At 41.4% G+C, this 127,853-nt stretch overlaps 2 protein-coding genes and 1 pseudogene across 3 annotated transcripts; 1 reads left to right on the top strand and 2 right to left on the bottom strand.

The window, feature by feature from the left end:
- Positions 1-9,157: 9,157 nt before the first annotated feature.
- On the bottom strand, positions 9,158-55,945 carry STON1 (stonin 1). Of its 2 annotated transcripts, none has more exons than XM_059134757.1 (4): positions 55,511-55,945; positions 20,943-22,919; positions 14,691-14,893; positions 9,158-12,251 (listed from the first exon to the last, which is right to left on the bottom strand). In XM_059134757.1, exons 2-4 carry the CDS (start codon positions 22,870-22,872, stop codon positions 12,177-12,179), a joined length of 2,208 nt encoding a protein of 735 aa, XP_058990740.1. In that variant the 5' UTR covers positions 22,873-22,919; positions 55,511-55,945; the 3' UTR covers positions 9,158-12,176. The 2 variants fall into 2 exon arrangements, with proteins under 2 accessions (XP_058990740.1, XP_058990739.1); XM_059134756.1 differs by lacking the exon at positions 55,511-55,945 and adding an exon at positions 40,002-40,127.
- LOC131808633 (U4 spliceosomal RNA) lies at positions 23,491-23,559 on the top strand (annotated as a pseudogene).
- A 5,928-nt stretch (positions 55,946-61,873) lies between the features above and the next one.
- Positions 61,874-124,986, bottom strand: PPP1R21 (protein phosphatase 1 regulatory subunit 21). The gene is made up of 22 exons (XM_059134755.1): positions 124,763-124,986; positions 115,704-115,772; positions 112,367-112,513; positions 108,971-109,072; positions 107,245-107,409; positions 107,022-107,080; positions 105,965-106,059; positions 102,262-102,314; positions 101,621-101,770; positions 98,235-98,336; positions 98,059-98,147; positions 95,135-95,271; positions 90,468-90,560; positions 86,682-86,809; positions 83,842-83,994; positions 78,802-78,894; positions 75,642-75,884; positions 70,054-70,086; positions 68,682-68,798; positions 65,985-66,083; positions 64,824-64,952; positions 61,874-62,528 (listed from the first exon to the last, which is right to left on the bottom strand). The coding sequence occupies exons 1-22, from the start codon at positions 124,817-124,819 to the stop codon at positions 62,499-62,501; spliced, it is 2,343 nt and encodes a 780-aa protein (XP_058990738.1). The 5' UTR covers positions 124,820-124,986; the 3' UTR covers positions 61,874-62,498.
- Positions 124,987-127,853: the final 2,867 nt, after the last annotated feature.

Raw genomic sequence — 127,853 nt, 5'->3', positions numbered from 1 at the left:
AAATCTTAAAAAAAAGAAATGTAGTATAGCCATACAATGAAATACTATTTGACAATAAAAAGGAATGAAGCACTGATATGTACACGAATCTAGATGAACACAGATACACAATATTGATGAGCCTCCGAAATGCGATACTAAGTTTAAAAAGCCAGAGACAAAAAACTTATACTGTTTAAAACTATTTATGTGAAAGGTTCAGAAAAGGCAAATATATAGAGACAGAAATTAAACTAATGGCTGCCTGGGACTGGGGTGAAAATAGGAAGTGACTGAAGGAACACTTATGTGGCTCAGTTGGTTAAGGGTCTGCCTTCAGTTCAGGTCATGATCTTGTGGTCCTGCGATGGTGCCCCGAGTTGGACTCTGAGCTCAGCTGGGAGTCTGCTTCTCCCTCTCACCGCACCCCCCCACTTGTGTACTCGCACACTCTCTCTCTCTCTTTCAAATAAATAAATAAATAAAATATTTTTAAAAGAATAAAAAGAAGTGACTGAAAATGGACTCGAGGAAGTTTGGGATGGATTTGGAAGTGTAAAATTGATTGTGGGTAATAGTTACACAATGTTGTGAATGCACTAAAAATCTTTGAATTGTACAGTTAAAACAGGTGAATATTATGAGACCTAGTCATCAAGAAAGCGGTTAAAAAGGATCAAGGAGGGGCACCTGGGTGGCTCAGTGGGTTAAGCCGCTGCCTTCGGCTCAGGTCATGATCTCAGGGTCCTGGGATCGAGTCCCGCATCGGGCTCTCTGCTCTGCAGGGAGTCTGCTTCCTCCTCTCTCTCTCTGTCTGCCTCTCTGCCTACTTGTGATCTCTCTCTGTCAAATAAATAAATAAAATCTTTAAAAAAATTAAAAAATTAAAAAAAAGGATCAAGGAATCAGGGAGGCTCTCTTCTCTAGGGTAGACCTAATTTATTTTTTAATTACAGTAAAACACACCATAAAATGTGCCATCTTAACCATTTTTTCAAAGATTTCATTTACTTTAGAGAAGGAGAGAGTGTGGGTGAATGAGTTGGGGTGGTGTAGAAGGAGAGAATCTCAAGCAGCAGACTCCCCACTGAGCACAGAGCCCAGGTGTGGGGCTCTATCACACAACCCTGAGATCATGACCTCAGCTGAAACCAAGAGTGGGACACTGGGCCAACCAGGCACAATCCCCCCAACCATTCTTAAGTACACAGCTAAGTAGCATTAAACCCCTCCCCACTGTTGTGCAACTATCACCTCCATCCATGTCTGTAAGTCTTTTCATCCTGCAAAACTGAAATTCTGTACCCACTACACAGTTAACTCTTCATTTTAACTTAGAATTACATTTTATCCTTATGGGGCAGGCCTAGGAAATTAAGTGCCTGGTGTTATTTCAAATCCAAGACAAAAACCTTCTGAAGCTACCAAATGGTTCCAAAATATGTTTAACAAAAGACAGATACACTCATTTCACAACCCAAAATACCACTTTATTGGATGTTGGGTACTAAATGAGAAAATATGACCCCTGGCACAGAAGAGGTGCTAAAAGCCTAAAGGTGCTTCCTCTTCATTTCCAGCAGCATTCAAAAATAAGATTAAATCAAACTTTAAAACAAACACTTTACTTTTTTCAATCCCTTGAAGATATATGTGTGTTTATTATGAAAAAATACATTTCTAAGTGTGATAGATTTTAAATTTCTTGAAGACTGCGGCTGCGTGTTATTATCCTTATATGCTCCCTGAGCTCCTAGCATAATACCTCCTCTGCAGAAAGCATTCATTAAATGTTATTGATTTGATGTTATCATTAAACTGCCATAAAACAGAATTTCTATCCTACTGAGAGGGTGGGGGAGAATAAGGACCAAAAATGAAACTATCCGTAGGACAAGTAAAGATATCTCCATTCATTCATTCAATGTTTTTTATTCGACATAAAAATAAACTCTGGCTAAGGGATCAACACCATAGCACTGACATTGATACAAGAAATAACCTACCCACCATTCCTGAGGCTTCTTCCCAAAGAACGGGAAATTACTGTTTTGTACTTTGGTAATTTTAGTACTTAAAATTATGTATGAGGAGCACCTAATTTCAACAGGGAGAATCAAGAAGACTTCCTGGAGTAGGACCCCTCAACTTAGACTGTGGAATGAGTCAGGGAAAAGGAAGGGATAAAGGAAGTTTGTCCAGGGAGAGGGTGCCGTACAAGCCAAAGCTTGGGCTGCAAGGGAGGACATGGTTAGATTTGAGGAAATGAGAGCAGGTCGGTTTGGCCAGACGACAGAGAACAAGACAAGTTTAGGCAAGGCTAAGGCAGGCTGGTCGGTGTCTGGTCAGGTGCTCCCCCACTGACTGCAGCGTGGAGCCTGGACTGGAGGACAGCCACAAAAAATCGGAGGACTAGTTACAAATCTGGAGGAAGGAAGAATTGGGGCGCCTGAGTGGCTCAGTCAGTTAAGCATCTGCCTTTGGCTCAGGACGTGATCCTGGAGTCCTGGGATTGAGGCCTGCTTCAGGCTCCCTGCTCAGTGGGGACCTGCTTCTTCCTTTCCCTCTGCAGCTCCCCCTGCTTGTGCTCACTCTTACTCTCTCCCCCACTCTCTGTCAAATAAATAAATAAAATCTTTAAAAAACAAAAAAGGAAAGAAAGAAAGGAAGGAAGGAAAGCCTGGAGCAGAGGCCATGTCCACGGGAAGAACGAGACCAAAGTCATTGATGTGTATCCTTTCCTGGTGCTTAATCACAGAAGGCAAAGAGGAAGAGAGGAGAAAGACCCCAAGTGACTTGAGCAACTTTACTAGAAGGGGGTGGAGATCCACTGGCAGGAAAAGGGCAGTAAAAAGAGGGCGACAAACATCATCTCGTTCACAATTTTACCCAAGGCTACTTCTGGTCCCAGTGTGAGTTTAATATAGAATTTGTCCTTTTCCACAATGAGTACTTAGCAAAGCCTTTGAAAAGTGTTTCAGAAGGTCTCAAAATTATCCACTGGAGAGGCAGGCTCTTGGCATTTAACAATGCCACTGTTCAAAGATGCTCTTTCCTTGTCCTTTTCATGGCACTTGAGGACCTTCGGGTGGAATTCTCTCTGAACAGTGTGAAAATATCAAAATAAAGCCCCACAAAAGGACAAGCATGGCTGCTCCCACCCCCCCAGGCAGCCACTCACAGACCTCTGGCATCTTTCTCAGAGACAAGGAACAGAAAAAGAATACATCCTACAGTATTCACAACTGTGTTTCCCCAGTCAGAACATCTGTTCCATTAAGGGGATTAATAATCTTCAATCCCAAAATCACATGAATTTCCCCATCTGGGACAGTATAGTTGCTATCCAAACATTATTACCAGTAAAGAACACATAAATTAAAATATCCAACCCAGCTCTTCAAGAAAATGAAATTAAAATCATTCCTAAAGGGCCCTTAAAGGGAGTCACAGACACCCACTCTCCATGGAAGGGCGAAAAGCTTCTGAATGCAAATCCATTTTCGGAAAAGAAACTAAAAAATAAGAGGCCTGCTTGCATCTCTGTACTCATAAACTCTGCCTTCCCTCCTATTGCAATGGGTGAACTGCGCATGCCCTTATCCAAACCAGCCCCTCCCTCATTAGCACCTAAGAGCTCATCCCTACTGTCTACTCAGGGATATGATCTTAGCAATTTTTCTCTCTCTCTGTCTTCGGCATCATCCATTTTCCTTTTGCTTCTGGATCACTTCCAACATGCAGACATCCACCACCCAGGAGCAGACCAAAGGTAGGAGAGGGGGCAGTCAGTCCTGGATGTGGGTAATAGCATGTGCATTGTCCATAGAAAATTTACAAACAAGAATGAAAACGACTAAAAGGCAGTCGGCTTGCTCTTATCACCACACGCTGGCAATCCTAAGCCATGTCTAAAATTCTAAAATAAGACAACTCCCACAACTCATCCCCCACCCCCCAACTCCATATTGGTATAGCATTCGAAACAATTCCTGCAATTACTGTTTTTTTAATAATATATATGTAAACATCAAATCAGCTCATATTAGCTTTTTAGCATCTAATATAACATTGTAGTCTACATAGAAGTTAATTTGAAAACCCTCCAGTTAAACAGTTGGACCCAAGACACTCACGGACTCAGATGCCCATGTTCATTTTGTGAATTCATAACAGTGCAGAGTCATTCAAACTTGCTTCGTGTGCAGTTCCTATCTTCATTCCCTTTGGTATTACAGATTCCTGGGTGTAAACCATCAATTCACAGTCAAAATGATCATAAAGAAGAAGAAATAAAACTTGAGTGACTTCATTTTTTGTCACCCTGTGTGACCATTCGGAATTGCTATTTGTGTCTTTAAATTTAAAAGAGTAAAACAGTGAGACGCTGCACTACGCCCCCAGCCCACCATCAGAAGAGAATGTGACTCTTGATCTCAGGGTTGTCAGTTTGATCCCCACGTGGGGTGTGGAGATTACTTAAAAATAAAGAAATAAATTTACAAAATGAATAAGTAAAAATTCAGGAGTGAAACAGAGTGAATATGGCAAGATGTGATATTTTTGCTGAGGAAATTTTTGTTTGGTTACTTCACACATGAAATATTTATTGTATTTGAGTAATAGGATCTTTAAAATTGAAGTTTATTCTTCTATCTTAATCATTAATTATTTTAAAATTGAAGAAGGAATTAAGCAAATAAAACATTAAATTAGCAGTTTCCTAGATTGTACCTACTGCAGATATTTCTGTATTATTAAAATTCATGTATTAGTTACTGGACAACAATTTACATATAATTTTATTACAACAGACTATAACACAGAGCCCAAGTACGAACTGTTGGGTAAATATAAAAACTACTGAATAAATAGTTGTGTTGTTTTCATCCTGCAGGAACTTGGAGGAATTTGGTGGGTGTTCACAAGATTGTGAAACCAGCAACTCGTTCATAATTGTTCTAAATTCCATAAAAAAATCTGAAGTTGAGATCTCCATACCAACATGAAATAACATTGGCTGGTGGAAACTAACCAAGAAAAGTCCTAAGGCAAAACAAGAGATGATTAAAGCAATGGCTGAATTTATTTTTAAATCTGTAATGCCTTCAACACCACATGCACAGTTAATGGAAACTCTGAAGAATGCAAGTGTATCCAGAACCTCTGGTTGAAACAACAGCCTGATTCAGATGACACGGGACCGAGAGCTGACAAGGAATTATTCTCGAGAAGTACTGGCAATGAGGAAGAGAGGGGAGAGGGGAGAAAGAGAGAGGGGAAATTTTAGCAAAAGTCAACATCAATCAGATTTAAGAAAACAGTGACGAAAAAGATGGAGACTATAGACCCTACTAAGAACAAGACCAAGACTTTGGTCTTAAGCGGGGAGGGGTGTTGAAAAGATCTCATCCTCACCAGCTACTGTCCCGTTGTTCCTATTTACAGCAAATGTCCTCAAAAAAGTCATCTACTCACCGTCTCCACTCCTACTTGAGTTGTCTGTCAACGTCACTGATGATTTCCGCGTTACTAAATTCAATGGCCCGTTCTTACTCCTCAGCTTATAAGATCAGTAGCATCTGAGGCAGCTGATTACACGTAGTCTAGCTAGCTCCTCTTCCTCCATCTCTTTTTCTGGATCATCCTTGCTTTCCTGACCTCTAAAGGTTGGAGTCTGAAAGCCCACTGCTCAGACCGCTGCTGCTCTCCATGGCTCACGCCTAACTGGTCTCACCCAGTCTCACAGCTTTAAACACTAGTGCCTCTAAACATCCCATCTCTGGCCTGACCCTCTTTCCTGCCTGGTGTATCCATTTGGCTGGCTGTCTGATAGTCATCTCAAAGTCAACACAACCAAACCGGCATTTATTTCTGATCTTTTTCCCCAAACCTTCTCCCTTAACATTCTTCCCCTTCTCCATAAAAGACAGCTCCCTTTTTTAAGTTGCTCAGGCCAAAAGTCTGGGAGTCCGTTTTGTTTCCCTTTCCCCTACGCACTGAGAGCCCAATCCAATCGGTCAGCACACACTCCTGGCTCTAATTTCAGACGTGTCCAGCCATGTCATCCCCCTTGACCACTCCTAGCCACCATCACCTCTCACTGGAGCTACTTCAACAGCCTTCCAACCACACGCGGCTTCTGTCGCTAGCCCCCTTCTACGTCCATGCAATCATCTTTAATGTGTAATTCAGTTCCTGTCACTCACCAGCACAAACCTTCTAGTGGCTCCTGTCTCCCTCAGAACAAAATCCAGATCCTTCCCCAAGACCACAGAGCCCTGTGTGATCTGCTTCCCTCACCCACCCACAACCTCTCTGATCTCTCCCCCAACCAGCCCTCTGTTCATATGCTACCGCCACCCAGCAGCCGTCTGCCCTCCTCGGATTTCAGTGCCTCTGCCCTAGCATTTCCCTCTGCTGGACACACCCTCCTCTGGGAGATCTTGGTGACTAGCTTCCTCACTTCTTTCAGGTCTCTGCTAGAATGTCATCTCCTCAGAGGACTTCTGAAAACCAAAATGGGTTTCAATTTTTCACCACTCTGTTGCTTCCCCTACCCCCCTCCCTGCACAGCAATGATCACAGCACAATACCTGTTTATTGTCCAAATTCCCCTACTATTAAATATCCTCTACAGGAAAAGGAATTCACTGTTTTGCGATTGCTTAACCCCAATATCTAGAAAAAGGCAAGCACATAGTAGGCACACAATAAACATTAAAGTCAACAAGACAGTGAGTTGGAACAATGGTCACACAGCATTTTGAGGTGATTCAATGTGACCACTTAAGGCAGCCAATCAAACAAGCCTTCTGTACCTCAGTGTGGAAGGTACCTTTGGGGAAGCGTGAAGTGCTTAGCTCTATTCATACACCCACTCAATCCTGTAGGATTTTTGGAAATATATTGTTCTAACAGGTTTTATAAGACACTGACAACATCCATCCAGAAAGATTAATGAAAGAGCCCATCTTGAAAGGACAATGCTCATTACTGGTTTCTGAGGATTCCACAGGGTAAAGGCTTGCCCCTGAGGCAAGGCGGTATGGAATATTCTCCCGAAAGCACGTATTTGCTTACCTCAGACTAAAAGTACAATCCTGGGCTAGAGCTTTTTACAGACCACGTGCCAGTTGATACACGGCGACTAAAAACTCAGAAGTCAAACAGGATATATTAATTGCAATATTTTATAAATATTTTAAAGTGAGCAGATTTAGAGTTTATTAACTCTCATTAAACAAAAGTTGTTTGAAATCTGTTGAGAAGGAAGGCACCATTTTCCTGTCTTTTTAGTACTTAGAAATGTTTAGAGAGAAGCATGATATTTAAATCTCTGGGATGTGTAAACTTGTATTCAACAGCATTTTTAGACAGGGCATTAAGAATACTTAAAGTGTTTGTCTACTGCATTAATTTTAATTATACTCCACTGGACTCACAATGCTTTGAAATGCTTTACAAAATGCCCCCAAGATCTTTTATTAATCATAATACAAGCACCATCAAACTCAAATGCTGTTTTTTTCTAACTCTGGGGAGCAGCAGCTTGCCTGCGAGTGCCCTCTTCTGTCTCAAAAGTATACCGCAAGTTTCATCTCGGAATCCACAGCAATTCTGTGTAACATGGGCTTTTCAGGAAAATGTCAACACACACAACCGTATTATTTAAATATACTGTCACCCCCCCTCCCCCCACCGAGGTTTGTCAGGCTGTTCTGGAGCAGGGAGGAGAGGAGGACGAGGGGAAAGTTGCAACCCCAGATGTTAATGGTGATTTGCTTTTCATCCCCAGCAAAGTCTCTGAGAAATGAACTTTAATCTTTCAAAAGATGGAGCAACTAACTAGTCTAATCGGCTTTCCTTTTCCTTACAGACATGATCTTAAAGGCAGAATACTACCTGTGGCTTTTATGTAAGGTATTCTTTGTAACTCAACTACTTGCTTTCTGATTAGCAATCCTGTCTTGCTTTAAAAATTAATAATATACAGCCAAATTCATATTTAGATGCCAGTTCTAAGCAGGAATGTGTTAATATGATTATAACCAGAAAAATCTTTTGTTTCTTGTAAACTGGGAAAATACGCAGGGAATGAGCCCCATGAAATTGCCATCAACAATGGTTAAATATTGGCCACTTCTAATGGTTTCATCAAATATACCCAGCCCCTGTGCTTTGGAAGCCTGGGTAAGAAAGAGTACTAAGAGGGTCTGAGAGAGACACGGCACAACCTAGTAGACTCAGGGTGTGTCTACACACACAACAGGCAAGGTAGTCTAGGTGGAGTTGAGACAAAGGGATGGAGAATTGATTGATGGGAATTTGAGGAATTTGGTAACAAATATAATCAGTTTACGCCATCTGATTCTTTAGTTGTTCCTGCAGAACACATAACTTATCTTAAACATATTCTGTACAATCGCATAAAAATCACGTTCTAAACTGAAAAAAATTGCATTAAATAAACATGATTTCTATAGTACTAGTTGCCAACGTTTGAAAATTCCTTAGGATTCTCCTGTGGACAAAGTGTATACGGTTGTCAGGAAAAACTGGCAAAGACTTTTGACAGCAGGCACCCTATTAGCTCATTTATTCAGGTTATCAACACCTTTCGCTTTCTTTGAGTTATTTTCCAACTCTGTAAATTTTAGAGAACGGATATTAATGCACATGATCTTTGTCCATACAAATGCAAATAAATTGTGTGGGGTTAGGGCAAATTGATTATTGATTATTGCCCTATGGATAGATCCATTCTGCATCTATTTGTAAATTGATTTCAAAATCCTTACTGCTTCTAAGCGTCTCTGCTCTTTGAATCGTCCTCGAAACCAGCTATAACATCTTACCAGTTCCCTCATTAGCTAATGAGTTAACGAAAACCTTGGATACATACTCATATTATTTCTTTACGAGGTAACAACTAGACCCTCTTTTAAAAATCATCCTTTAACATCACAGATTGTAGTTGATGGTGCTGTTTTTCCAGGATGTGCCAAGATGTCACGTTCACTGAACTCCTTCATAATGAAGCAGTATACATTTGCCTGACAGAGACTCAATTATTTAAGATCCTTGAAATGGAATTCATGCCTTAAAAAGAAAAATTTAAAAAAAAAAAAATAGCCCCAGACCTTGCAAAAAAGATAGAAGTCCACCACACAGCAAGAAGCATTTGAAATACATCTTTAATTTTAAAAAATCAATATGCAATCTACAAAATACTTGGTTACATGATTATTATGGCTCAATCTGTTCTCTATTTGTATTGCTATGACATAAAAATCATATTTTGAGTAAGACATAATAATGTTGAGTTATTATTAAGGAAGGCCTTCTAACTGAATTTGTAAGAAAAAGGGCTGTATCATAAGTACAGCTCCAGAATGAAGGAAACTAAAACCCTAAAACTGTCTAATGTATAAATCAGGTCAAAAATTCCAACCCTTATTTATGTGCTGGGAAGAAATTATTTTTATACATTTTTAGTGGATCAACTATTTTTCTTCCCATAGAAAAAGGAAATGTACTTAAATTCAGACCTGTACAATTGATCAGGTAACCATCAAGCCATGAATTCATTTACGTGGTTAATATGATCCTTTGACTAGTAAGGCAACCAGATCAGAACAATGAGGGCAGAAAAACTCGTCTCAGACTGGTCACCTCCTTGGAACTCCACCAGTGTGTCCATCAAACAACTGATCCCCAAACAGTCCAACTCATAAAGAGTAGATCTAAAGTACTTAAATTAAAATGTTAAAAAGGAGTAGCTCCTCCCTCACTCACATCCTTCCTCCCTTCCCAGTCTTAAAAGCAGGGGTTTTGTGATTGTTTTGAAGATTTTCATTTATTTTCTGACGAAAGCAATTTCACTTCTTAATTTGTAAGTCTAAATGAATTTTACCAGATTTTTCACTTAGAGCACCATGGTCACATTTGACCTTCTGCCATTTCTGAGGTCAGAAGAATTGTATTAAAAAGCCTCTCCTCCCTTCACAGAATGTTAATTTAATGCTAAGTAATGAATATTTAAGGATCCTAATAGATGTGCAAATTAACAATTATGCTGTAGCACCCCGCTGTTCATGCTATCAACCTTTGCATTGCTGCAGAAACTCAATTTGGGCTTCAGTCAGCCTTTTGTTACTAATATTTTCAACACGGAATCTTGAGATGCTCCTGAAGGCTGGATGGCTGCTGGGTGAATGACCCCAGCAGTGGGGTAACCCATCAATACTGGGCAACCTGTGGAACATGAGGGGTGATTCACTGCACCCTTTGCTGAAATTATTTGGAGGTGTAAATATTCATTAAGTTCATCTGAATCAGACCCTGAGTTCTTTATGGGCAGGATGCCATAGAGCAAATTTAAAAGGAAAGACAGTAGTTAACCCAGATGACTTCCTTAGGATCATGGAGCAGCATCCGGTCTAGCCTGCCTCCATATTTGTTCTGAGCATGACTGAAGTCACTCCAGAATGTGCCACACCAGCTGATGGGGAAAGACAGTGGATTTTTTTTTTTTTTTAATGACACACACACAGATTCAGGATCCTACGCATCCACAGTGAGTCTGAAACATGTGACATTACAACCATCAAGTTTACAAGCATCAAGTGAAGTTAAGAAGAACAAGAACATTTTAACAGCCAACCTTTGCATCTTTTGTCTTTAAGGTATAATAATGAAGAGCAATAAAATCCACTGATTGATATAGACCATCGTGTTTGTTTTAATCTGTTCCTGAACAGATTAAAATGAATGTAAATACAACATTAAATAAAACATGTAGCATCGAGTCTGTGCACCAACAAATAAATGCTGTTTGGAAGAACATTATTATATCATCAGCTTTGACTAAAAACAAATCTGGTAAATAAAGAAACATGCCTCCTAATCATATTTAAGATTTAATACAAATTGAAGGTGTAGTAATACCCCAAGGATTACTTTGTTTTTCCAGACTAAAAAATATGTAGACTATAGAATTCATAAATCTAAGCCTTACCTTCCACTGTAAATACTGAAAGAAAATTATAAACAGAATTATAACTGCTAATGCCATTGGCTTTTTATTAGAAACCTGAAGCAAAAAAAAAAGAAAAAGAAACCCCAAGCATTTACCTGACTTTGAAGAATAGAAACGTCACCTCTTAAAAATCCAGGTAAAATAATCTAGTGTCTCATTTTCTTTACCTTTTAAAGAGAAATACTCTAAAGTAAGCAGAATTAGCATACGTAGCAGAATAGCAGAACCAGCATAAAATAATCATAATGTGACTTAGAATTCTACTCAAGAGAGGCTTGTGTTAATTACAAATAATACTTTTATCAAAAATACATTCTTAGAGTCTGTACTTTTGGGAGACAATATTCATGAACTTTAAAAATTCATCTCTAATATACATAAATATTTTAACTAGTGTCCAATACCATTCCATTCTGAAAGGAATCTCTCCAAGCAAAAGGCAATATGTCTTACTGACTTGAACTAAAATATGTATATCCCCAGAAATAGCTTCTTTGCAACAACACACCAGAATACAAATATATTTTGAGAATGCTAACACTATGGGGGAAAGACAGGTACCAAATACAGTCGATGATTATTCACCAATGTAGTATGGGCACAGGAAGATAAATTACTCAAAATCACAGATACTTCCACATCACCACTTTAACCTGTGGTTTTGGCATCACCCCACCTCTAGCCACATTCCCAGAGACAAGCAAGAGGAAAGATGGAGTATTTCCACTATGTCTCCTTTGATGGCCTCACCCTCCAGTAGAGGGGCTAACAGAGCAAGAAGAGATGGGGACTAGAAGATGATAAATATGGCCCCCAGGTGACCCAAAGTGCAAAACACTTAGACACTGAATAATTAAAAATCCAAAACCCTTTCGCCAAGATGGCTGTCTGGTAACACATTAAAACTTAGAGTTTTAATGGGAAGCAAAAACATCATACAAATGATAGACATTTTAGATGAAACCCCTGGAATACAAACATTATCAAAAGCATAAAACATTGTTCGGTTTCAGGTCTTCACTTCTCAAAACACGGCCACTGGACATGTCCCAGGCCCACTATTCTGAAATCACTCCCAGTACACAGAAGCAGATCTGCGTGTGGTTTCTGTGAATGACATATTTGAAAAGTAGGTCATCATTTCCTCTTGCTACTCCTACTGAGTTACGCAGTCATCAGCTCTGTCTGGGTCTTCTCCATCGATTTTAATCCTCTTCTTTTCTATTTCAACCTGTATGCAAAAGCAAAACATGGCGGCAGTAACCAACACAATACTAACCCTGCTGGCTGCTACTTCACGCCTGACACGGGGACTGAAACCACCTCCTCCTCTGGACACAGATGGCGCCCCCACTGTCTCATGCTAGCTCCTAGTGAGCCAGTCTTCTCTCTTCTTGGGCAACAAAGCCCCCCAAACCCTTCCCTCCAGGGTTAAGTCTTGAAGAGGACTGAAACTCTCCTCCCCTTCAAAGTCAGATAGAGGGTTTATAAAATAGACACAGAATACACATATTGATAAGACCTTTAGAATCCTGGCCAGACATGCAATCAATTATACCCCCAAGTATCACATCTGTAGCCGTTGGCCCACTTGAGATTTATAACCCACCCCAAATCCTCTCATTAATATGAACTACTTTACAAGCTAGTAAACCAGCTGGACAGAACCATCTGCCTGCCCCTCATCTTCTTCATCTCATCTCAAATGTTACCTCATCACAGAGGCCCTCCTGGACCACATGAAATAAGGATGCTCTCCATCATTCTCTCTCTTAGCCCCCTATTTTATTCTCTTCTTACAATCTGTCCCTCTTGGAAACTCTTTATCTGTTTACAAATAATGTTTTGTTTCCCTGCTAGAAGGTGTGTGTTGCGAGGACAGGGATTTGTCTCTTGCTCATGTTTGTGTCTCTAGCATCCAGAGTGGTACCTGGCACTTTGAAATTGCTCAATAAATCCTTGTGAAATGGAAGGTAGCATTTTGAAACTGTCACCAAGTGACAAGCATTAATAAATGCTGTTAAAGCAGCAGAGACTTTGTTCTGTAGCTTTGGGCTGTCCTCTAAAACAATAGGAAACTGGAACAGCCCATGCATAGGAAAAGAGGTATAAATGAATTCTCCATTGTACTTGACCCATATTTCAGTCACACATAATACTTATGTATCTAGTGTGATCAGTCCAGGGTCTCCAAGAAGCAGACTCTGAGATGGAGATTGGTGTGTAGAAAGCATACTGGGGAGTGCTGTCAGGGTTGGCACCTGTGGGGGAAGGAAGGGAATGGAAGGAAGCAGAGAGAAGAAGTTGGGCTGCAATGCAATCACCATGAAGGCTTCAGCCAATCCCCCAGGGTGAGCTGGAGCTAAGAGGGGTGTGGAGTTACCCCAAGCTGAGGCAAGAGGGTCTTGATACACCTGTATCCACAGAAAGAGGGTATGATCTGAGGCAAGGCAGTTTTCTTCAGCAGGGCAATTTCCAGCTGCTGGAAGAATTAAGTCCTAGGTCCCAAAGGGCTCCATACAAGGGCACTCACCCATCAATAATTTTATCAATAGTTAAAAAAAAAAAAAATCACCAGACCCAAACACATAGGCATATAGACAGATGGTCCAAAATAAAAAAAAAAAAAAAGAAAGAAAGAAAGAAAGAAAGAAAGAAAGAAAGAAAAAACCCTGACTTACGCTACAGTATTATAAAACCACCAGTTGGTGTTAATGATGTCATACATAATCACACCACTTCAAGATACTGTGGGAAATCTGTGGCAGAGGTTATCTCTGTATCTACTAACTTCAAAGATGAGAAGGAAAAGCAAGTTTAGAAACAGGTGCAAGTGTATGTCACTCTTTAACTCATCTGGCATAAAAAAGTAGAAGAGCCAATGGTGAACATTTAAATTGTTGTAATAGAGTAACTCAGCATTTCCCAAATGGTGCACCACAGAGGACTATTCTGGAAGACACTGATGGGTGTTCTACATATACATGCCCATAAAGACAAGATTCTATGATTAATGAGTTGGGAAAAATTAAGTCTAACAAGTTTCTTTTTTTTTTTTAAGATTTTATTTATTTATTTGACAGACAGAGATCACAAGTAGGCAGAGAGGCAGTCAGAGAGAGAGAGAGAGGGAAGCAGGCTTCCTGCTGAGCAGAGAGCCTGATGCAGGACTCGATCCCAGGACCCTGAGATCATGACCTAAGCCGAAGGCAGCGGCTTAACCCACTGAGCCACCCAGGCGTCCTAACAAGTTTCTTTATTGCACAACTTTTCAGTCTTTATTTAGCATTAACTTAGTGCAGGGGATTCCCCAACTTATTTTTTTCTTGGATCATTATATGTATTCCAAAGAACACATCTTGAGAAATGCTATTCTAATATAAATCTATTACACAGATGCTTTTGAAATGTGAATTTGCTTTTAATGCCCTATTTTTCATTGAGAACATAATTAAGTAGCACCATGTACTGAGGCTCCTGATTTCTAGAACTGAGAGAAATTTGGCTCACTGGTTACCATCAAGTTTCCATGACTGGGCTCTTTTCTAGGTCAAATGAACACACATACATATACACATACATAGTCACTGACAAGGGCAAAACAGACATCTCAAGCTAATCAGGTCATAGCTCCAGAAGCCTCAATTTGAACCAAAGTACAAGGATATACCTGAATGTTGTAGCAAGTTCTCTGATGAACATGCTTCTGTGGCTGGACATCACTCTCCACCCCCAGAGACCTGACCTCTGTCCTCGAGGCACAGGTGTCCAGCATTCCAAATTGAACAGTAGCAAATGGATACCAATCAGAGGGAATTTCTTGGTCTGATCCAAGTTCCAATTTGTATGACAAGCAATGGGGATGATCAGGACCTTGAAGAAAAAAAATCAAATGGTCAAAGTACGTCAATGGCCATTGAACATTTCTCTTAAACATAAGAAGCACTCATCCCTCTCTTTAATATAAAATTCCATTAGCACTACGGCAGTGTAAGTTCTGTTCAGATAACATACTACCAAAATTCACCAACTAGTGAATTTTTGCACCAACTAGTGGAAATCTATCTGCATTTTTAAAATACCAGCTTTAAAATAAGTACAAGTTCATTACTATATATACATTAACTCTTAAAGTGTTTTTAATTAAGAGTATGTTAATTTTCTTTAATTAAATGACTAATACTGGTATTAAGCATCATTAATTAGCTATAATATACACAGGATATGTTGGCAAAAAAAAAACCTTTTCCCTTAAGTAAATTAAAAAGCTCTTACAATAAGTCTTACCTTATTAATTTCCTTACCACTCTGTTTCTTAATAGGTAATGCAAAGGTAAACTTCAGCCTAAACTGGGTCACATTATTAAAAATTCTAATTTTTTAAGTAAAACTAATTCAAGTTTTATTATATTTTAGAAACTACTCTAGGCTAAGAACTCTTTCTTCAGTAGAATAGATGATTTTTTACTGCTGTGATTCTTGCTCACCACCCCCCAAAAGCTTTGCCTAAAACAAATGCACACTGAGAGATGGGCATATTGCTTCCAGTGTTTTAATCTAATATTTGCTTCCACTTAATTCAATTTGCCAGGCTTTGAGCATCTACTCTATGCTAGGCCGGGCTCGGTGCCAGACCCAGGGATATTGGATATACCCAAAGGTTTTAAGTAGGGTCTAAGTAGGGTCTTGTAACCTGTGTGTGCACATGTGCATATGTTACAGTGGAGTTATAAATGTTTCCAATGCAATCACTGTAGTAAGTCTACAAAGTTCCCCGATTCTCTTGTGTTGTCCACAACATCTACATATCTATCTAATGCAGCTATCTTTATTTAAATAAATGTATGAGATGACAACTATTTGAAAAGCCAGATTAAATTACTTTACCACTGCCACACCTTGAGAAAGAATATTTCCATCAGAATACAGCTTGAGGCACAAAAAGCAAGAGTTTAAAGGATTTCACTTAATTCTTAAAAGATAAATTGCCTTTCACTCCTTACAACCTGTTCCTTGTAGAGAGACTAATAGAATTCTAAGGCTGTAAAAGGCCTTGAGAAGTCATCAATCAATTAACCAACAGATGCTCATTAGACATCTCCACCACTTACAGGGAGGGCAGGATGGCCATGGCCTCTGAGGTGCTCTAAGCTACCCAGATCACTGCAGGCAAGTGATAACTTTATTCACACACACACACACACACACACACACACACACACACACACACACACGGGGGGCAGGGTGGGGGAGGGATTCCAAAATCTATTACCCTTTCTTAGTCTTCTGTCTGCAGCAAGGAGGCAGTAAATTTATTTAAACTAAACTCAGGCACTCTTACATCCTTTATGGCACAGTGGCTAAGAACATAGACACAGGACACATATGGCTCAGAGACCAATCCCAACTCTGCTCCGTAATGGCTGTGTGATCCTAGGCAAGCTCCTTGATGTCTCTGAGCCTCTGTTTCCTCTTCTGAAAATGGAAGTGATGATATTGGTGATGCTAACATGAACCTTACAGGATCGTCGTGAGGCCCGAACAAACCAGCTGGCCCACAGAGAGCACTAGACCACGGTATGCTAGACTATATAGGACTACTGGGCAAAGTGCTATTCGATTATAAATCAACTATTATTATTTAATTACTACAATTTTGATAATGAACTGTGAAATCTACACTTTCAGAGCTGAAAATGGTATCAGAGACGCTCTAAGTTGATATTCCCATTTTAAAGGAAAGAATTCTTTTGGAACTTTTGCAACCTAATTTACTCAAGGTAAAGACGGACTAATATTCTAGAAACGTTAGAAACAAAACTTTTTCTATCTGCTTTTCTAAAAAATTGGTAAAAACCTTCAAGTTTTCTGGCCTATTTTTCCTGGCTTTTAGAAACCCAAAGTACTCTACAATGTCTAAACACATACTCCTCTTTAGATTTTGACCCCTTGCAAAGAAGTCTGGAGTCTGTCCTGAGCACAATACCTGGCACGTTTAAGGCTCAATGGATATTTGTCAAGCATGTTACTTAATCTCAGTGGCTTCCAGCAGGGGGCACTCTTGGGCTTTGGTAATTGCCACTCTCATAACTTTCTTGGGACTGGGAAAGCAAGTCACAAATTCTTTGGTGGAGTTGACATCTGGTCCCTCTTGAACCAAAATATTTCACATCTCAAAGTGAATTGTTGAGAGTTGGAGGGAATGGAAGGATGACGACACAAGTGGGGAGAGAGGCACCAATGCACTGATGACAGCAATGGAAAAAAAGCAAGCTTTATCTAAAAATCGTTAATGTGGGTAGGTAGAGAGAGAGATATTTATTAGTTAGCCCTACACAACTCCCACTCCCCTTTCTAATTCTAGGCTGTGTCCGCACCTCCTGTGGCTAACCAGTGTTCTCATCTGTCCTCCTCCCTACTCCGACCTGGAGAAAGTTTCCTGTTTCTCTCTTGTAATTCACACTTTAGTGCGAATTTGCTCTCTGAGCTACCCAACCAAGGCCAACCTTTGCTGTAAAATAAAAAACTTGCCCACGCTGTTAAAGGAATGTTAAGCATTGGCATGATGGTAAAAGAGACATATAAGGGGGAAACAGCCCTTCCTACTCCCTTCACAATCACATGGAAGTGAAAAAAAAAAGTCAATCCTGATCCCAAAAATCCACAGGAGAGGGGCTGCGTGGGTGGCTCAGTCAGCAAAGCAACCAACTCTGGAGCTCAGGTGTTGTTGTCAGGTCATGAGTTAAAAAAAAAAAAAAAATCCACAGGAGGAAAGGCGTAACATTTTTTTTTTTTAAATGACGTGCATAGTAGAGTATTTCATATATTATCTTTCAGTTTCTATTTTTTAAAATATTTTTTTCTAATGGTACTGGTTTTTCAGAAACTTGCATGAAAAGGGTAATTTTTTTAAGGTAAAGATTTTATTCATTTATTTATTTGTTTATTTATTTATTTAGAGGGTGGGGTGTAGAAGGAGAGGGAAAAAGAGAATCTCCAGCAGATTCCGCACTGAAGACAAAGCCCCACTCAGTGCTCAATATCAAGACCCTGAGATCATGACCTGAGCCAAAACCAAGAGTTGCACACTGAGCTGACTGACCCAACCTGGCGCCCCAAAAAAGGGTAATGTCTTCAAGACTTAAAAAAAAAAAAAACCCTGTTCTTTACACACCCAATCAATTGAAGAACTGCACAGAAAAACAGAGATGCATTCAAAGAAACTGCTCCCACCATCTGTGGGCCCAGCAGCACTGGTGACACCTGAGCAGCATGGGAAGCCGTTTGGGGGGCCTCACCTGCTGAATCAGTCTACATTTTTAAAGGTGGTTCAAGTGCATTCCCAATTTTCAGAAGCACTGTCTTAGGATAAAGATGTCCTCTCTGCCCTGACCTTACTCTTTCTACATTCTCCCCCAGGGGCAAACTGCTAGGCACCCTCTCCCTCTTTGCATTACTCTCCCCACCCACAATAGGGAAACCAGAGGACAGGCCACAGGAACCCAGGTGCCCTAGCCCAGCCCCTCCCTGGCCCCCAGATTCCACCAGACATAGCCCTCTGCCTTCTGCCTCAACCTTTTGGCCCACAGATCTGCTCCAAACAAAGCATCCTGGATCCCAAAGGCATTATTCCATGCAGTATCACTGTATAATTGACTGGACTGCTTGTAAAACATTGTTCTGTGCAGGCCTGGTCCTATGACTGTCTTCCAGAATAATTCCTGAAGGCCAGCCTCTTTGGGAATATCCACTCTTGTAATTGTTCTTGGTGAGCTCAGCTGCTAGTAAATACAGGGGGGAGGTAGTAAGAGCTCTAGGAGACACAGGATACACAGAATGACCTGTGCCTAGGGGACAATAACAGGTTTCACAGCACAGCTCCCAGGCCAGCAGTTCTCAACGCAGGCTGTGTGGGAGGGCCTCTTACAAGCACCAATACACATGCCTTACCCCACAGAGTCTGAATGGTCAGGATGGGCCCTAAACCATTTTTAAAGCTCTAAGGATTCTAAGGACTCCAATGTGCTGCCTATGCAGGGAAACAGATTTCAAAACCAGTAGTGAGAGGATCCCAAGCTGTCTCAGCTTATGACACTATGGCCCACCAAGTCAGCAAAGCCAGAGCCCCCGACCTCCTGGCATCCCTCCCGTCCCCTGTGCCCACAGATAATCTGTTCTTGTCTGGAGGGTGCCTCCTCTGAGTTTCCGCACCATCCTTCACTCCCTTCTTAGTGCTCCCACTGCCACTGGCCTTGCTTCTCTGTCAAGCTTCCCCGTGTCTGCACTCCTGAATCTTTCCGCAATGTATGCCTAACTTCCGAAAACAAGGGATAATTCTGTCACAGTGGTGCCTGAAAACACTCCAGAAGCCTGGTGAACTCCATATCCCAAAGCATGGCTCACATGGTCCTTCATGAGCTGGTTTATTTCCCTTCCACTCCCTCAGTCCCAACACTTAACTAGGATCCCCCAACCCACAGGCCTATTTCTGCTGTTTCTACCCCTGGTAGAATCCTACCAATTCTTCCACATCAAGCTGAACCATCCCCTCTTCCACAAAGACTTCCAAATGTCCCCCGCGGTTTATCCTCCCTTTCTCTGGAATCCCCGCTCCTCTGGAATCCCCACTCTGTGTGTTTGTTCCTGCCTATAACAGAGCACACTACCACAGCACATTCGAGTGCCTGCTGTCAGATCTGCCTCCCCTGCTGGGATGCTAGGTTCCTGAAGGGCGGGAAGCAGGTTTGCATCTGCGTCTCCCATACACCAAGCCCAGAGCCTGTACCTACACGAAATTCAGTGCTGTTTGTGGACCAGCTGTGAACTATTTAGGAGGAATGGAACCTTATTCCTCTTTAGCCCCAGCACCTGATGTGGTATTTGGTGATAGTAAATGCTCAGTAAATGTTTGACTGAATGAGTGACTGCATCAACTCAGATCCCCAAATCTGCCCTCCATAACCCAGTGTTCTACTAGAAATAAATGAACTAAAACAGGGAGCAGCCTTAATTTCAAAATTTCCTTTTTTGCTTTATTATAGACACCCACGACTAAGTTACTATCCTAAAATAAATGTGGTGCCAGGACTGTCTTTTTAAAGTTCTGGACTTCTAGGGCTCAATAGGTTAAGCGTCAGCCTTCAGCTCAGGTGATGATCCCAGAGTCCTGGGATCCATGCTCCCTGCTCAGTGGGGATGCTGCTTCTCCCTCCCCCTCCGCCTGCCACTCCCCCTTATTATGCTCTCTCTCTCTGTCAAATCAATAAATAAAGTCCTCTAAAAAATTAATAAAAATAAAGTTCTGAACTTCTAGATTCATTGTTTTCTTTGCAAACATTTTGCAAATGAACTGAATTTTTAATACTTGGGTTGTGTCTACTTAATTCTGAAACAGCTAGTCATGATGGCCAAATTAAACCAGCTAAAGAAATCAATTTGGGTAAAAACGAAAGGCAATCTTATTTCAAAGAGCAGGGAGCAAAACCGAAGGAGAACTTGGTACCGGCTGAGAATACAAAAACGTTCAGGTATATTCATGCATGAGAGATCTTTAAAGGTTAATTAGGGAATCAAAGCTCTGTGAGCAATAGTTTTAACATTTGAGGTTGGTGGCTAATGTCAAGAAGTCCAGTAAGAAATCCTCCCTCAGTGCCACCATCCACAAGAAAATCTGAGCTCAGAGTATTTTTTTATGGCATTAAAAAAATTTTTTTCTTAAGTTAAACTTATCTGCTAGAAATAGGCACAGAGGACACACTAAATCCACTGCCCACTAAATGTTGCACCTCCCAGCAGGGACTGTGAGCATGGCCCCAGGGGACTGAAGTTATCATTTCTCTCAGCCTGGTTTCAACCCAAGGAGGAGGTTGAAAACACTGAAGCTACTTCATGAGAAAGTCAACTCAGGGTGTTGAATATTTACTTGAGTTTTTATCAGGAAGCCGGTCTATCTTCCATATGATGGCCCGGTAGGCACTCTCATATTTTGCTGACCCCACGGTGACCTGTATAACAGGTTCAGATTCAGGTTCATGTAAATTCCCCAGACATGCCCGGCGATTCATTTTGGCCTTCAGGGACTTCTGCCTCTGAAGGTTCATGGTCCAGAGGGCCTTGATCCACTGTGACGGAACAGGAAAGTGTATCATGATATTGTCACAGGACCTCAAGGCACTGGCACAGGATGGTCTCTGAGCCAATGAGGCCATGTTGACAAAGGCCTGAAGCTCCACATAGGCCCCCTGGACAACCACCATGGACTTGAGGGAAAAGGGAAGATCTTCTCCATTATACAAAGTCTTAAAACGCATCAGCTCAAACCGGCAGGCATCCAGCGGTACAAACTTAATGATTCTTGATTGCTCAAATTCTTGTGCTTTCACACACTTATGAAAATGATGGTCAAGAATACCAATCCCCTTCTTTTCTGGGTCTTTTTCAAAATAGCGTTCATTTCGCTTTTGCAGCTCAAGGTCATTCAAGGTCAAAAAGCATTCTGTGTTCCCATTCACAAAGCAGAGGCAACAGATTTGAGTTATGACAGCGCTTTCAACCAATTTTCCTTCTTCTTTAGTGATTTTCCCCCAAAAGTTGTCCACTATTTCCAGGGAAATTTCTTGTTCCTCGTAGTTCTTTTTTGGTTTTGAAACAGGTGGCAGCTTTGTTAGCTCCTCCTCCACGGTAGTCAGGAAGTCGAGAAAATCGTGGTACTCTGTGGACCCTAACTTCAGCATCTGGTCAATGTCTGGTTCATGAACTACTTCTGTCTTAGAGTGATATTTCCTTTTTTCTGTGTAAGACACGTGTTCAATCTTCACAGTGTGGATTTTTCCTGCTACACTAAAGTTCTCAACTTTGGGTTCAGAAAGCCGACAATGTGGATCGAGCTGTAACTCCTTAAATGGTTTTTCTAACCCCTTCTCATAATACATTTGCAAAATTCCCCCAGGTAAGACTTTTAGAAAAATTGGTCCCCACTGACGGGAGGACATCATGTTCTTCTTCTCAGGAATTCTCAACATGAAAGACCATCCAGGTTTTGGCTGACTCCTGAAAAGTGTGTGGGGGACAAAGGAAGAGGCAGTGTCTTCAGCATATAGACACTGCATAGACAAATTTCCATATGAGTCTTGGTCCTCAGCTGATTGGAGATGTTCAAGTTTCTCACAGATGTAGTTAAATGAACCCTGATTTAAGCTTTTTTGATCGAGATGCATCTCTTTGTCTCTTGATGGGTACATCTTTCTGCTTCCTGAAGGGTCAAAGGCAAACTGGGAAGCACTGCCTTCATCTTTCCAAAATGGACTTGAAAAAGCACAGTCCTCCCGAAAATACTGAAACTGGGGGGCATCATTTTGGAACCCTAGGCTTTCAGCCTGGGGAGGGCCAACTTCATCTGGAAGACCCACTTTGGGAGCTGGATGTGTACATGAGTGGTCACTGGGTAAGGAAGCATGGGATAAACAGGTCGGTTTAGACGACAGTACGGAGGAGCCTGCTCCTGGTGCTGTAAATGGACTGTTTGAGGATGATTCTGGGATAGGATAAAGCATATGAGTCCCTCCTTTGGGGATGCCAGGAAAACCGGGGAAGTCCTTGGTAGGTGTAGAAAGAGGAGAATTACTTGGAGGTCCTGGACTAAAGTAAAAGTCTATGATGGGAGAGGAAAGGGGGGTACTGTTGGCAGAGGAAGGTCCGCTGGGAAATTCCTTAGCACCAGAAAGGTTCAGCTTAAGTCCATTGGGCCTACAGATGCTTTGATTCTCCTGAGGTAAATTCTTTGACTTTTGAGAAGACTGAAAGGCAGAATCATCATCAAATGTGACCCAGTTGCCTGGGTTTGCGGAACACATCTTTGGAACCAGACTGTGGTCTTGTCTATGAATCAGATATGCCGTATCTGTTAAAGGAGAAAGAGACAAGAAGAATATTAAATGAGAATGGGGAGGAAATCCAAGTTACTTTAGTTCCGAGAAATACTTAGATTTAAGAGAAATTGGGGGTGGGGGAGGTGCCTGGTTGGCTCAGCTGGTATAGCATGCAACCCTTGATCTTGGAGTCGTGAGTTCAAGCCCCAGGTTGGGCATAGAGCTTACTTGAAAAAATAAAAATAAAAAAAACTGTTGTCACAAACAGAAGTTCTAAATAAAAAAATAAAAATAAAAGCACCCAGATTTACAGATTAACTGAGTTAAAAGAAATGCTTAAGAATTGTAACACTTCTGATGATTAAATGGATTAACAACAACAACAACAAAACAAGATCTAACCATATGCTGTGTACCAGAGACTCATTTGAGATTTAAGGACACACTTGGGCTGAAAGTGAAAGGATGTAAAAAGATATTCTATGCAAACGGAAACAAGAGCAGGCGGGGTGGCCATACTGTATCAGGCAAAATGGATTTTACGTCAAAAGCTGTCACAAGAGACAAAGCAGGCATTATATAATGATAAAAGGGTCAGCTCAAAGCTTTGCGCAGTGGCGGTATCGTAGCCAATGAGGTTTATCCGAGGCGCGATTATTGCTAATTGAAAAGGGTCAGCTCACCAGGAAGATAAAGTAATTACAAGTATATATAAATAAGCCAACATCAGAGCAATCAAATACATAAAGCAAACATTAAAAAACCGAAGGAAGTAATAGCAACACAATAATATCAGAGTTTCAATACCCCACCTTCAATAATGGATAGAACATCCAGATAGAAGATCAATAAGGAAACAGAGCACTTGAAGAACACAATAGACCAAACAGACAACAGACAACACACAACACACAACAGCAGCAGAATACCTGTTCTTCAAAGCACACACAGAATATCCTCTAGGATAGATCACATGTTAGGTCACAAAATAAGTCTTAACAAATTTAAGAAGATGGGAATTATAGCAAGTGTCTTCTGAACACAACCAAATGAAACTGGAAATCAACAGGAGAAAGAATGAAGAAAACTGGAAAATTCACAAATGTAGAAATTGAACACCATACTCTTGAACAACCAATAGGCCAAAGAGAAATCAAAAGGGAAATGAGAAAATATTTCAAGGTAAGCAAAATGAAAACACAACATACCCAAACTGATAGATGTAGCAAAAGCAGCAGACACAGTAGTTTATAGTGGTAAACACCTACATTAAAAAAGAAGAAAAGTCTCAAATAAACAAACTAAGCTTACAGCTTAACAAACTAGGAAAAGAAAAACAAACTAAGCCCAAAGTTAGGAGAAGAAAAGTAAGAATAACATTAGGGCAGAAATAAATGAAAGAGAACAAAAAGTAGAAAAAAAGGGAAACTTAGAGTTGGTTTGTTGTAAAAGATTGGCAAAACAGACAAGCCTTTAGCTAGACTGAGAAAAAAAGAGAAAATACTCAAAACCAGAAATGCAAGATGTGACATTAAACTTATATCACAGAAATAAAATAGTGACTATAAGGGACCACTATGAACAATTACGTGCCAGCAAGTTGGATAACCTAGAAGAAATAGATAAATTCCTAGAAACATACAACTTACCATGACTGAATTATAAAGAAGTAGGAAATCTGAACAGACCTATAATTAGTAAGGAAATTGAATTGGTAGTCGAAACCTCCCAAAAAATAAAAGCTCAGGCCCAGATGGTTTCACTGGAGAATACCAGTGAAAGTGTTCTTTAGGAACACTTAAAGAAAAATTCTTCGCAAGCTCGTCCAAAAAACTAAAGAGGAGGGAACACTTCCAAACTCATTTTATGAGCCCAACTTTACTCTGATACCTAAGCCAAATATAGTACAAGCAAAGAAAAATACTATATAAATGCAAAAATACTCAATAAAATACTAGTACGTCAACTTCAACAGCAGATTAAAAGGATCATACACTATTATCAAGTGGCATTTATCCCTGGGATGCAAGGACAGTTCAACAGATGAAAATCAAGCAAAGTGATATACCATATCCACAGAACAAGGGATACATATCACATGATCATCTCAATAGGCCCAAATATAGCACCTGACAAAACTCAATAATAAGAAGCCAGCCAACCAACTAGGAAGAAGAAAATTACCTCAAAATAATAACAAAAGCCATCTATGAAAAGCCCATAATTAACATCATACACAATGGTGAAAAACTAAAAGCTTGTCCTCTAATATCAGAAACAAGGTAAGGATGTTCATTCTTACCACTTCTACTCAACACGGTCCTACAAGTCCTACCATGAGCAATTAGGCAAGAAAAAGAAATAAAAGGCATCAAATCAGAAAGGAAGAAGTTATATTTTGTCTATTTACAAGTGATATGATCTTATCTATAGAAAACCCTAAAAATTACACACACACACAGAGTTAGAAGTAATACACAAATTCAGCAAAGTCGCAGGATACAAAATCAACAAAAATCAATTACATTTCTATACATAAACAATTAGCAATCCAAAAAGGAAATTAAGAAAACAATCTCTACCCCTGGGGATAAAAATATATGTTTATAAAAAATAAAAAATTAAAAAAAAAAAAAAAAAAAAAAAAAGAAAACAATCTCATGTACAATAGCATCAAAAAGAATAAAATACTTAGAAATAAATTTAACAAAAGGGGCAAAGACTTTTACACTGCAAAGTAATTGCTGGAAGAAATTTAAAAAGACACAAATAAAAAGATATCCCACATTCACAGACTGGAAGAAATAATATCGTTTAAATGTCCATACTATCCAAAGCAAACTACAGATTCAATGCAATCCCTACTAAGCCCCAATGACATTTTTTGCAGAAATGGAAAAAACAATCCAAAAAGTCACATGAAATCTCAAAGGTCTTTGAACAGTCAAAATAATCTTGAGAAAGATAAGCAAAGGTGACTTTAAAACATATTATAAAGCTATGATACTCAAAACAGTATGGTATTGGCATAAAGGCAGACATACAGACCAGAGGAACAGAGTATTAAGCCTAGAAATAAACCCACACACACCATCAAATGATCCTCAACAAGGATGCCGAGACTATACAATAGGAAAAGTACAGTGTCTTCAACAAGCTGTGTTGGGAAAGCTGGATATCCATATGCCAAAAAAAAAAAAAAAAAAGACAATGGAACCTTATCTTAGACCACACACAAAAATCAACTATAAATGGATTAAAGACTTAAACATAAAACCTGAAACTATAAAACTCCTGTAAGAAAACATAGGGGAAAAGCTCAATGACATTGGTCTTGGCAATGAATTCCTGAATAGGATACCAAAGCACAAGCAGCAAAAGCAAAAGCAGACAAATCGGACTACATCAGACTCAAAATCTACACAGCAAAGGAAATAACAGTGATGGGGCAACCTACCGAATGGGAAAAAATATTTGCAAACCATATATCGGATAAGGATTTAATATTCAGAATACATAGGAATGCCTGCTCGATAGCAAAAAAACAGAACCCCCCCCCCAAAATTTTTTTAAATGGGCAACAGATTTGAATAGACATTTCTCCAAAGAAGACATATACATGGACAACAGGTATATGAAACGATGTTCAACATCACTAATCAGCAGGGAAAGTGCAAATCAAAACCATAGTATCACCTTATACCTAGGACAGTCATAACAAAAAACAAAAACAAAAACAAACAAACAAAAAAAAACAAAAAAAACCACCCAAACAAAAGAAAAGCAAAAAACACAAAATAACAAGTGTCAACAAGGATATGAAGAAATCAGAACCCTTGTGCAATGTAATGTAAAATGAGGTGGGAATGTAAAATGAAAAACAGCATAGAGTTTCCTCAAATTAAATAGAACTACCATGTAGATGATCTAGCAATCCCACTTAAGGAACTGGACCCCTCAAAACTGAAACAGGATCTCAAAGACATATCTGCACTCTCATCTTCCATTCAGCATTATTCACAGTAGACAAAAGATGGAAACAATCCAAATGTGCATCGTCTGATGAACGGGTGAAGAAAATGTGATATATGGGCATATGGAGAATCTTATTCAGCCTTTAAAAAGGAAGGACATTCTGGCACAGGCTACATACAACATAAGTGAATCTTAAAAGCATTATGCTAAGTGAAATAAGCCAGTCACCAAAACAAGTATTATATAATTCCATTTACATGAGGTATCTACAGTAGTCAAATGCACAGAAGCAAAAAGGAGAATGATGGAGCTGGGGAGAGGGGGCAGGAGGGAGAGGAGGGGAAAAGGGTGTGACTGTTTTAGAGTTTTAGCTGTGCAAGATGAAAGTTCTAGAAAGCTGTTGTAAAATAGTATGGGCAACAGATTTGAATAGACATTTCTCCAAAGAAGACATATACATGGACAACAGGTATATGAAACGATGTTCAACATCACTAATCAGCAGGGAAAGTGCAAATCAAAACCATAGTATCATATTTTAAAGTGTACTGTACACTTTAAAAATGTGTTGAGTGTAAAAAAATTGTTAAAAATTTGTTGCTGTTTTTTTAAAGATTTTACTTATTTATTTGTCAGAGAGAGAGAGCACAAGCAGGCAAAGTGGCAGGCAGAGGCAGAGAGAGAAGCAGGCTCCCCGCTGAGCAAGGAGCCTGATGCAGGACTCGGTCCCAGGACCCTGGGATCATGACCTGAGCTGAAGGCAGTGGTTTAACTGACTGAGCCACCCAGGTGCCCCTATAACTGAGATTACTTGGGTTTAGAGTCATTGTCCAAAGCTACTAGCAGTCACTCCTCATGTTCCTCACCACCACACCTAAGCCCCTGACAGCTACTGATCTACTTTTTTTTTAACTTGGTCTGGTCTGGACATTCATTCACTCTATAACATGTATCAGTACTTCATTCCCTTGGGTGGCTGAATAATATTTCATTGTGAAGACAGCCCACATTTTGTTTATCCATCATTTATCAGGCGATGGACATCTGGTTTATTTCTAATTTTTGGTTATTATGAATAATAAGTTTTTATATAAGTTTCTGCGTGATCATTTTTCTCAGATATAGACCTGAGTTTGGAAAGAACCAGAATTTGAGCACAGGTCACTTCATCCTGTAATACTACAACCTGAATTCTTGAGATGATTCTAATGACAGGGGAGGCAATGAGCTGTATAGGCCACAGCACAGAGCTGGGAATTGGGCACCCAGCGGGTGCTGGTCTGTCACCCACTAGCTGTGCGCAAAGCCCCTCCAGACCTGCAGTGATGAGAGGAGAACCATCTAGGGGTCGTTTCCCACTCAGAAATACTTCTGTGGTGGCTGACATCCAACTGACATTTTTTTTCAAAAGCAGTAATTATGTTACCCCTGGGATTTTTGACCAAACTCTCAAACTAATAGAGTAAAACTCCATGATACGAAAACTCAAACCCTGCTGGAATAAAGCCCATGAGAAAGGCATATCTGTCTCCCTCCAGCAGGCCTGCTCGTTTCCCCTCGTGAATAATGAGGGCTCAACCAGTGCTATCCTTCAAGCTTGGAAAAGAGCCAGCCTCTATAGAGAGAGCAAGCCTGGGGCTCCACTGGGGACAGGGCACGCTCAGTGCTGTCATTTGCTAAATCTGCACATTCCTGAGGGCACCAAACATAGGGAGCGGCAGTCCAGGCCAGCTGGCTCTCTCTGGAGGGCATTTTACTGTCTCTGCCCTTGGGCCAGATCTGCCACAGAGCACTTTCCCTTCAAAGCAGGCAGAGCTATGTTTCCAGGGGACACGGCGTGCAGGCTCTGAGGCAGGAAATCAGCCGCAGGATTTCTTAACCGTCCTATCCTACCCTCTTCCGAAGGAATCCAGCCAAAATCACTCTTCATATGGGGTGAGAGATGCATGTAAATATTTACATATTAGGCAGCTTTATTTAAAAGAAACCAAGAGAAAGAATCAGCCTGCTTTAGATGGAATCCTATTCTGACCTATACCAAACATTTTCCTTCATCTCTTTTTCACTGGTAGCTTCAGAATTTCGAGCACAGATACTGGCTTCTTCAGGGTTTTTGCTTCTTATGAAAAAACAAAAGTAATTTCCATAAACCAGATAAATCAATTTCATGACTTGTTAAGTGACCCTTGAACTTTAAAAAGCACACCTTGCAAAAAATCCCCTATGTTAAACACAAAATCTAGGCAGAGTGTACTCTGCCCCCTTCTGCAGGGCTCTTCCACTGGAGGCACTCAGCACATGTAATATGAGTTTAATACAACCAAACCGGATTCTGTATCATGCCCAAGAGGCGCCCAAATCTTTGTCCGTGTCTAGAAGGCAGCTCCTGGAATGAGAGGCTAAGAGTCTGGCTCCCCAAGGTCAAGGGCCGGTGTGTTTCCCTGTATCCTTCTTGCTGCCCTTCCTTATCAATCCTTTTCACACTCATTTCATTTCTCTCTGACCTCTGCTGCTTCTTTCTTCTATATGACCTCATCTTTCTATTCTAATCTCAAAGCACCCACCATCTTTCCCAAAGTCAACAGCTAAAATCGATTCCATCTAAGGCTTTCCTTCTGCTCCCTTCCCTCCTAATTCACCCCCTCCTTCAGCCGGGAAAGAAGGCCACATCCTTTCCAGAGACTCTCCGTCCGTCTGAGGCCCCCTGGGTCTCAGGGAGGATTACGAAAGCCCAGAGTGAGGTCAAGAACGTGTCCTGCCTTGGTCATCTGCAACTTCACCCCACCTCCTTCAAGACGCTCAAACCCAAAGTCTTCAAGCAGCATCACCTACTTAGCCTCAGGATTTTTTCGGCAATGCAAATGGGACGGGATCTCAATATGTGTCCCTGCCTCCCGAGGTCCTGAAGTCCTACCATTTACAGAGCCCTGTCATAGGGAACATCTCATTTATTTTTTATTTATTTGACAGAGAGAGATCACAAGTAGGCAGAGAGGCAGGCAGAGAGAGAGAGAGAGAGAGAGAGAAAGAGGAGGAAGCAGGCTCCCTGCCGAGCAGAGAGCCCGACACAGGATTCAATCCCAGGACCTTGAGATCATGACCTGAGCTGAAGGCAGTGGCCCAACCCACTGAGCCACCCAGGTGCCCCGAAACATCTCATTTAGATTCACCACAATCCAGAGCAGACACAGTACCCAGGCCCCCTGTCCAAAGTCCAGGTTCCACTTAGCGCAGAGCTGGGAATCCAAGGTCCCTGACATGACATCCCCAGGGGCCTTCCCCCAAAGTAGAGGTGCCTCTGGTTGGATTTTGTGGTTCTTTCCTCTGCTGTGTATTGCATCCCACCCCCCATGCCCTAATCCTTCCAGAGGTCTGTTTTCAGTCAGTCTGCATTATCCTGCTAACTCCTGGAAGACAATGCCAGACAAAATTCAGAGACAGGGCAAGACACGGAGGCCCAATGAGGCACAGACAAAAAAGAAAAATGTATTATGCTGCTAGAAATCAATCTCCAGATTTTGAAGGTTTCTAGAGGAGTGTTTGCTTCTCTTTAAACTATTAGACATCTTTTTGAGCTGCCCATTTTCAAAGTAGCATCAGAGTACACTGAACTCAAGAACAAATTAAAAGGAAACCCACATACCTACTTACACTGCGAATAAGGGTGATAGAGGTCAACAGTTGTTTTCAACCTTTTACCTCAACACATGTGACAGGTGGCATTCAAGGCCTGGCACATTGTCTTGGATGTACCCAGAGTTTAACAGCCCCCACAATACTGAGGGAAGCCCTGAAATAATTAACCCCACTTTTCAAAACGATGGATCAGCAAAGGCAGGCCGGGGGCCACAGCAAACACAAGATAGTCTGCATTTACACACAATCATGGCATTCCCCCTCTTTCTTTCACTGAAGAGCTCATCCTGGAACTCTTCTGTAAGAATATCATGGAGATTACGAACTTTTCTAAATTGTTTTAAAAAGTAAATCTTTCAAAAATAGCAACACCTTAAATATTATTAGAAATATTGCAGATTGCTTGCAATAAGCCTTGTGAAAAGGTAGCACTAGATGGAATAATTACCTCACCAAAAAGAACTCGGGATGAAAATCATCAAGTTGTGGTAGGAAAAATTCATATATCTTTTGAGAGTCAAAGTGAAGCTTTTTCAGAGAGGGACTATGTCTCATTTGTTAGGGCATTTTCCACATTGTGCACAAATGTCTGACATCACCAGGCAGTTCAATGCATGTTTGATTGAGTAATTTTAAATAGTCTTTTCAGTTTCCCATAAAGGAAATCTGTGTACTGCCCTCCTCAATACAAAGAACCACTGCATTTCAGAGTTAGGCAGAAATTGGAGGTATTCTGCTCAATTAACCACACTAACAAACATCAAATACTTGCTATGTGCTATCAGTATGCTAAGGGCTGTGTGTGCATTTCATCCTCACAACCCCGTTAGGTAATAATATCATTTTGTAAAAGAGGAAAATAAGGTTCAGAGAAGTTAAGCTACTTGCCTAAAGTCACCCAGCCTAACAGAGGCAGATCTGTCTGATCCCAGAGCCCATGTTCCATTCCACCCACCACCCAAGAGGTCCAAAGAGATCCAGCGACCTGCTGGTGTTGGTGTCCTAATTCTCATTTCCCAACACTTCCCACCATTCTCCCTTTCACTCCAGAGGGCTCCTGGAGCCAGGAACTCTCCAAGATGCAAACGTGCTGTTCTCATCTGAAAGAGGCGAGTTCTTCATAAAGCCTGCCACACATATCGACCACCGGGACAGGAGGCTGAGGGAAAGACAAACTCGAAGACAGTTTTCCCCATGACTGCTCAAGGACAACAGCTCGGCAGCAATTTGGGTCAATTCTGAGAGTGGCTTTCATAACTCAGCCTGTCCTAGCTCCTGTCCCTTCTCGACTGCATCACCTTGAGCGATGAAGGGTTTTCCAGCCTTGCAGCCCAATACACACCCTCAGCTGCCACCCTCTCTTCCAGTACTAGGGCTGTCTTGGTGTATTCTGCTGAATTCCCCAAACTTCATGCAACACCCCACATTGTGCTCCTATGCCACCCTACCCGCTCTACTCTCCAGGGTCTATTCCTGCTGTTCTTTGCAGATCTCCCTCGCTTCTCTTCAGAAACCAGTCAGAGCGTAGATGTGAAGCTCTACCTTTTCCTGCAGATGATCCAAATCAAATTAGATGCATCTGGTGGTCGAATCAGCACTCCTGCTCATCTGCAGCTGAAGACCATCCCCACTTGGGGAGAACAACACTCTCTCAGATGGTCTCAGATGGTCCCAGAGTCGGCTCTGGCTTCTCTGTAGCTCCCAGATGCTGCGGGAGGACGGGCGTGGAAGGGGTGTCCTGCTCAGGAAAGCATCATAGGCACCTAGCAGTCACCTCCTGCTGTTAGTTCCACCCAACTCTCACCATCAGGCTGACTCCTACTCGAGCCTCAGGATCACATCTGGACCCTCAGCAACGCTCCTGCCTTTGCAAAGGGCTGGACTTAGTCCTTTTATGCCTATGCCTTTTCTGCGCCACACAACAATGCCGCATAATCTAGAGAAAGAATGTCTTCATGCCAGTATCTGTGTGGTTTCATTGGCTGTCCCCCAAAGAAGGAATTCTCTGACTGTCCCAGGGCTGGACTCCTCCACCACAGCACTGGAGCCAGACGGGGGCCGTGTTTGCAAAGCCTCCCTGTGGTTCTTGTTTGGTTGGAGGTCTGCGATCTAGTTACCCTCCTTGCCATTCTGGGACATACGTCCGGGAAACAAAGCCAAAGTCAGGGACGGCCCTGCGTGCAGAATGCATCAGTGAAGGTTTGCTACGTGAGGGTTTAAAATATCTTTCCTATAGAATTTTTCCCTTTAAAGGGGCATCTAAACTTTTGAAACCAAAGGATCCGAAGGCAACAGAAAGCCTTCGGTGTGGTGCAAACCCTTGCAGCATGCATCCTCACCTTAGGTCACAGAAGCCCCCGCTACGTGGAGTGCCTGCATGGTTACCACAGACGGTCTGCAGCCCGTCCTACTTAATCACAACCATGTGTGCTGTTTAGTTCAGCTCTGTGACAGGAAATACCATTTGTAAAATACTGAACTGCAGCCCAACCTATCCGTGCCTTCAAATGCTATCTGTGCTGGTTCCAGCTCAGCACCCTTGCGCCACGGCTCCCCTATGGATTTAACCTCCACTTCTCCAGGACAAATTTGGGTCCCGGCTCTTTTGTTAACCTTCTTTTAATAATCTGCTCCATTTTCTAAATGTAGAGAGTTGCATAAACGGACACCAACCCAAACGGACTCGTCCCAGGAATGAACCCAAAGATTTGGGTCTGGGTGGACCATGCTCATTTCCGAATGTTATGCCTCTCACCATAACATGGTTATGGAGTCGGCACACCATGTTCATGTCCATGTTACAAATGCTATGGAAACCTGCTAAGGCGAGGTCTCTGAGCCTCAGTTTCTTCATCTGTAAAATGGTAATATTTGCCTCATATGTAAATTGCCACATAACGAGTACTCGGTGTATCTACTCTCTTTCTCTCCCTCCTTTGCTTTCCTTTGTCTCCTCATTCCAACCTTCCTCTCTCTAGTCAGGAAGACAGGAAAATGCTCAGACTCTGCAGTTTGCTTTAGCATAGGTAGACCTGCTACAAACCCTTTTCTAGAACTGGGTGTCCATTCTGCCTGGCACATGACCGTGCCTCCACCTACCCTGCTCTCCCACTACAGAGGGTCAGGGAGGACACTGTATGGGGCTATAGGGCGGGGCTCAGCCTCTCATCTGCCACCTTCGCGAATGGCGCTGAATTCTTGGGCTGTTCTCTCAGGGAAGAGTGAGCACCCAGCACATTTCATAGCCGAGTCTTGTCCAAGGTGTGAAGGAAGGAAACCACCAGAATGAGAGTCTTCCAGGTGCCGGACACAGGGCTGGGACTTGGTCTCAACCAGCCGTCTGCCTGGCCTAAACGGCTGCTCTCGGTCCTGAGGACCTGCAGATGGTGCGACAGGGACCTCTTGAGCCACAGTTAAAAGACGCTCCTCCTTCATGGACTCCTGTCCTTTAGTCACAGCAAAGGCCCAACCCACAAAGGCAGGAGAGCACAGAGGTCTAGCTCATAGCCTCTCAGGTACAAGTCACCTGGCCTCTTAGCTCGCTTCCTCTGCTTATGGGCCCCGAGGCGTGTTACTTAACATCCTCAACGTCCTCATCTATAAAGTGAAAATGAATGACACCTACTTCCTAAGGTCCAAATAAGTTAATGCTAAGTTAGTAAGTAAAATGCTACTTCATAGGCACTCAAAAAGATGGTACCACAGTGCTTACAAGTGAGGGGTTCTTGACTCAGCACTGACCGTTGCTAGCAGCCCCCTGCCGAAAAGCAGGCCGTGTCAGGCCTGCAGGGGACACCGGCGAGGGTCCCAGGCTTCCTGTCTAACCTGGACAATCTCCCCTTGTCCGGCAAGAGAAAACCAAGGTGCCAAACTGAGCTGTGAAACGAAACGCACTGCTTAAGCAAGTCGACACAGCACCTTGAGATGTTGAAAGTAATCAGAGAAAAGACTGCTCAAAAATGACGTGGTCCTTCTTTACGTGGGGCTGACCACTGTACGGTAGAAACCTGGGACCACGTACGTCACCCACACCCAAGACTCGGCCTGGCTCTGTCTGGCTGGATCCCCACAGGGAATGACTTTACTTCCCAGGGGAACACTTGGCAGTGTCCCCAGACACACTCAGTTGTCACACGGGGCAGTAGGGGGTACTCCTGGCACCTAGTGGGGGAGGGGGAGGGGGTGCTGCTAACCACCCCTCCATGTACAGCAGAGCCCCCACAATGAAGAGTGATCCGGCCCCAAAGATCAGTCATACCAGGGTTGAGAAACTCCGCTCCTTGTTGAGAAGGTCAGAGAGGGAGAATGCCACACAAGGCGTCCCACCCTTCTTTGTGTGTCTACTTTGTAGACAATGAATTGGACGCTTAAGTTGGGCAACATGCCTGAGGTGGCACCAGAAAAAGGTGCTATCAGAATCGAACCCTGTTTGGACCCCAAATCTCATGCTCTTTCCACTGCATCACACTGATACCAGGGCAGGAATCACAACAGGAAAGAAGTCTTCTTGACAGGACTTGGACATGATCTAGAAAACACAGAAAAAGGGGGGAGTCTGGCACTGAGAAACAAGGAGCCACCGGAGAAGCAGGAAGAAGACAGGGCCACACATATCAGTCCAGTCTGAGGGGCATCCAAGTGGAAATATCTAGCAAGGAACTAGAAACACAAGATAGCACTTGGAGAGAAAACCAGGGGCTACCCATGAAGAGTTGGGTGTCTTCCTAGGCTAGGTGAGAGCCGAAGGCAGGAGAGAACAGGGGAGGCCACAAGGCGTCCAAAGCTGAGGACTGGTCACTTTCTAGGAGGCGTTAAAAAAAAAAAAAGGGAGAAAGTGAGACACATCCAAGAGGCCAAGGCAAAACTAGCAGGAAAAAATGTGCTCCTGGGGCCTTGAAGAGCAACAGAGGGTAGGGACAGCCAAGATGAGAGGCCTCCGGGTTTAGTCAGCAGTGCCAGGATGGGTGCAATTTCAGCAGTGTGTGGGGGTGAGGCCAGGCTAACCGTATGGAAGCAAAGGGAACATGGATGCTGGGGCCCACAGGGAGAAGCTGGGCTCAGGGGTCCCTGTCTTGGCCACCCAGACCCCCAGCCCCCAGTTCCTGGGTTTCTGCAGCTATGGGATAGTGTTGTCTCCCAGGTGGACTGGTTCCTGTCAGCCCTAGTAACAGCCCCCCTCTTTGAACCCTATCTCCGCTAAAGGGCCCTAGGACATCCCACTCTCCAAAATATTCAGCCCGCCCGCGGGCCAGGGGAAGGAGGCAGACAAGCCAGCCTTCGTGCAGTAGAGGGCTGGCAAACAAGGCCTGCTTTCAGGGCTGCCTTCTGGTATTTATATTCCTGTGGGCTCTCCAGTGGGAAGAGCAAGGCACTCAAGAGTAGGAGATGAGAAAGGGCATTATCTCCCAAGGGGCCCCAGGGCTGGGCGGGGGGGGGGAGGGGGGGTGCAGGGCACTATGGTGACTGTAGGGGGTGGCTCCCAGATTTTGATTCTGCATTCTCAAAGGGACCCATGAAAAATATGTGGGATAAAGTCAGCAGAGGGGGCCCTGGCTCAGATCACACATCTTAAACATGCAAATCTCCTCCTTCCCCTCTTCTCTGCAGGCCCATGGGCCCTCCTGAAGATAAGCAGAAAGCCCTGGAAGTTTAAAGGACTCTAAAGAGAATCTCTCTCGTACTTAAATATTTAAAGGGGGAGGAGGGACCAACAGCAACCACTCTGCTATGAAAATTGGTCAAGTAATTTCTCTTAATTACCATGTAATTACTTTGAGGGTTTTCAGAAGAAGCTGTAGCTAAATGGCCCAGAAAGGATATTTAATGATTTAGAACGTGAGTCCCTCCCACCTGCCCATCATGCCCCCCGGACTGGAATGGTCTGACAAGTTAAGGACCATCACCTGCTGGGAGAGACCCAGGACCTTGATCCTTGGCTGCTGGGCTCTGGGGCCCTTCTGCCAAATGTGTGGGCCCCAGCCCCCTGCACATTCACTCAGCAAATAGTTACCTTGTCTTCTAAGGCCTGGGTCCTGGGTGAAACACCAGGCAGACAGCAGAAACCAGGAAGACCTGACTTGTGTGGTGGGGAAAGAAGGCTCTGGAAGTTAGAGAGATGGTGTGTGACTCCTAGCCCCACCACTGACCAGTGTGCGACAGGGGGCAGGTGGTGTGAATTCCCTGAGCTTCTGTTTCTTCAGGTGTGAATAAAGAAATAATAGGAGTTAACTTCTAGGGTTGGCTTTGGGCTGACACGTGCCCTCCCCCCAATTCAGCCCTAATCCCCCATACGTCAGAATGTGACGGTAGTTAGAGGGAGGGCCTCTGAAGAGTTGATTCTGTGGAAATGAGGCCACCAGGGGAGGCCCTGAGACAGCCTGACCACTGTCCTCGAAAGAAGTCAGGACACAGACAGACACCAGAGAAGCAGACACAGAGAAAAGGCCACGTAAGGACACAGGAAAGAGGGGACTCGGAAGCAAGCAAACCTGCCAACACCTTGCTCTTGGATTTCCAGCCTCCAGACCTGCGACAAATACATTTCTGCAGCTTAAGCCCGAGAGGCTGGGGTTTCCTGTCATGGCAGCTGGAGCAAACTGAGCCAGGCCTCTAGTGACACTAAATAAAGTCACGTCTGTAGGATGGCAGGTGCCTAAACAGAGGCCGTTATCACTAGATTCCTGCTCCTAAGGTGCTTGTAATGGGGTGGTAAAGACCAGAGGAAACAACAAATGAAAGACAAAAGTGCTCACCCTCCTAAGCTAAAGAGCCTTGGGGCTTTGGGAGAGGATAGCCCTGGCTCAGGGGCAGGGAGACTCCCTGGGGAGGGGACATCTGCTAGGACAGAGCCACCAGGCAACGGATGAGGCACAGGGGACCAAACCCGCTGCCCATGTTTCTATGCATTCTGGTCATGTGCCAGTTAACACCAGCTAAGGGACAGCCTCCCGCCCGGCCTCATCCACCCCACTGAGCAGACAGAAACCCAGTTAGGCACAGGTCTCCCTAAACTGGACCATAAGCCAGGGATGTGTTAGGCACAGGTATCCCCAAACTGGATCATAAGCCTGGGGTGATGTCAGCAGAGACGTCATAAGCCAGAGGTGACATCAGTGGTGATCCGGGCTGTGTGCAAGTCTCAGATCAAACACATTTTGGTTTATCGATGGTCTGCCCTGGACTGTTGCTGACCAGCAAGCTCACCTGGAAACATCCACATCACTGCAAATACACAGGCAGGAACCACTGACTTACACGGAACCAAAGCACGTCTGCTCAACCCTCATACTCCCAGGAATTCCACAAATGTACATGTGTATACATATGTAAAAGTCCAAGCAATTCTTTTTTTTTTCCTTCAAGTTTTTATTTATTTGAGAAAGAGAGAACACGACCAAGGGGAAGGGGCAGAGGGAGACGTAGGCTCCCTGCTGAGCAGAAAGCTGGATACCAGACTCATCCTAGGTCCCTGGGATCATGACTTGAGCCAAAGGCGCCCTGGAGCAATTCTAAGATTTTAAAAATCACTTATGAGAGTCTTACTTATGTAACAAGTACAGAAGGTCAACATTTACTTGGACTCTTAGTCTCAAATGCAGACATCTCTCTCAAAAATAATATTTGTGTCTCTCAGTCTGCGGGGAGTGCATGCAAAATATTTGTGAACTTTATCGCATTTCAGAGGTCACTAGATGCTTTCACAAAGAATTCTGCACTTACAGCAAAGTCTAATTAGAAACAAGTAAGTAGATGGGAATGAACAGATCTGTCCACTGACATTCTCAACGAGGGGCGGTAGATTATATTCAAACTTACAGATCATGGGGCACCTGTCTGGCTCAGTGGGAAGAGCATGAGACTCTTGATCTCAGGGTCCTGAGTTCAAGCCCTATGTTGGGTATAGAGATTACTTAATAAATAAACTTAAAAAAAAAAAAAAAAAACTTAACTACGTCTACCTATCAGCCTGGGTGCTTGAGCAGGTAGCAGAATGGCCTCCTTCATCTCAACTCTGGGTCTCCACTCAAATGACCACCACCCGGTGTCCTCACAGAGCCCCCCAGGTACCTCTGTATATTGCTGCCCAGCAAGGTCCACAAGCTCCTGACAGGTCCAGCCCAGCACAGGGGGCTCACCCAGTTCCAAGATGCAGGCAGGCCTCCACTGGATACCCCCAGGGCCTCTCTCGCAATACCATCTCTCCACCAGCCCCTCCTACTACTGCTCACAGCAAGAGACGTCCCTCTGGCTGAGGTCCCTACAGCCATTTGCCCAGCCTGGAAGCCAGGAGGCTGGTGCTTGGGAGGTTTTGTGCACCTTCCACTTCATTCCATCTCGGTAAGTTAAAACAAGTCATTGCTGGCAAGTTTCTAAAAGTTTCTAAAAGTCCTAACCATTTATGAAGATTCAAACTCTAACAATCTAACCAGATGAATTCTCCAACAAAAGAGATCGTTAGAGAAGTATGGGCCTCCCTGAAGACCCCTTCCTATCCAAACTCTTTAGGACTCCTGCAACCATGCTTCAGGATAGAAGCTTTCCAAAGATGGCCACAACAATATCCCCCATCTAATGCTTTTCTGGAATGCCATGGAGCCAGGGAAGCTCTATTTCCCCTTCCCTTGGATCTGAGTGGGCCTGTCACTGCTCAGACCAATACAGTGTGGTAAAAGTGACGCTGTGACAATTCTGGCCATGGCCTGAAATGACCTAGAAACTGCCCTTCCTCCTTTGTGGGAGCCCTGAGCCCCCACAAATGAAGCCCAGACTAGGTAGGGGAGCCACACTGAGATGCCATTTGGACAACCAGCCGCTTAGTTTTCAGTGACTCCAGCCTCGGTTGCCATCTGACTACAACTACATGAGAAGCTCTAAGCAAGAACCACCCAGCTGAGCCCAGTCAACCCACAGAACCAGGAGAGAGAACATGAAATTGCAATTCTAAGCCTCTACACTTTTTTGTGTGGTAAAATGTACATTCACATAAAAGCTACCCTTCTAACCACTTTAAAGAGCACAGTTCTGTGGTATCAAGTACAGTCAACCTCATGATTGTGCAACCATCATGACCATCCATCTCCAGAACATTCCATCTTCCCAGATTGAGAGTCTGTCCCCATTAAACATGACCTGTGCATGCCCCACCCCAGGCCCTGGCAGTCACCTTTCAACCTTCTGTCTCTGTGAATCTGACTACTCTAAGGACCTCATGGAAGGGGAATTGTACACTATTTGTCCTGTTTGTGACTGGTTTATTTTACTTTATACAATGTCTTCAAGGTTCATCCATGTTGAAATATATGCCAGAATTCCCTTCCTCCAAAACTGTATACCCCAGGCTGTGTATCCATGCATCCATCAATGCATGGATCTGAAGTGGTGCTTCTACAGCAATACATACGTGGGGCAGTGGGCAAGCAGCCATGGCCCAGCAGAGCAAGCCTCCGAAGGCAGACGTCAGGAGCTGGAAAGTTGGAAACAAACACACGGCACAGGGCACTAACCTCCAGAGTAGGTGACCAGCCAGGAATCCAGGCTGCAATTCCCAGTAGCACTCACCACAGCAGGCTGGGTGTCTCCTGGGGTCTCCATTCTAGGCTGGGCATGCACACCCCTTCCCCCCCATGCCCCGGCACAGGCTGATAGGCCAATAAACATTTGGTGGATAAGTGAAAAATGTTCCTGACACTGAAGCCAGGTTCTGGGCCTTATCAGAGTTTCTGATGGGCTCTCTGCAGGCCAAGAACTGGGCCAGACAAAATGCAGAAAGGCTGCTTCTGGCTGGAACGGGAAGGGGGAGGTAGCAGCAGCAGGATGATCTGACAGGGAAAATTCCACAGCCAGGGCCCGGCTTCCCAGGAAGTACAGGATCTCCGACGACGAAGCCCCACCCTGACCCAGGCAGCCCTGGACTTCCACCTGAGGGAGGCCGGGCCTTTGGGAAGGGCGTGTTGGGTATCAGGCTGAGCCAATAGGACAAGGTATCTCAGGGATCCGCCCTGCTCAGATCCTTAAGCTCGGTTCCCAGGGCCCAGTGCAGTAGAGCCTCCTGTGCCCATGGTAGGAGCAGAATGGGTTGGAGGAACTCAGATCTATACCCTAACAGGCTGCGGGGGACTGGGAAGGGAGCTGAGTCACAGATGGGAGCCCTGGAAGCTTTAGGATAGCGACCTTCCTTCACTACAGGAGCAGCCAGGCTGGCTTGACCAGGACCCTTTCCTTCTCATCCACAGACACTCTGCCAAGGAAGCCCAATGCTCCCTTCCTGCTGGACTGCTCCACTGGGCCACAGGTCAGGATGCACCAGAGCACGGAAGTTAATTCCAAATCTAGGAAGATGACTTGTTTCTGGTTGACTTAAAGAGTGAATAACAACCATACCCATGCCCCCCGGGATTGAAACCAAATGGGCTCACATTATGGTTCGACTCTGCATTTAGGTTTACCAGCCTTTAAAGATAAAGCAAAACCCCGAGCATTAATTACAAAGGTGTTGTTCTCTATGTCTCTTCAAAGCTTATACCTTGAAGGTCAGAAACTGCTTACCATGGGGAAAGCAGTTATAAGCACCCATAAAAGAGTTCAAGAAACATGGATTTTAAACTTGGCTCAGCTTCTAAGTAATTGTGGGGCTTTAAGCAAACTAATTAACCTCTTCGGGTCTCAGTTTCATAATGATAAATGAAGGGAAATACTTGGTACTCCCATGGTTTGGTTATGTGCTTCACAATAACTTATGTGTGATGATAGAACTATCGATACGCAGATATATAAATAAACACTTATACAAAGGAAGTCCTCGTAAGAACTAAACTATAAATATGTTAGGAATTTTCTCACGTTCAGTAGGTGCTTGCTGGTACGGGCTGAAGAAATGGCCAAATATCCCCAAGATTATAACAAGACTCACATTTGGTGAGAGCTGTGCCTGTCCGCATGGCAGAATCCCCACTGATGTATCTACCAGATCTGAGAAGGCCGCCTCTCTCCGCAACCCGCCTCACCCCTTTCTTACCAAACAACCCTCCGCCTGCACTCTCCCTTCCCACCCGGCCTTATATTCCAGTCTGCGGGATTTCCAGAGTCAGCCTGATTGCCAGGGTCAGAGTCTGCCCCACTGCCCCTACCTCAGCCACACGGCCCAGCTCCCACCTCCAGTCATGGCCTGAGGCTGCTTCTTGGGCCAGCCGCCAAGCCCAGAACCCTAGCCCTGCAGCCTAGGTCTCCACTGCCTTTGACACCAGAGGGAAACAACTCATCCCCTTTTCCTGGTTTTCGTGGAGCAAGACAACAGGGAAAATTTGTGCACCAGGAGCCAGTGTCTGCCCAGGGCCTCCTCCCCCTACCTCAGGCCTGGACTCCACCCAAGACCCTCCCCTGCACAAGGAGGCTCGCCCGAGCTCTTCCACCTCAAAGGGCTTTGGCGAGCATCACATAAGGGGAAGGACTCAGAAGTGTCTCTGAAAACTATGAAGCACTCTGTAAATTCTTTTATTCTTTTTACTCTTGTTTGTTGACTTCGGTGTGGTCTCCGATTATGACTCTCTAGAGGCCTGGGATTGTACCCCGGGTAAACTCCTTTGGTACAATGACCACACACAGAGCATAGCATGATGCTCTTTGGGACTCTAATGCCATGAGCAAATGCAGCAGGAGCTCCAGGACGAGGGGGGTGGGGGTGGGGGGTGGACCATGTTCCTGCCCCTCTGGCCCTGCCAGGAAATTAAGCGCATCACTTAACCTCGCTGGGCATTTGTCTTCATATGCACAATGGAACTGACAAGCCATCCGCATTCCTTTTCACCAGGATGCCAAGAAGGCAAAGAATCTGAAAAGAAAAACACTGCGCAAGTTGAAATGTTGTAGTATTCCGAGGGCATGGAGAGCGGAGAGGGGAGAGATGGGAAAGGAACAGGAAGGGGGACCAGGAACAAAAACAGAGCAAGAAGACATCTGGGGTGAGATGGGAGGCACTTAAGGCCCGGATGGAAGGCCACAGGAATTCCCAGTACAGAAAGTAACCCCGAAGCCTGAGAGTCTGTGTCCGGATGAGAAGATCCATCACAGAGACATGTGAAGTCCACTCCAGCAGAGAGGAGTGGGCAGAAGGAAGTGAGGTCTGTCTACCACCTGCAGTAGCACGAGACCTACCAGAAGCCGAGGCTCACTGCAGTTTGCTTCCACAGCTCAGCTCCGAGCGAGGAGAGAGATGAGCAACTCATACGCCCACTACCCTCAAAAACTGTGGAATGCCCCAGAGGCGCTGGTCAGGCCACATCCTGGCCCATCACGACCAATCCAGAGTGCTCCACTTTGAGGAGGACATTCAAAGATTGCAGAGTTCCCAGAGGCTGGTCACCGGGACAGTGGGGTGTGCTGAGACCATGTCACAGCAGGATGGGCTATGAAATCTGAAAGTGTGTCCCCAAACAAGATTCGGGAAGGACATAAGAAGCAAAGGCTCTCTCAGAATGAAAAAATACTCTGAATGTCGTCTGGTCCAACCTTCACAAGTAAAGAATCTCTAACACAACATCTCTGCAGAGGAATTACCCAGCTGCCGCCTGACCTCTTTCAGTAACGGAGACCATATCACTTTCTAAGTGAGTTCATCTCGTTATCATTTGGACAATATTAAACTCTTCTCCCCCCTATTAACCCCAAATTAACCTCCTCCTAGCTTCCATCTTATGCTCTGCAGGGACACAGGCTAAATCTAAAGACTTTTTCACAGACCCATCCTCAGACAACTGGAGACAGCTGGTCTTAATGACCTGCCCGAGCTCTTCCCACAGGCTCGCCTAAGAGAGGAATGCATTTTCAATACACCCCTGTAAGCATATGCTCAAGCCCCTTCAAGGCTTCATTCCTGGTGATCTCTGGCTAGCTTTGACCTCCGACTACCATGGGATATGATTGCTGCCCCTGCCTTGCTCAGAGCATCTCGTCCTGGCCATGACTCCCTAGCTATGGTTGCTTTCCAACTAGGTCTTGGCCTCCTCCTACCTAATTTGGGGAAACTCTGGTCCAAGAGGGTCTTGGCTCTGCCCCTCTGCCCGCTGCTAAGGGCTTGTCATGAGCATTCTCCACAATGAGACCAAAAAATGAGTCCCATATTAGACTCTCTACTTCATAGAGAGCAGCTGGTCATTTGACTTTAGGCCTTCTAAAAAAGACTGGATCTAGAATGTTCATAGGCATTAAATATTCGTTCTAGGGGTGCCTGGGTGGTGCAGTCATTAAGCATTTGCCTTCAGTTCAGGTCGTGGTCCCAGGGTCCTGGGATGGAGGCCTGCATCAGGCTTCCTGCTTAGCGGGAAGGCAGCTTTTCCCTCACCTTCTCCCCCTGCTTGTGTTCCCTCTCTTGCTGTTGTTCTCTGTCAAATAAATAAATAAAATCTTTAAATAAATAAATAAGCATTCCAAAACCTCAGTTGATAGGGGAGGAAACAGAGGACCAAAGGGGTAAAAGGATTCACTCAGGTAACATAGCCAGGAAGAGAAGCTCTAATCTTTGATTGTTCAGTCCCACATTCCTTCCACTGCAGTCAAGAGGAAGTGAAGTTCTTTTGTGGCTCTCTTCTCAGTACATTTTGGGGTAAATTGAATGAATACGTGTATGTGCATTCATTCTTTCTTTGACTCAACAGACATTCACTAAGCACCTACTATGTGCCTTGCAAATGCTCTCAGTGAGATTTGGATTAAGCTTCTCTTAGGGACCCACCTCTCGATGTGTGTGAACACTCAGTGTGTGTATGGATTAATTAATCCTTTCATGCTCCTCCACAGTGAGCATCCCTAACACCATGCACCACATTGGTACAAGTGAAAACAGCCACAGTCCCTTACCCCAGCACACCCCTTGTCCAGCACAGACAATTCCCACATCTTGCTAATGCAGGATACTATGGGGACCCACAGCCTGATGCTTACTTAAGACAGGGGAGAGTGATGGTAGTAAGTGCGAGTAATGGCATGCGTACGTCCATGTGGCCAGGGAATGAACCACCAGCCCTGGTAGCTTGAAAAGGCTTCAGGAAGAGCGGGCTTCTCAGTTGAATCCTGAAGGCTGATATGAATTAATCAGGCGGAGCAGACCGGAGAGAGGTGAGTGAGTGTGTGCTCAAAAACAGGGGAGCAGAGAGAGCCTGATCCTGCAGGTGGCCGGGCCCGGCTAGAGGCAGGACTTATCATGGGAGCCGCCGTGAGAGAGGCAGACAGGTGAGGAAGCCACAGGCCTGCTGTATATGCTAAGGGGGTTGATTTTATCCTACAGGCCAGAGGATTCCGGGAAAGACTTTAGAGGAAGGAAAAACGTTTAGATCAGAATTTTAGAAAGCAAGCTCTGACCATGGAGGACAGTCTGGAAGACAAGGAGATCCGAGGCAGGGAACCAGACAGGAGGTGATAGTCAGAATGCAGGAAAGAAACCAGGGTTGAACGTGATGCATCCTGCCTGCACACACTTAGTTTTAAAGTCTGAAATATGAGAGGAGAGAAGAGATTGCCTTTCATGTCCGTCTCCCATGGCACGAGGGCCAGTTGCCCAAAGCTTTGTAGAATGACATCATCGTCACCATTCTCCACTGCGGCCTTGCGGAAAAGCGATGTGAGCTGTAGCTCCGTGACCAGTCTTGATGTGCAGGAGCCTCAAACAGTAAGTGGTGGCTGCCGGCATGCTCGTCGTACATCAGCAGGGGGTGGGGGCTCAGAAGCACACAAGAGTCAAGTCCAAGCAAGCAACAGGTCAGAAACAGACAAGCAGAAAAGCTCTAAGAGGGATGGTATTAAAAACAACAACAACACTACAGGGGCACCTCCTGGCTCAGTCAGTAAAGGGTCTGACTTCAGCTCAGGTCATGATTCCAGGGTCCTGAGATTGAGCCCTGCATCGGGCTCCCTGCTGGGGCGGGGGAAGGGAGCCTGCTTCTCCCTCTCCCTCTGCAGCTCCCTGTGCTCATGCGCGCTCGCTCTCTCGCTCTCTCTCCCTCTCTGTCAAATAAAGAAAATCTTAAAACACACACACACACACACACACACACACACACACAAACAACAAAAAAACCTCAAACAGGTCTTCACAAGAATGGAAGGCAAAGAGCTCAGACCAGCTAGGAAGACCAGCTAGGAAGCCCATAAAGGAGCGGGCACCTGTCTCAGGCAGTGAGATTCTCCAGGAGGCTGAGAGCCCTTGGGGTAGCCCCAGCCATGCTCTCTCCTGGGACTCCAGGAAGGCGCCCCCGCTGGCCAGACGGGCAACACGCAGGCCACACCGGTGCTGTGTACCGCAGGGCGACTGGCCCGCGGCTGGCTGAAGCCCACGTGTGCCTGCCGATGGGCACGTGTGAGCAGTTATGGAGAACATCTGGCAGGAGAAGGGGCTGTGTGGGTGGAAGCAGGCAGATCCTGACAAGCTGGGGCTGTTTAAACCCGGGTAAACCCCATCACGTGCGCTACAGAGCCATTGCCGCTAGGAGTTTAGAGTCAAAAGAATGATAAAGAAGATGAGATTGGAAGCCTAAAATAACAAGTTCTTTCCTTATGGGAGAAAAAACACTCATCTAGGCAAGTCTGAGCCTTCTTGGAACTGGAGGATTCTGACATTATTGCCCAGTTCCCAGGAACGCCTGAACCCCTATTTTGCTGTTGTTGTTGTTCCCGAAGATAATTTTCTGAAAATCAGGAGCACCTGGGAAGTAGCCCCTGTGCTACTTACAATGACCATGACCAGGCACCTTCCACTGAAGGAACCCACAGCCACCAGGCGTATGTTCACAAAATTTACGAGGCTTTGCTTCAGGCCACAAACAAGCAACAGGCCTGGAGCTGCACAAGGGGTTTTCAGCTGGAAAGATGTGAGACTGAAACATTTCTCTGTGTTGGTATTAACGGGAAACTGAGGTCAAGAAAAGCAAGGTTTGTAGCATCAATTACCATCTTCTAGCGCCTCCAAATTGGCCCTGAATATGAGTCACCCTGAGCTAGGGAAAAACACTCTCCAAGGGATGCACAGAGGCCAGTGTGACAGTCCTGTCTGAGTTTCTGGGACATGCTGTTTTAAATTAGATGCTCAATGTTGCTTCCATGAAACTCTTGGCTTAGGTCCACAATGGAAAAGTTATTTTTGTGCTCCAAATAGTTCTATGGAAGCACATCCCCATAATTCCAGTTATGTTTTGTTTTCATGATGCTCTTTTCCTGTACTTAAGAACAGTCATTGCTATCATTATTATTCCTGATAAGACACTTGCAGAAAAGCTCTGGGCCAAGTACAAACTCCTCAGGGCCCAGATAAATGCCGCTGTAAAAAGGCAGATTTTAGGTCTTGTGAAACTCTGAAGGGTATTTCTGTTCTTCTGCCCACTGTGGATGCCTCTTCCTTATCAATTCCCCCACCCCCAATGACACTTTAATTGCTCAGGAACTTCATGATCCCTCCTGGGAAAACATAGTCCCAGAAGACATTTTGTTATTCACTTCTTATATACTCTCTCTGGGTTTTCTGCATTTAAAATGTTATCTTTGGGACACCTGGGTGGCTCAGTGGGTGAAGCCTCTACCTTCACCTCAGGTCATGATCCCAGGGTTTGGGGATGGAGCCCCGCATCGGGCTCTCTGCTCAGCAAGGAGCCTGCTTGGAGCCTGCAAGGAGCCTCTCTCTCTGTGCCTGCCTCTCTGCCTAATTGTAATCTCTCTGTGTCAAATAAATAAGTAAAAATCTTTAATAAAATAAAATGTTATCTTCAATAAGAAAATAAAGAGTTTTTATCTTCAGAAGGACAGGAACACTAGTAATAAAGCAAAGAGAGATACTTGTGGTTAGGAGGGCATGGCTCAAAAGGAACAACACAGATATTCAATAATAGTAAGGTCCATCAGCAGGCTGGGAGGACAACTCTTGGTACAGAAGCAAAATCAAATTGATGATTCAAGGTATTAAGGAATTTACCCAAGAGAAATCTACACTGATTATCAAGAAAACACAAGTTATTAGGAGGTATACGGATGGCCTCTCCCCAGAAGATTTTCCAATTAGTCTGAAGGACAATCCTGATTTGAAAGAAATAGAGCAGCCGATGGGAAATGACAGGAGACCACCACCTGTGAGCTTCAACTTATGGCAGCCACTTGGTCCCTATTATTTCCTGTTATCTCATTTATTTTTCAGAACAACTTTTTAAGGCGGTTCCTGTTATCACTGTTCTATAGAGAAGGAAACAGCCTCAGAGATGTTAAGGAACGTGCCTAAGGCCACTGCTATGGTCTGAAAGTTTGTGTTCCCTCCCAAAATTCAAATATTGAAATCCTGATCCCAAGGTAATAGGATCAAAAGATGAGGCCTTTGGGAGGTAATGGTTCAAGAGGATAGAGTTCTCTTGAATGGTATCAGTGCCCTCAGAAGAAGAGGTTGCGGAGGGCTCTCTCAGCCCTCCTACCATGTGAGCACATAGTAAGAAGAAGGTTTTCTGCCAGGGTCTTCACCAGAACCACATTGGCCTCCTCACCTTGGACTGCAAATCTCCAGAACCGAGAAATCAACTTTTGTTATAGCAGCCCAAACACACTAAGATAGCCACACATCTAGTTAGTAGCAAAGCTTAAACTCAAACCCAGATCTGCCTGACTTCTTTTCCACTTCTGACTTCTGTCCACTTCTTTTCCACTATCACAAAGGGCTGATGGACCAGGGGGCAAGGCCAAGGATGTTTGTTGATTTAGTTTCTTTAACCCACTGAGCCACCTGGGCGCCCCTGATTTAGCTTCTTTAAATGAACAGGTTTTGTTGGGAGCATATGGGAAAGATATGCTGATATAGATTTCCTTAAACATTTCCTATAAATAGGCTCTGCTGATATCAAACAACATTCCATAGAAAGAATCATTCAGTATAAATCTGTCTGCACTGTTAGAGACACAAGTAAACACACATACCCAACAGAGGAAGAACACCATCTCCATGATCAAAGGGAACAGAAACCTCTCCACAAAGTCTTTCTTTCAACACGGAAATGAATTAGAATGCTGGATTGTCAGCTATCAATGTTACTATTGAACATTGTACTGGAGAGTCTACCCAATACAGTAAGACGAGAAGAAGATCATAAGGTATCATAAGGAATGAAAAAGAAAAGACAAATTAGAATGATTTTGTGACTGTCTACCGAGAAAACTCCGTAATATTTAGAAATAGACTCTTAGAACTAATGAGAGAAGTCAGATGGGATGCTAGATATAAGACTGTGAGCCAGCAAATAACCAATTTGAAAATATAGTAAGAAAAAAGATACCATCTAAAATATCAACAAAACCTGGGCGCCTGGGTGGCTCAATGGGTTGAGCCTCTGCCTTCGACTCAGGTCATGATCTCAGGGTCCTGGGATCGAGTCCTGTGTCGGGCTCTCTGCTCAGCAGGGAGCCTGCTTCCCCCTCTCTCTCTGCCTGCCTCTCTGCCTACTTGTGATCTCTGTCTGTCAAAGAAATAAATAAAATCTTTAAAAAAATATATATCAACAAAACCTACAGGAAACAAGTGCAGAAGTTGTTGAAGACATTTATAGGGGAAAATCACAAGTCACCATCCACCTAAATAAAAGGAGAAAATGGGAAGACCTAATACTGTAAAGGTATCAGTTCCCTGGAATATAATGTGAACGCAATTTCAATTTTAAAAATCCCAACATGATTTTGTCTTTGTGTCCAACTAGACAAATTAACGTTTATATGAACTTGGCTTCCAAGGAAGCCAAGAAATTTTTGAAAAAAATATAAAAGTAATTGTCAGCACTAGCAATTACTGTGTGATTCCTTGTATGCCAGGCACTATTCTAACATTTTCATACATTATCTCTTCCCAATTATCCTTGAAGTGGATACTGTTACCTACTTAATAGACAAGGAGACTAAGAGAAATTAGGTAACTTGCCCAAGGTTATTTGGTACTTGTAGGAGTAGCAACAGATGCAAGAAGACAATGGTGTAATATCTTCCAAGTACTCAGGGGAAATCATCGTGAGTCTAAAAAATTCTACACTCAAACTCTCCTTTGTAAGAGCAAAATAAAGACATCTTCAGGAATATCAATACTTTCAAGTTTACCAAAGCCCTTTCAAGAAGGAACTTCAAAATTCACATGAAGAAAAACGAACTCAGAAGGAAGTGGGATGTCCAAAATAGAAGTCTCCCAACTGCACTGAATAAATAAAACAAAACAATGCACCGGCGTTCCTCATTTTATTTCACCTTGCAAATACTGCATTTTTACAGATTGAAGGTTGGCAGCAACCCAGCATGAAACAAGTCTGTCGGCACCATTTTTGCTCACATGTCCTTGTGTCACATTTTGGTAATTCTCACAATATTTCAAACTTTTTCATTATTATTTTTTTAAGATTTATTCATTTATTTGACAGACAGCGAGAGTGAGGGGAGGAACAGAGGGAGAGAATTTTCAAGCAGACTCCCTGCTAAGCAGAGGACTAAAATGTGGGACTCAGTCCCACAACCCATGAGATCATGGCCTGACCTAAAACCGAGTTGGATGCTCAACCAACTGAGTCATGCAGGTGCCCCTCAAACTTTTTGTTAAAATTACATTTGTTATGGAGATCTGTGATTAATGATTACTACACATTGAAAGCTCAGATGATGGTTAGCATTTTTTAGCAATAAAGAATTTTCTTAATTAAGATTTGTACATTGTTTTTTTAGAAGTAATGGTTTGTATCTTAATAAAGTACAGTATAGTGTAAACATAATATTTTTATGCACTGGAAAGCCAAAAAATTCATCTGACTCCCTTTACTGCCATATCCATTTTTTTTTAAAGATTATATTTAGGATTTTGAGAGAGAAAGAGAGAGCATGGAGGGAGAGGCAGAGGGAGAAGAGAATCTTAAGCAGACTCCACTCGGAGTGCAGAGCCCAATGCAGGGCTCGATCCCAGGATCTGAGCTGGGATCATGACCTGAGCTGAAACCAAAAGTCGGATGCTTAACCAGCTGAGCCACCCAGGAGCCCCTGCAATATTCACTTTGCTGCAGTGGTCCAGGACCAAATCTGCAGTATCTCTGAGGGGTGCCTATAACGTAGATGAAAAAAGTGGAACTGCAGAAAGAGTACAGGCAGAAAATACAAGGTGTCTAATGATACCCTATAGACATGCTAAAAGCAGGCCACTAAGTTGGCTCTGTGCTTCCTATGGGCCAAAAAGAAAGGAGAAGTGGTCTATTAAAGGACTCACAGCATCCACAAGACGAAACAGCCAAGTTGCTCGCAAGAGCCATTCCTGATCCTGAGATCAGAAACACCTTCCCCATGTAGTGAAGCGGATCCAAGATCTGGGACATGGGTCCAAGTATGATAATCTAAGAAAGAAGTCCTTGACTCTTCCATTATTTTTTCCAACAATTATTTAGAAGCATCAGCCTTCTAGAATCTCTTCCATGAAGAAGAGAAGAGATAAAGCCTCCTACTTAAGGTGTGTTCTTTGAATGACCATGTGTTTAAAAAAAAAAAAAAAAGGTCCAAGTTCTTTAGGTATTTTCCAGGAGGAGGATGGATAAGATGACCTCTGGGGGGATGGCTGCTGTGAGGGTACATGCTGTTACAGAATGTGGGCATTTTTTCCCAGACTACCCCTAGAATCATTTACACTGAATATTTCCACCTCCACTAAACCAATTCATTTTGCCAATGCATGAGATCACCCACATAGCCAAGCTTCCACAAAGTAGTTTATTGTGGGGCTCATGACCCACCTGCCTTTGGCTCAGGTCTTGATCCCAGGCTCAGTCAGGCTCCCTGCTCAGTGGAGAGCTCCCTCTCCCTGTGCTGCTCCCCCTGCCTGTGAGCTCGTTCACTCTCTCTCTCTCTGTCAAATAAATATATGAAATCTTAAAAAAAAAAAAAAAAAAAAGCTTATTGTGCTTTATAAAAATAAGCACCAAGAGGTAATAGTTGTGCTCTTTCTTTCCTGTTCCACGGTAAATCCTCGACCTATCCACCCTGACATTCATGTAACACATAGGCAAACAGGAGCCTGAGAACTTCCCCTGGATCTTCTTACCCATCACACTCCCCTGACAATGCCAAGAACAATGAAAGCCCATACTGGTAGAGCTCTGAAGACATCATTTGCCTGATCTACTTTAAAAATTCTGCCTTCTACCAGGAATGCCCTGAACCCCATGGGGTTCCTAGAACTCCAGGCTGCCTGGGAAGCTTCCAGTGAATTTGGGATAGCTTTTGTGGGTACAGTTGGCTCCTAAGGGCAGGTGAGCTTCTGCTGGCTAAGTCCGGAGCAATTCCCAAGGACTTCCAAAGAGAAGTGATAATGAAGGACAGAAAAAAGGGAAGACAGAGACATTTTACAGTTAACCAAAATATCAGTTTTCACTAAAGCACAAATACTTTGCCTTCCCTTTTCTTTTTTTTTTTTTTTTTAAAGATTTTATTTATTTATTTGACAGAGAGAAATCACAAGTAGATGGAGAGGCAGGCAGAGAGAGAGAGGGAAGCAGGCTCCCTGCTGAGCAGAGAGCCTGATGCGGGACTCGATCCCAGGACCCTGAGATCATGACCTGAGCCGAAGGCAGCGGCTTAACCCACTGAGCCACCCAGGCGCCCTGCCTTCCCTTTTCTATATGCTTTTTTTCCCCCTTATAATTAAAATCCTATGAAGAGTACATGGCTGGGAGACGGTAGACAGTAGTGATTGAGATGTATAGACTTTGGGCACCGATCTGAATTCAAGATCGGATTCTAGCATGTAGTGGCTATATGATCCTGGCGAGTTACATCTCTGATTTTAGTTGCATAAGAATAATTGTTTAATGAGAGTAAGAACAGCATTCCCTCACAGAGTTTTAAAATGAAACACCATAGGCAAGTGCTTTATACTCAATAAATGTTAGCTATTCCTACTGCAAAAAATCTGACAAATACTGGCAAGCACAAAAAAAACCCTCAAAAGCACCTCTAATCCTACCATCCACTTGGATGTGTCTAATTCCAGTACTTTCTGGATGTATTTGCAAAGAGTGAGATTACAGTGCTTTCTATATCATAACCTGCTTTCAAAACTTAACACCATACCCAAAGCATGTTCTATGTAATTCAGTATTCTTGTACAATATGATTTTTTTTTAAAGATTTATTTTTTTTTAATTTTTTTTTTTAAATTTATTTGTCAGAGAGAGAGCGAGCGAGAGTGAGCACAGGCAGATAGAGTGGAAGGCAGAGTCAGAGGGAGAAGCAGGTTCCCCGCGGAGCAAGGAGCCCGATGCGGTACTCGATCCCAGGACGCTGGGATCATGACCTGAGTCGAAGGCAGCTGCTTAACCAACTGAGCCACCCAGGCGTCCCATGTACAATATGATTTTGAAAGGCCCATCGTTTGGGTTATTTTACTTCTTAACAACCCCTGCCCTCCTTCTACTCTGCAGACCTCACACTTCACGTATTTGCAACCCCTCTACCTCTCCAGATGACAAATGGCTGTTTCCTATTGGCTAACTGGGGATGCAGCTTCTTCTTAGCACGCAGATGGCCTTCCCCTTACTGGCCTGCAACGTAGGCCTCACGCAGATTAGCCTACTGAGCTACACGGCAAACCACCCAGTTCCACAAGATTCCCTGAAGCGGCACAAAAGCTAAACAAGGCTGAAAGGCAATTTTTTTCCCCACAGCATAAGGCCGACTTCTAGAGCATTAAATACTCTATTTAAAAAATCTCAGGAAGAGGAAGAGACAAAAGATGTTTATCTGAGTGCATTGTTTTTCTAAGCAATAGGGCCAAACCAGTTCAAAACATACAGGCTTTCTACTGGAATGAAAGTCAACAACAGTTCCTTATCAATGACGTTTTGAGACCATCACAAAACCTTACTAACAAATCCTAATGGAGAACTGTCAAACTCAATCAATGGAGAAAAATGAATTACATCCTTTTTAAACTAAACTCCTTTATTTCCAATTAAAATAAAAAAAATTTTTTTAAAGAAAACTTTATTTCTAGGGTTCAGGGTAACTCAGTAAGCAGCTGACTTCAGTTCAGGTCAGGATCTCAGGTCCTGGGATGGACCACCCCACAGTCAGGTTCCATGCTCAGTGGGGAGTCTGCTTGTCCCTTTCACTCTCCTCCTGCTCCCCCCTCCCCTGCCACCCATGCCGGAGTGCTCTCTTTCAAGTAAATAAATAAAAATCTAAAAAAAAAAGAAAGAAAGAAATCTTTATTTTCAGATAGTTTAATACCTTGCCCTGTTTTAACAGGTTGCTCAGCACCTGATCTAACACATTTGTTACAAGCACATTTAGTGCTCATCCAGGAAACAGGAATGGCTAAAGTTGTTGAGGAGAGCTTTCTCCCTAAAAACAATAAAAGTTCAATACCCCTTGTGATCCTGCTCACACATCTCACTTCTCAGGAAAACTCTTACTTCTTAGTCATATGGACACAAGCCTCAACTGGGCTCCCTCCCATGCCCCTCCAGTTCTGAGGGAGTGGGCGGAGGCTGGCCATATCAACTGAGTTCTATTCCTAAAACAGAACCAAACAAAAACCCTCCAGATTCCAGACTTGATCTGTCCAGACCCATCTGAGAATTAACAAGCTCCTTCTAAACACCCAGAGAACTAAGCCTGTCATGGAAACACTGATTCAACCATAATGAGAACCGACCTAAAACCACACAAATGAACCAAACATTCTTCCACCCAATCATAAGCAAGCTAAAGCAACAGCCTCAGGAATGAAATAAGGGAGGTTGTTTTTTCCTTTGTGGTCCTGCTCATTTTAGCCTCTTCCACTGCCTTGACTTTGCAACTGTTTATGAGAAAGTGGGAGTGGGGGAGGTGAGAGAGAAATGGAGAGCCCGCTGGAGAGCAGGAGAGACATGCAGGGCGCCACACCAGGCTGGGGAATGCCAACAAACACGGATGTTTCTGTCAGGCAAATTATAACTTCTGGCCTGGGGGAGGCCCACAGTCTGTGTGGGACAGTCTGAAAACAAGCCGAGCTGAACTCCCATCTCCCACAACACTTAAGTGTGGAATGAAGTTCTTATTTTCTAAAGATCAGGTTCTGCTCACTATTTTTAGCCAGCACTCCTTTTCTAAAAATCTCCTCTTTTAATTTTTTCCTGGGTTTTAATTTTTTTTCGGAATTAGAAAGGCTAAGTACATAAAGTGACATTATTATAGGAAGAAAGGAGAGTTGGAAAGGCTAAAAAGCAAACAAACAATCAAACAAAAAACCCGAAACTGTCCAACCGACCGACAGAAACAGTAAAATCCTAAGGAGGGATATATTTTAATTTCCTCTTGGACCCACAAGATAGAGTTTCTAAGTCCCGGGGACCCAACACCAAATTCCAGTGAATTTAATTCCTACAGGAAATGTTGGGGCAAGTGTGGGGGGCTCCCGCGGCTGCGGCCCCCCGTCTGGGGTCATCGCCTACTAGAGCTACAGGGGACAGCCGCGATGGAGACACCAGCTGTGGCCGGAGGCTGGGGGACCAGAGCCTCGCAGAGAAGGGGCGGAGGAGGGGCAGCAGCGCGAAGAACCAAGCCAGGAACAAGGCAGGTGGGAGTCCCGAGGTGGGGGGGATCCAGAGCCCCCGAGGGAGGGTGACTCAGGTCGGGGAGGCCCGGACCGCGCGCGGGTTTGTGCGAGCCCCCGGCCCCCGCTCTCGGAAGCCTGTCTGGGTTCCTTTCTTTGCTGTTTGAGTTTTCTATCTCTTTTTAGAGCTGGACCCAGGTCCCAGCGGCCGCAGGGCAGCGGTGCGGAGAGGAAGGCCGGCCCGGGCCCGCGTGGACACCTCTGGGGGCGACAGGGGCGGAGGGAGGGAGATGGGGCGCCAGCTGAGGGCGCCCAGCGAGCCCGGGAGATGCCCGCGACCCGGGGCCCCTGAGCTTCCCGCCAGCAAACTTTCCCAGCCAAGTCGGGGTGGCCCGACCCTAGAAAGGGGGATCCCCATGCCTCCCCGACTGTCCCCTGGGGCTGGTCACTCACGGGCAGCGCAGCTGGGGCTCCGACTCTGGCCGCCGCCATCCGCACCGGAGGAGGAGCGGGAGGAGGAGGGGGAGAAGGGGGAGGAGGGGGAGGAGGGGGAGGAGGAGGGGGTGGCGGAGAAGCAGGGAGGAGGGGGCGTGGAGGCCCCGGAGCCAGCAGGAGTGGCCGAGCGGGGAGGGGGCGGCCACTCCGCAAATACTCCGGTCGCTGCCCCACCCCCGCCTCGTTCCCTGCCGGTCCCCCTTCTCTCCTCACTCCCTCTTTACTGCCCCGGATTCCCCACCAAGTCCTTCTGATGTCTGATTCAACATTCTCTTCTCTCTGGCGCGTCTTCCTTCCCTTGAGTCTCGGGCCCACAGGACAGGGAGAGCATGCTCCCTACCGCAGAAGTTGGTGGGGAGGAATTTATTTGAGCTACATACAGTATATGAGTATAGGACACCCGCCTTGAAGTAGGGACGCTTGGCAGATCTGACGCCAACCTGCACCTTCTGGGCCTTTGTCATTATCTCTGGGTGGTGGGATGGTGGGATGATTGCGGGGGGGGGGGGGGGGGGGGGGTGTCGGCTATAGGGGAATCTCTGGTCATGCTTTCTTCATTGCTTCATTGAGAGGTTTTTTTATTTTGTTTGGTTTTTCTCTTGTAATTAGAACCAAATAATCACTTTTGAAGCCTCTACTGAGTGCCTCCTCTTTTCCCTTCAGGTGGGACCAGCCCTGGTCAAGGTAAGATGAAAGGTACAGACAGAACCTCAGCTTCCTGGGTGAGGCAGTACCTAGGAGGAGGCCACTGGATGGCCTTTGAAGGGCCAGGCTGTGTGGATGAGGCAGGAGGTAACTACTGACAGATGCTTCCTGTGTGCTTCCTGCAGAGTACAGAAGAGGAGAGCTGTCCTCCCAGGAGTGGTTGGAGGGTGCTTCTAGTCCCTACTCCATCACCTGCTAGTTGACTCCAAAGCAAGTCCTTTGGCATCTCAGCCTCTTGCATTAAGTGGGGCTGACTCACTGGAAGCCAGTCAGAATGACAGGAGATCTTCCTGTGCCTTTTATCCTGGAGGGATGTCCAAGCCCAGAATGGGAGGCTTGGACTGGGTTTGAACAGACTCGATGGAGAGAAAAGAGGCCATTCCAGGCCCTGGGCCTAGTGCTTAAGAGACTGGCAAGACTGGAAAGCTTAGAGGAGGTGGAAACTGTTCGGATGGGAAGGTGGAACCAGCAGAAAATAGGAAACCTGTGAACATTTTAAAGCAAAGGAATATTTTTTTTTTTAAGATTTTATTTATTTATTTGACAGAGATCACAAATAGGCAGAGTCAGGCAGAGAGAGAGGAGGAAGCAGGCTCCCCACTGAGCCGAGAGCCCGATGTGGAACTCGATCCAAGGATCCTGGGATCATGACCTGAGCTGAAGGCAGAGGCTTTAACCCACTGAGCCACCCAGGCACCCAAGCAAAGGAATATTTTGATTCAGGTGGTGTCCTATTCACTTTTTTCTTCCCAGAGCCTAGAACAGAGTGGGTAGCAGTAAATCCTGTGAACTCAAAATGGCAACTGAAGCATAGTGACTGAAGTATCTGGGAAGAAAGAACCGGAGGGGTCCCGGTGAACATGTGAACCTGAAGTGCCACACCTGGGTGGTAGGGACGGAGTGAGGGAACCCCAATGACACCTGCTTTCCTTTGCATAGCAATGGGATTCTCTTGTAAGTGCTCATTTAGGCTTGTTTTTGACCTTGGGTGGAGTTCCTTGGTCAGTGTCCTATTCAACCACCAGCCTGCCTGAAGCCACATTCAGACAGGGCACAAGGGTGCCTGAAGTCACACCACTGGGTTCTATTTGGGATTCTTTTATCCTCAGATAAAATTTCTAGTTGTGTTTAGGCTTAAAACGAACAGAAAAAGGGACTGGGTCCTCCTCTTTTCCCTAGTTCCTCCAGTTACTGTCTCAGTGATGGTCAAGGGTTGAAGAAGGGCAAGAGAGAGAACAGGAAGTCAACTGATGGGCAGCTTTTCAGAGTCTTCTGTGGAACCAGACAGGTAATGACCCCAAGTCAGCCTTCTGGTAAGGAGCTGAGAGAGGTACAGAGCAAGAACAAAGGGAGAGGGAAGCAGAGGAAGGGAAGAAAAAGGTGCCTTGACCCTAAGCATTCTGGCTGAGTCTCCACATTGAACCTCCTGTCCCGTGAGCAAGCCAAGAGGCCCTCTACAGAGGCCAGCCCATCTCAGGAAATGCCCAGGTAACAGTTTGAGAAAGGACTCATACAGAAAACAATACACTAGACAAATGGCAATCGTCACTGCATTTAGAGTTCTGAGTGCACCTTTTTTTTTTTTTTTTTTTTTTTTAAAGATTTTATTTATTTATTTGACAGAGAGAAATCACAAGTAGATGGAGAGGCAGGCAGAGAGAGAGAGAGAGGGAAGCAGGCTCTCCGCTGAGCAGAGAGCCCGATGCGGGACTCGATCCCAGGACTCTGAGATCATGACCTGAGCCGAAGGCAGCGGCTTAACCCACTGAGCCACCCAGGCGCCCCTGAGTGCACCTTTTTAATTCAACCACCTGTGAGTAAGTGTAGTATGGCTTTGATTAGTAGGTTGCCCACGTGGCGAAAGAAATCTCTTTGGAAATTTTGACGTGTTACAAGCCCATGATTTTCTAAAGACCAATATAGTTTGTTGAAACTGCTTATCTTTTCACAAGGGACTATCCCTCCCCTTTCTGTGTGACTCAGCGGTTGCCCCAAGAGGGGCCACTTTCACACATGTAAATTTCTTTCTCATAACTCCACCACTTGTTTCCAAAGACTCCTTTCTGGCATTACCCCTTTGTATCCAAATCTGGTGCTCATTCTGGCCTCACTAGCTAAGCCACCACAGCCCTCCATCACCAGCTGTTAGCCCATTTTACTCTACTTCCTGTTCTTTTCCTTGCTCTGTAACAAGTAAATTCTCAGACTAACTCATTCTCCTTTTGTTTTTTAAAGATTTTTTAAAAAATTTATTTACTTGACAGAGAGATCACAAGTAGGCAAAGAGACAGGCAGATAGAGAGGGGAGGAAGCAGGCACCCCACTGAGCAGGGAACCCAAAGTGATGTGGGGCTAGATCCCAGGACCTCAGAACCATGACCCTATGACCTGAGCCGAAGGCAGAGGCTTTAACTCACTGAGCCACCCAGGGGCCCCCTCTCCCCATTCTCCTTTTTATCAACAGTTTTTCTTTTCCTGGCAGCCTTTTCACAGAAATCATTGAAAACTTCCATGCTGTTTAACAAAGGGTCCCCAAAGTGTGTGCAGATATGACCTAGTAGATTAACTTGGAATTCCACAAAACTCAAATCAGCTGAAACAGTCAGGATTCATTAATATAAATTCAAACCAGTTTGCAGAATTGCCAGCAGGGGCATGGTTGGGAAAAGTCAGGATTTCAGATTTAGGACAAGCTAAGCCCTAAAAGCTTGATAAAAACATTCCTCTCTAAAAAACTTTACAAATCTCTTTATATTACAACATTCATTCAAGAGAGAGGGAGGGCTTTTGGAAAACTGTATTCAAAAAAATATTACTCTGTGGATGGCTTCAACAAAAGTAAAAATGAAATGGTGGGGGTGGGAATCACCATTTTACATACATCATGCATTGTGACCTGATGTTTGAAGAACACAAGATTTTTAAACAACTTTTTCCATGAGGAAACCCGAATACTCTTTGAATAGAAATTTCCAGAGATAAACACATCTTCACTGAGAATGCCAATCAAAGTCAATGATAGTCACGGGAATAATCACTTATGTCAGAATGAATGCCCCAAAGCTGGGATCCTTCATTCTGGGGATGGGACACTCTTAGCTGTGGCTTGAGCTATAAAGTTGGCCAGTCCCTCAGCCTGCTTCCTGAAATGTATCCAATTAGTATTTATGGGCCACCTGCTACAAAACATGCTGCTAGGCACTGTGGGAAAGTACGGATAAAAGCATGGCTTGTGCCTCACGGCATCTGTAGCTGCTCAGGGAGACCACACGCAGTATGATGACTCCATGAGGTATGTGGAGAGTTTAACAGAACAGGTGTTCTGAAGAAATATAAGAAAGCTAAAGAGAGCGTCAATCTTCCTTAGCATCTGAGCAAGCCCTGAGTGACATTTTGTTCTTTGTTAATTTACTGAACTGTTTGGTTTCTATTCCTGGACCTACCGTATGTCACCACTCAGCTATTCCACTAGTGTTTAGGGAGCAGTGGGGTTGAGTTCAGGTTAAAGCTTCTGGTAAAACAAAGGTTCAAAGTTGGGGAGGTGCCTTTGAGACCCCTGTGCCCACAAACAAGACAACAGCCCCCAGCCTGTTTCCACCAGGAGTCAATTCTTCTAATCCTCTCCTTAGGAAAACAGTTATTCTGAAGCTCAATAGCCTTTTCTTTCAAAGATCTGGGAGAGCTATAATGGGTTTTCCTGCTCTAATGCTTTCATTGCCAGTTAATTTCCTAATTTGGAGCTAATTACTAAACTGCTTAAAAACTGAAGGCACAGGCAACCATCTACTGACAAGCTTTCCATTTATCACCATGGTGTCCGAGGACATGGCCCTTAGCTGAGCACAGAACAGACACCTTCTCGTCAGGGTGGCTCTGCCAGATGGTTTTCTAGCCATCACGAACTAAGTTGCTCTCTTCATATGTTAAAATTACAGAGGAGTTTGAAGGCTTATAAAAGCTAGAAGCAACTTCCAGGTTTAATGCTGTTTTTGTTTTGAATTTGGAAAGTGGTCACGTTATTAAAAGTATCTGTTAGTTTAACTTACGGTAGACTTAGTTTCTTAACCAAAAGCACTGGAGAATCCAGTTTTATCAGCCTGAAAGGTGAACAGTATTGTTTGCAATATGACATAATGAGGGATGGTGTTTAAAATGAAAGAACAAGCACAGGCTGTGCTTCAGTTTCCCAAGCTGTGCCTGAAGGGTCTTATCCTAGCTAGGGCTGCTTAGGTGGACAGTGCCCCCTTGAGTTGTGCAGCGGGCTAACCAACCACTATCCCCTTTCTATTAAAGAACATTTTTTTCTTCACTTGGAATTTCATATAATCCCAATTTTGATTAAAAACATACATCTTTACACATCCATGAAAAAAGCAGGGATAAACAAATGTTAATAGCTGAATCTCTACTGAAATGTACGCTCTTGATACTTTTCCTCATTTTCCAAATTTTCAACAATGAGCAGGCAGTAGTATAACATCATGAGGAAAAAGTAGGATGTGTCATTTCAGGAAGTTATGAAAACTCCATCTTCCCAATGAAGCAGTGCATGATTAAAGACTTTTTTCCTTTTTTGTTTCACTCCTACATGGACTTCAGGCAATATCTAAGTCCTAATTCTGTTCCTAGACTAGAATCACCTCTCACTTTGCACTTTCCATGCCCTAAAAGGCCTAGAGAGAAGAGACATGCCTTTTGAGAGGTGGGCTGCAGTGGCAAGGAGAGGGATAAGGCAGTCACCGGAAGGACTTCTGTGGCCCAAACCCTCCAAAGGAGGCATAGAAACAGACTAGAAATGCCACAAGGACTGTCACAGAACACTGAAGGCCTGGCATGGAGCTGGAAAGCCTAAGTTTATAAGGAGCTAATCAGATGGTCATTTATCTTTTCCTCACAGTGCTTGGGGGCCCAGGCTCAGCTGCAGTGAAAACAGCCGGTTCCACTGTAAAAGGACTGGAAATGAGCAGGTCACAAGAACAGAAAGGGATAAGGGGCTGAGCCTGGAAAAGCAGAGCAGAATGGGACTGAGTTAATTCACTCAGCGTCCCCAAGGCAGGATCCCAACACTCATTACTATGAGTACTGGGTCTCTCTCAGCAGGCAGCAGAGGTCATGGGGCAGAGTCCAAAAAGTTGGCCTTTGTGCTGAGCACAGAGGGAAGCTGGTGATGAGCTCTCAGAGTGGAATAAAGCATTCTGGAGCGCAACCAGCAACTGGCTAGCGAGGAGGCTCAAAGGAGATGCAGCAGGTAGAGAGGTAGGAAGAAGGGGTTTAGGAACACCTGAGCAAATCTGGGGACTTGAATATGGGGTGGAATGGGGGGCTGGTATAAGCAGCTGAGAAGAAAGGAGCGATATATTTAGGGAATGCTGGGAGAAATGCCCCTGAGGTTGACACTGAAATCATACAATGTCGACAAACTAAACCAAGGGGAGCATGAAATACGATTGCAGTACCTGTTAAGGCAATTCTCAAAGCCTTAATAAAGGACTGATCAGATAATTGTGACAATCTGGGGTATTAGGTTATATCTAAGTCCATGGGGATTTTGTAACTTTTATAAAAGATACGTTAATAGGTTTCAGTTTCCCTTATCAAATTTTCATAGCCTGGAAGTTTGATAGAAGTACGAATTTATTGACATCAATTTCTTTAAGCTATTATTCCAACACAGAGAAGGTACTGAAGAGCTGAAGACAATGATAATAAACCTACAAGATCTGAAGTTAAGTCTGCAAGACCCACCCCCTCTGAGAGAGAGAGAAAATCTGAATAAGTCTTCAAAAAGAATCCAGAGACTGCTCCCAATTATAGCAAGAAGTAATGACAGTTGGACAATTTAAGCATTTTATCCAGAAACATAGATCTATTCCATAGATACCAAATCCATTACCATATAATTGAGTTTGAAAATATACAAAATATTTGTTGTTCTTACATACTGAAATTAAAACCTAATTTTAAAAAGTGCACAGTAAAAACAGCGTAAGGAAACCTATAATATCCATGGTACATGTATTGTTCTCCATTTTACTGTCAACATTACATTCTGTATTTGCCTTACTGGTTACAAATATATTTTAAATGTTTCAAGGCCATTTACAACACTGACTAGTTTACTAGGTCCAAAAACACCCCAGCTTCCTGAAGGCGGCCCGACACTGTACGAGGGGTCTGGGTCCTGTAGCTCCGTGCAACAGTAGCAGCTTTGGAAAGAAGTCGCCAACCATCTATGTGTAAACTATCGACTCTTGTTCTTTTTAGAATTTCCCTGTGCAAAGAAAAAGATCAACAATAAGAACACAGACGTCTAGAAAAGTAACTCCTCATTTATGGTCAGGAAGGCCATACTTCACTTTGGAAAACTTTAGCTTCTAAGAACAGCTGATAACCCTGCATTGCTAACTTTTAATCAAAAAGCAGTCTGTTACTTTCAACTCCCCCACTCTCTATTTCCATGGACCCTATCCCCCTGAGGCTGAAGATTGGCAACAAAGGAAGAAAACAAACCTCAAATATTCATTTTGTTCCAAAGACAGGGAATTTACTGATTTCAGACTCTGAATAAAAATGTTTAGCCTAAACAGGTTTCTTTACTGCTTAATAAATACCTTCTAAATAGGTCTTAATGATACTAATTTTGAGTACGTGCCAACTAACACCCAGTGGCAGTGATCTGAAAAAGGAAGCTCAGATCCTGGCTGAAAATGAGCTAAGGGCAGATGTCTTCACTCATTCCCAGGCCCCACCCAGGTTGACAGTTGGACTTTCCAGCTTTATATAATAACTCTCTTCTTTCTGGAAAAGTTCATTTTTTAAGAAAACACTGTTAACTCGACTCCTATACTTAACTATTAGGTACAAATACATTTTTGTCATGTGTGTGCTTAATGCTTGCAGAACACAAGCTTTAATAACAAGATGATAGCCAACAAATGTTTCCAAGATACACTTGGCCTCCAACGGAGACCAGGTCAACTCTGCCATAAGATGATGCCCCAACAATCTAAATTACTAACAAACTGGGCAAGGGAGAGCACAAAATACAGCAATCACAGAATGATCATAAAAAAGTTAATAAAATAAACGAGCTCTGTGTTTAATTAATGACAAATATTTTAAGGACTCAATTACAAAGTTCTGAGAGGACTTGAAAATTCCCTAACTTCTAAAGTAGCTGCAATACAAATTCCTTTGGAACAATGAACTTTGCTGGACTCGATACAAAATCTTCTCAATTCAGAACAAAACGGCTTCTGCAGCTCTAGGGTCTGAAAAGCTTCCCCATAAGCACTGTTCCTTCTTTCCAAACATTAGATGCTAAAACAGCCTTTCTCCTAATATTCAAACTAATATAATGTGCTTTCTACCGTGACGAGGAATATAACCTGTGAACTAGCTTTCTGGGAACCGCTGGGACATCGAGAAAAAGGCCACAGCGGTTGCAGGAGGCGAAATTCAAGAGGACCGACTTCCCCACTCATCACCTCCAATCTCATTTCCTGAAGCACAAATAACTGGAGAACCATCATCAAAACCACACTGTCTGGCTACAATCACCACAAGATGCCCCAGGAAAGTTATCACACTCTCCTGCTCTCTCCAAAGTAGCGAAAGGCCAATGAAGATCACGAAACTATAGGGAACAAAAGTATCACACAATGTGGATTCCAATGCACTCGCAAGACAGATCTTCCAGGAGACAGCAACTGAGCAGAATGCTGCCCTCACCACCACTAGCCAATGCTAAAATCAAGCTATAGTGTATTTAGCTCTATTTCTGTCCCAGTCCCAGCACCTAGAAGGAACTCAATACGTGGCTGCTAGGTCAATGAAAGGCAACAGCAGAGTTCAAAGAGCACAGGTTAGAGACAATAAATCCCCACTGGCACTGGTACATATTGTCTGAGTTACAAAATGTGCAAAGCATTTGAGATGATGCATGGAACCTAGTCCCTGGCTTCCTGAAGCCCACCTGTCCTGGTAAAAGAGCACATACTACGCTACAACAAGAGACATGGGCTATGCAGACACGCACTTCAACATACAGGTAACTACCATTACCTACTGACCCCAGCCTGGATGAGCTGTGGCTTTATGGGAAATGAAATCAAAAGAAATTTCTGGAAAAGAACAAGACATTCCTAGGTTATATGGATGTATATGAAAATAAATCTGCTAAACAAGATGATTCTTCAACAGCACCATTTTAGACTCCTATGTTAAAAAAAAAAAGAAGAAGAAGAAGAATCCCCATCAAAACCTTCCTAAAAGTTGCCCTAGATGATAAAACAGTAGCAGAAATGCCAAAGGTGCCAAAAATCAAAGGACATAGTATTAGGCCTTAGAGGTCAGACCTTCTCTCAACTTATAACCCAGTCAAAGAAACTGAATTTCATGTTTAAATAAGAGGACAAATGATATGAAGAAAAACCATTTAAAAACACTTTGAGTCTCTTCACCTTTGCTCCTGAAATGCACAGCAATGAAATACCTTATATTAAATACATTACATATTAAATATTATATTACAGAGAGACTCCCCCGCCCCCCGCTCCTCCCCTACCTTACTGGACATCTTCAGTGTGTCAATCTCTTCTCTCTGTTTAGACAATGTCTCGTTCATGCTGCACAGGTGGTCACTCATCATACTTAACTGATCTTCGTAACTCCTCTTGGTAGTTGTCAGCTCATCCTAAAAGGCAAAGGAGCAGAGAGAAAAAAAGAAAAATCAAAAGCCCACTAGTCACATCACTCTAAAGTTTTTTTAATTTATAGAAGGAATTTGAGAAAAGCAACCTATCAAGATGGCCTGTCTGATCAATTAACATGAAGAACAAGCCACTGGCCTGATACGAACACAAAATTAAAACAAATGGGGGGAAAGGTTTTCTTTTCAGCCTTCAAAATATGCTCTGAATCTCTGTGCAAAAAGACTGTCCTTCTATATCAGGTATAAAACCATCACAAAAAAACCAAAAGGGCTACATTATGTTTCCAAATCCCTTCGGGTTTTCCAGAGCCTTGGGTAAGATGGGCAAGTCTGTCTTGGGGCACATTCCCACTAGCCCAGTACCTACTAGCTCATCGCCCTCAGCCCTTAGGCCAGGACCCTCCCTGGGAGAAGCACCTGTGTCTGTCTTCCCATCTATCTGCTCTCTCCAGCCCCTTAAAATCTAATCCTGTGCCCCTAGCTAATCGGATAAACTAATCTGAAACTAGGAGGAAGCAGGTGTTACTGTGCTAATGTGTTTTTTCTCCGCCTACATCATGTTTATATTTAATAGAGGCTTTCTGGAAATAAGGCTTTAAAACAAACTAGTGAGTAAGGAAGAATATTTTACAGCCCAAGCTTTGAGTTTGGTCCATTTTATGAAACAGTAAAGAGAAGGAACAGAGTCACATGTACAGAACAAGAGTACAGCCCACCATGACAGGGATTAAGGGTGGGAGGGACGCCAGGGGTGGGTACATAAGTATCATTTTAGGAAATGCTGACTACAAAGCTATTTAAAATAAAATCAAGTTAGAGAAATAAGCAATATATAACTTTTTGCCTGACATAAGTAAGATATTACTTTAAAATGAGTTAGAAATAAAGTAGTTAGAAAAATGTATGTCTAGAGGGTGAACACCACTACTTTGGAAAGGAAATGCTGACTCTGCGGCCCCAGAACTTCCAGTGAAAACGGTATTAACCCCGTGTAGGAAACACTTCTGAACCCACCTGAAGTCTGCTGATGTTCTGACCGGCTACTTTCATGTCTTCTGTCAGTGCGTCTTTAGACTTTTCAGCCAAGGCCAGTCTCTTTGAGAGTGCTCGGCACTATTAAAACAGAAAACACCCTGTTACTTCAGGGGGCATTTCCCCAAACCAAATTCACTTCAGGCCTGTACCACACACTGGAGTACACATAAGATATGGTCCCCCTCTCACCACTTTAATAAGAAAAAATGTCTACTAACTCAAGCTTATCAAGGTTTCTCCTAGCTCTAGCCTGATGACCAGTGGTTACAAAAAACTTAAGTTTTTTTTTTTTTTTTTTTTAAAGGATTTAATTATTAAGAACTCTCTACAACCAACGTGGGGCTTGAACTCACAACCCCAAGATCAAGAGTCGCATATTCTACTGACTGAGCCAGCCAGGCGCCCCTTAAGAAGTTTTTGTTTTGTTTTGTTTATGGTTTTTTTTTTAAAGATTTTTATTTATTTATTTGACAGACAGAGATCAAAAGTAGGCAGAGAGGCAGGCAGAGAGAGAGAAGAGGAAATAGGCTCCCTGCTGAGCAGAGAGCCCGATGTGGGGCTCGATCCTAGGACTCTGGGATCATGACCTGAGCCAAAGGCAGAGGCTTTAACCCACTGAGCCACCCAGGCATCCCCCCTTAAGAAGTTTTTATACATTTACCCAGAATTCATTTATCCTCACATTGGATGTGAACAGAATTGGTTATTTCAAAAGTTGTGAGTGGCATCTGACCATGCAAGATGAATCCTAACACACTTTTCTTGTGTTTTAGTCCTCTATTAGAGACAGGGTTACAGAACAATAAAAGCTTTACAGCCCCAGGCTACAGATTAGGCTCTAGGGGAGAACAAAGTGAGGTCAGGAATGCAAAGATCCCAGCTGCTTTCTTTGGGGTTCTACCAAAGCTATGCTCTCCAGAGACAGACCTGATCAAGAAGAAAGAAGAAAAATTCTGTTTCTCACTATTGTTCAAAGACGATGTGCCATTAAAAGGCTCACTAAACTTCTGATAAGGCCACGCATGCGACTGACAAGGAGGACCTGCTGAGACACATCTGAATGCTGTGTCGACATTCAGATGCTCAGACTAACTGTTCCCATAAAGTCACATGGAGGGGTCACCACTTCCTGTTTATAAACAAGGAAAAACTAGGACAATGTAGAAATTCTTGCAGCACATTTACCAAGATAAGCAAATCTCTTGGAAATAAAAGAGCCTCAGATATTCCCCAACTACTCATTTCATTCCTCATAAGAGAATTTAAGGAAAGCTCTGCCAGTCAAATCAACCACCATCTATTAGCCAAACATCTACCATGTGCTCAACACCACACCTGAAAAAGAGGGAGAGAGTTTTGCAAGATATGGGTCTTCACTGCGGTGGCAATCAAGTGTGAGACACTAATTGAGAAGGCAGTTAGGGACCCAGACAAGAACACAATTCCCGGGCTCAGGAGCTGTAAGTCAGCTGTAAGTCAGCTGTAAGTCAGTCAGCTTGCTGTGCTGCCCATTCTCTATAGCCCAACCAGCTGTTACCAAACAGGTAGGTAATGGCAGCTTGTGAGCAACACGGAACTAGACACATCATTTATTTCAGGGAAAATGTAGCAAGGCCCCTCTCTACTTCCAAGCAACTGGGCTCTATCAACCTCTCTGTGTCTGCAGTGCAGGAGAAAATCACCAAGTCGGTCCCAATAAAGGGTGCTGCCTTTTCTTTCCCAATTTCTTTAACAATTTAAGGCAATATAATTCTCCATCTGCCATCTGTAACTGATCTTTTAAAGTTTTAAATCAGATACCTTATGGGTATTCTAACATGTTGAGCGACAGCCATTCTGTCTTACCATTTGTCTCATACTCTGATTTCTGTACTTTCTCCTTCATTTTCTCCTTTGTAATTAACAAACTGTGTATGATTTTATTGAGTGTCTTACATAGTGTTTTTCTAATTCTCCTAAGAAAATGAATTATTTGGTTAAGAAGAAAATATAACAAAAAGTAAGATTGGGGCGCCTGGGTGGCTCATTGGTTAGGCCTCTGCCTTAAGCTTGGGTTGTGGTCTCAGGGTCCTGGGATTGAGCCCCAAATCGGGCTCTCTGCTCAGCGGGGAGCCTGCTTCCCCACCCCCCGCCTGCCTCTCTGTCTCCTTGTGATCTCTCTCTCTGTATCAAATAAATAAATAAATAAAATCTTTTTAAAAAAATTACATAACAAAGATTTTAAAAGATTACATTTTTTTATTTCATCATTCATAGGAACTCATTTCTACCACTTAGAAATTAAAGAGTATTTAAAAAAGAAGAAGGTGTATTTTGCTTTTTAATTTCTCTGCATGAATTTTCCTTGACCTGTGAATGTGTACCTGCCTATAACTCTCTCAAACAAAGAATCACTAATAGTAATACTCCAAATATCTGTGATGTGACCAAAGGAAAGGTGACCTAGAAGTGTCTCAACTATCTTTCAGTAACCTGGAAAGGACAAATCAGTCCTGTATTTGTTGAAATGAAGATTTTTGTTTGGATATAGCCCAATCAATATGAATTCCAACCAAATTCACATGGATGCACAGACACAGACATCTTTCTTCCAGTAAACAGCAGGAGACTTGGGCAGTGCCCTAATTCCTGCCCAGATTGAGAAAAACCACCAAATCTAATCCACTCTCCACTCACCTCAGCGTAAAAGTGCACTGACTTACTGTCAGCCAGCTGCAGTTGAGAAGTCAGTTCCACTATCCTGGCCATGTAGTGATTTTTAATTAAGTCTTCACGAGATTCCACATCTGGAACCTAAACAGAACACACAGAGTTAAATAAACAAATGCCAGTGAAATGAAGCACTTCTAGAAAAGACGACCATCACTCTAGAAGAAAAAAAAAGGCAACATTTGTACATTTTCTTGTTAAATCTGATAGGAAGTCAGTTTCCTTACCCCTCAAAGAAACTTCAGACAAACCAGGTAAATGTATATTCCAAATTTCTTTTATTCAGCATCCTGCTCATATCAGAACAAGGCTATGGCTTCAAAAGAACAGAGCAACAGTGAAGTACTAGGAGGCCCACTACCTCTGTGGCCATGTCCCTCCATCCCACTGTGATGAGCCATAAAGCTGGCTTTCAAAATCTCCATCCTTCTGACACCTATGTCCTCCTCTCAGTGAAAGAAGGCAGGGGAAAAGGAGCATTTACTGGCACCCCTAAAAGCCAAACATTCTTTCCTTCCCCCAAATTATGTTAAGACAGCTCTAATATTCTTAAACACATTAACCAATTAAACTATTTCTATAATGAACAGTTGACAGCCCTTGTCCCAGACCAATGTTTCTTATAGTTTATTACTCTAGCAATGGTGCACTATGAAGTTTAGTTTAAAAATATATACAGAAGTAAAAATTAAAAAAAAAATATATATATATATATATAGAGAGAGAGAGAGAGTTCAAGATTACCTAAACTAAAGGGCAATAAGGAAATCAAATAACTTACCAATCTACTGGAACTATATTTATCAGCTTGCCACATTGAGTGGAATGCTGAAGAACTTCAGTGTTCCTTGAGAGTATATTTATAAAGTTACATTTTAAGTTATATTATATTATATATTATAAAATTTTATAATATTTCCAAACTCAAAAGCCAAATCTGACCTGGATTCACTCACTTGACGGCTGGAAAGAATTTGCAAGCACACTGTTGGTCAAGGCCCTGAAAAGCCCTGCTCCCCAGCCTGCCCACTGGGAGGCCTGACACCTCACACAGGATGCCAGCCAAGCTGATGGCCAGGCTCCCACCACACCTTGTCAAACTGCCAAGCCAAGTCATTCAACGAGGCGATTACAAAAACGGGCTATAATTTGTTGGTGACAGTTAAAATAGAACCAGTAAGAAAAGCAACATGGACCCATGGATGGAGGAGAAAAACACTGACTCCACATTTGCTAGAACTGTCAGAACACAATTTGACAAAGCTGACTTTTGCAGGATTTTGTGAACAAACACACAGCCAAATATTTACAAACAAACGTGATGCCAAGCACACATTACCTCATTGTCAGATGTCCTGGTTAAAACCCCAATCTAGAACATAAGAGGAAAAAAGCTTTAGAACAGACTGTTTTGACTTCCAACACAATAGCTCCAACACTTGTAATATTTTCTCTTCTCAGTTCACACTGTTTTTAAGTGCACTGGGAGTGCAGACCTAGAAGATGTCCTGCCTGGTCTTCTATTACCAGGAGGCTGTACCTATAGAAAGCTAACTGCGTTCCCTATTTCCATCATGAGGCAGTAATGGATAATGATCACTATTTCCTTTTGAAATGCTGTAGTCCTTTTCACTGAAACCCAACAAACTGACTGGGAAAAGAAAGAGGAAGAATAGTTCTGACTCATCTTCTCATTTCTATGCCTATTTCCAAAGCAGCAGCCAAGGAGGAGTAAAGACAGTTTTATGGTGACCATAACAACTGAACATTCCAAAGAGAAAACACAAATAATACTCTGCTGAAAGTTCAAAAGGAGAAAGAAGAAATACACTTTTGATGTAATGTTTTGACATTAGTAAGTATTCATTTCAGATTTAAATTAAGGAAAAAGAAAATGTAATTTCAGACATGTTAGGGTTCTGCCAAGTTTTTTAAAGATTGCTTTTGTGGATTAAGATTTCAATAACAGATAGTCATGAATAATGGTTTCAGGTTATTGTCCAAAGTGGAAAGGCATGTGCTTGGGCACAGTAACTTAAGGAACCATGGAAACTCGGTTTCAGTGGATTCTGATACACTCATAGAGGACACCTGATGAACAGTTTTCACAGATTCTAAATCATCTCCTCAAGAGTATTACTCTGAACACTGAACTGTGTATAAACTGAGTACACGCTAATGAATGTCATGCCCACCTAGCTGTAAAAAGGATCATTTATAAGACTTTTTTTTTTTAAAGAATCATAATTTTCTACTCACTGAAGCAGAAGTAGCAATTAGTCTCTCTTTTAGTTAAAAACTGTTTATGGTAACATGCCAATCATTTAATTTTATATATTTAAATATGACTACATTTGGCAAAAGGAACTCTGAGCACGCATCTATATTCTGCCTCCTCGCCTTATTCCCTGACTCCTGGGTTACGGTTTGAGAATATGTTACAGCACATGGACCCACTAATGAATGGGATCATTCATTAAGGAAAACTTAATGTTCATAATTTCAACATTTTCTCATATGATGTTAATGGGAATGTAAACTAATACAGCCTTTTTAGAAAACAATTTGGCATTAAAAGGTCAAGAAACTCTAAAACATTTGTAAGTTTGAAAAACCTTATAACCTAGTAAGTTCCAACCCTGAGAATACATCTCAAAGACATCACCTAAGATGCAGAAAGCATCTTATGCATCCAAGCAGATGCTATTTAAAACTGTAAAAATTATAAACAATGCCCACTTATAGGTAAACTAAGGTATATTTTATGTAGAATACTATACAATCAACCACTAAGTTTATACAGATTTCTAATAATAGCATAAATGTTTGTGTATTCACATTACCCTAAAAGGTTTGAAATTTTATATACCAAAATATCAGCCATGTGTGAAATTTTGTAGGAAAAATGTTAACGGTAGTTGTTTGGGTATTCAGCAGCAAGTCAACTTTTCTCTTCTTTTAACCTTCTGTGGTTTTTTAATTATCTACAGTATGCATGTACTCTCTTTATACATAAAACATATATTTCAAATTCTACTAATGCTTTTTAATTCCAGCAAGAACAAGAAATTTGTATTATTCTGCACTTTTCCTTTCTTGAGATTACTGCCATATTTTATCATGATAAACTGGCAGGTGACTGAAAGCTCAAATTATACCATCAGATATTTTAATGACAAATACTATGCATTCAACCACTGCAGTGCCATAGGGTTAGAAATAATGTATCTATCTGATATAACTTTTCAATCCCAAGATGCTGGAACCAAACTAATTTTCTGGAGGCCTGTAAGATGAGCTTCTTTAGTCAGTTAATTTTAAAATGGGCACAGACTTGTTCCTGACACCCAAAAGGAAAATGAGAGAAAGGAGGGACACAGAGAGCTACACACTTCATTCAGTGAAATCCACTAAGGGTGGGTGAAAACAAGGGCATAAAATAAAAATTAAATAAGAACGAAAAGAAAGGTTGAAAAGGAGCAATATCAAGAAGGTAGAAAACACCATCACTTTTTCATCTCAATGGTCTCAGGCTGTTTTTGGCAGGAATCTGCCTCATACAGGACAGAAGGAGGGTTATGTGGTGATACCTGTCTCCTGGCCTGAAATACTACTCTTCTCTTGCCTTGAACTCCTATTGACTTTTGAAACCCATTCATGTTACCTCTTTTGTGCCACCCCCTCTCCCCCGAGACCTCCAGTGGCCTCCTCTGTGACTCCACAGCACTCCACAGATGTCTACCCATGCCTGTGCTCCCTTAGATTGAAAGCAACAAAGACCAACTGTGAAAAAGGAAAGGAGGCTCATTGTGTCTTGGTTCTCTAATCCTGTCCATCATAGGCAATACCCAAAACTGGGGTTCATGGAAACTATGGCACCTCAACTATACTGGAAATCATGGGTAGAATTCTGAATTCAAGAAAATCAAGGAGAAGGAAAGAGGAGTTGGATGACAAAAACATGTGAGTATACAGGTGATACAGGTTTTGGATGAACAGGTATCAAAAGAAACACCTTGAACAAAGACAGGGAAGCAAAAATGCAAAGAATGTTATCAGTGAAGAGCTCAGTTTGGCATTTTCTACAAGAAAATGTAGAAGACAGGGAAAGAAAGGTAGTCTGGAAAAGGTATCCACAGATCTCGAATGCCAAACAAGTGAGTGGATTATATTTTATAGATAACAGGGAGCTACCAGAAGTCTAGAAACAAGAGAGTACATAATCAGTAATATACTCCAGGAAAATTACTCTGATAGCACCTTATGAGGTGGGTGGGAGGAAACAGACCCTTAAGAGATGCAAACAGAAGAAAAATCAAAGCCATGTACACACATACTAACTGAACAGACTAGTTAAGATAACAGTGACTTCCAAACTCATCAAACACAAATAACGCCATCAACACTCATGGCCCAATACTGCTCCACACTATAGGTTCGCCATGTCTTTGGAAATCCTTCTCACTTACATACCTAAGAATCATGCTTGCCATTGAAGATGTTCAAATAAATACAGTCCTCAACTTTGAGCAACTGACATTAAGGACTCAAACACACAATGCTGCCAACTCCCAGCATTTCAAGAAAGGCAACCAGTAAATAAATGAGTTTATGTCAGCTGATATGTTTTCTGACACCAACAGGAACACAAGGCCATGGCTGTGGGGGTGAGGGGGGCTAATATGGCCCCAGATACCTTGGATTTCATCCTAGTTCCATTACTTACCAGATGTGTGACTTCAGTTGAGTTATTTTACCTCTCTGTCCCCCAGTCTCATCTACAAAATAGAGATATGATAGTACCTACAACCTTACAGGATCTGTGTGAGGACTGCCTAAGTTAATGTACTCAAAGTCCACAGCACCATGGATGGCCCACAATCACTACAGTCATCACTGTTGTATGAGCACTCTTCCAGGTCTAGTCAGGTCCAACAGTTACTTACTCCTGGCCACCAGCAACTCTACTACTAGTACAAGTGAAAGCTGAGGGAAGAAACCAATGCAAGGAAGCAGAAAGAGAGGGGGTAGAAAGAAAAAAATCCAACCAGAGGGAAAAAAGTCTGACCTGAACAATGAGACAGTCTCTGAAGGGAAATCCAAAGATGAGTGGTGGTGGGGTTGCACTTTCCCAAATGGTACCTGAACAGATGTCAACATCCTGCTGTGTGTTGAATGTGCTTCTAGAGAGTCTGCTTGCCCTCGCCAGAGGCAACGTGCAGGACCCGTGTCTGGGACTGAGACCTGGGATCAGGAGGTCACCATAGGATCATCCTGTGAGCATAATGTCTACACCAGTCAAAACCCTGAGAAGTTTGGTTTATGTATTTTTGCTTTTCTAAAAATTTTAATTCCTCCCCATATTTTATTAAGAAAAGTTTCAAATATACAGAAAGTTGAGGAAAAAGTTTAAGAAACATCAATATATCTACCACCAATACTTAATAACTAACATTTTGCTATATTTGGTTTATCCATCTATATCTATATTTTTTCCCTGAATAGTTGGAAAGTAAATTGCATGTATTAGGATACCTGACCTAAGTACTTTGGCATTTATCTCCCAAAATTAGGATATTCTCCTAAGTAATCATAATACCAGTACCACATCCAGGAAAATTATTAATAAACTGAGTTTCTGACACTATTAAGATGCAATAGGGTCTATATACATCTTGAAATAAAAGCTGGTTTGTATGTTTCATTATCAGGAGTGCCCTGAATAGGATGCAAAGTAAATCTGAAAAGGACCATAACTTGCCCTTTCACTGCATCAGTGAGCTACGGCGTGGGTGGGGGGTGGTAATGTCAAAAGCCTTAGGACTTTTAAGAAGTACCATGGCTCACCCCAAGATCTTCAAGAAAGACTTGTATAAATGTACCTAATAAGGCATGTTTCTGATTATGAGGGGTTTTTCCCCTCTGATTTCTTCTTTCCTTGATTTTCTAATTTTTTTTTTTACTGTAGGCAGAGTACTACAATTAGAAAACTTTTCTTAAAGTAACTTTGAAGTTACTTGAAGTAATTAATAGCTCCAATATTGATGTTTCTTCACCTTCTAAATCACTGCAGTTAAAAATAAGGCAAGAAATATAAGACTGGAGGGGCACCTAGGTGGCTCAGTTGTTTAAGTGTCTGCCTTCGAGGCTCAGGTCATGATCCCAGGGTCCTGGGATTGGCTCCTTGCTCAGCAGGGAGTCTGCTTCTCCCTCTCCTCCCCCTGCTCGTGTGCTAGCGCGCGTGCTCGCTCTCTCTCTCTCTGTCAAATAAATTAAAAATAAAATCTTAAGAAAGAGAAAGAAAGAAAAGGCTGTAAGATAACCTGATGGGTTTATGTATTTTATATATACATCATAAAGCTTTCTAAGAACTATGTAATTGGTTTAAAATGGTATTTGTGGCCATTTCTATGAAAAGGAAGACATTCAAGACCTTGGTCAGAAACATAACCCCATATTACAAATATTTCTATGGAAAACAGAATCACCTTAAAATTTTACTTTCTAGACCTTTTCCAGGAATACAGACCTCACCATGGGCAAGTCTCATGCAAAAGCCAATAGCTTTTTGAAGGAGGCATCCTGCTCACCACTTGCTCTTCCTAGGACATGTAGATTATACCTGTTTTATATGGACATGTTATTTATTTATTTATTCATTTACTTATTTATTTAAGGGGTGGGGGTGGTGAGGGACAGACAGAGAGAAGAGAAAGAATCTCAGGCAGGCTCCCCACTGGGTACAGAGCCTGATGTGAGGCTCGATCCCACAACCCTGAGATCATGGCCTGAGTCAAAATCAAGATTTGGATGCTTCACCAACTAAACCACTGAGGGGCCCGTCACTGGCATATAATTTAGATGGTTAACATCAAACACTACATTAAGCCCTTACCGGTTGGCATTAAAAAAGAAGAAGATACTTACCAGACTGGTGCTGTGAGCAGGCTCCAGCACAGCCTTGGCTGAGGCTTCTTCCCGGCCTGCCGCATTCACCCCAGTGGCATTTTCCTGGGCCAACCCGAGCCCCTGCCCACTGCTCGTACTCCTCAGCTTATCCGCAATCCGCTGGTTTTCTTTCTCCAGCTTGATTTTGGCTAACTGTGCTTCCAACATCCAGTGTTCTTTTTCCTGCTCCAGTTTAGAGATCTTTTCCAAACTCTGCTGAACCTTGAAAAGCAATAGAGTTCTGCACCTTAGAGGACGATGCAGATAAAACTTAGTGGCTCAAGAAAGGCTTCACAAAACTTCAACCCAAACTACCTCCCAGAAGTAAAAACAAAAAAGCCTGATTGTTAAACAAGGAAAAGGAAATACTGCACAAGACACAAAAAGCACAACCAGAAACTGAGAGAGTGGAAAGTAAAATTAAAAATCTCTGTTCTTCAGAAGATATTAAGAGGGTGAGAAAAGCCATAAGATGGAAGGCATCTGCAAAGCATGTATCTAACAGAGGATTAGTATCTAGAATATATAAAGAACTTCTACAAATTAGTAAGAAAAAGATAGGCAACCCAGGAGAAAAACAGGAAAAAAAAAAAAAGACTTGGACATTGAACAAGACTAAAAACATAAAAAAAGGTACTCAATATCACTATCAAGAAAAAGCAATTTAAAACCACCCACATACTACAATTAAAAAAAGAGAAAATACAAAGGTGGGCATGTTTGTGGAGCAGCTGGAACTGCCATCTAATGCTGGGAGGACTAGAATTTGGGACAGACACTTTGAAAAACTGTTTGGCTGGATCTTTAAAGCTGACATCTTATCCTCTGCCCCAGCAAATCTACTTCCAGGTGTATCTGCAATAGAACAGTGTGCATATTTATCAGAAGACACGTGTAAGGATGCTCACAGCAGCACCAGGATAGTCAAACACCTGAAACTACCCAAATACTCCTAGATTATAAAAAAGAATAATGCCTATTCACACAGTAGAGTACTGAACAACAGTGAAAATGGACAGATTACAATTATTTATAACATGATGAGCATTACAGATATGCTGGACTAAAGAAGCCAGACCTGAAAGAATATATATTATAAAACCTCATTTAATGAAAAGTCCATTTATTGAAACTTTCACTAATCTACTGTATTATAACATAGGATGATGGTTCTCTTTGGGGGCAAGGAGAATAATAACTGGGAAGGGGCATGAGGAAGGCTTCTGGCAATTTTTTTTAAAGGTATACCTTACATAAAGAAATGTTCTTTTTAAAAAATTTTATCTAGGTGCTAATTACATAAGTAACTAGCGAAAATTCATTGGGCTATACAGTTGACCCTTGAACAACCCAGGTTTGAATTACGTGGATCCACTTACACAAAGATTTGTTTCAACATACGTAATATAGTACTTTTTTTTTTTTTTTAAGACTTTATTTATTTGACAGACAGCACAAGTAGACAGCAGGCAGAGGGAGAGGGAAAAGCAGACCCCCCCCACCCCCGCAACAAGGATCCCAATTTGGGGCTCAATCACAGGACCTTGGGACCGTGACCCAAGCCGAAGGCAGCCGCTCAACTGACTGAGCCACCCAGAAGTCCCTTCCTTAAGATTTTCTTAATAACACCTTTTCTCTAGCTTGCTTTAAGAATGTGGTATATAATATACATAATATACAAAACATGTGTTAATCAGCTGTTTATGCCCTTAGTAAGGCTTCTAGTCAACAGTAGGCTATTAGTAGTTCAGTTTTTAGAGAGTAAGAAGTTATACACGGATTTTTGACTGCATGGGCATGGGATGTCAATGCCTCTAACCCCCACAATGTTCAAGGATCAACTATACATTAATTATTTGTTTACTTTTTTAAACTATGTTATACTCCATTTAACAAGAAGTTTAAAAAACTAATTCTCAGGACAAATAAAAGCATGAAAATAAAAGCAAGCTTACAGTGAATTCCAAATGCTTTACCAACTATCATGGTTGAGCAATTACCATGTAGCAGACACTGTTCACAGTACTTTCCTGCCATTATTCTACTGAAGCCTCACAGTCCTTCAATTCTCATTTCTCACAGAGCAGAACTAAAGCTCCCAGCAGCTGAACCACCTGCTAAGCTAGCAAACGGCAGAGCAAGGATTTGGGACTCCATCTGTCTGGCTCATAACTATGATTCTTTTCACTGTATCACACTGCCTCCCTTTGGCTCAATTAATCCTTACATGACCCTGAAAGACAGATATTATCCTCACTGCAGAGAGGCAGGAAGTGACGCCCAGAGAGCTTATCAGACTAGCCTGCAGCTGGTCAGTGGCAGAGTGGGAAAATAAACAGATAGCTCTCCCCACTTACTAGCTATTCTGGGTAAAAGCTGCCTAATTTCTTTGAGCCTTTACTTTCCTTACGTAAAATAAGAAGAAAACTGAAAATCAATTTTTAAAGTGTTCTCCATTTTATTGTTTATCCCAGGAATTTTGTTTTTCAGGAATTAGTCTCTAAATTAAATTTCCAGTTTCAACATCCTGGCATACTAATGTCGAAAAGACAAATGACACGTGTCAGCACAGATAAATAAAGTCTCAGGTGACTTTATTTGCACTCTCTTTTAAGATAAATACCTCCAAAACTTAAAGCAAGCCTATTGTTGAGGGGAATAAATCTCTGGCAAAAGCTACACCAGTGTCAGTGTGCACCAACTTCTGGAAAAGTCAGTCCCTCCCACTGCCACCCAGCCCCCAAATTCGACTGACTGACTGACTGAATATGGGAAATTTTTCCTTACTGATCATGTAGGAAATAAAAATAACTCACTGAGTCTCTTGCTCCTCCCCCTTTTTTTGCCTTATTATTCCCGACATTTAAATCTAGTGCCTAAAGAAAAACAATCACCGTATCCCAAGTGTGTTGGTCTTACTTTAGTGGCAATTACACCACCAACTGAATCAAGATGACTTATTTAGAGTATCAAGAAACGTTCTCCAATGAATTATGTTTATAGTGCTTTTTAGCATGTGTTAAACCATTAATTTTACATGTTTACTTATACAGCCTTTTAAATTGTTCTGAAAGCCTTCTCCAGGGGATTCAACATTTATCCTGTTTCAACAAGCAGCATGATTCGCCAGGCACCATACCTGTTGTGCAAGGCCTTCTCGACTTTCTGTAGAGCTAAGTAGGACCCGGCGGTTGGCCAGTGCTTCTTCATAAGGCACAGACTCCAAGAGGGGCTATGGAAAAAGCATAAGAATTCAAGCAAAAGATCATATTATTCCCTGATCCTACCTACACAAATGAGAATGCTAAATGGGGTTCAGTATATATGCCATTCAGATATATGCCAACATAATTTCCTTTACTAATATGACAAGGAACTTTTTTTTTTTTTTTAAAGATTTTATTTATTTGACAGAGATCACAAGTAGGCAGAGAGAGAGGAAGGGAATCAGGCTCCCCACTGAGCAGAGAGCCCGATGCAGGGCTCGATTCCAGGACCTCAGGATCATGACCTGAGCCAAAGGCAGAGGCTTTAACCCACTAAGCCACCCAGGCACCCCGACAAGGAACTTTTTTAAGAAAAATAAAGAAGAGGGGCCTGTCATTCCAGTTATAATCTACACTAACATCGTAAGCACTTGTACTGAATACCATATGATTTCACTCATATGTGAAATCCAAACAACAAAACAAATTAAAAAACAAAAACAAAAAACAGAAACAGACTGAGATACAGAGAAAAATCAGATGGTTGCCAGGTAGAAGGGCAGTGGGGGACGATGGGCAAAATAGGGAAAGGAGATTAAAAGGTACAAACTTTCAGTTATAAAATAAATAAGATACAGGGATACAAACACACAGTAAGGATTATAAATAGTAAGTAACAACATTGTATGGTGACAAACTGTAGCTTGACATATTTTGGTGATCACATTGTAATGTATATAAATGTTGAATAACTATGTTGTACACCTGAAACTATATAACATTGTATTGTCACTTACATCTCAATTTTTTTTTTTTTTTTGGAAAGCAAACTGTCAGGAGATGGGGCAGAGAGGCAGTAGTAAAGATTACTAAGGGGCACTGTCTTGACCATGATTTCAAGGGTGGAGACATATGCCAAAACCTATCAAACTATATATTTCAAATATACAGTTTTTGTATGCCAATTAAATCCCCAATAAAACTTTGGAAAACAAACAAAACAGACAGATAAAGAAAGATGATAAAAAATCTAGAAACAGACAAAAGCATAGACAAAAATATATTGTGTGATAAATGGTGCATTTTTTCTAAGTCAGTGGAGAAAGGACAGACTGGATAAATGCTTTAAGGACAACCAGTCAATAAATTAGAAAAATAACTACTTAGATTCCCCGTTTTACACTTATATCAGAATGAATCCAAGATAGATTAAAGATTTGAATTTAAAAATTTAGGCCATGAAAATAATGGAAGAAAATATAAGTGAACATTTCCGTAATCCTGAAAAGTACCCCTAGGGGCGCCTGGGCGACTCAGTTGTTTTTCTCTTATTTTTTTTTTTTTAAGATTAGTTTTATTTGTTGGAGAGAAAGCACATGCATGAGGCTGAGCAGGGGAGGGGCAGAGGGAGAGGGAGAAGCAGGCTTCCCACTGAGCAGGGAGCTGATGTGGGACTCCCGGATCATGACCTGAGCCAAAGGCAGATGCTTAACCAACTGAGCCACCCAGGTGGGTGACTCAGGTCGGGATCCCAGGGTCATGGAATGGAGCCCCTCATAGCATTGAGCTTCCTGCTCAGCGGGAAGCCTGCTTCTCCCTCTCCCACTCCACTTGCTTGTGTTCCCTCTCTCCCTGTCTCTCTCTGTCAAATAAATAAATAAATAAAATCTTTAAAAAAAAAAAAAAGAAAGAAAGAAAGAAAGAAAGAAAGAAAAGTGCCCCTAGCTGAGAATCACCACCATAAAGAAAAAGACTGGTTCACTGATATAAAAATTAAAATTTCTATTAAAAAGAAATACAACAGGGGCGCCTGAGTGGCTCAGTGGGTTAAGCCGCTGCCTTCGGCTCAGGTCATGATCTCCGGGTCTTGGGATTGAGTCCTGAGTCAGGCTGTCTGCTCAGCAGGGAGCCTGCTTCCCCAGCTTCTCTCTCTGCCTGCCTCTCTGCCTACTACTTGTGATCTCTGTCTGTCAAATTAAAAAAAAAAAAAAAAAAATACAACAGCAAACTGGGAGGAAAATATTTCCAACAAAGACAAAGGATTAATAATTTTACTATAAAAAATAAAATAAAATTCTTACTATAATAGAGAACTCTTTCAACCCTAATTAGGAACACCTATCTAAAAATAGGTCAACAATGAACAGAGAACTGGCAGAATGAATACAAACAATAACTTTATGAAAGGATGTTCCACTTCAATAAGCAAAGAAATGCAAATTAAAATAACAGTAAAAAAGCTCTTGTCTCTGAGATGGATAAATATTAAATTTATGGGTTAAATTTATACTTCTACTGCTGGTAAACTATAAATAGGTAACCTTCTTAAGTATAGTCTGGAAGAAATGTGCCAAAATTTGAAAGATTCACAGACTTTGACTAAGCAATTCCATTTTGGAAAATTAATCTTTTTTTTAATTTTTATTTTTTTAAAGATTTTATTTATTTATTTGACAGAGAGAGATCACAGTAGACAGAGAGAGAGAGAGGGGAAGCAGGCTCCCTGCTGAGCAGAGAGCCCGATGAGGGACTCGATCCCAAGACCCTGAGATCATGACCTGAGCCAAAGGCAGCGGCTTAACCCACTGAGCCACCCAGACGCCCCTGGAAAATTAATCTTAAAGATATAAGTAAGTAGACAAATATAGGGAGATAGGTAGCCTTATACATTGCTAGAAATATAAAACAGTACAGCTACTCTCAACGGAAATTTGCAATAAATATTAAAATCCAAAATGTGCAAACCACATGATCTAGAACATTCTACTACTCAATATTCCATACATATGCCCGAGGCATTTACAAAGTTACCCACTGCAGTATTATCATAACAGTAAAAAACTGGAATGAACCTAAATGCCCACCAATAGGGAATACCTAAATCAGCCACAGAACCACCATATTATAGACTTCTCTGCTGTATTTAAAAGGAATATAGCAGTCACCATATGTAATGATATACATCTCTAAAACATACTCTTTTTTCCTTTTTTTTTCATTTCTTTTAAAGTATAACTGATGAACAATCTTACATTAGTTCCAGGTGTACAACATAGTGATCTACCAATTCTATATATCTAAAACATTTTAATTTTTTAAAAAGATTTTATTTATTTATTCGACAGAGAGATCACAAGTAGGCAGAGAGGCAGGCAGAAGAAGAGCAGGGTAGCAGGCTCCCTGCTGAGCAGAGAGCCCCAGGCGGGGCTCCATCCCACAACTCTGAGATCATGACCTAAGCCGAAGACAGAGGCTTAACCCACTGAGTCACCAAGGTGTCCCTTAATTTTTTTTAATTTTATTTTTTTTAGTAATCTCTACACTCAAACCCATGCTCAAACCCATGACCCTGTGATTTAGAATTGAATGCTCTTCCAGCTGAGCCAGCCAAGCACCCCTAAAATATTTTAAATGAAAAAATCAAGTTGCACAATTGAACAATGAAACATGCATTTAGGTTTAAAAAAAGAAAGAAAACTCTATTATTGTATAGTGTCTTTAAGTTTATATAGATGTATGTAAATGCTCCAAGATTTTGGAAGGTTATACACCAAACTAAATACTACAGTCACCTCTGGAGAGAAAGTAAAATTAGGGACTGTACTTAATCTGTAATGTTCTAATATAATATAAGAATGTGTTTATTATGCATTATGTGTTAACTAAAATAAAAAACAAGGGGAAAAGGTAAAAACCAAATGCACAAAGTTGCAGGAGCAAGAATATCTACTGTAACTCCACATGTAATGGTGAAAAATAGAAAACAACCTAAATATCCACAAGCAATGCATTGGCTAATTAAGTTATGACACATTTACAGAATGAAATACTATAACAATTTATAGTTATAGACATATATTATTTAATATATAAAAATCACAATTTATAAAATCACAATATATAAAAATCCAATTCACTATGAGGAAAAAAAGATTCTAAAACAGTGTATATGGGGAACCCATGTGGCTTAGTAGGTTAAGTGTGTGGCTCTGGCTCAGATCATGATTTCAGGGTCCTGGGATTGAGCCTGGGGTTGGGCTCCCTGCCCAGCAGGGAGTCTGCTTCTCCCCTTCCCTATCCCCCTTTGGCTCTCCCCCATGCTCATGCACTCTCTCTTCCCACTCAAATAAATAAATAAATAAAACTGTATATATTCAGATACACTTTGCTTTCTATAGCATATACATGTGTGTTTCCTGTGTGTATGCACACATGCACTAAAATTTTTTTGGATATGGAGATACTCTAACAAAGTTAATGGTAGCTACATCTGGGTGGTGGGATTTGATGCAACTATAAGTTTCTTCTTCATGTATACTACTGTATCATCTGATTTCTTTTTTTTCTTAAGTTATTTATTTTTTTTAATTTTTTTTAAATTAACATATAACGTATTATTTGCCCCAGGGGTACAGGTCTGTGAATAGTCAGGCTTACACACTTCACAGCACTCACCATAGCACATACCCTCCCCAATGTTCTTAAGTTATTTAAATTCAATTAGCCAACACATAGTATATCATTAGTTTCAGGTGTAGTGTTCAATAATTTATCAGCTCCATATAACATGCAGTGTTCATCACATCAGGTGTCTTCTAATTTCTTTTTTGCAGTGACTCTGTATTTTTATATTCAGGAAACAATTATAAATATGCTTCCATTTTTTTATGTTTCTATAAGTTTTGAGATTTCTGAGGTTGGATACTTACTAGCTGCCTGGCTGCCTCATTCTAGATACTCCTAGCAGGCACCTGGGGACATGAGTCCAACATGGGCTATGCAGAGATCACATGTTAACTGAAGTTTGGGTCTCTGTCACCTTCTCCTTCCCAAAGACCTCCCCCAGTACCCACCAACCACCTGTGCCCCCACTTGTGTAAAATCTAAACAACATAAACTGTGCAGACTCTTGCCATTCTCTAGAATGATTCCTGATTTTTCCTCTGATGCAAATTCAACAGCAGCTCACAAACCTTTCTCAGAGCCTTCATGTAGGCTGCAGCTTTTCTCTTGTACTGCAGCATGCATTCAGCTGAAAGAGGACTAATGAAGCCACTCGCTGCCTTGGGCCCGTAGCTCAGAGATGCATTGAAGCAGTCCACGTTGTTGCTGAAGAAAGATGCGATCTAAATCAAGAGTGACGAGAAGACAGATTTTGTTTTCCAATAATATATCTAACATATATATCTCATAGTGTTTAGAGCAGAGTTAAAGGTGCTGAGAATGGAAATGAAATTTCAACACCTGCCCCAAGGCCCACATTTATTTATTTGAGGAGAATACCTAGGGCGATGACTTGTAATAAAAAGACAATATCGGTAAAAAGATTGAGACCAGACTACTGACAGGTCTTAATGTAAACAACTTCTATTCTTCCTGAAAACCAAGACTAAGTCTGGTTTACTCTGTACATGTCTATGAGCTATTTAACTCATTAATTTCTGCTACTATTCTCAAAATATCCATGTTTGGATTTATACATTCTATTCATATTTTAACTTTGAATTTTTCAAATTCCAACAAGAGACATGACACAGCATCTTGGAATATATTCACTTTACTTAAACTTAATTCTGTAAATCTCAATTTGTGATTTACACATATAATAAAGACTAGCAATTTAGTAGACCCTGTTATTAATAGATTTAACTTGTATTAAATCTGTGTAAGCAGCCATGAAGATCCATGACTGAGCCATGACTTTGAATCTACAGTGCTATATGAAATGGTGATATAAATAAAAATGTCTGAGAAGGTTATTAGCCAGAAAAATTAAAGTGTTGGTTACATTAAAGCATATCCTATTTTGATAAATAAGAAGTGACTTATAGAACAAACATCCTAAGCCTCGGCATAAACTGACCAAAAAGTAAGCAGTGAATCACTAATGGTCTGAAAGGTTTTATTTTTCATCATTTTACTGTATCAAATGAAATTCTATTCTAGGTCGTATTCAAGAAAATAAAGGATTCTAAAGGTCTTAAGACTTATATCACCTGTAAAGGACATGGAAAATCACATACCCAGGGTTTGCATTTTAGGTCATTGCAGTATACGGTGACGTTTATTTTCTTTCCTCTTTCTAATACTTCTACACTTTCTAAATGTTCTTCAATATGCATATATCGTTACATTTTCTTACTGGGCTTTTAAAAATTATAAACTATAAATTTTAGTTTAATCGAATCACATTAGCTAAGTATTAAGCTCTCACCAACTAACATTAGTTCAGATACTTATTTCAGTTAAGAACCATTTACAAAATCTCAGAATGAAGATTGTAGACCTGTCCTTGAGACATTTTAATGTTTCAGGTAAAGCCAATCTAATATTAGCTGTGAAGGACCCAGGTATTAAATATTTCAGAGTTTTCATAAAAGTTGAAAAATGTGGAGACTCCTCTAAAATGCCAAAGTTTTTTTTTCCAAAATCTTCCATACTTAAATCAAAGCTAGAATTATCTTCAGAAGCTATGGCATGCCTGTAGATTCAAGTGTTCAAGAAGTGGCCGCAGGGATGGTCTTCTGGCTGAGGAACTCTGTAGGCACAGATCCGTGAGCTGACAGAACCTAAATGTTTTAATGACAGAACCTAAATGTTTTAAACCTTTTAATGATGGCCCCAAGCTCTAACAAAGTGTCACAAAGACCAGTCTGAGTCTGGAAAAGATGACACTGAATATATAATCTGATCTGTGATCATTCTGATTCACTTAATTACCTAAAAAAAAAAAAAAAAATGTTTCTATAAAACTCAACCAGTCAGAAGTATGTAAGCCTGACAATGCACAGACCTGTACCCCTGGGGCTAATAATACATTATATGTGAATTAAAAAAAAAATTTAAAAAAAAACCCCACAACTAGTCAGAAAAATATTGCCATATAAACACAGAGAAATTTCCTTGAGAAGTTAGGATGCATCCACTGAAATAAATGGGCTAAGACAGGTCTGAATACAGTCCTTCCAGTTATACATATATGGGTAGTTCTCAAGGAAATCTGAATCAGTAAAGCAGTATTGAGAATATAACAACTGCTGAAATCAGAACATCCAAGATAGAATTTTTTTTAAAAATGCATTTTGGTCAGTTTATGATAATAATTAAGTGTTTAATTATCCAAATAATCATTATCTAATATTAATGGTTCTATAAAAAGACACGTGTTAAAGTCACCTTAAAAGTACTTGTTAAGAAATCAAATCACAGGAGCACCTGGGTGGCTCAGTGGGTTAAAGTCTCTGCCTTTGGCTCAGGTCATGATCCCAGGATCCTGGGATCGAGCCCCACATCAGGCTCTCTGCTCAGGAGGGAGCCTGCTTCCTCCTCTCTGTCTCTCTGCCTGCCTCTCTGCCTACATGTGATCTCTATCTGTCAAATAAATAAATAAAATCTTAAAAAAAAAAATCCACAGAAGTAGCAATGTGACAAAAAACTAGGAGCGAAAAAGTCTTAACAAAAGTTTTACTGGTTCTTTTTTCTTTTTATATATGCTCCCAATTTCTGTAAAGGAGACATTTGATATACACAAAGATGTATACTGATCATCAATATCTCCCTAAAAAAAAAAAACTGTGAGTGATCTACTTACTCATCACAAGGGCTGAACAGTCTCTCCCATATTGTTTTAAATATTGGGTAGGGAGAAGGAAAAGGAAGACAACTTTATTTTACAAAAAAGTCTGATATTCCAAAATCCTTTTATACAGATTAATTTTCCTATGTCATTCAAGGAAAAAAAAAGAGCTTACACAAAATTTAAATTAAATTTAATGACACTATAAACCAGATAAGCAATAAATTATAAACTTACCTTTCCTGCTCCATTTTTTAATGCTACTAATGATGACAGAATACAGTCATTAGTTGTAATAAGCTTCTGTGTTGCTGTTGGAAGTTCATGCTCTATTGTAGCTTTCTGACTGTAATGTTTAGAAATATCTATAAAAGCAATCAAATGAAAACTCTTACTATCCATAAACAAGTTGCACACAACCAGCCCGTTAACTTTTCATATCTACTCTTAGAGACTTATGCAGTAAATCTGAATAATAACAACAACAAAAAAATAGTCCCAACTCTATCAGGATTGTCCTGAATATTACTTAGGTCACAAAATCACGTGGAAAGAATAGAGACAAGTGAGAGTCTCTTAATACCATCCTGGGGTCTCTATTCCCACCACCAGCTTGTGGCTGATGATCCCTCCTCATTGGAGAGTTTGCCCTTCTTCTAGTGCTCGGTAAATGACCCTAACCAGTACTTACCAGTTAAAAATGCTGTTTTGATAGTCTAGGCAGGCACAGATGAGAATTTATCTCGCACTCCTATAGGCTAACCATGAGGTTGGAACAGAATGACCAACAGAGGCACGATGTCCCACAATCCTTACTGGACCGTAGCTAGTTTGTTAGTACATACCCTAACTGACACGGACAAGGGTCTACACAGCCAAACCAGGATTGAACCCTCCCATGTCTGACTTCACAGGCCACTGCTCCCAGTCCCAGAATATTACAACAAAGCCTGTAGTCAGGAAAGCACAGGAGAGAGACTTAGATATAAAAAAAAGTTAAAAGAAATTGCAGTAGGTGAAACTGGCCAAACTACTAAGCTTGGGGTTTTCTGGGTCTCTGAGAAAAAAATGATTTTGTCCCGGAAATAAGGGATAATGGGAGAATTCTTAAGACAACACTGATTTATGAGGAAAGGTAATGATATTTTTAAATAATAAAGTGTTCACAATTCATTCTCCTCCACCTTTTTTAGAATACTTCAGGTACAACAGCATGAACTATCATTACCAACAAAGCCAAAAATAAATCACAAAATACGAAAATTAATTTTTATAACAGGTGTGTATGCAGAGAATTGTACTTATTCAGAATCAAGGAATCTAGTTGATTTTAGATATGGATAACTAAAAAGAAATAAGACTAGTTAGAAAGAAATGGCATTTCAGATTTAACCTGATATGATCATAATATTTTAACACAAAATCACTATCTTATGAATAAAAATATTTTTACTAAAATTTTAAAACTGGAGAATTGTTTTATTTAATATAGATATATACATATATATGTAAACTGTAATTTAAGATAGTTTCAGATTCACAGAAAGGTTACAGAGACTTTCTGTATACCCTTTAGCCAGTTTTCCCTACTATTAACACCTTACATTACTATGGTACAGTTCTCACAGCACAGAAACCAATATTGGCACATTACTATTATGTTTATATTTTTAAAAAATAAATGATTATCCTCTATATAAAAATTCTATATAAAAATATAAAAAAGTGAATAAAAATTCAAGTGGAACACAACTTTTTAATTATTTACTTTAGAGAGAGAGCGGGAGTGCACAGAAGAGGAACAGAGAGACTACTCAAACAGACTCCCCACTGAGCACAGAGCCCAACAAAGGGCTTGATCCCAGGACCCTGAGATCATGTCCTGAGTCGAAATCAAGAGTCATCTGCTTAACCGAGACACCCAGGCACCCCACTGAACATTTTTATATACTGAATTTACTAGCCTCTAACACAGACATTCTCTTGCTACACACTACAGAAAGTTGTAGTCACTATTTTACTTAGTACACAAAACTTAATACGACTCGGCTAGCAGGTACTTTTAGGTGATTGGTAGATGACTGAGATACTTATAAAAGTCATATAGTACTATGAACACTAACGTGGTTTCCACTGGAACAGGGCCACTGTAGTTTGACAGCAATAATTCTCCTGAACCAATTCTTTACTGAGTCCAAATATTTCAATTATTTAGGGTGTTCCTTAGCATTAATTTTTAAATCCAAAAGAACAAAGAAACCATGTGTCCTAGGCCAGATTTTTTTCCCTTTTTTTAAAGATTTAAGATTATTTATTCATTTGACAGAGAGAGCAAAAGCAAGGGAAGCAGCAGGCAGAGGGAGAAGCAGGCTCCCCACTGAGCAAGAAGCCTGATGTGGGACTCCATCCCATCATGACCTGAGTTGAAGGCTGACACTTAACCAATTGAGCCACCCAGGCACCCTGGGGTTTCTTTTTATGATTCCTATGAGTCTACCTGCTTTAGACCTGAGACTAAAAATCAACAGTTCTCACTTAGAATTCCCTTGTTAAAAGATTAATTCATACCTATTTTAAATCCATGTAGGATAGGCATGTTTATAAATCTCTAGCTCTCTTTTTACACTGACACTTGCCTGCCTGCCTCCTACCTCAGATCAAGCAATTATTCAGGGCAAAGCAGGAAGGGAAGAGGTTTGAGAGTTCTTGAAATCACAAAGCTTCTTCTGTTAATGCCAGTTGATGTTCACTCTGAGTCTCCCTGAGAGATACACAGCTGTCTTCCAAGCTAGGTAAGAAGACAAATTTGAACTGTAAACCTAGCAACTGGACCCCATAATCTTGCCAACCACCCTTCCTATTGCCCAGTATTCTCTCTTTACATTATGTCTGCAAGGACAGAAACAAGCAGAGGCACTAAGGGGGTGGTGAAATTCACCTTACTGAATGGTAAGGTGGTGCTAGGTGAGACTGTTGGTACTAAGAATGAATGGTTCCCAGTGCCAGAGGTTACATGCCAATCTACAGAAGGACCTGAATATACCCAACTTGTACGTGCTTTCCAACACTCGTAAGTTTTTAAAATTATTTTCTGTGAAACTAGTAACAGGCCCGCAATCGTTACCTCCACACCACAATGAATAATCGAGGCTATTATTAATCTGGGCTATTTCTGATAACTGCTTCTGTCCTTTCCTCCTTCCCCTGCACCAACTGTCTTCAAAAGGAAAAGAAAGAAAAAACCGAGAAGCCACACAGACCTATAGATTAAAAAGTCAACTCAGAATCAGTTAGCTAAGAAGCATATGAAATGTGGGCGCCTGGGTGGCTCAGTTGGTTGGACAACTGCCGTCAGGTCATGATCCTGGAGTCCCGGGATCGAGTCCCGCATCGGGCTCCCAGCTCCATGGGGAGAAGCTCTCACTGTCTCTCTATCAAATAAATAAATAAAATCTTTAAAAAAAAAAAAAAAAAAGAAGCATATGAAATGTCCTTCAGCCAACTTATTCTTAGTCTACAGCAATTAAACACCAGCCAAAGCTTAAAAGCAAACCTTCACTTCTCAAGGTTCCCCTGAGCAAAAAGGGCTTAAAATGGGCACGTTAAACATAAAAATGCAAAGGATGGTGAAAAGTTAGTACATTCTTTCTTGGAACTTTAAACCCCGATTTCCTCAATTCCTTCATGCTTGGGCTCTAACACATGCAAAGTATTTTGCTAAATGCCCCTCAATAAGCATGTCTGGCTTGATAAAATTCATACACCTGCCTGCAATCAGTGCAATGCATTTTTGGCTAAAGCACTGTGCACAAGGGTTTCTCTTCAGCACTTTGTTTACCTTCAGAAATGAAGCAGATGGAAAAAGCAGACGGCAGTGAGCTGTGCACTTCAACAGAAGCCAAATGCTACTAAGCCTTTTTCTGGGGTCTATTAGCCTTGGCAGTATTTGTTTAAATCTCACTTGGTCAGAGCTGAGAATAAGATGCAGGTTTTTAGCTCACTGATGTACTTTTCAAGCCTCACCTTTCACGACATCATGAAATCCATGCAGAGCAGCACCAACGTTTGTTAAGACAGAACCGTAGTTTGTCCGAAGGAGTCCGTCTGGCTCTGTACCTAGGAAACCAAAATCACAAGCCTAAGCATTTCCCTAGAAGACTTACTCGCCTGCAAAATTGACAGCCCACCCTCTTCCACTTTTGGGAACAGAGAGAATAAAGACTGCCTGTGATGTGCTGGAAATAATGGGTCCTGAAATCCTTGCAGACACAGTCAGATATAACGGTGATAAATACAGCCACAACTGACTGATTTGCATTATCCACATCCACAAATATTTTTAATAGTTAAGAATCAAGATTAAATTGTTAAGTAGGATTACATATTTTATGATCCTTTTTGAAATAAAAGTTTGTGAGGTGCCTGGGTGGCTCAGGGGGTTAAGCCTCTGCCTTTGGCTCAGGTCATGATCTCAGGGTCCTGGGATTGAGCCCCACATCAGCCTCTCTGCTCAGCAGGGAGCCTGCTTCCCCCTTCTCTCTCTGCCTGCCTCTCTACCTATTTGTGATCTCTCTCTCTCTGTCAAATAAATAAATAAATAATCTTAAAAAAAAGGTTAGTGAATTTCAACCTTATTATTACAGAGCACATTTCTCAATCTCTTCTTTCCCTACATGTTATTTGTTGAACCTCACTAAAAACATCATTATTCAGACTTCTACTTCTGATATGACCGCATGAGCAGCTCCACAGACCAATGCTCCCCCAAAACTGGTGAAAATTGTATTATTTTATTTTAAAAGGTTTTATTTATTTATTTATTTATTTGAGATCGAGAAAGAGAGCATGAGAGGGGTGGAGGAGTGAAGGAGGTGGGTAGGGAGAAGAAGACTCCCTGCTGAGCAGAGAACCCGACATGGGGCTCGATCCCAGCCTGAGATCATGACCTGAGTAGAAGGCAGATGCTTAACTGACTGGGCCACCAGGCACCCCTGAAAATTATTCTAAAAACAACTATTTAAGACTCTGGAAATAACCCTAAGTAGATACAGTAAATGAAGAAACATTTATCAAGAGAATCTTTTAAAAACAAAGGAAAAAAAAGAAAAAGTCTTTAACAACTCTAAGAACAGCCAGAATCTGTGGTATTTGAACAAAGATCCATTCCCCCATCCCCTCATCAGCTCAGTGAGCTGGAAATCCCACTCCAGAATGGTGAGGCCAAGAATATAACTCTCCTATAACTGGAGGACTGCATTTCTCCTCTTGTCCCCACCTACCTGTTAAAGCTAAGTTCAGGCTGAGTATGACAGAGAGGTGGTAGTTCTTCCACGCAGCCCCAATTTGTGGGATGGAGGCTCTACCATGAGCCCAGCACTGCTGAGAAACTGGGGTTCTCCATACCCTTGCCTAGCTCATTTTATCCGCACAGAAAGGGCAAGCCAGGGAGACTGGAGGCTGTGGCCCTACCTCAGCTCCACCAGCACTCAGCCACTAAATCAAGAGTATTACTCAGAAGTACAGCATTGTCCCCATCTCCAGCACCACAACCATGGCTCAGAGATTTAGCCCAAGGGAGGCACAGGCCTTAAAACAGAAAATTCTGAATCTGTTCCCAAAGGAATTGATTTCACTCTCAATAGAGTATGGAGAAGTTCAAGTCTAAACGTGTTCTCAAAAAATCGGAGCTTGTGGGAAAGCAGTTAACAGGAAACTAGTAGATGCATTAAAGATGTGAGTTAAAACTACAGGCTGGCTGGTTTACCAGAGGGGAAGAAAACAGCTAAGAAGAGCCCTCCTGAGGTCATAACAAACCTCAAACACTGATCTCAAAAAACATAGCCATAAAGAAGCCCAAATTCAACTGGATCAACAGTGGAGCAATTTATGCCCCCAAGGCATTGTTAAAAACAAGACATGAGTCAGCCAGCAATCAGTGGAGCTTATCCCTGGTGAGATCAAGAAACAAAACAGGGAAAGGTCCCTGGCAAAACCACTGTCACCCCAGGGCGACTACGTGCATGCTGAATGCTGAACAGCCCTGAGAAACAACATCAGCGTGCTTAATCTGAAAAACTACAAAATAAAATCAAAGAAGGTCTACCTAGGTGGAAAAATATACCATGTTCATGAACTAGAAATTTAACATCGTTAAGATGGCAATGCTCCCACATTGCCAGGGCTGCTACAACGTAAGACCACAAAGGTGGTGGTTTAAAACAACAGAAGATACTTTTCTTACAGTTCTGGAAGCCAAAAGTCTGAAATCAAAGTGCTGACAGGGCCACACTTCCTCCAAAGACTCCAGAGGAGAATAATAATTAATAAGGAGTAACAATAATAATAATAATAATTAATAAGGAAAATAATAATAAGGAGAATTTCTTGCCTCTCCCAGGTTCCGTTGGCCCCACACATTCCCTGGCTTGTGGCAGAATTATTCCAATTCTTGCCTCTATCTTCATATGGCCTCCCCGAGTCTCTCCTATGACTCCGTATGTCTCCAAATCTCTCCTTACAATGATGGAAGGATAGCAGTCACTGGACTAATAAGGCTCTCCCTAAACTAGTAGAACCCCACCTTATTTTGATTTCATCTGCAGAGATCCTATTTCCAAATAAAGTTACAAATAGAGATACTGAGGTGGAATTTCATGTATCTTTTAGGGAAACACAGAAACTCCCCAAACTGATCTGCAGATTCAATAAAGTATCAGAATCCCAGCTGATTTTTTCATAGAAACTAACCAGCTGATTCTAAAATTCATATGGAATTGTTAAGAGAACAGTAACAGCCAAATAATCTTGAAAATGAAGAACAAAGTAGAAGAACTTTCAATTCTTGATCTCAAAACTAACTACAGAGCAAAAGTCATCAAGACAGTATAGTATTGGCAGAGGATGCATAGATCACTGGAATAAATCTGAGTGTCTAGAAATAAATCCATACATCTATGATCAACTGATTCTTAACAAGTGTGCCAAGGCAATTCAATAGGGAAAGAGTAGTCTTTTCAATAAATGGTGTTGAGAAAACTGGATAAACACATGCAAAAGATACCTCACACCAGATACAAAAATTAACTCAGAATGGATCAAAGGCCTAAACATAGGGTTAAAACTATACACTCTTAGAAGAAAACATAGGGGATAGTTTTTATGACCCCACATTTGACAACATATTCCTAGATATGATACCAAAAGCATGAGCAATAAAATAAAGACAAATTGGACTTCACCAAAATAACAAACTTTCATTATGGAATGGACACCATCAAAAAAGTGAAAAGATAATCCACAAAATGGAAGAAAATACTGTCAATCATGTACCCAAAAAGGGATTTGATCTAGAATGTATAAAACTCAATAATAAAGAGATAACCCAACTGAGAAATAAAGGATCTGAATAAACCTATTTCCAAAGAAGATATGCAAAAAGCCAATAAAGACATGAAAAGATGCTTGACATCATTAGACATCAGGGAAATACAAATCAAAAATGTAATGAGAAACCAATTCAGAAAGTCAGGTAACACTAGGATGTGTAAAACCAAAAAGTGGGATAATAATAAATGCTGGTGAGGATGTGGAGAATCAGAACACTTATACTTTGCTAGTGGGAAGCCACCTTAGAAAACAGTATGGCAGTTCTACCAATAGTTAAACATAGTTTTCATATAATCCAGCAATTCCACTCCTATGAGAAATGAAGGCTATGCTCACTCAAACACTTGTTCACAATTATCTACAGCATCATTATTCATAATAGCCAAAAGGCTGAAACTACACAAACTATCCATCAACTGAGGGGTAAATAAAATGTGGTGGGATATATAATGGAGTATTATTCTACAATAAAAAGAAATGGATGAATCTTGAGAACATTGGGCTGAGTGAAAAAAAGCAGTCATAAAAGACCACATATTATATGATTCCATTTATACAAAATGTTCAGATTAGGCAAATCTATAGACAGAAAGTACATCAGAAGTTGCTTCGTGCCAGGGAGAGACAGAATAGGGGAATGAGGTAATAGCTAAACTATATAGGATTTCTTCTTAAAGTGATGAAAATATTTTAAAATTAGCATTGATGTGTGATGGTGCACATATCTGTGAATATACTAAAAACCATTGAACATTATACTTTAAATGTAGATTAAATGGTATATAAATTATACCACATTAAATCTGTTACAGGAAAACAAATGACAGTACCAGAAAAATCACAGCATTCTTAAAATCAAGATCCATTCTATTACCTGAAAATACTCTTTCCAAGTTACAGCAAAACAAAACAAAAGACATTTTTACTTCCAAACCTCCTTACCCTATGCTACTTGTTGGAAAGTTGCTATAATTCTTATGCTTTGCCCCTCTCCATTTAAAAAAAAAAAGATGGAGAGGAAGGGAATTAATATTTAATGCATGTCTTCAATGCCTAATATTGTATATTCTTAATTTAACTTAATAATTATTTTACCTCCATTATAAAAATGGGGGAAAACAGGTACAGAGAAGTAAAGTGATTTGCTGAAGATCATAAATGTGAAAGGGGCTGGAAGATTTGAATTCAAGTTTTTCTGACTCCAGATCCTATATTCTTCTATTCAAAGAAACTAAACAACTCCCTTCTCCATCTTCTTCTACTCTAAGCTCTTCAAGTTGAACCATGAACAACCAAAAACTTACTTGGCAAGGCAAGAAGATGGATATAAGTCTCCAGCTTCTCAAACACAGCTGTCATCTTTTTCATATCCTGAGACAGCTCTAGGTTCCTGGCTCTCAATGCAGATGTGCAAAGAGAAGATTCACATTCTTCTTCTAAACTAGGAATGAACAGATTTTTCAAAAGTGAGCATCCGAATGATTTTTAAACAGCTGTACTAAATCACCTGAATTCTCAAACAACTATATCCAAAGAGAAACTTTCCAAGAAAAAAATAAAACTGATCTCATTTATAAGATTCCATTTTCTAGACCACAATACATACACCTGTTTGCTGCAAATGACTAACAGAGATCCAAACAGAAAAAAAGCAAACAAACAAAGGCAGATGGCCATTGTCTTTCCATCCTTAGAGCAGCACAAAACTATTTCCCTTAAAAATACTTTGAGGGAAATAAATTTTTTTTTTAGTAACAGTGCCTAGGTGGCTCAGTAAATAGAGCATGGGACGCTTGATCTCAGGATCATGAGCTCAAACCCCACACTAGACACAGAACTTACTTTATTAAAAAAGAAAGAAAAAGGGACGCCTGGGTGGCTCAGTGGGTTAGGCCTCTGCCTTCAGCTCAGGTCATGATCTCAGGGTCCTGGGATTGAGCCCCACATCGGGCTCTCTGCTCAGTGGGGAGTCTGCTTCCCCTTCTCCCTCTGCCTGCCTCTCTGCCTACTTGTGCTCTCTCTCTCTCAAATAAATAAATAAAATCTTTAAAAAAGAAAGAAAGAAGAAAAAACTTACCAAGAAAAATATTTCATACATTGAATTCCTAAAGAAACCTTATTAGTATATATATTTGTAAAAGCCAAACAGATGGAAAAAAATCAATCTATACACTCAAATCTAAAAATCAATGGTTAGGGACGCTAGGGTGGCTCAGTGGGTTAAAGCCTCTGCATTCGTTTCAGGTCATGATCCCACAGTCCTGGGATAGAGCCCCACATTGGGCTCTCTGCTCAGCGGGGAGCCTGCTTCCTCCTCTCTCTCTGCCTGCTTCTCTGCCTACTTGTGATCTCCACCTGTCAAATAAATAAATAAAATCTTTTAAAAAAAAATCAATGGCTAATAGTCATAAAATATAATACATTATTTCATTTTCTATTTTAAAGGGTTACTTGGGGAAATAATTATAAGGTCAAAAACACACATGGACTCTTAACAGTGTTTATTAAAAATATGCCGGAAATCAAGCAAAAAGCTAGGAACGTTATTAGCACAGGAATGGTAATCATATCCTCTTCCTTCTCTTTCTCTACTTTAGAGCAGACAGCTATTCATTCAATACTAAGCCCACTTACTACTAAAAAGGACATGTCACCTTGTCACCTTGTCAATTAAAGTGGTTTTTAAACCAATGATGAAAAGTTGTCTAAAAACATAAATACGTGATGAGGCAAAGGACAAAACATCCCAAGAATAGGAATATAAAATTAAGAAAGGACTTATCCAATGTTTCTAAAAATGTAACAGTGAAAAAAATAAATTAAGGTAAAATAAAAATGCATAACTGTTTCAAGTAGCAAAAACTACCTTTGCAATGGTTCTCAAATAGATTCTTCTTAAACATAAGCCAAATCAATAAGATATATTCAATTTAGTGGTTAAACTTCTAAAGTGAATTTTCAAAAACTTTACATTGAACTATAAACTCTATTAATCTGAATGAAATTGTAATTCATAATTATTAGTTTAAGTCCTAATTCTCTGATTCCTAAAATTCTGTCATATCCACAAATCATAAAATTTGGTTAGCAAAATACCTTGTCAGGTTAGAATTAGGAAATAAAATGGCTTTTAACACATAATAAATTTTTTAAATAATGAAAGTTTACATTTTTGAAAAGGTAAAACCTATCACTTTAGCTTTATCAAGATTTATGAACCATAATTACTTGCACATTTTCTTTTCTTTTTTTTTTTTTTAAGATTTTATTTTTTATTTGAGAGAGAGACAGTGAGAGAGAACATGAGCGAGGAGAAGGTCAGAGAGAGAAGCTGAGTCCCCGTGGAGCTGGGAGCCCGATGCAGGTCTTGATCCCGGGACTCCGGAATCATGACCTGAGCCGAGGGCAGTCGTCCAACCAACTGAGCCACCCAGGCGTCCCTACTTGCACATTTTCAATATCTATGTTACTCATCTATATATTTTCTAAATCTTATCTTACAATATATTATAATACACATATGTTCTTACTTCTCTTACATTCCAGTTGTATTATTTTTAAATTTTTTTTAAAGGCTAAATCTTAGGATGAAAAGATTCAGATGAATTAAGGGTCTTGATAATTTTAGACCAAAAGTATCAGAACATACAAGCAATATTATCAAATTTCCAGTTATATGGATTATTTTCTCTTTTCCTTCCAGAAATGCTTAACAAAGAATATTTAAGGTTATCAAATGATATCTTCTATGAGGGCTGGCGCAGATAAAGTTTTTAGCTTATAACTTATTTAAATAAATCACCAATAATAAAGACAAGAAAATATCACTTCAAAGAAACCTAATGATTATTGATCCAATTGTAGAAGCTAATTACTATAACCCCCATCTAGGTGTTTACGGCAAAAAGGATAAAATTGAAAGATTTCTTTCAGTAAATGTGTTATTGACAATCACTGAAAATACTGATTCACAGCATTATATGGTTAGAGCAGTAACCACGTTATAGAACTACTCAAAAAATCCTAACTGGTGCACTACAATTCCATTTTCTTAAATTTAAGTTTATGCCGCTCAAGCCATTAAATGACCCTTTCTCACAGAAGTCCAAATTGGCTGGGGTACAGAACGATCAGGCAGCTCACAAGGGGCACACGTCGCTCTTAACGCCAGTACAGGTCAGGGGACACCCCACAACTCCCCGAGCTTTCTGGCCTCAAGGGTAAGTACCTTTTCAACTGATAAGGAAGAATCTTCTTAAGAAAACATATATAAGAGGTTAGATGCTCTGAAAAAGTTTTCAATTTCACAGTTGTCTCCTGGAAAAGAAAAATAATTTCATGGTTAATAGTGTTATTTGACAAAGAGGAGCTTCCACTTCCAGAAGTAAAACAGAAGAAAATTACCAGGACAGTCACAGTATCCTCAGTAATACTTTCAAATAAATGAAGCATTCCTTCCTCAAGAGGGCGGACATAGGACGCATTTTCATGAAGGTATTGTGAGAACTACACAGAAGGGAAAGAACTGTGAGTTACATCACTAAAAAACAACAAGTATCCACAGATTTATAAATGGAGTTATAAACATAAATTCTCTTGGAAACTTTTTCTTAAAAAGTTTTTCTAGGAAAAGGTTTGGCCTTTACAAAATAGAGATGCTCACCTCTAACAGTCCCAAATACAATTCCCCAAGTCCCCATCTCATTCCAAAAGAAGTAACTTGAAGAGGGATGACATCATTAACAACCAAATATGGGAGGACACACCAAGGAAACACTGCATTACAACCCACACCAACAGGCCTTTCCCCAAACACCTGCTTCTCTAGAGAGGTCTCAGAAAAGAAGAGAAAAGAAAAGTCAAAACTGTATGAAAGATTTTTATGTTATGTGCCTCATTTAAAAAAAAACACAACAAATCTATTGAGGACAGCTTCTTATTTTTACTGTGTACAATGTTCAAGGTTAACAAATTCTAGGAATATAATTACCACCAACATGAGGATGTAAAAAACTTTTATAACTATCACCAATACCTTAGTATTTATAAAGAACTAATTCAGTATGAAGAATAAATTCAGAAAAAAAAAATCCTATAGGGATTTAGACAATTTAAAAGCAAAAAGTTATTTTCCACTTGTGAAATATCTCAAATATCTCAAATATCAAAATACTGTATAATGGCTCAAATTTTGATTTCTCAGTATAGAAATATAAGATCTCATTATGCAGAAATGTGATTCCACTGGCCATACTACAAACTATAGGTATCTGGCCCTACGCAACTCACTTGATCTCTCTGGCCTTCAATCATAGATGTCTACTTTGTGATTCTATGAACAAGTCTAAACCTCTGGTCATCTTTTAACAAGTGGTTTCTGAATTTCGGAATAATTGAGACCTATTCAATAATAAGACTTATTAGAAAAACCACACAGAACCTTTCATAGGCCAAAGGTAAAGTATTGAGAAATACATGAATTTTTCAAAGTGATGAAGTGTTTCAGGCAAAATTAACATATTTGATGCTCACTGTGTGGGCATAATGTGGCAACAAACTAAAATAAAACTCCAGAAAGGGATAAAGAACCAGTATTGGGTAAAATATATTTTTTGATATTATAGGAAGTATAAAAGAAAATATAACTTTTCCAAGTCAGCTGAAAACTTTTCCCCACAGTGAAATTAAAAAGCATTTCAAAGGCCCAAAGTTTGTTTATGAATTTCAATAGAGGCAGAGAGTCCAATCAAAACTGATGAAAACCAAGCACTTCTTGAAGGCTTACTATGGGTAAGGTATAATGATAATAAGAACTAACCTTTATTGAGTGCTTACTATGTGCCAGGCACTAATCTTAGTACTTCACATGTATTATCTACTTAATCCTCAAATACACATACCTGTGAGGTATGTACTCTATCCTCCATTCTAAATATCAGGAAACTGAAGCACAGAAAGGTTAAATAAATTGCCCAAGGGGACACAGAAAGTGGCTGGACCCCAGTCGTCTGACTCCAGAGCATAGCTTTTGCTCTACTACTAGGTACTTACTGGATACATGGACATAAACACTATTCAAACCTTGAAAACACTGCATAATAATGCAAAAACAAGCGATCAGCTAAGTAGGAAAAGTAGCATTCATTTCAGAATGCCACATTATGGGACACTTAGAGCATAAATCGATGGCAAGATCCCTCAATTTCTTCCCTGTGGGACCCAGCCTTCAAGATGGCCCCAGTGATCCCTGCCTTGGCTGTTCCTGACTTTGTGTAGTACCCTTGCACACTCTTTCAGGGCTGGTCTCTGTGACCAAGACAACATGGTAGCAGGGATAGTATTCAGTACTAAGTCATAAAAAGGCATTGTGGCTTTACTCTCTTAGATCACTTATTCTAGGGGAAATTAACCTCTGCCTTGACACACTCCAGCAGTCCTATGGAGAAGTGTACTCAATGAGAAACCAAGGCTCCCAGCCAACAACCAATACTAACTCACCAGCTGTGTAAGTGAGCCACCTGGGAAGCAAATGCCCCACCCTAGTCAAGTCTTGAGATGAATACAACAGCCTCAGTCAGGTTGACTGAAAGCTTATGAAAGATCATGAGCCAGAAGTCCCCCAGTTATGCAGATACTTTTCTCCTTAATTCTTGATCCACAGAAACTATGTGCGATAATAAACGTCTGTTGTTTTAAATGACTAAGTTTTAGTGTAATCTATTACACAGCAATACAGAACTAATACGCTATTTATTTTTGCCTTTTCAGTTAAACGTGGTCTTGCAAGGTACTTGAAATCCTTTTGTAGAACTAGCTGGAGAGAAAAAAGGAAAGAAAGGAGCAAAATTTGCCAGGCCCCAAAAAAGCACATGGACTAAAGGGAATGACAGTCAACCCTCTTCTTATTCCTTATTTAAACTTCACACACCCTGAAAATGCCCCAAAGTTCAACCAGAGAAGCAGTTTCACTCCCACTCCATACTCCAGCAGGAAAGGTCAACTATACCATATATCCATATATCCATATATCCATATATCCATATATCTATATCTATATCTATATCTATATCTATATCTATATATTTTGCTTTTAAACATACCCAGTGACAAAAGTTATATAGTGAGTACAAATAGGGAGGGAGAAAATGCCAGCAAATTAGGTTTTCCAACAATAAAATGGCACTTCCCATTACGTCACACCCTGATCAAAAAACTGTAATAGTCCCCCATCCTACATACAAAGCGAGTCTGTGCCTTGGACCGACCTTAGGGGGCTTCCAGAGTCTGCAGCCATGTTTTTTCCTTTGCAACTTGACCTCTCGCTGCACTTCAAAGACTTCACACTCTTGCCAGAACAGTTTGCTTTCCACTCCCTCCCCACCCCAACCCACTTTGTTACACCTTCCTACTCTGTGACTTTGCTCATGTCTTGCCCTCTTCTGAAGGAAAAAAACACCTATCCTATTTCTCTCCTCTTCAAATCTTGCTCATTTGTCAAAGCCCATTCCAATCCCCAAAGACTTTTTGCCAGACACTACCACCAACAGCAATCTCCCCTCCTTGACAACTTTATATCCCTACTGGCCTTACCAACCACACTTCCCCAGTATTTAATTTCTTAAAAATTTCCATGCTTGCCACATTTTATCTTAAGGTCAAAGACTCGTGAATTCTGGTTTTCTTCCATGTCCCCCCAAAAACTTGGCTGATGCACAGCAGTGGTCTGAAAAGAAAGAACATGTCTTCCTACTTGTTCAGGGCAGATAACAGGTATACGGAGTTAAATTTACCTTCTGATTCAAAGGAGATATAGGCTCAATGGCAGAATCAATAGGAAAAATCTGAATCCTCTGTTCTGTATAGGTGTGAAAGTTCAGAAGAGCCGTCACCAGATCTTGAACAAAAGCCAGGGCCTGCCCAGCAATGTCCCGCATCTTCAGCTTTAAAGTGAAAAGTATATCAAGTCAACTATCCAATTACTCTTCTCAAGCAACTTTCATAAGTCTGGTTTTAGAGAAAACATTTAAATTCTAGTATAATTAATCCTGACTTTAAATTCATTTGCTCCCACTTGGATTTTAATATTCCCATCTAAGGAAATCAGAAAACCATCAGTTTGGGCAAGCAGACTTCCTCCACTTAACCTAGACCATGTTAAGTGCAAGGCCCACCAACCTATAAGAAAGATATGGCTCACAAAGTAAGTGCATCCTGTAATTCAGTTCTAATGGTATCAGATGAAAGCAAAAAACTGTATTACTTATGAATTCAATAAATAGCAAGTTACATAATTTTTTAAAAAATGTATAAGAAAGTATACATTTAGTATACTTCTTTTGGTTTAGTGCACTAAACACAAGCCCAAACAATAAATTCTTATATCTGAGAAATCTGACATACACATCGCTAAAAATAAAAACATCATCATTACCTGATGTCTCCTATTGTGGAGTGGAACATTCAGAGCGTTATACTGACTATATTCTACAAAACAAAATTGGATCCACATTAAGTCATTTACATTTACAGAAAAATAGCGTAACTAAAAAATAATGAATGCCCTAAAGCAAAATCAGCTTTACATAAGAATTTGAAATGATTAAAGCCACAATCATAGTATGAGAGAATAATGGAATTTATATAGAACCAGTTGTTTCTCAGATAAAGTAATACCTACAATTTTTTTTCAGTAGGCTCCATGCCCAGTGTGGGGCTTGAGCTCACGACGCAGAGAGCAAATCACATGCTCTACACATTGAGCTAGCCAGGGGCCCCCAAATTTTTAGGATAAACAAACAAACCCTAAGTTTCTAAGAAATCATTTTGAAAACTTGAGGCCTATCAGGATTACTTGGAAAGGCCCATGACGTTCTTACCATGTTCAGTCATGCTCCCTTCTAAAATATCCCTGCACACAGCTGCCATAACAATCGTCGAAAAATACCACGGTTTTCATGACACTACCATATTCAACAGTCTACCACGGCTTGCTACTGCTGATCCCAATGACTCAATTCTAACTCTTCTGGGTTGGCTTCCTTGTTTTATCACAGTCCTCCTCTCTACCCGACTCTGCCCCCAACCTCTGATAGCTTCCCAACACCTGGCCTCAAACTTCAGTCCCCTCCTCCATCTCTACCAATGTCTACACACCACTTCAACCCCTCAAACCTCCCCTCCTCTGCCTGGTCCTAAGTCAGAAAGAAACTGGTGCCAAAATCCAACTCTGAAAGTCCCTATGCTGCTCTCAGCTAGTTCTCTCTTACGGCCCCATTTCTACCAAGGGTTTGGCCTCCCATTCACAGTCAGTCTACTTGCCTATCAGTCTTCTCTGAGCTTTACTTGTTATCGTTCCCAGACCGGTCCATCTTTTCCAAGAATGCTCTTGCTAACATAAAAGGAGAGCAAGGTGCATGACATCCTAATTTACCAAACTTAAGGGGGCTTCAAGGCTACTCCACAATCCATGACTTCATTGCTGTGCCCCTTCCCAAGGCATCAGCTCCAAACCTTCTCCATTTTAAGCCCCTGATACCATTCTTCCTCTCCTCCCCTGCCCCACGGTTAGGGCAGCATCATCCTACAATGCCAGGAAGACCAGAGTCAAAGTACAAGGGCTTCTTAAATTTCCTACCCTCCACCTCAGAGTCCATGGTTTCCCATATCCTGTCCTCAGCTAACCTTCCCCTTGGGTCCCCAGCAATAGCTCCTTCTGGTCTCTCAGGCCCTAATCCATCAACCACCCCTCCTTCTCCCTAGACCTTCAAAATTAACTTCAAAAAAAGCATTTGTTACAGCTTTTAAAATTCTATGTCCACAGTAACTTCTTCTCCTTTTCATACTGAATCCTCCACTGGGCTCCCATCCTTTCCCACCTGCTCAAAGACCAGCATGTCTCTGCCTATTTCTCAGCACCCATCCATCTCTAACCCTCATGCTATCCATCTGCCATCCACCTCTACCATGCACGAAGTCACCAAAGCAGCTGCCTTTACTGCCACCTCACCCTCTCTGAGCTCCCCACAGCACTGCTAGAACTGCCCAGCCCCACCCAGGCTGAACACTCCCTTCCCCAGCTTCCACGTCACCTCACTTCCCGAGCTCCTCACCACCCCCACCACCTCAGTCTCTCTCCTTCCTGACGCCTGTGAGGGAGAACTCCCCAAGGACGTTGTGCGGGCCTCTCTGCAATTTGTACCTCATTCCCACCACTCTCAACGCCCATCCATCCCAGCGGGGTCAACTCCAATCTCTTTCCACGGTCTAGGCTTTTACTTAGAAATGTGTACCCCAATAGAAAGACAGATGTACACTGACGTATCTGTTAGAATATTAAACAACAAAGTTAACCTCATCATCTTTCCCATAAACCTGCCCCTCGTCTGCCTCTCTGATTTCTGTCAATGGCACCACATCTTCCCCCACCAACACTGCCTCCTCGGCTCCCTTGCCTGCTTACATCCATCTCCTTGACAGCTCAGTCTCCAGCTTTCGTAACAGCACACCAGGACTAGCATCACAACAGTCTTGGTCTCCTTTCCCCATTCTAGCACAGTCTACACTCTTGTCAGGCTAATTCTGTGAGTGTACAGATCTCATCATGACATTCCCTGGATCAAAGGCTTCAATCCCTCCACCATCTTGTGAACTGAGTCCCAACTCCTTGGCCCACAACTCTAGGGTCTAGCCCCACTCACCCTTTGAGAACTTGCCTACCTCCACCCATTCTAGCCTCCTGTAACACTTAGCTAATTACTGCTCTTCAGACCACAAAAGTACCTTGTGTTCCATGTACCGCACTCCACTTAATTCCCTGGTTTGTTTTCCTGAATCTCTACCCAATAAAACCTACTCACACATACAGGCCCTGCTCAAAGCACACTTCCAAAAGACTGCCCCAGACAACCCCTCCAGCAGTAAACTGTCCTTCCTCTGAAACCTAAACAGTCTCTTTATTGAACAGGTTAGCTGACATTTTAGACATGTCTATACATTATCTCTCCACTCCTGGACTAGAAATTCCTTTAGGGTAGAGCTTTTTGTCTTAGAAATTTCTATATCCCTTGTGCTCCCTATCCATCTAGGCACTCAGCACATGATCTTTAAATTTTGCAGAACTAAAAGTAACCCACACTGATATGATAAGGATCTAAGGCAGGGTGACAACTAGTACTGGAAAAGGAAAGATAACTCCAAAAAGAGATCCAGAAGGAAATTATTAGAACCTGATGATTAATTGATAAAAGGATTAAAGGGAAAATGAAATGCCAAGATTTCAAGTCTAGTGAATCAAAGTATGGTAGCTCTATTTACATTAATCTAGAAACTTAATTACATTAATCTAGGTGTTATTTTTCAGAGGAACTTAAGCTTTGATATAACAATGACATATGCTGATTTCAGTGTTAGATCAAACTGTTTCTCTTTGGTGTCTTTTCTTTCCTCTTTTCTTAGGTCTTCCGGAAGAAAAATTTAGAGGAAGTAAAAAATTTTAATCATCTGAATGTAAAAAAGGAAATCTGTACTTATCTGAATATAAGCTTCGAAATTCCAACCAATAAAATAAAACATATTCTTTGTTTTTAACGTTCAAGATTTATTTTTCTCTAAATTTACAAAACTGGCATCTATTACACATGTAAGTTGATTTTTTTTTTAAGTTCTTTTTCTTGCTCTTGGGTACAGAGATTACCAGACTGTTCTCAGGATGAATAGGAAGCCGGACTTACCCAAGTCAGCTCCCTAACTATCAGTCGGGACCACCAACCATGCGGGAGATACCAGGCTGAGAAGATCCATCTCCCACCACCCTTTTCCCACTCTCCCCACCATGAACAGATTTTCTTATACAAACTTTCAGGTACTATACGTGCAGGTTGGTTTTTAACCTAGGGATATGCTCAATATGTGCAATAAAAAAAAAATGTGGATTTGAGCTTTTTCTAAGAAGGCTGACTTTGGATTCAGCTTCCCTATGATATAGGAGGGCCATAGCCAATCAAAAAAAAAAAAAACAAAAAAAAAGCAACCTTCTGTTGAGCCAATGAAGTTTTTTGCCAAATAGATTAAAAACTTCTTTAATTAGTTCATTACCACAGAGAGAGGTTCAAAGTTGCAAATAATGGAATACCTACTTGTATCATTAAAAGGTACTTTTTCCGTGATGATTGATAAGGATTCCTCTAATCTACCTGACAAATCGTCATGAAGATTCTTTAACTGTAATTGACTGAAAGAAAAAAAAACACAAAACACAAACCACATGATCACCAGTCAGACAGGGGATCCTCACTTCCTTGTTACCACAACGGCTGGTATTAAGCTTCCAGAGACTCATGCCTGACACCGGGATACTCTTGGTGGTGGATAGTTATTAAAAGATGAAGATAAGGAAAATAGTAATCCTCAATTCTGAAGCCCCTGAGACTTCTGTTAAGACTTTCAGAATTTATCACAGTCCCAGTATCTAATACAATCCTGTCAGTTTATTTCCCCAAGTACAAAGTAATCTTAAAGCCATTTCAAAATCACAGATTTTATCTTTCTTATGTGCCTGACATAAGTGTTTGCTCAAGTATCATAGCAAAGTTCTTTTTTAAGTATTATATGAGATGAAATCTGATAGTTTTTGTTTTAATTCAATTATGAGCATGGGTATACATTTAAACCATGCCATGTAATTCTACCAATTCTACTAAACTGAAGAAATTCACGTGACTGATTCTACTGAAACCTAAAATATTATGTCATTTATCAACTAAATGCTGGAGTATGCTTTTACCACCCATCAATTCATCATATTCGAATTTTAAGATTTAGGTATCTCCAAATTAGATCCCATAGCCTCCATTTTATTCAAAATATACCACTAAAAGTCTGGCACAGTGAAAAGGAGTCAATTTTCCTGCCTGGAACTCTCAGAAAGCTCTCTTCAGGGTAGCCTGAAACAGAAAGCACCCAGTCCTCTGTATGGGAGCCCTAGGACACCATCTGCAGGCTGAGAACTCACACACAAGCCATCTGACCAAGAGTGTGTCAGGCCTTAGAGATAACAGAACTGAGGAGGACCCTGAAGATAACATGCTCCTTGCTCACTTCAAGTGTGCAATTCAGAGGGAGAAGCCGCCAGACCAAAACTCAGGTCTTCCGATTCTTACTTTGGGGCCCCTTGGAATTCATGTTTCCACATACCATTCTTCTGTTCGAAGCCGACATTCCTTGGCCTCCTTTTCTAGAGTCTGAGATTTTACCTGAATTTTAGAAGAAAAAGAAAAGCAGATGGCTCAGGCGATAGATAAGGGCACACTTAGGAGACACCACAGGCAACAGCCTCCCCCTGTGCATTCCATAAAGTACACAGAAGATTCACAAAAACCCTATCTCCTAACGTGCTCTCCCCAGCAGTGGGGCTTACTTCTAGTTTGGCCTTGTCATTCTGCAGTTTCTCGATAGTTTCCATGTACTTCCGCGTCAGGCCATCGACCACAGCTTGGTGCTGGGCCGCCTCCATCTCCAGGGTGGCCAGCCGACTCCTCAGTTCTGCTTCCACATGCTTGTGCTGCTCGTCAGCTTCAAAAAACTGAAAAGAAAATATCATCTCCTCTGCTCACAATATCCAAATATACAAAATAGAGAGAAAAACAACAGCAGTAACTGCTCATTGAGCAATTTTGACATGGTTCCATATGTTCACTACGCAACACCCACTGCACAGGCATGATCTCACAGAATCCTCACAGAATGTCAGAGGCGGTGTTATTGTTATCCTCCTTTCCACATGGGAAACCAAAGCTTCAACCTGCCTATTGTAGAAATGAGATATGAACACAGGAGATCGATGCCGAAGCCTACACTTCCTTCCTCTCAGGCTCAAGGATTTCTTTCAAACAACTTCTGGCACACAGAGAATTCAACTGACCAGGGCATAACTCTTCTGATATGCTAACTTAAATAATCAAAATTCAAATAGATGTTATCCCTAAAACAGGTTAAACTCTTTTCCTTAATAAGAATCCAGTGCTGGGGCACCTGGGTGGCTCAGTGGGTTAAAGCCTCTGCCTTTAGCTCAGGTCATGATCTCAGGGTCCTGGGATCAAGCTCACGTCTTCTGGCTCTCTGCTCAGCGGGGAACCTGCTTCCATTCCTCTCTCTCTGCCTGCCTCTCTGCCTACTTGTGATCTCTGTCTGTCAAATAAATAAATAAAATATTTTTTAAAAAATAAATAAATAAGAATCCAGTGCTAATTAAGAATTATGAATGCTTGGGGCACCTGGGTGGCTCAGTGGGTTAAGTCTCTGCCTTCAGCACAGGTCATGATCCCAGGATCCTGGGATCAAGCTTCGTATTGGGCTCTCTGCTCAGCAGGGAGTCTGTTCCCCACCCACCCCCCGCCTCTCTGCCTCCCTGTGATCTCTGTCTCTGTCAAATAAGTAAATAAAATCTAAAAAAAAAAAAAAAAAAAGAATTACGAATACTTAACAGAAAATGCAGTTCAAAAGGTTTCTTTTTTTCATTTTTTTACCATTTGTAAAACGTTAAACTGAGAATTAATGTGTATTTATATTCTACCAGTTGACTATGCTCACCATTTCACAAAAAATTTAGGAGGCACAGTCCAAGATATTACACTATGACTCTTAAATATGCTAGATGTTGGGAGGCAAACACTGATTATTCAACATTTCATAAATATTTGAGCTCCCGCCATGAGTAAGAACCTGTCCTGGGGGAAGGCATACAAACCAACACGGTGTGCACCCGAACACACATGTGAACAAATATAAACCAACTAAACAGTAAGAATTTTAAAAACAAACACTACTTACTGATAAGCCCCTATCTAAATGATCCAACTAATCATTTTCTAGATAAAATGAACAGTGCCTACTATATTTCTATACTGTTAGCTGAGTTATTCTATAGTCCTCTAAACAAATGCATACTTCAAAATACACATCCAGATTCAGATAGGAATGAGATTTAAGAAATGAATCAATAACAACAGTGACATATATACCTAACAACCGCAGGAGACACTGCAACACATACACAAAACATTCTATCCTGCATTGGTTTTTCCACATTCTAGATCATACAACACATTTTTAATTCATGGGGGAAAACAGAAAGATGTTCTCACTTGTATATGCAACCGCTCATTCTCTTCTATCTTCTTTTGCAGATCTTCATCAAAGACACTCTTCTGCTCTTGACTCAACTGAGAAGAAGATTCTCCACTTTTCTGATGGAAAGAATAAGTTATGTCCACATAACTTTCATCCTTTAGAGAAACATCTTAAGGTACACAGATTCTCTATCACCTTAGTAGCTTGTCTCTTCTACGTGTGCACATTCTCAAACAATCCTGCAAAAGGTATACAATCCATCATTTAACTTCTCCTATTTGAAACAAGTAAGAACTACAAATATTGGAATGGGCAGAAAAGCTTAAAAAAGAAAGAGAATAAACTGATAAGGCTCATTAATCTTTGCAGATGAATTCAGGAGTAGTTCTATTGGAAGACACAGCAGGCTCAGAAAGCTAGCCATAAAAATATGCTAAAAAATATCATTTCAATCAGAGAGGGAGACAAACCATAAGACACTCTTAATCATAGGGAACAAACTGAGGGTTGCTGAAGAGGAGGGGGCTGGGAGATGGAAATTAAGAAGGACATGTGATATAATGAGCACTGGGTATTAAATAATACTGATAAATTACTGACCTCTACCTCTGAAACTAATAATACATTATATGTTACATTGGGAGATGGAGAGGAGAAGTGAGTTGGGGAAAATCAGAGGGGGAGACAAACCATGAGAGACTGTGGACTCTGAGAAACAAACTGAGGGTCTTAGAGGTGAGGGGTGTAGGGGGTTGGGTGAGCCTGGTGGTGTGTAATAAGAAGGGCATGGATTGCATGGAACACTGGGTGTGGTGCATAAACAATGAATTTTGGAACAATGAAAAAAATTTTAATTTAATTTAAAAAAATAAAAATACATTATATGTAATCAATTGAATTTAAATTTAGAAAAATAAAAAAAATATACTGTTTCAAGTTGATCTTTTGGTTTGGGAAATCAGTTTTAGCAATTCCATGAGTCTGAGTTGTTAAACTCCTTTAAGAAATTGTAACAAATTAATTAGAATTCACAATGATAAATTCATACAAAAGTTGACATAAATTTCTAATTTTTTTAAAAAAGTAACCATGTTAAAAAAAGATACTATAAACAGAAGGAAAAAGCTCAAAAATAATAAAAAGAACCTTCCTTTTACTTTTTTACCAATATTAATTTTTTTCTAGACAGAAGAATAGCACTATTTAAGAGAGAAAATAATGAACATTTGTTTTCATAGAATACAAGAGCGGAGACTATTCCAAGGATGGACTAACAATGAAACTGTGTTCAGACATCAGTCACCACCCTTCTCTGCCTTTCTTGTGCCCTCACTCCTCACTTAAAATGAAGTTACTTACTGATACAGTATGAACCAATGATTAGAAAACCCTCTGAAAATGGAGTAGCTATATTAAAAATGAAACAAAACAGGGGTGCCTGGGTGGCTCAATCAGTTAAGCAGCCGACTCTTGACTTCAGTTCAGGCCATGATATCAGGTCATGAGATCAAAGCCGACTTCGGGTACTGTGCTCAGCACAGAGTCTGCTTAAGATTCTCTCTCACCCTCTCCCTTTACCCCTTCCCCCTTCCCCGGGTTGTATGAGTGTTTTCTCTCTCAAATAAATCTTTAAAAAAAAAAAATAGGGGCACCTGGTGACTCAGTGGGTAGGGCCTCTGCCTTCGGCTCAGGTCATGGTCTCAGGGTACTGGGAGCGAGCCCCGCATAGGGCTCTCTGCTCAGCAGGGAGCCTACTTCCTCCCCACCCTGCCTGCTGCTCTGCCTACTTGTGATCTATCAAATAAATAAATATTTAAAATAAGTAAATAAATACATAATAAATAAGTAATTAAGTAAATAAATAAATAAAAACATTAAATCTCCAACATGTTTGGGACAAGAGAGCTGCACAAGGAAGACAGCTGAACAGCATATTCTGGGCATTTTGGGTCATTAGAGCTCCCAAATTTGGAAAACTTTAATTAGCATTAATTCAGAAGTGATATACCCAAGCCTCTGTGAAAACAGCAGTGGGGGAGGATCTCACTAACCTGGGGAGCATGTTTGAAGTACGTATGGCTATTCATTCCTCAGGTTCTCGGAATTTCGAGAGCACATGTATTTTGACAAAATTCCCCAAATGATTCTAATACATACCTGTTTTTGCCCTCTCTGTTCCCCACTTCTTTGAAAATTAGCACTCTAGAAAGAACTCTTTCATATAGGGGACATGTATATGAAAAGGTGCTAACACAGAATAACACTGATTGCCTATTATATGGCAAATACTGTCCTAGCCACCTTTACAGGATCCCATTTAATACTCAACAGAGTATCATCCCCATGTTGCTGATGAAGAACCTGAGGTTGCAGGCTAAAATGGCAGACAAAGAACTCAAGCCTGGGCTTAAACCCCCCTGGAAGAGCACAGGAAGGCCTGTGCTCTTCCCTCTATACAGTGCTACTTCAGAGTTACTACATGCCTTCTTCTTCCCTCCTACCTTCTACTTTTTACTGCTTCAATCCACACATTTGCCAGGTGCTGCTCTATATACACACGAGACTTAATAAATCTTTTTTTTTTAAGATTTTATTTATTTATTTGACAGAGAGAGATCACAAGTAGATGGAGAGGCAGGCAGAGAGAGAGAGGGGGAAGCAGGCTCCCCGCTGAGCAGAGAGTCCGATGCGGGACTCGATCCCAGGACCCTGAGATCATGACCCGAGCCGAAGGCAGCGGCTTAACCCACTGAGCCACCCTGGCGCCCCAACACACGAGACTTAAAGATTCAATCACTACCCCCACACTTAAAAAAAAACACAACTTCTTAATCACAGAATGTTCTAAAGTACCAAACCATCCGTCTTATGGAGTGAGAATCATGTCTCTCTATATCAACCATAATGGGAAAAGTTATTTTTACATGACCTGATAAGAATACTAAATCAGCCTCATAGAAATAAATACTAAGAAATATTTGCAGCAAACTTACAAAGCCTAAGGAATGAGTATTTCAATTGCTATTTTCACATGAGCTATTACACTTCAAAACTGTTTCTCATTTTATTTGCCCTACCTTGAGTTAAGGGCAACTGAAGGGCAACTCAGTATAACTGAAAGATACCAGTAATTTTGACCAGTATGAGATAGTCCTTCCACTTTTCTCAGACACTAAATCTAATACTTGCATGTTTGCTCCTAAAGAAATTATTCAAAAGTCACTCACATATAAAAATGCCCTAATATTACTACATATGATAATAGTGTCTTCTTCCTTAACCCAATATCCAGGCATAGTTATGGAACAGTAGGAAATGTTCAGGGGAAGTGTTCTGTTAAAACCCAGATGGCTTGTAGATGTCTGCTCCTAGCAGACAAGGCCTCCCTAACTTGCCTTTATTTGACCTACCTTGTTTTTCTTGCCTCGGGGTTCACTTAGAGCCAATTCATCTTGAAGTAGTTCTACCCTCTTGGCAAGCTGCAGGTTTCGAAATGTCAAACTGTCCATTTCCTGCTGCAGTTTTCTCAATGATTGATCTTTCATTTTCAGTTGTTCCTACATCAAAGTGAAAACAGACCACTCCTTATAATTTAGCCTTAAGGTTTCAAAAAATAAAAAGAAATTATTTTTGTTTCACTAAAATATGATAAAACCTCTTGCTTTAGGGAATTCACATTGTATGTTTATCGTGCCAGTTCCCATGTTTTTAGCTCTGTTTTGTGACAAAAGCATTTTTCTTTTTTTTTGGCCAAACCAAGTAAATTTAAAAATAAAATTTAAAAACCATATACAGGGGTGCCTGGGTGGCTCAGTGGGTTAAAGCTTCTGCCTTTGGCTCAGGTCATGATCCCAGGGTCCTGGGATCGAGCCCCACATGGGGCTTTCGGCTCAGTGGGGAGCCTGCTCCCCACCTCCCACCCCACCTGCCTCTCTGCCTACTTGTGATCTCTGTCAAATAAATAAATTAAATCTTTTAAAAATAAATAAATAACTAAATAAAAACCATATACATTGAAGCAACAGACAGTCACCAACTTAAAGTAAAATATCTACAACTCTGCGTTGTCCCATAATGTTGTTATATGTCTGGCAGTGAGGAGGCACAATGCCTGAGGCGATAATTTTATAAACTTCAATTATGAAAGAGAAACTCCCTATTTATTGATGATGCCCTTCACTAAGAATGGGAAACAATTTATTTGCATTCATTTTTTTCAATAAATCCTCCCTCGATTTAAGTCAGTCAAATGAAATCCTTGCACCACACTTAATTTTACTTTAAACTATTCTGATTTATCAAAGATAAAAATCAGTATTATCCTAACAAATATTTTTAGATGTTACATCAATTCACCTAAAAGTTTTAAGTAAAAATAGAAACAAGATCTAAAATCTAAACAATATGTCTTCTATTGCCCATTTTGTACTGTTTACACTATAATGAAGTAAGAAAGTGGAAAACTAGTAGCAAAACTTAGTTTTGCTCTATTTTAAAAAAATATATTATTCTTCCTATATTTTACTTACGATATTGTGAGAACTTTGTGTTCACTGATAATCAAACCAGATGACTATATACTATTGTATATTTAAAGAAGTGTAGTTATATTACTTTCACTGAAAAACCACTGCAAAGCTAAGATGAGGTCAAGCTTTAATGACAAAGTGATAGAAGTATATTGAAAAGCAACCTAAAAGGCAAAGACTGGGGTGCCTGGGTGGCTCAGTGGGTTAAGCCGCTGCCTTCGGCTCAGGTCATGATCTCAGGGTCCTGGGATCAAGTCCCGCATCGGGCTCTCTGCTCAGCAGGGGGCCTGCTTCCCTTCCTCTCTCTCTGCCTGCCTCTCTGCCTACTGTGATCTCTCTCTGTCAAATAAATAAATAAAATCTTTAAAAAAAAAAAAAAAAAGGCAAAGACTGGTGTCAGCAAGTCACTGACATTATCCACACGTTGAGAGCAGCCAGGATAGAAAAATGTTTCCATTAAGTAGAGAAAGTTTTCTTTTCTATTGTTTTTTAGAAGCCCTTAATTTTTGCTTGGAGCTGAACAGTAAATATAAACCCAGCCTATATCCAAATCATCATGTATTTCAAATTAAAGAAATCCAAATCAATGAATGCTTACTATGTCCAACAACTCACTGAAGAGACAAACCCAATCTATCAAAAGCCTGTTTTAACAGAAGATATCCCAACCTTCCCATTGACCAAACCAGCTAATTGCCACTCTTACTAGAACTGTAATGACCACTTCAACTAATAATAAAACAAAGAGTAATTTCTTTACATCCTTTTAATTCATCCCAGCTGACTAATGCTCCAAGTCCATTAACCAATCACCATTTTCAGAAGACAGCTATCTCAACCTCTCTGTAAAACCTAGTTTCTGCAGTAGGGACAATGATAATGTTATCTGCCCTCACAGACTGACTGAATGTGAAGACCAACTGACAAGAGTGGATATAATTGTGCTTGGCACAATACCTGACAAAATGAGAGCTCAATAAATAGAACCTGCCGTCACCAATGTTACCACCATTGCCACCATTGCAGAGTTAATAAAACACAACCAGCAAATGGTAATAACATGTCCAGAGTGGGCTACTAAGACACAGTAGGAAATACTTTTCCTATATAGCTATAACATGCCCAGAGTGGGCTACTAAGACACACTAGGAAATACTTTTCCCAGTCATAGGTTTTAAACATCGTTAAGAGATAATGATTATTTCAATGATTTAGGCTAAATAATAACTTGACTAACAAATCCTGACTCTAAATAAGCTTATTTTTAATAATCTTGGTTTGGGCACTAGGAGGTTTGGAAGTATGGGCACGGTGTTCTGAGCTGCCTCAGCCCCAAGTCTGGGCAACAGCACCGGAGTTGGGGGCACTTTCAAGACACAGTTCTCTGGGGGTGGGGGTGCAACACTGACTAAGTAAAAGGACATATTTCTGGGTTACCTGAGTGGGATCACCCTGGATAGGTCACTGGTTAGGGGCTATTCCAGAAAGAGATATGATTAAAGGGAATCCTAATCCCTTTTGTCTCAACAGGGAGCAAGGCAGAGGGTGAAGAATGACATAAACAGTATATTTAATGGAAACAGGCCAAGACGAAATGTATATCCTAGAGTTAATTTTAAAATACCACAAGCAGTATTTATGACATGCCTACCGTATAAGGTAGAAACAAATTTCTTCAATTCCCATCGTATTTCTCCTCTCAGTTAGTAAATGTTGATGATAAAATGTATCACTCAAACAGAGTAACCTGATTTATACAGGTTATTACTATTAAATAGCTCAATCCAAAAGCAAGATTAATGCACTAAATGATTCCCACTTTCAAATTCACTCATTAGGGGACAACCATCTGCTGAATGCTGAGCATATAAATATGAATATGACATGGGCCCCCTCAGAGTGCTGTCTAGTGATGAAGACAGATAAGAAACTCCATTAATCCCCATGAATTTAGCTAAAGAAAGGCTGTGAGGAAACACAGGAGATAAAGTCATATAATTCTTTTTTGTGATATTTAGCTAAGGAAATCAAAGTGTACCACATTCATACCTAAGGAAGTAAAAAAGTTAAACACAAAAAACTTTATTACCTTCTCCTAACCCTAGTGAATCAGTGTCATGGTTGGGACTTTATAACACAGAAAACTAGCTGACTTCCTTGCTTTGAGTATCACCAAACACTAACTTAACCCTCACAATACAAATATCCTGCTTCGTACCTTTAAAGCAGCTGAATTTGCTTGTTCATCCACAACACCTTTTTTCAGGACCTGATTCTGAGCCCGAAGCTGAAAAAAGAAGAAGGAATAGTTAATTTTAATATAAAGCAATCACCTGTAGCAAGGAAAACACTTATCGTTACTTCACAGGAATGATTACACTGAGTAACTATGTTCTCACATGTGTATGAGAATAAAAATATTAGCAGGGAAGAGGATAGTAGATATCATCATTCCGCCATTTTTCAGATTAGCACAGAGGCTGAGCTGCCCAATGACATAATAATAATCAGTGGCCAAATCAATACTGAAATACAGATCTCTTGACTGCCAACAAGAATATGGTTCTTTCTGTAAAACCAAGTCTCCTCCTTAAATAAAAACTAGTACAAAAAACTAATACTGAGTATTAATACAATAAACTAATAAAACTAATATGATAAATAATATGGTACCATGTGTGCCATTTTCCTTGAAACTCTGGCACACATTTATTTGTAAAATACATACAATCAGACTAATTATAAAATAAGAACTCTATAAAATTAAACATACCCAGCAGGACACTGCACCTAATATTAGTCATGTAAGTATCATCCCCCACAATAGCCTCAGAAATGGTAGACTTGTAATGAAGCATCAGCGAAGGCAGTGTATGTATGAAAGCAACGAAGAAGACTCAATCCAGAAGTTGGTAACAGCAGTTAACATTTGAAAGCTCATCATATACCAGATACTGTCCTAAGTGCTTTCCATGTATTATGTCATTAATTTTCACAATGCTAGGAAGTAGGTACTGTAATTGTGTCCACTTTACAGAAGAACAAACTGAGGTACAGAGAAGTTAAGTGGCAATGCTGAGATTCAGACCCCAGCAGATTTGACTCCAAAGTCATAATGCCATTAGACAATATTGGTTACTATTTTCTAAAGCTATGTATAAATGAGAAAAGAAATAGGCTGGAGAGGTTGGAAAAGTCTTTGAAGAGGTAGGATGTGGGCTTTTTTTTTTTTTTTTAAATTAAGGTATAACTTTATTTTAAATAAAGCAAATAAATAAAACAAATTCTTGATTTATTTTAAATCAAGAATTTTACAGCTAAATGAAATGTATGTATGTATATATGTATCCAACTACCACTTGCAGCATTTCAAAAGATAACATCCACTTCTGTAGGAAGAGGAAAGTTCTCTGCAAGGATAACACTGAGCATGCAAGTAGAAATATCCAAGTCCTACGTAGCCAAAGCAATACTACAGACTTATATTCTGAAGGTTCAGGATAGAGGCCATGAAAGACCAGGTTCTGGGGAGTGCCTGGGTGGCTCAATGGGTTAAGCCTCTGCCTTCGGCTCAGTTCATGGTCTCAGGGTCCTGGGAGGGAGCCCCGCATCGGGCTCTCTGCTCAACAGGGAGCCTGCCTCCCCTGCTCTCTCTGTCTGCTGCTCTGCCTACTTGTGATGTCTCTCTCTTTCTGTCATACAAATAAATAAAATCTTAAAAAAGAAAGAAAGAAAGAAAGAAAGAAAAAGAAAGAAAGACCGACCAGGTTCTGCTCTTAGAAACTGAACAAAGGGAATGACTTTATCTGTGAGCTTAAAAAAAAAAAAAATCTGCTACTAATTCTAACTCAGATCTGTCTCCTGAGAACAGAAATGACCCTCCTCTGTGCCAAAAGAATAGGAATACTTAAATACTAAACCTTAAACTGAGTATGTGTAACTCTCAACAGAAGATTTAGCTAAGAATCTAATAAAAGGAGAAATACTGCAGAATATTCAACAGCTTGAGCGAAAGACAGATTAAAAAAGTGAGCTTCTCCTATTTTTAGAAAGTTAAAGATACAGTTCACTACCACAGAAGAAAGAAGACCCAAATCTTGCTCTGCCATTTAGTAGACAATTTAAACTTGAAAAATTCACTAACCATTCTGAGCCTCAGTTACATGGTCTATAACACGGGTGAATACATCTATCCTATCTTCCTTCTTCTGACATTGTTGTGAGAACCAGATAAGAAAGCTATGTCCAAGCACTTTCTAAATCTTAAAGTGCCCCAGGAATGGAAACAACTTTTATTACTAGACTAGAATCAAAGGGATAACAGATAACATTATAACTTGCCTGGGGTAAGGCATTGTACTAAAGGATATGGAGGAGAGAAAGAAGTGAAAGAAGTGGTTTGCCAAGAGATTAAATTTAAAAGGGACAATACAAGATAACTAGCAGTACTTACTACTATTTAAATTCCCTGCGGGCCCATGGCCTATACTGGCCTGCTACCTAATTTAAAAAAAATTTTTTTAAAGATTTCTTTATTTGAGAGGAAGCGCGCAGGGGTCAGGGCGGTGGGGGGGTGTGGCAGGGAGAGAGGGACTCTGGGCTGGGCATGGAGCCTGGCGCAGGGTTTGATCTCGCAACCCTGAGATCATAACTTGACCTGAGCAAAAACCAAGAGTCAGTCGCCCCTACCTAATTTAAAGTTTTACTGGAACAAAACCACACTCATTTCCATATTGTCTATGGCTGCTTTTAAGCTACAATGACAGAGACAAGGAATTACAACAGAAAATGTACGGCTAAGCCTTGAGTATTTACTAACAGTCTCTTTACAGAAAAGGTTGGAGCACCTCTGTTCTACAGGTTCAGAAAAAAAGTAAATTTTACATTTACTAATTTATGTTTGACTTCGGTGCTCATTTCCCATCTACCAATAAAACTGGAGCTCATGATAGAGACTACAGCCCACTTCCCTGTATTTCCTGCCCACTTCCCTGTATTTCCTGCCCACAGATAAAGATCAAAGCCACAGACAGAGAAGATACTCGATAAATGCTTCATTAACTAATCAAATTAAATACTGTATATAACGGGCTTGTGAAGGTAATGCATCACACAACTATAAAGCTTCATTACTCTAACAGTGCCTCTCTGACCGTTCCCCAAAGTTTGTTTCCTGCATCAGTGACAGGGTAACTCCAGCCACTAATCCCTGGTACTGCAGAGCTTATAGGTCGTTTTCCCCCGTCCGGGAGGAGGTACAAGCAAGTAGGTAGAAAGGCCAAGCAGTATTCCCAGCACTTCGGAATACTGAAAATGGTAGAACCGGAAGGCGTTTCATGTCAGAGACTCTGAAACGGAGACCTGTAGATGATTTCACTATTTTGAAGCTTCGAATTGGGCTTTGGGTGAGGTTTAGGATGGGCTTAGGGATGTGTAATGCACAAATTACTTTGTAATGAAGAAAAGCTTCTATGTTTAATAGTTTGTTTTATAGGGTTGTAAAACCTGTAAAATGTCAAAATGTCCATTGTAGGAAACAGTCATGTAAAACTGGTTCTAACACAGAAGACTGTTGGGGATTAGATGAGAAAATATGTATATGTGATTCATCTCTTTCCCTACAAACTCTTCCAACAGTCTGTGACTGAAGGTAATAAATCTCTAATCTTGGACCCGTTATCCCATCACAGATTGTCAACGCGGCAGGAGAGATCCTAGGTGACTCCCCCACTCTCTGTCCCTAGAGCAATAGCTTTGTGATAAGCCTGACTGTTCTGGAACCACACTTATGTAGAGTAGTCTATAGAGTGGTCTTCAGCGATTTAGGCTCAGGTTTTTTGAGGATTCTTGGTGTCCAGTAGGACCATATGGTTCCAATCATTTGGAGAAATACCTGTAGGCTCTCAGTTGTGGCTGGAGTTATTCCATCAGGGAGGCAGGAAGCAAACCTTCTTCTCTCAGACCTGCCCTCAAATGGAACCCTTTCTCCTGTTCCTGCTCCCATGCAGGGCAATTCATTAGGACAACACCCCACCCCAACCCCTGCAGTCTATGTGCCTCACCAGTATCTGGATGACTTAAGAGAAGAGTAGGACGAACACCCTAGCTTTTCTAAGGCCTGACTATTCAAAGTGTGGTCTGCAGACAGCTGCAACAGCATCACCTGGGAGCAGACTCTCAGGCCCCACCCCAGACCTACTGAACCAGAGTCTGCCGTTCAACAAGGTCTTCAGGCGAGTCACAGAGACACTTTGTGTCTGTGATGCACTGATCTAGGGGCTAAGCTAGCACTTTCTAACCAGGAGCCAAAAGCCACATGTGCCTATTTAAATTTAAATTTAAATAAAATCTAACATTCTGTCCACTAGTTGCACTAGCCACTTTGGAAATGCTCAAAAGTACTGCACAGCCAGTGGTTTGTTGATACAGAACATTTTCATTCTCATGGGAAATTCCACTGAATAACATTGAACACAATACTGTTTTCCAATCAAACTTTAGCAGTTAAAACTACAAATTATGGGTGGGGGGGGGAGGCTGATACTAGATTTTAATCCAAATGATACTCTTTTTTAATCCAGCTCCTGAGTCAATTTCTCTTACAGGAAGGGACAATTAACCAGGTTCCACCAAGCTCCACTATCTAGAAAGCAAACACACCAAGTCAAAACCAACCCTTCACCAATATGAATAGCTATTTCCTAAGAGTGTAGATCCAAAAAGCTCCCAAAGTCAATCTCCATCATCACCAAAAGAAGAATCAATTGCAAAGTAAACTGTTCAGAGAAACACTGGATGTATGACTTTCCCACTTGTTTTTACTGCCTCCGAAAGAGCTTTGAAAAGATTAACTGAACAAAAGCTAATGTACTGATACCATGCCTTCAGCAACAGTTCTCAAACTCTGGTGTGCATCCAAATCACTGCAGAGGTTTGTGACACACAGACTGCTGGGTTTGTCCACCAGCTTCAGATTTAGTGATTCCCAGGTTGGCCTGAGAATGTATACTTCTAACTAGTTCCCAGATACTGATGATGCTGATCCAGGGGCCACACTTTGAGAACCAGTGGCCCAGAGTAACACAAACACTAAGAAAAAAGAACCTGAAACCTGCTTACACACATAACATGATGCCAGGCAGGGGTGCAGGAGCTACTGCAAAGAAAGCAGACTGAAATCAAATAGAGCCAGGACTCAGAGCTCTTAGCCTCTCCACCCTATGAAATATATGAGAGCATCAGAAGCGGACCAGACCATGAAACAGACAGCAGGTAAGAAGCAATCTTTGATTCTTAATCTACAGTGTAGTAACTAAGGTCTTGATTAGCTTGCCTTCGCATCACAAAGAAGCAGCTTGCATTGCTTACCAATTATCTTCATAAACCTCTGAAAACCAACTACATACACCTTTATTAACTTTATTAAACCTGAAGTTTCAAAAGCCTCCAATGACCTCCAAATTGCCCAAACTACTAGGGTCTTAATCTCTGTTTTACTGGCTTTTCCATAACGCTTTACATTTTACCAGTATGTATGCCTCAGAAATTCTCATCTGCTCTGGACTCCCATAACCCATCTTTTATCTAACTAAACTTTCAGTCTCTTAAATGGGAGCTCCTCAGGCCATTTTTTTCCTTCTGGGGAGGAAAGAATATTATAACCATAGTTGTTTTTTTTTTTTTTAAGATTTTATTTATTTATTTGACAGACAGAGATCACAAGTAGGCAAGAGAGGCAGACAGAGAGAGAGAGAGAGAGGAAGGGAAGCAGGCTTCCTGCTGAGCAGAGAGCCCTATGCGGGGCTCAATCCCAGGACCCTGAGATCAGGACCTGAGCCGAAGGCAGAGGGGCTTAACCCACTGAGCCACCCAGGCACCCCTATGACCATAGTTCTTAAGCAAGATATGAGCTCCTTCCTGGAAAACAGACTGAGATCTGCATTAAATCAGAACAACGGAAGTCTGCAAATGTCCTTTGTTTAGGGATCACGCTTGCTACTGTCTAGATATGTAGCCTCCTTTTACTGTTTAGGAGGAACTCTTCTGTCTTTGTATCTTAAATAAGGAAAATGTCAATATTACCCCACAATTTCTGCACCAGGGAAGGTAATGCAAAGCTAGCGTGTCCCTTCCACAGGCTCAGGGCTGAAGGTAGCACAGATTTTAACTAGAAATTGCTCAGCACTAGAACTGACAGAGAATAAGCAGCACATGAAATTTCTGACCAATCTCTGTTCTCTTATGTTCTGAAATTTCCATCCCATTGCAATTAAAAGGATGAAAAATGATCTAGCCCAATCTGACAGATAAGTAACTTCAAGCCTGGCAGACCTCCTACAGTCTCCTTAGCATCTCCTCCTTCCTTCACACCTTTCCATAGGTGTTCCCCAAAGAGTCTACCTAAAGGGTTCCACTCTGATTAACTCCTGTAGTTCAACTACTTGTTGTCACAGTTAGTATTCCAAAAGCTCTGGCCTTTGGCCTGACTTTTAGCCAGTTCATCTTCACTAGAAATGTTCAGCAGTTACCCCAACAACACCTCAGGCTACTATGTGAACAAGGTAATTTTAATGTGCCTTGCAATACTTAAAATTCTTTAATTCTGTAATTGCATCTAATCTTTAATACATCCCTTTGCTCTACACTGGCTCGCATTCCTGTCAGTGGCAGTCCTGTTCCTTCATCTCAGAACCGCAGGGTCAACCCTTCCGTCTCCCTTCACTCACCACATCCCAGAGAATGAATAAGACACAAGGATGAGACCCTCATACACTATATTCTTCTTAAGTTTAGTGCTATGTACAAAGCAGGCACTCAAAACAGAGGTAATTAGGGGCACCTTGGTGGCCCTGTTGGCTGAGCAACCAACTCTTGGTTTCTGCCCAGGTCGTCATCTCGTGGTCATGGGATCAAACTGCCTGGGGCCCTGGATTCAGTGCGGGCCTGCTTCAGATTCTTTCTCCCATCCTCTGGGCCCCTCCCAATTCTCCACACTCTAGCTCTCAAAAATAAATAAATTCTTTACAAATGAATTTTTTTAAAAAAGAGGTAACTAAAAAGGTACTTTTACCCTAGGTAATAAATCTAGGCCCCCTCTCCATCTTAACAGTCACTAATTTTATTTAGTCCTGTATTACACTCCCCAAAACTATTCCAACAGCCTATGGTCTGGTCTTCTTTTCACCCATCTTTCCCTATTTCAATCCATCCTGCAAGTAGTTAGCAGTTCCCCTCCTACAAGTAATGTCATTATCCTGATTAAAAACTTCTGACATCGGGGCGCCTGGATGGCTCAGTGGGTTAAGCCTCTGCCTTCGGCTCAGGTCATGATCCCAGGGTCCTGGGACCGAGCCCAGGATTGGGCTCTCTGCTCAGCAGGGAGCCTGCTTTCCCCCCTCTCTCTGCCTGCCTCTCTGCCTAGTTGTGATCTCTGTCAAATAAATAAAATCTTTAAAAAACAAAATAAAACTTCTGACATCTATTATTCAAAAGATAAAGTTCAAACTTATTTGACATCCACAACCCTTTATGATGATCAGGTTGAAATGAACTCTCCAATCATACTTCACCTCTCTCGCCGTGTACCTTATTATGCTTTCATGACTGGAAACAGGGCCTGTTCCCCTTGCCTGGAATGCTACCAACCCTCTCTCTTCCCTATTTCCCAACCTGAGTAACTTTTACTCTTAACCTCCATCTCTTCCATGTTCCCACTGAACTAACAATTGTCGTACTGTATCATATTTACGCACAATATCTGAACATTCTATGAAAGGATTCTCCTTAACCTGGAACTCTGCCTCACTCAACAGACCCTGGCTGACTATTCACAGGAGGCACATAATAAACGTCTATTGAACAAAAAAGCACATATACCCAAAAAAGAAATAAATAAAATCTTTCAAAGTTTTTAATACTTTTGGAAGGCTATACAATTATTCCAGCACTGCAGTCATGCTTAAAACATTTTTAAAACTTTCTTTTGCCATTTGGAATTGCCTTCTGAGACTGTCTGTTCTCTGGAGAAGAAAATCAATCCCCTTACTCTATACTCATAAAACATTTTCACCCAAAACAGTGGAGCCACCTTTGAGTACTGCCATTCTCCATCCACTCTCCTTCATCATGTGGATTTGTTCTGAACAATTCTGACCCTTTCAAACAAAATATTTCTTCAAAGGCTGAAAACTTACCATCATGGACACTGTGCTACAGGCTGTTAAGACAATTCCAAATGTAAACAGAAGAAGTTTTGCCAATGGTCACAGCGTGGGAATAAGTATAGTTAGTATCTCAAAAGGCTCCCAGTTGATGGTGAAAAGACGTAAGTGTATATGCTTAGGCAAAGGTTTTATTTTTCAAACAACAGTTCATTTTATCTTGCTGAATATGTGTTAAAGGAAAAAAAAAATGTGTCCGAATTGTTTTTCCAAATGGTCAAAAGGAGGCTAGGTCTTCCCAGCACTCCCATGATACCAGATCACTGAAAACTAAGCTTACTGACTATTGAATCAATTTACCAGGCTGTGAGATTCTTTTATAACTTCATCAGAATATTAAGGCAGCAACACTTTAGAAGCAGCGCCGCCCTTTTCCAAGAAAAGGGTTCCAAAAGACGATGCCATGAATACGACAAAGGGGCAGGTCCCTATTTGCTTAATTCAACATGTATTGAGCACCTGGGTGTTCTTGCCCAGCACCCTGGAGGACACAGTCCTAGCACTCAAGCTTTCAAAATCATCTCCAGACAACATCTTGCCAACGCACTAAATACATTCGTAACCACCCATCCCCAGTGAAACAGTTTACACGAATGGCTTTTCTCCCGAGGTGACAGACTGGGGACACACAGATCTCTTCATCCTCACCTCGTCCCTGTGAGAAGAAAGCAAGCTTGATCTTTCCCATCACTGGGCTAGGAAAATTGAGGAAGCAGCAGTAGAGGGGTTGGTCCTTACCCTTCCCTTCCCCTCCCGACCAGCACCAGAGGCAGAAGCCAGCATTCGGACATCCCAGTACCAAGCCCGCTAGTTTAGTGAGAAGGAGGAATCAAACTCCTGCTCCTTCCCGCAGACACGCACAGGGACCCAGACACGGCCGGGCCCCATCTCCTGGGAGCTGCAGGTGGAGGCATGGTAATGGTGGACAGAGAAGGCAGAAAGGAGGGGCACGCTCGCGTGCCCCCTTCGCCGTTCCCCTCCATCCCGACGAGTAGCTGCCAAGGCAACCCGAGGCCGCAGGGCCGGGGACCCCCTACTCCCCGCCCACGATGGATACCTTCGAGTACTCCAGAGCCAGCTTCTGGTACTTCCCCTGCAACTCTGCGGAGGCCATGGCCTCCCCTGCCCAGTCCGGGCCTGGCTGCCCAGGGCGCTCAGCCCCGCCCCCCGCCCCCAACCCCAGACACGCTCCCGGGTTGGGCTCCGCCAGCGCCTGCCCGCTCGGCCACCGCCGCCGCCACCGCCGCGCCTCCTCCTCCACTTCCGGGTTCGCCCGGTGGGAGGAAGGCGGAGTGGGACCAGGGGCGGGGAGACTACCGGGGGCGGAGCAGCGTCTGGACGTCACCGCTCCACCCTCCCGCCCCTGAGCACGTGCGTGCGCAGCCTCGGTGGAGCTCCAGGGCTCTTCCTTGGGACCAGGGGCGCCATCTTGACGCATGGCTCAAGATGGCGACCTAGAATGGGAAGGGAGAGAATCAAGAAAGGAAGAGAATGATGAGAGCCCACAGAATGGGGCGGGGAGCGGGAACCGAGGAGAGAGGCGGTGGTTGCGAAGAGCAGAGGACCGGAAGAAGAAACATTCTAAGCGCATCAAGAATTCTGGCGGATATTCTCTCCCCCTCCCCCTGCTGGTTCCCATGGCAACCGTCTGGCGTTTGATGGTTATAGCTTTCAGAAATGTACACGGGAAGAAAGACCTTTATATTCCTCTGTCTCGTTATTCGGATACGGTAGCACCGGACATGCCCTGCATTGTAAAGTCTCAGACCTGCCCCAGATTTATAATGCTTGCTACTGCCCCCCTCCCCTACTCCAGACCATAAAAACCACTGTTATTTTTTGACATTGAAGTTTCTTTGTGTCCATTCTCTACCCACTCTATCCACACACCCCAGCCCCCATACGCATACCACATCGGAGCCTTTTTCAGTGGATTGAGTAAAAAGCCGTTAGAAATTTTCAGGAAATGTCTCCTGCCATGCATGCCGATAGGGTGTATAATGACAACAAATAACTGGAGAATTGAAGCAGAAAACAGTCAGCCTGATATATTTTATACGCTTTTATTTAATTAAAAGCTTGCCTCCATTCAACAAATATTTGTTGGGTTTCTGTTGTATATTCGATGTTGTCCTAGGTATTATTGCCTGTATTGTAACATTAAAATGTTCATTGATAGAGGAATGAATAAATAAAATTACAGTGTATGTTTACCGTGAATTATAACATAGCAGTTAAAACAAATGACCTAGATCTGTATGTCTGTGTATATTTGTATCAACATACATACGAGCAATTGCTTAGCAAATTGCAGCACACAATAGAATGAAAAGATACATTTAAAAATAGGAAACAATATTTGCATTGTTCATGAACACGTGAACATGTAGGAAAAACAGAAAAAACAGAACTGGACAGAAAAACATCAAATTCTGGATAGTGGTCACCTCTAGTGCGAAAAACAAAGGGAAAGAAAGGGCAAAACAAAGGACCTTAAACGAGTTAATTTTTTAAAGTAAATGTGACGGGATGTTAACATTACTTACCTAGTAGGTATAGGGATCTTAGTTATATTAGCATTTTAGGATAGTTGAAATTTTCCATGATTAAAAAAATCGTGCCATCCTTGTTTCTTGTTTGGCTATGAGTGAGCCTTGGATTTTAATAGTGAAAAGCTGAACTTGTATGCATTTTTCAGCGATAGTAATGTATAATAGGATTATAAACTTTAAAAAATGTTTATTTTTTTTAATTTGCTAATAGCCAAGCCCTACTGTCCAGCCAACTTTCAGAACAATACTTTTAAATTATTATTATTAGTTTCCATGACACCAACAAGCAGCGGAATTAAATATTGTAAGTGCATTTTCTGGTTTGTAAGGTAATGGAATTTTCAACCATTTAAAAATAAAATTTCACCTCAGAAACAATATTACAAAGAAAGAATGTGCAACTTTGGCTAGAGAGCCTGTGTGAGTTCATTTTACTGAATTGAGAAATTTACTTTGCACTGCTTGGTCTAGTTACTCTCTCAGAAGCACTGTTTCCAAATTCTGGTTGATAAGTCTGAATACATTAAAGATTCTCTCCCTCAGCACCATTAAGTGAGTGAAAAGGCAACACCTTTGAGTGGAAGAAGATGCTTACAACATTTATACCCAACAAGTTCTCTTAGTCTTTTATTCAAATATATAAAGAGCTCTTAGAAATCAACAGAGAAATGCAATCAAAAAGAAAAATAGGCAAGAGACTTCAACAGACATTTCAAAAAAGAAGATGTACAAATATCCATTAAACATGAAAAAGGGTGTTCAGTTTCATTAGCAATTAGGAGGAAGTGAAATTAAAACCACAGTGAGATAACATGCACACCCACACAAGTAGCTAAAGTTAAAGAGACTGTGAAGTGTTAGTGAGGATATAGAACAGGAGAAACTCTTAGAAAATGCTGATAGACATATAAACTGTAAAAATCACTTAGGAAAAGATTTTGGTATTATTTACTCACCTGAAAACGTACATATTTATGATCTAGCAATTCTACTCTGAGGTATACCCTCAAAAAAAAAAAAAAAAAAAGACAGTGTACATGCATTCACCAAGAATATTCATACCACTATTATTCATAAGAGCCAAAAAAATCTGTCAACAGGTTAGATAAATGGTTGTACATTCATATTATAGAATATTAAACAGCAATTTTAAAAGCTGAACTATAGCTACAGCTAACTACTGGATGAACATTAAGATATAATCCAGAATGAAAGCCAGAACCCCCCAAAATTATATTGTATTACTTCATTTACATAATGTTCAAAAAATGGCAGATTCAATTATATGGTTCTGGGATGTGTGCTGGGGTAATGTAACTAGAAAGAAAAATAAGGAAGTGATAACTACAAAAGTGAGAAACCTGATTAGAAGGGGACATAAGATGGGGATTGGGGGTGATGGCAGAGTTGTTTCTGTGTTAACTTGATGATAACTAACCCCTTACCAGGTACATTTTTGTTTTGTGGACTTTTTCTATGAGTGTTCCATTTCACAATAGCAAATTTTTCTTTTTTAACTCAATTATCTCATACGCTTACCAGCAATAGTTCCCAGCCTGTAAAGATAACATACTTATGAGAAATAGTGTAAATGAA

The sequence above is a fragment of the Mustela lutreola genome, chromosome 9 (genome assembly GCF_030435805.1).
Source record: "Mustela lutreola isolate mMusLut2 chromosome 9, mMusLut2.pri, whole genome shotgun sequence".
Classification (NCBI taxonomy): Eukaryota; Metazoa; Chordata; class Mammalia; order Carnivora; family Mustelidae; genus Mustela; species Mustela lutreola.
This window is presented reverse-complemented; position numbering and strand designations above follow the sequence as displayed.

What these genes read in the sequence shown, in the direction of transcription:
- STON1 (XM_059134756.1), bottom strand. Translation starts at nt 40,089, where the DNA reads ATGGAGACCCCAGGAGACACCCAGCCTGCTGTGGTGAGTGCTACTGGG. An exon ending in GCTGGTCACCTACTCTGGAG is followed by an intron (nt 22,920 to 40,001) that starts GTTAGTGCCCTG and finishes CTCCTTTAACAG; the next exon opens with ATACGGCATATCTGATTCAT. An exon ending in GAACTTGCTACAACATTCAG is followed by an intron (nt 12,252 to 14,690) that starts GTATATCCTTGT and finishes TTTTGCATACAG; the next exon opens with GTTGAAATAGAAAAGAAGAG.
- PPP1R21 (XM_059134755.1), bottom strand. Translation starts at nt 124,819, where the DNA reads ATGGCCTCCGCAGAGTTGCAGGGGAAGTACCAGAAGCTGGCTCTGGAG. An exon ending in TGGCTCTGGAGTACTCGAAG is followed by an intron (nt 115,773 to 124,762) that starts GTATCCATCGTG and finishes TTCTTTTTTCAG; the next exon opens with CTTCGGGCTCAGAATCAGGT. An exon ending in ATGACAAGGCCAAACTAGAA is followed by an intron (nt 107,081 to 107,244) that starts GTAAGCCCCACT and finishes TCTAAAATTCAG; the next exon opens with GTAAAATCTCAGACTCTAGA.